At 41.1% G+C, this 143,840-nt stretch overlaps 5 protein-coding genes across 15 annotated transcripts; 3 read left to right on the plus strand and 2 right to left on the minus strand.

Annotated features, from left to right (window-relative positions):
• Positions 1-13,912: 13,912 nt before the first annotated feature.
• Positions 13,913-21,449, minus strand: LOC116331148 (protein Wnt-7a). Its single transcript, XM_031753745.2, has 4 exons — positions 21,108-21,449; positions 20,286-20,512; positions 17,518-17,789; positions 13,913-15,612 (listed from the first exon to the last, which is right to left on the minus strand). The coding sequence occupies exons 1-4, from the start codon at positions 21,176-21,178 to the stop codon at positions 15,130-15,132; spliced, it is 1,053 nt and encodes a 350-aa protein (XP_031609605.1). The 5' UTR covers positions 21,179-21,449; the 3' UTR covers positions 13,913-15,129.
• Positions 21,450-22,122: 673 nt separating this feature from the next.
• fbxw12 (F-box and WD repeat domain containing 12) lies at positions 22,123-26,756 on the plus strand. Of its 2 annotated transcripts, XM_031753896.2 has the most exons (10): positions 22,125-22,350; positions 22,433-22,470; positions 22,578-22,744; positions 23,854-23,978; positions 24,417-24,623; positions 24,709-24,873; positions 25,034-25,244; positions 25,666-25,847; positions 25,991-26,121; positions 26,275-26,756. In XM_031753896.2, exons 1-10 carry the CDS (start codon positions 22,252-22,254, stop codon positions 26,372-26,374), a joined length of 1,425 nt encoding a protein of 474 aa, XP_031609756.1. In that variant the 5' UTR covers positions 22,125-22,251; the 3' UTR covers positions 26,375-26,756. The 2 variants fall into 2 exon arrangements, with proteins under 2 accessions (XP_031609757.1, XP_031609756.1); XM_031753897.2 differs by lacking the exon at positions 26,275-26,756 and having other exon boundaries at positions 22,123-22,350; positions 25,671-25,847.
• A 40-nt stretch (positions 26,757-26,796) lies between these two features.
• Positions 26,797-30,558, minus strand: ptpdc1b (protein tyrosine phosphatase domain containing 1b). The gene is made up of 9 exons (XM_039604322.1): positions 30,513-30,558; positions 29,490-29,655; positions 29,260-29,340; positions 29,032-29,150; positions 28,820-28,957; positions 27,713-28,719; positions 27,270-27,452; positions 27,060-27,170; positions 26,797-26,952 (listed from the first exon to the last, which is right to left on the minus strand). The coding sequence occupies exons 1-9, from the start codon at positions 30,556-30,558 to the stop codon at positions 26,821-26,823; spliced, it is 1,983 nt and encodes a 660-aa protein (XP_039460256.1). The 3' UTR covers positions 26,797-26,820.
• Positions 30,559-34,188: 3,630 nt separating this feature from the next.
• LOC116331091 (protein bicaudal D homolog 2-like) lies at positions 34,189-75,809 on the plus strand. Of its 5 annotated transcripts, XM_031753639.2 has the most exons (12): positions 34,190-34,839; positions 51,225-51,437; positions 60,013-60,165; positions 61,017-61,231; positions 61,322-61,568; positions 63,309-63,566; positions 63,720-63,923; positions 64,046-64,594; positions 65,071-65,222; positions 69,817-70,072; positions 71,712-71,780; positions 73,489-75,809. In XM_031753639.2, exons 1-11 carry the CDS (start codon positions 34,600-34,602, stop codon positions 71,757-71,759), a joined length of 2,535 nt encoding a protein of 844 aa, XP_031609499.2. In that variant the 5' UTR covers positions 34,190-34,599; the 3' UTR covers positions 71,760-71,780; positions 73,489-75,809. The 5 variants fall into 5 exon arrangements, 4 of the variants coding, with proteins under 4 accessions (XP_039460183.1, XP_031609499.2, XP_039460184.1 ...); XR_005609580.1 differs by having other exon boundaries at positions 34,189-34,839; positions 69,817-71,780; XM_039604250.1 differs by having other exon boundaries at positions 71,712-75,809.
• A 5,388-nt stretch (positions 75,810-81,197) lies between these two features.
• fgd (faciogenital dysplasia) lies at positions 81,198-132,561 on the plus strand. 6 transcript variants are annotated; one of them, XM_031753712.2, is made up of 19 exons: positions 81,198-81,524; positions 112,587-112,757; positions 114,878-115,079; positions 115,352-115,964; positions 118,933-119,022; positions 121,075-121,211; positions 122,040-122,196; positions 122,401-122,539; positions 124,066-124,124; positions 124,632-124,778; positions 124,875-124,967; positions 125,075-125,154; positions 126,368-126,398; positions 127,019-127,120; positions 127,579-127,632; positions 128,429-128,530; positions 128,655-128,780; positions 129,665-129,805; positions 130,994-132,561. In XM_031753712.2, exons 1-19 carry the CDS (start codon positions 81,503-81,505, stop codon positions 131,237-131,239), a joined length of 2,712 nt encoding a protein of 903 aa, XP_031609572.1. In that variant the 5' UTR covers positions 81,198-81,502; the 3' UTR covers positions 131,240-132,561. The 6 variants fall into 6 exon arrangements, with proteins under 6 accessions (XP_031609572.1, XP_031609574.1, XP_039460673.1 ...); XM_031753714.2 differs by lacking the exon at positions 81,198-81,524 and adding an exon at positions 97,927-98,090; XM_039604739.1 differs by lacking the exon at positions 81,198-81,524 and adding an exon at positions 108,550-108,618.
• The last annotated feature ends 11,279 nt before the right edge of the window (positions 132,562-143,840 follow it).

Here is a 143,840-nt window from a genome sequence, read left to right on the forward strand (position 1 = left end):
TGCTTATCTACCTTGATGAGATTTGTTTGTTGAAATGCACAGATCTGGGTGGCCCCAAAAGGTTCCAGAGAATCCAAATTTAAATGTGCAACTGTGACTATCTGCTGCCTGTCAGTTGTAGTGAAGCTTTGAAGTTTCAAGACCAGAAAGTATTTTGTTTAGGAATTTATGGTACTGTAATCCTCTCTTTTCATTTCATTCATGATGGGAAAAAGATTATTCCACCCCAAACAAATATATCACTCCTGACACAGGAAGTTCTGTTTTTCCTGAATGACATAATGTATCTCTATCATCATTGAAAGCTGACGGTCGAGCTGTGTGCCCACCTGCAATAATATAAAAATGTAAATGTTCCTTATGTTCCCTTTTCTGCTTTTTTCTGCAAACATCTAGCTACAAGTTTTTTTGCCTCTTTTGCGAAGCAAGTTTTTCAGTCACTTTCAAGCTTCCTCTTTCCATGAGTATTTTTACCTGCAGGGCTATGTTTTCTGTGTTTTTGTTCTCATCTGCCTCATTGACTCTAATATGGGCTTCCTGAATGGGTTATCTTCAGACTTGTTCCCACAAGAGCTGATGACTCAAAATGATCTGAAAGATGCATGATGAGAATTCAAATCTTTTTGGTTTGAAGGAACTGGATTGGGTGCATTTTACACTAAAATCATATTACAAATGTCAAAGTCAGCAAATGAAGTTAACATGGAATACACATGTGTAATGCCAAGGCAACTGTGTTTCTTTCTTCTCTACTTCTGTGCAAATTTGAAGCCTAGAGCTCCCGAGGCAAGTGTCCACAGCCAGTCTACACCCAGTCGTGTTCTTTCCAACAAGTTTCTGAAAGTAACTGGATAAATATGCAAATTATCCAGACTTCAAAGCAGAAATGGCAACATCAACACGTCAATGACACGAAGTCAACACTTTCGATGTTTCCAAAATAAAAAAATATATTCTCACGAGTACAAAAATGGATTCTGCCTTAGGGGTAATGCTGGTTTCTTAATCATCCTACCGCTTCTGTGCTGACTCACATATTTTGATCAACTACAGGACCGATTGCCAGGAAATCCAAACAATAGCTGGTCCCGAGAGAATGTGTACTAACGAGTTTGCTGACCCCCTATTTTCTCTCTTACCACGATGAAAACAATTGGTTTGTGAATCCGTCAAGAACTTAAATTAATACCTATCAAATAAAATTAAAGATGTTGGTTAATATTTGCACTGCTGAATGCTGCAGATACTGAACAATATCTCCTTTTAAGTCCATATGGGAGTCAGTTGTTTTTACAATTGGATTCAGCTTGAAAAGGTAATCATTTTAAGACAACCACCATGCACTGAATTCATTTAAACTATATCTAATGAATATTAATAAACCTTTGTTTAGCCAAATAAAATTTTGACATAATTTCCACTAAATTCTGATTTTACTGCTGGAGGGAAATTAGCATACTTCTTAAAAAGTATGCGTTAGGATGTTGTTGGGGTGGTGATAGACTAAATCAAATGGCTTTTTGGCTTTTTTAAAAAAAATGACCAATTAGAGTTCATATTCTTGCTTCCCTGCGGTGCCGTGCAGGGAAGGCAGACGCACCTGCACGGCATCCAGAATTATACCCTGCCATCTTAAATATGGGACTGGTGGTGTTGATGTGCACAGAACAATAAAAATGTACAGAACACAACTGGGTTTGCCGTGCATGTTTACATGCTCTTTTCTTACTTTTGCTTTCACTTCCTGGTTAAGTTTGGGCACTACAAAACTACTGGAATAGGTTTAGACTGTGGTGGGGGTAAGAATGCACCTTTACATTCAAAAGAGGAAATGTTGGGAGTGACAGTCCAGTGTCACTAATGCCGTACCCTTGTGTATATATGACCCAGACTGAGCCCATCAGGTGAAGTAAAACAGATTGTCAATAAAAAACAAATATTCTCTTCGTGTGCAAAGCCAAGGTAAATGGGGAAGGTTGCATCAGAAATGGCATCTGAGGCAAAACCTTCATTAAATCAAACATGGAGATCATAAAGAGAGATATTTGGGTACTTGATCTGCCAGGGATTGGGTGGAAACTGTGCTACGGTTGGCTGAAGACAAAGGCAGGAGTGTAGAGGTGAATGTAGTAACTCTAAATGTAGGCAGTATGATTTGTAAAGGGAAAAGCTTGGCTGATTTGATAAGTGCAGAGAAAGGATGTTGAAGATGAAGCTGCCAGGCTCAAGGAAAGGAAAAAGACCTCTGACACGGTTGTAGTGAAGGAGGATGTGCAGAGGGGTGATGTGACAGGATCATTTTCATAAGGATTGATGAAAATGATCCACTGTGGTGACTCCTAAAGTGGGGAGCCAAAAGAAGAAGAAGATCCTAATGAGTACTTTTAGGTTCTGACAAAAATCTAGGTAACTGACAAAAATCTTTGTCAGTTACCTCCCTTAATTAGTTCTTTTCTTTGCTCTGAGAACCATGAAAAAGTGACAGAATTTAACCCAAACGCTGACCCAGCTTTGGACAAGCAGAAGCTAATGGATGGATTATCATTTGTGAAGATCGATTCAGAAACAACAGTATCTAAGAATTAAAGACAATATGTCACATTGCATTATATAATTGTCTCTCTATAGGTATTGTTTAATTGTCTGTTTGATCATCTCAAAATTATAAAAGAAAGCAAAATTAAGCCAACAAATTGCCAACCAGCATGTAATACAATATTTTGATGTATGGGCCTCACAGGTGGGGTTAGTTTTACAGATGGTTCACAAAAGCTGTCTTGTTCTCTAAACACAGGCGCCGTCAGTTCATTTCAATATCAAGTGCAAAAAATAAGACATCCTTTTTTGTTCAGTTCAGTTTAATTCAGCCACAACAACAGCTGCCTCAAGGCGTTTTATTTTGTGAGGTAAAGACTCTACAATAATGCAAAGAAAACAGGGACAACCAAAACAATCATATGACCCCCCTTTTAGTAAGCACTTTGGTTACAGTTGGAGTGAAAAACTCCCTTTTAACCTCCAACAGAACCAGTCTCAGGACCAGTTGGGGTGAGGTGGGGAAAACGGGACAAAGACACACTGTAAAGGAGAGCCTGAAATTAATAATAACTAATGATTAAATACAGTGGCAGCCCACATTGTGAGTAAACAGGGTGAGTTTGATGTTCAGTGTTAAATATCGGTGCAATTAGCAGTAAGTTTCATGTTGCAAACATTAGTAAATCAGTGTCTGTGCTTGATATAAGCCTTGAATGAGGAAGTACCAGAAATATGTATGCAGCAAGGTCAGCCCTAAAAACCTGCAAGTTCCACTTACACATAATCTTGTCACTGTGCTCTCTATGTAAATACCAACATTTTTTTTTAACACTAAAACCCAGTTTGCACTGGTGCAACGAGTTGCTAAATCAGGCCCTGGCAGTCTGACATTAGGATTTAGCTCAAAGCACTGCTGCGCCTACTAGCTGCAGAGTCACAGAGCTGCTAGCACACCTCTGCAGATTCTCTGGAATAGCTGTCATGTTCTTGAATGCCTGCACTAATTACCCCACATTTATCTATTTGTGGTCAAAATCACTGGAGGCGTGGCTTCAAACCTGACATCTCCTCAGCTGGTGCAAGGCATTCATCTCAAACTGCTTGGCTCTCATAGCCAACCAACTATGGAATGCATACTGTCCTAAGTGGATTTGAGCGAGGGTAATAAATTTTCTTTTGGTGAGCAATGGGAGAGTTGTATAATGATGAAAAGTTGAGGCTTGCCTTGGAAGAAACAATGTCACCCAAGTAATGAGCTGGCTTCAAGTGTTTGTTATTTCAAAAGGCATTTTTCCTCTTCAAGGTGCAATCGTCATACAGTTGTGGACTCTGCTGTGGCATGTTGCAGTGAAAAGAAAATGTGAAGAGGGATTTGTTTTTAGCGTTCCCTAAAATAATGTCAGTCAGTGAAGACAACCAGGAGCCAAAAATAGTATAACTGCATCTGATGCCATTAAAGATTGATTGCAAATTTGAAAAAAAAAAACCCTTACCTGGTTTAAACTGATGGTTCCCGGTTATTCTGGATCCACGATCATGAATAAGAATACATTTAGCACAGCAGTGCAAAACAGCACTGCACTTTGGAAGAACTGTAGGACTTTTCATTTTGACTCTGCAAAGACATCAAAGCAGTATAATTTGTCGTAATGCTCTTTTAAAACTCTTAATCTGTTTGACGCTCTTGCCTGCACTGTTTATTCATGTCCTTAATCTACATTAGGATTAAATTTGATGCATCAAGATGTTCCAGCACACAAGAACAGGCAGGAATCGGTTAACGTGAGGTGCAGTTTTGACTTGCACATCAAACACAGGTATGTAAAAAAAAAAAAAAGGAAAGGAAAGAAAAGCCTTTCTGTATAACGCTGCTGTTTTTGTGAGTGAGACACAGCTGAACAGTCATAAATATACAAAAGTGTTTATCATGTTTTAATTAGAACCTGTGAGTATAAGTAGCTGCCAAATCCTAGTGTGCTGGTCTTCCCATAAAACTCAGCACGTCGACATACCTAAGCCACGGAGGCTATTTAAAGCACATTGCTGTATTGTTCACTGTGGCCACTTGATTAGTTGATTATAGCGCGAGACACACGTCATATGTGTTTGTATAACCTGACAAGTGTAAAAAAACACTAGTTCTTCTTACCATTAGACAGTCTGTTTACCTAAGGCTGAAAGTCATCAGGTGGTGGTGTTGACTGGGTATTTTCTTCTCCTACCAGTAGCAGGAATCAGGAGTTTGATGTTTAATCGCTGTGTTCCTGGGTGTTAATGTAGGAGGATTGACCTTACATCACGGCAGCCCATTTAGTGGTGTTCTCCTACACATGAAACACGGTTTCCATGTGCAAATACAGTTATGCAGGTTGGCACAGAACTCTGACAGAATGTGCTCATCTTTTTTTTTTTTTTTTTTTTTTGTTGAATGCATAAATTCAGGAAGCCCAAACACTGGCCGACAGCACTCGCTAACCAGGACTACTCTCAGAAAACACGTGTCAAATGTAAATATGTGCACTCAGTCAATGCCACTCATCCATGATGGGATGATACTGCTGTCAGTGTGGCCCTCTTAAATGGAATTACTGTCATAGTTGGCAGGATGACTCTCATCAGGTGATAAAAGAGGTGTTGATACAGAAGCATCTGGCAGGCTTCAGAGCTCCAGACAGTTTCTACTCTCATCCAAATCTATCAAACCGCAGACAACATCTGCTCGGGCTGAAGATTAGCCTAGTTAGCAGATATTGTGAGTTTCAAAGCTTGTTTCTTGTGCAGAGCAAAAATATTGATTTTGTTGATACAACTTAGATTAATCACAAACTCACCCAGGACGGGGAGGAGGGGGTTTACACTCAACTAAGCCATCTTCAGCTCCTCCTCCGCAGGGTTTTTCCTGCATATGTTACCCAAGGCTTGTTTTGGAAATGTTTTGATTGATCACCAGGATTTAGGGAGGAATCTCACACAATTTAACACAAATCGCTGTAGTCTTGGAGAATAAACCGGGGGATGCTCGATGCCAGTGGCGTTTGGAGTTCTACACAGTCTTAAACAGACTGTAACAGTGTCACTGCTCCATGGTGATGACAGATGTGGTAATGTAGATTTGATTGATGTTGATTTACAAAGTTTACTGCCTGTCATGTATTTTATATCAAAGAAAAAATGGCAGACACCCTTAAATCTAGGTCAGTTTAAAGCCTCGTGAGACCTGTACAGTTCTTTAGACTTGTTTTTCAGATGAATTTAACTGAAAAGACTTTGATTGAAAGGACAGTGGAGCTGATGTTAAAGAGACAGAAATCAGGGGGAGTGACGTGCAGGAAACAAACCAGAGTGTGCTGAAACCCAGGCGTCTGCAGTAGGTCATATTCTCAACCCAGTGAGCTATACTGGCATCCATGCTGACGATTTTGGTTCACATACCGACAGAACACATGAGACTCCATCCATCACCATGGGTCACTGAGGGGTTGGATGAGAGTGAGTAGAGAACACCCACAGGAGATGATGATGATGGTGCTCTGTAACACCATTATCAAAACATCAAATAAGGAAGTGTGTTTTGGAAGAATCAAACATGGCGGAGCAGGACAGCACTGAGATACTTTATGTTCTGTTTTCTTTTCATTTGCCACCTGCCTCTATATACTCGTACTAACCGTCAGTGCTTCTTCTGTACGTCAGCGTTTCTCCTTTCTCAGTAACACACACACACACACATACACACACCACACACACACAAAAAAGCACGCAAAGACACCTCTTCTGTCTCTCAAATGTGGCCAAAACCCCTGAGGGACCAAAGCCATTTTTCATCTAATTACAGAAAACCTGCATGACTGGCTTTGAGGCAGCTTGTGAAAGGAGGGACATAGTCTTTTCTTACACTGCACATATATCTAACCCGCAATCTTTAGCAAAAGTTTATTTCACTTTCAGTCACCGAGTCATGTTTGTTGCCACTTCTTTTGGTGGTTGAAATATGTTGCCCTCAAATATCACTCACCTTCCCAAACGCTTCTCCTGTATAGAGCCTTAAAGCTAAACAGTTGATCCAGGAATTAACTAATAATCCAGCAAGCAGTTTAACCTAAGCACTTTGTTTTCTATATCTAAAACACCTTGTCTAGTCCCCATCTAAATCCTGCACGTCTTTCAGACTTACTGTTCATGCATGAGTTCACAATAGTGGTATTTTTCCATCATTGAAGCACACAAATATATCATCATATGACCCAAGAGTGACAACTACAGTCTACTTCAGAGGGGGACAGTACTAGACAGGAATTTTCCCCCGGGACAGATCAGAACAGACTCGGTGAACTGACGCTGTCTTTGCGGGTGTGCAGCAAGTCTGCAGCAGCACTGGAAGAGGCAGCTCTGAGGTAATGTTTGTCTGCCTCTCTTGAAGATAAACCTGTCATTTATGCACTGGCAAACCTGACACATCCTTATCTTTTGCTTTTTATTTCTTCTTGGGAAAATGGAACCTAACTTGATGAGATTATGGATTGGTTTTATCTACTGGGTCCGTGAACATGTCCTGACCGTGGATCTCATAAAAAATATCTCTTCTTACTTAAATAATGGTAATTTAATAACTTAAATAGACAAAAAATGTCCTTTTATTACATACATTACAACTTATAACATCTTGTTCAGATATATGATATGAGACATATTATCCTCTAACGTTAAGACTATCAAAATAGCTTCTGAAATTTTTAAGTATAAATCCATCAAGAGCTGCTCTCCTCTGCCTTACGTGTAGCTGTTTTAGCTTGTTTGTTCCCCCAGGTTGTCTGTACATTGCCTTTAATAGTTTTTATGCTTCTCAGCACAACTGAGAAACATTTTATCTGCTGTTTGGACCTGTCTGGACCTCACTGTCCTAATGGCTGATCATAAATTTACGACTGGCAGCATTCAGCTTTACTGCTGCAGCACAGTGGGTTGACATCATAATATCCCATGTAGCCCATGCTACCAATGAGCTTTTACCTGTTAGGCTGCTCTGGTGCACACTCAACTTCTAAAAGCCATCTTGCCAGTTTGTTTGTCTAGTCTTTAAGGCAGCTGCCATCCATCCTTCTGTTTTCTCAACCACTTATCCAGCAAGATGTGGGAGGTTGGTGACATCTGGACTCTATTGCAGATGCCACTGAGCAACAGGTGGAGTACACACTGGACAGGTTCCCACCCAATCACTAGGCCAACACAGAAACACAGACAAACACAACTCTCACATTAATTAAGCATTTAACCAACATGCAGGCTGGAGCAGGCATGGGGGGAATATGCAAATTCCACACAGAAAGATCCTGGCCAACCAGCAGGTCTGAACTCACAACCACTGCATTACAGTGATATCCTTTCATAATCACTTTAATGTTATCAGTGGGACAGTTTTGCTGTGGTTAGCAGCACTGTAACCCTACAGCAAGAAGGTCCTGGGTTTAAGGTCCTGGGCCTTTCTCACTGGAGTTTGCATGTTCTCTTTTTAGGCCTGCATGTGCTCTCTCACAGTCCAAAGACATGCTTTTTAATGGTGATTGCTGAACTGGTGAATAGTTGTCTGTCCTTAATTGTGATCCTGCAGTAGACTGGCGATCTATGCAGCTTGTACCTGATTTTGTTTGCTCTATGACATCCCTGTGAATCTCTTTTATTAGATCATTATTTTAGTTTTACAAAATATAGCCTTAAGGTTTTGTGTCATACAGTATAGAATAGTTTTATATCACTAAATTAGACTATTGAAGCAAAAAAAAAAGAAGAAGAAGAAGAAGAAATAAATAAATGTCTAGTGACTATTACATTTAAATTCATCAGCTTACTGCTCCAAAAAGGTCCATAATATGGGAGGGGCTTTGAAGCAGCTGCTATTTAGTTTGTCATCTAAAAAAGTGATGTTGTCAGTGTTTACTGCTTGTTTTTGCTGCCCCCAAGTGCCTAATAAAATCTGTTATTGTGGTCCATTTTGGCATTTAGCCATTACTTAATGGCAGTTTTAACCCTTCAGTTTAAAAAGGAAGAAATTTTAAATAATAATAATAATAAGACACAAATATTTTAAATAAAGCAATTTTGACCTAGTATAATAGGTTCAGTTTTTGTGTTGTTGTTGTTAATGTAAACATCATATGACGCAAATTAACATTTTTTCTGTTAAGATCTTGAATTTTCAAAATGATCAAAGAAAACTTGTGTACTTTTCTTTTTCAGCGCCTTCTAAGATCAGCCTGCATTTCACATCATTTTTAAATAACAACATTTTTCGAAATGCATCCTGATTCTCAGAGTCTGGATCTGGAGAGAAAACATCATCTCAAGCACCACGAAGGACTACTTCCACCGCTTTGTTCAGACGTCTCACTTTGTCACCAGACACCTAGCCTTTTTAAAAGCAGTGATTTATGATGGAACTGATCGCTGCGGCATCTGTGCCAGCTGACAATGCTTTTGTTCCCTCTTCAGGAGTCACAAGTGACATCAGATCATAGTCCAGATCCTGCTTTTATTCTTCCCCTTGTGGCAACTGTAGGAGATAAAAAAAAGAAAAGGAGGAGACTCTACACAGAGCAGTTCTCTCTCTGCATGTCCTACTAATATCAGTGTCAGTGCATGACAGGGTCGTTTCTTTGCCTGCAAAAGAGCAAAAAGTCTAAAGACTTCCTGCCAGAAAGCCTTCAGGGTGTCATTGTCTGGCACAGTATCATGAGTCACTGTCCATCAGGCTTTCATTCGGGATTTAACTAGGCCAGGAGGAGACACTCGCTAATGAATGAAGCATCCAAGAAATGCCATTTGTACTGCCTGACCTCAGTATTGCAACAACAACAAGACCTATATAACATTACAATAACCATAAATCAATGCACTGCAGGTATAAAGCCTCTTTAAAGTCATTAAAGGAGGGTGAAAGTGAGATTCGCTCCCCTTCGTTGCTCTCTTTATCCCCTGTCCCTTTTGTTCTATTCTTTATCTCATTACCATCACTGAAGCTGACCTCGGAGCATCCATCCCTGCCCTGCAGACAAACCTCTAACCCTGCGCTGAACTGTAGGATCATCCACCACTGTCACTGAGAAACCTCCACAACTCTGGGGTCATTTGGTTCACATTACCCCCGTTTTTCAATTAAAACTTTTAAAGGTGGATTTGGACTGTAATCATGAATGTCCCGGCATTGTAATGGAAAATGTGACGAATGAACAAAATGACCTGAGATACCACCTGTCAGACATCAGGCCTTTACCTTGTTTACAGCCAACACTGGCTATTATTTACAGGGAGCCACACAGACATAAAACTCTCATACAAGTGGTTATTACAGTTCATGGCACTGTGTGCACAGTTAACCACATGCTATGGCCAGCTAGGGTCCCGTAGACACAGAGGTGGGACTGGAAAGGTTGGAGCAATGTTGAAAAATACCTTTCAAAGACTTCTCTGGAGCATGCATGTCAATCCAGCGGCAGGTAATAAAATAAAGATAACATGATTGAAAGGGTCTGTGGCACTGACTTCAAAACACTTTTGTCACCAGCATTGAGGGATACATATCAAAAGAAGTACTTTCAGGTATCTCTTTACCTCTTTTGGGTTGAAGGTGAGGGTGTTTCCATTTCTTGGCAAAGCATGAGTGGAGAGAGGGAGAAGATTAATGATATAATAGCTCTGACCACACGGTTTAGTTATTTAAACTGGCAGCATCAGCTCAAATTGTTTCATGGCTTTCTGCAATGATACATTTAGGAGCGTGTCTGGACAGGTTGCAATATGCTAGAGGAGAGAATTCATTGCAACTCTCTCTGAACTCAGCCAAGAGAGAGGAGCTTGGAAGCTATGACACCATTGCTAAAGTACACGCAGAACGTTTACGTCCCAGCAGCTTGTTTGCGCACCTTTCTTTTCTTGTGACAGAAATTTTGAATTCAAATGTCAGGATCTAATTAAATGATTGCCTCGCTCCATTACAAATCGATTTAAAAGGCGAGGTGAGCACTTTTAAGGAAAAATGTTTCCTCAGATGTGACTACAGGTGAGCTGCACTGTGAAACCAAGAAGAGAGAATTAAATCAAAGTGAGGAGATAGCGTCTTCTCTTTGGAAGGGCAAGGAAAGGCTGTCAGGTGCTACCAGACCGGCTGACTGTCATGACGCTGGATGATGATCCGTGATATTTCCTAAGCGTCTCTGAGTCTTACGGGGTTGTAGTGAGTTTGGTGTTTTTGTTCAAAACATCCCGGGTCAGGATGCTCGAGACGTGGGAGGATTACTGTAAGCTCAGCTCAGGTGATGTCCTCTGCTGGGGGGGCAGGCATGAGGGTCCTCTATAGCCCTGTTCCAAACCACTCCAAAAACAGGGGAAAAGTATCATATGGGGTTCTCGGATCATTTGTAGACACACCATTACACACCTTCAAAGGCAGCTTTTGACATACTCACTCAAAATACTTATTACCCCGTGTCTCAGATGCACTTCTGTTCCATGATTAAATATTTCAAAAGCTTTCAAGGGCAGGTTAAGCGGGCTGGTATGTTCATTCATATCATTGTAAATGGGTGTCTCAAAATCCCCCAGGAGAGCTTATCCAGCCTGTATTCTTACCTTAATACCGCCGACAATACCCTGAAGCTATTTGACCACTGTGTTTACTTGTAAAATCAGATAGACCATGGGAAGTCAGATAGACCCTGCGAGGGCCAGGATCTCTCTTGTGGGGAGTGGATATTGTCGGCTATCTCCAGCTTCCATCTCAGAGTCTCAAACAGAGTTAAGAGAGTGCACGAGTGAGCTCGGCAACCATACAGTATCTCTGGAATCACATAAAGACAACCTTGTGCTCTGCAATTTAGTGTGCAGCGCTCAGGTGCTTGTGCATGTCTCAACCAGAGGAAAAACAAAAGTATGACTGACATAATCATGTGTCAGAAGATTTATGGTCAGAGAGAGCAGAGGGGAGAGAAAAACTGGGAAGCGCATTTTCTCTCCCCACCTCCTCCTCCTCCTCAACCACCTTCAAATTATTGTCTTTAGTGCCGTCCACTTGTTTGAGTGAAATGTTGGAAACTGTTGAAACAGAATAGACTCTCTGAGCCGCGGGTTAATGAAAGCCTTGATTGAACCACTCTTTATCTGTCAAATTGAATAATTTCCTTATTCATTGGTGGTATATTTTCACTAGTCATGCATCTTCTTTGTTTAGTGTGTAACCTGCTACAGACACGAAGACAATCTAATCACTTTGTAAGCTGTAACTGGGTTTGGGTTCATTATGCGAATTGGAGCAAAAGCCTCAATTCAAGTGCCAGTTTCAACACATTTCTGCGTCATCAAACAGATTTAAATTTTAGCCATAAATCTGATCACTGCTGTAGTCAAGCTTGATCTAATGATAAAACATAGAGCAGGATGGGTCTTGCTTAGATATATTTTAAAGGCTCGCTGCTGGCTTTGACGCTAATTGCTGGCTGGAGCTCACTGCCGTGCTGCCCTGATCTATCAGGTCATGGGAGCAGATAGGGAAGCTGTGGCAGACCGCCAGCAATAACAAAGGGAGTGAGCCAGACTACTAACCATAAATCTGCAGCTACCACCAATTTCCAGCTCCCGCAGGTGATGGGTGAGCGTGTGTGTTTGTGTGTCTATGTGTGCGTGTTTATAAACAAAACTCCAAAGGGTAACACTACCCCACTTCAGAGCAACATGGATATTACACCTCTGAACATCTTGGCATGGGCCTGGTCCTGTTTATGGAGAAACACGGCTAAGAGTATAATTAGCAATTCAGTGATCCTGCAGGGTGTCTGACTTATCAAAGAAGGTGGTATTTTGTTCTTGTGACTCAACGAGTCTGAAGTGACTGTGGCCTCTGTGTGGTGGGGTTTTGCACCTGACTGGAAAACACTGCAGGTGGATTACCTGGAACAGTAGCTAAACTACACTGTTTGTTTTTAAAAAGGCGTGTTTTGCTGTAAATAATAGCATCAAAGGCTTCACGGTGTAAATCTTCAAAATCCGCATTAGCAGAACCAAAGGGCACCTTGTAACTTTAGAGCGCCACATTCAAAGTATCCACACAAAGCTGGGATTTTTGCCCCTGTCATTCATGTTTGATTGCTAGAAGTGAAAGTAAATGGGGGACACGTATGAAAAGGTCTCGGAGACGCAAGTGTTTTGTTCTTGAGATAGTGGGATGTGCGTCTTGCTCACAAAACCCCTAGTTTAGTTTTAACCAGAGCCTTCTGAGCAGCTGCCTTTTCTTATGCGTGAGTCTTTTGTATCAATATTATGAAAGCTGAAAGCCTTTGTCAGACAGAGACAAGCCCCTGTTATTATCCCTTCACGCCCTTTTCTCTTTATTCTAGGTAGATTATCACTGCCAATGACACATGATATGGCTAATCTACTGTAAATTAAACCTGAATTCTCATGTGTCTCCGTTTTTTTCACAAAGGAGGAAGGGGAAAAAAAAGGTTCTTTCACAGAGAACATCCCCATGAAAATTTTGTCAGTCAGTCCTTGGAGAGTACTGGGAGCAGGTTTTCCATCAACACCTTCGGGGCCACCTCCTCACTCCACTTCCAGGCCAATGAGAGTGGAATCTGGAACGACTGTGGGCTTTTGCATCGTTAACATTTCCCTGACATGCTGGCCGGCCTCTCTTGGAGACTACCCTGCATTTTCTCTGCAGCGCTGGAGTTGTTGTAGCAACTAGTGGCCCAGAAGTGAATGAAGCAGATGTGCGAGTCATCTATCACCTGACAGCTTCCACTCCCCCGACTGAGCAAGTCATCACTGTGACAGTCCGCCCAAGCAGTCTCATCAATTACCCCTGTACCCTACCATTAGTGGACAAACACTTTTCTTCTGGGACACATTCAGCTCCTTCCCAGTGTGCGAGATGGGCCCTCAATTGAGCCTGAATAACTTTCCCCTCTCAAAGAACATCTCTGTTTCTGCACACATTGTGCTAGTCCTTGATTTATCGCCATGGTAACTGTGTGATATTAACAAACATATTTATTTTGTGATAATTATGTCAAACTGTTATGTTTATCTGGATGAAGTAATGGCACTATCAGTTAACTGATTCTCTTTTTATGAGCAATTAAAGTAATTAGAGCCATAAATGTTCAACAGCTTCACTGCATCACTTTTTATGGCAACAATATGACAGCTAGGCTTCCTTTTCTTTAATTTACAATTACTGCTAAATTTACTAAGACACGCTAACTCATTCTGAGACATATCACAACTGTTCAAGTGTGTTTTATCCACATAAAGCTATTTCAGAACATTTCTTTATGGCATAATCGATAAAAAAACGATGTGTGAACAAGAAATAAGGGAACTCGTGTCTTGTAAGTGTTATTCTTTTCCTGTATTCCATCAGTAGTAGTCATGAAATGCAGTAAACACAGACATTTGAACACTTATAAACAGTCTCTATCACTTACAATATACAACTATGGCAGCGACAACAGGGGCCAACTTACATATATCAGCTTCTTTTTTTTCACAGGGGTTTAAAAACAGACGTCGGGGTCAGAATGCGACCTTGAATATGCAAAATATATAAATAAAACATTCATATAAAAATAGGCTTTTACAAAATATACTCTATTAACCAATGCTTACCAAACATGGAAAGTGTGCCTGTGGTTTTCGTTTGTTTGTTTTTGATCAGTGATTCCAGTTAAGCTAAATCAGCTTGAAGTGAGGAATGCCGCTGAAGACGGTCAGTACAGCATACAAGTACAGCCTTCTACCTCACGTTTCTAGACTAGCAGCAAACAGACGGAAGACAAACTCATGAGAAGGTCAGAAGGTCAATTTGAGTAGCCTACAGCATTTTCATCTGGAACAACATTAGTCTACAGCAATACGGATTATTCCAGACAGATTCAGTTCCAGTGTCTTAACCATGAACGAGGTTGGGTTTCTTTAATAAACTCATGACATTTTGTTTTTTGTTTTTTTGTGTCCAAATCGGACAAAATCAGTAGTTCTTTATAGAATAAATTAATATTAATTACTTTTCATTATCTAAATACAAGTATGTTAAATATTCCAAATTGCTGCTTAATTTCATCTGTGCACAGGTGGCATTGGAACTACGGCAGTGTGTGCTGCCTGGCATAACGTCCACCATAATTTATCTGCATTGGCAAAGTCCAAGCAGTCAGCATGTCGGTACACGTCCATATAGCTTAAAGTCTTGACATTTAACTTTAGAGACTCCCTTTGTGGTCACCCAGTCGCATATGTCGGGCTACATTTTTTTTCCCCTTTAACAGTGGTTGTCACAATGCATCGCCACTACATCCCAACGAGCAGTCCAAGAAGAGGGGTGAAGAGCTTTTGTGCAAAAGAATCATGGTGCCTCATTTTTAGCTTACTGTATATGCAGTACAGTAGTTCCTCATGATGTGTGTAAAGACTGCAAAAGCAGCCTCTTTTTTTCTTGTAAAGGTTGTCCATTAAAACACAAAAACAAGACCGCTCACATGCATACATCTCACACACACACACATGCACGCACAGACTCACACACACACCATCCAATAAATATTCTCATTTGCATGTGTACACCTCTGTCCTCTCGCTGCATGTGTTGCATTTCACATAGCAGCACCACAGGAACTTGCAGTTGCACTGCCAGACCCGGGAGTACTGGTGTGTGTTGTATCCCCGACCGCAGCACATCAAGTCGCAGCCGCTGATGTGTTGCATCATTGTCTTGTTACACACCCTTCCCTGCGTCCCCAAGCTCCCCGTGACGGGGTCCGCCTCACAGTAGTTAGGAGACTTGTCTATGTACACCAGCTCTGTATCCGTGGGCTTTCGGTAAGAGTACGGCTTCTTGATCTTGAGGAATTTAGGGCGCTTGTTGCGGCTGGCTTTGACTGGTTCCACATGTACGGCATGGGCATATTTCTCCTTGAGAATGTAACCGAGCTCGCGGAACTTGGGAAGTGTAGTCCAGCAGGTTTTGGTTGTGCAGGAGCCCGAGACACCATGACACTTGCATTCCAGTCGCATGTTCTTCTCCAGCACCTAGACACAGAAAAGCAGCTTAATAAGGTAGTAAACACACTCCAGTGGTGACTGTTTTACAATCAGTTCCTATTGACTATAATAATGACTTCACTGTGTCACCCCTGGAACATGCTCATATTAAAATCAATCAGAATTTGTGTGTGATTAAAATTGAAACTATGCTTGCATATCCTTACATAAAACTGTTTCAATCCATACTTCAACTTTACTTTAAAACAGGCGAAAAACGTGCAGCTTATTAAACAACGTGACTGACAAATACAGTACGGCTAGGGATTAAATACAGCCCCACCACATAACAGTGTGGTACCATATACACAGAAGCCAAAATAATGTATCAGATTTCAGGCTCTGTGTGTGTAGTTACCACACACAACACACAAATGTCAAGAGTGACTCTACAAGGCGCCGAGTGACTGGGATTACGGCTAAAGCCTCAACTGATGACAATAAGAAGTGCCATTGACTAAACTAGAGTTTTCTTTAGCAACAAGGTCAATTGCAGTTTCCGCTTTTTTCTGAAATGCTAGGTGTTTGGTATGCGATACGGTCTCCTAAAGCCATTCGTGAGAAATTTACGTGTCTGTGTTCTTGACAAGTAAACTGTAAGGACTAAAAAATCCAAATACAGACGTGTGAACAAGGACCAAAAGGAACAAGTTTTCCCTGAGCAAACCACTTCATAAAAACCTTGGCTTCACTCCCTAATCCATCACTTGTCCTGTGACCAACACTTGTGACAGCCATTGTGTGGACGTCTTCGACCAGGGAGCTGTGAACGCTCCTCCTGCTCAGTGTCACTGCTTTTGATTAGCATAAGTAAAGGAAAACAGAGAGTCTATTTATTTGCAGAAAGAATAGGAAATAAGTGAGACGGCTCAAAGTTTGAATCAGTCCTTTTCGTTGGGAGGCAGTTTAGCTGTCCAGAAAAGCCAATCTGAATTCACCGCCCTGAAATGGGTGCAGAAAATTATCTGCTTGGTACTATTGTGTTAGGAGGCTTTTCAGCCTCTGTGTTCAATGTGTCGGTTGTGGGAATCAGGCTCTTTTGGCAGAGTCAGAGAGGGAGAGAGGATATGGGTTAACTTGGGCAAAGCTGGGCAAAGCTTTAACTGTTGGACACATTATTCCACTCAGTTTCCAACTTCTAGACCTACTGGAGTCTCTTTGTCATTCTGCAGCGTTATGCAACCATCCACCCAAAAACACAGGCACAGAAAATGATTAAAATCAACATGTAATTAAAACTAACTCTAACAAAAACTGTCTAAAATCTAGTTTTCAAAATAAAATAGTTGGCTTCTATTATATTTTCATGTTGTGATCATTTATGTTTTGCTTAATTTGTTTGCTTGGGGTTGTTTTTGCATTTTATTGTGAATAAAAATATAATCAATTCTGAGAATTGACCTAAGCAGTGTATTTAAACTGTGCATTAGAAAGTACACCTCCATACAGGCAAATATTACCCAATGACAAGCAGCCCCAGTTGCTAAACTGTAAACAGCCCCGAGCTGCATGTGCATGCACATTGCACCTGATGTGGGTTTGCGCGAACAGAGAAATTGTGGGTGGGGATTGTCATAAAGGTAACTGTATACTGTCCCAGTGGTGCAAAACATGAGGGGGACTGGGCTAATGCCTTTTTGTACCGTGTCAATCTGTTTTCAGTTCAGAGATCTGGGCTGTAATCAAACCCTGCCACTTAGACAGCTAAAAGCAATCTTTTATTCCACTCCTTGTTTAAGCTTGGTCCCACTGCTCAGTGCTTTGGCTCACTCCTATCAAAGCAATACCAGCTTTAGACTACTTAAGATCAATTCACCATTATATTTAAGTGTGGAAAAAAGGACGTGGAGATCGGAGCAGGACTTTTTCACAGTCCTCTTGCTAATTACCTACCTTGCGTCCCACCTCGTTATTATGGAGGTTCATGAGTGTCCTTGCATTCTGTTTGACCTCCCGTGCGTCAATAAATACTTTGGAGAAGCCTAAGCCGTAGCTGATATCTGCTGAGCAGCCTCCCCACTTCCATCCTTGGTCTTTACTGTAGAAACCCTGCTTCTCCTTGTCACAGCTACAGTCACTCAGGTTACCCTGTGTACAGGCGGCTGTGATTGCATGGGCCACCCCTGCTGCGATGATGGCGTAGGTGAATGCAGCCTCTCTACTGCCTAGGGGAGCAGGAAAAAAAAAAGGTGATGAATAATATGATAATGATGTGTAATAATAAAATGTAGGCATACATTTAGATTTAATTAAGAGGGGAAGATTATAGTGTTTCTCCTTTACTATAAAAGGAATACCACAGAATGTAAGAGATTGTTTAAATAGGAAAAAGAGGTCAATTATTAACAATATGTGTGCTTACATCACAGTCTTACTGACATATCGCTCAAGGGCTGCAGTGTTTCGAAACCTGACCCGGAAACTGTCGTGCCCGTGAACCAAAATGTCTGCAGGCCGTACCGTCAACAAAGCCGTATGAATAAGAGAGTTGTCGGCAAGGAAGGGCTATTGATCCACTTAGAAGCTGTCGCATTCTGTGTAAACTCATAAGGCAGTCGCATCAGAATCTTCATTCTGCTGTTATCTAGTTCCAGGCCCAGCTGACAAATCATTTACACACACGGAAATATCGACAAATAACTAAGGTTAATCTGAAACGGCTCAGACAGGAGTCAAAAGACAGAACCTGAAGCAAAGCTCTCAAGCCGAACGAGCCAAGAGACAGTCTAATATCGCTTTTAAATGTCTTATTTGAAACCTCAAGTGTAGTGTAAACAAAGCAATTCAATGTTGAAATGTTCCCAATATGTATGTGAGCATTCTCAAACAAAATCAGCAAGTATGATGTTTTAGTTTCAGATCTATGATTCATTATAATGCAAACAGGAAACCCCTAAGTGTATCATCCATCATATCTATGTGTAAATAAACTCTTCTTGTTACTATTTGCTCAAAACAAACATCATACCTTCTTTGTGCTTCCTCCAGCCACCAAGTTCACTATGTAAACCTGCCGTGTTTTTGATAAACAACTTGGATGTGAGCCCTTGTCATTGAAAAAAAAAAAAAAAAACTCATATTGAGGCATCAATTATTTGGACGTTTTTATAGACTTGATGGGCTCAGAGCCAAAAAAAAGGTGTGTCAGGGCAGCCAGTTCTGGGTGCACCGTTGTTAATTTTTCCCCTGCACTTCTGAGTGCATGGGTTTACCACAAGAGATGGTATGAATACTTCATAACCTTGTAATGACAGAAGGAAGATCTTTAAAAGAAAGTAGAAAAAAAATCAAAAGCCTGTATGTGTTGAACTAGGAGTGCCAGTTTACTCACACTATGCAGTCTCTTTGTATGTTCCTCATCTCAGACTATTAGTGTAACTACAAAGTTCAAGTGCAAACATAGCCGAGGTCTAAACTGTCTCAAATCTAGTGCACGTTGCGTCAACATTGTGTCAGTCACCCTGCTCATTCATTTCCAATTGTTGCTTCCAGAACAATAGCAAGCTACACAGCTCCACTCAGCCCGGGGATCAACAATGGTTTTCATTTACAACCATTCATCTTCTAAGCTAAATCTGATCAGTGAAACCAATCTATTTGGTACGGCTGTCCAAGCAATAGAGTTAAACTCCTCTTTTGGACACACAGACCAAAACTCTGGATTGGCTAAAAGCGCTCATTCAAAAGGGGACAGACTGTCAAATGCATTGTTTTCATTTTAGAAGCATGAAGAGATAAACTTTTCTTTCCAAAGCAGCAGCCTCCAACAGCTGGCCCAAGCTACTGACCATTGTCCATAGGGCTATTTGTGATTTTTAAATTTTATTATCTTTAGCTGGGGATGGAACAAAAACATATTTCACGTCTTTTAATGCTAGGTAAAAAGTTTGACAAAGCCACCTCTGTTGTTCTAAGCCTTCCACTACCTGTAGCCATAAAGGCATCATAAGATAAAATGCCTTCAGTCTTGAGCAAACACTTTCCTTTCCACTATCTAATAATCTTTAATCCATTTTAGCAAACAAGCCACAGAACTTCAAAGATAATTGAGCATCCCCTGGATGGAGTTCATCCCTCTTTAAAGGAAACTTTATTCCAGCTGCAGGAACTTGATTTGGGTTTATTTGTTTCTCTAATTTAGTACTTTCATGTCTTGCTTTCCTCTTGGCTATTCCTCACTGTAACTTATACCCGTGGTAAGACCGACATCCTTACAGTGAGAGCCACCCATTCGAAGGATAAAGACCAGTGGAAATGTGCCTCTAGAGACTCTAGGGGCTGAAAAGAAAAGCTGCCAACAGTGGCAAGAGTTTTGTTACCATGCTGGACTCAGATACCTCGGAGAGCCCTACTCATTTAAACGTGGGGCGCAAGACTAACCCAGATGTGAATGACTCCTGATAGTATAAATCCAACAATGTATTAATGAAAAGCAGATGATTTTTCATATTTATGATGTTCAGGTGCTTGACTGGTGACAGTGAAGACATACACATATATGGTGCCTGTCAATTTTTGGAGGGAAATCATAAAAAGAGCCAAATGCAAAGGCTGTTTTACGCACAACGCGCAAAGGTGGTTAATACACTGTGTTTGCTGCTGGGAGGAAAATTAAAGTTTCAGAGAGAAGGCTAAGCAAACGTTAACAGACAGCAACATACCCACTTTCAACTCTTTTCCGAAGACAGTCCTTTCTCCAAGCGCAGAGCAGTTCCAGCGCCCGTTTTTGAACTGAAACTGACACTCGTTGATGCCCATTTGGGCTCCCTCTCCGATGACGATAATGGCATCGGGGCGACTCTGGCAGATAATCCGTTGTCTTGGGGCCAAACCGGGGATCTTGTTACAGATTATACTCGCACCTAGGGCCACCACCGATGAGAAGCCACTGTAAACGGAAGATGGATATGACTGAGAAAGCAGCCATCAGCTTCTTAGCTTTGTTAGCTTAATTTTATTTTACATAACAGTCTAAAATCAGATGCACCTCCAGTTCCTGTTTGGTGTTATAAATTCATGTAATACTCCAAGCATTTAACACGTCCGTGTGGATTAAATATGCTTTTACTATGTAATTCAAAATCAAGAGGAGATGTAATCAGCATAATTGTTTGTTTTTCTTTACAATAGATTCTATCATATGTGTGAGCTCAGGTGCACCGCAAGAGTATTTCTGAAACTTACCTACAGTACAGTTTCATATCATTTGAACTATTATGAATGTATGCGTTTTATGATCATTAAGGTATAATAAAGGAAGCGTGATTCACTTATAAGAGCAACAGGCATGTAAGTCCACGCTCCTCGCTCGTTTTATTTATTCAACTGCGTGCTTCTACCTGCTTTTGAGGAAATACGGGGCTCAGGAGTGGTTTCTGAAGGACCGACAGCACTTAAAAGTCCGCCAGTCCTCAGCTTTTAAAGTCTTTTGTGTTGTGACTGACTTACGGCAACTGATGAGAACTCAAATGAACGCTGCTCACCCGATTTTCAAGTAAACAATTCCCAGGCAAAGTAAAACTCTTAAAATCCAGCGTCGTGTTCTCCGACTCATTTCGACCCAGCTCTCAGTTTCATGCAACGATTCGTGGAGCTGATTAATCACTCGGTTCCCTTACGCTCCGGTCGATCACGACTCAGGTAACTCCAGGGGAAGTCCAAAGTGACGAAAAGCATCAAAAAAAAAAAGAGCAGCAGATGTTTCGGTACTTTTATAAATCACCGACTAGGGTATCATCCAAAAATCCCATTACGTGGCCCCTATCGCTGGGCCCTCTTGTCATTGCGAGGGTGTCACAGGTAACTCTTGGGGTGAGCAAGTGCGATTATCTCTGTCTCACAGTTCCTCTGCTACCCGCAGGTCTTGGATATTTATCTGCTTCATCTATCTGGGCGTGTTCATAGGAGCCATGGGGCCCTGCTGAAGAATCCCGCCAGGGCTGAATCTCAACAGAAACACTCACACACACACGCTTTCAAGCCTGCACACTCCTCTGTTCTTCATTCACCTTGGCTGATTAGGATTCTTATTAATTTGGGGGGCGATATTAATAACTCAACGCGTTAACTCAGTTTAAAGCCTTCTACTTTTATTTTGCCCAGGTTAACATTTTTGGATCACTGCATTTAACTATGTTTATGTCACACTTTCCAAAAAGAAGAGTAAAAACGTAAAATGAATAATATTTAAAACGATCCCAATTAAAGCCAAGATCAGATTTTTAAACCGAATAGAGAATCTGATTGTAGAGTACCCCACTCTCTCAACTCTTTTTTGACAACCCCCGATTAAATTACGCCTTTATTGAATTTTGTATGTGGATTTAGTTGTTTTTTTTTTAACCCAAAAGTTGAATTCGCCGGTCTCTTGTCCACGCACAATGCGTCTGGTGCGCGCTACCTGTTGTGCGTCTCCGTCCCAGACTCTGTGGATCGCCTGTCTTTGATGATGGCGACATCTGGTGGTGCAGCGAGGACACTGCGGGTTAAAGCGAACTCTCCCTCCTTGTCCCTGGATTCCTTCCGTAGCTTACCCGTTTGCTGTCGCACTTTCTCTTTAACTTACTGAGGAGAAAAATAAAGACAGTCTCTGCGGGAATATCTGTTTAACGAAGTATCGATGCCAGCATGGACTCCTGTGAACCGCAGCTGATCGATGACTGCCTCATTCAAATTTTTACATTTCTTACCGAGGAAGATTTAATTAATGTATCAAGTGTGTGTAAGGTAAGGAGTGTCCACTATGCGGAAGTAGCACCAAAATTACAAAAAAATGTGACTTGTGTCTGATTGCAAATGTGTATTTCAGGATTGGCATGAAGCTGCAGAAACTCCTTGGTTATGGAGGTGATTTGTTTGCCAGTTTTACAACATAAAGCGTGATATCAAAAAGTCGATGGGCGTGGAAATCGTGATAACCCGCATGTAAACATTGGACTGTGTGCTCTCTTCAGGAGGATGTGTCTGCAGCGCTGGGGTTTCTGTAACCTCGCAGTCTTGGGGAGTGAACAGGCGAATCACTCCTGGAAGAGATACTTCCTGCGACGATCCCACTTGGAGAAGAACATGACGAAAGGTCGCACAGGAGGCTATACCTGCAAAAGCCTCAGGGGGCACACAGGTGTGGTCTGAATGTGTGTGCGTGTCAATGGAGTCTCCTTTACATCATTGTTAGTATAGTTAACTAGAACTAAACTAAAGGAAGGAGGGAAAAATATTTTAGCTAACCACAATTTAAAAAAGTAGAAAGTGGAGTAAATAAATAAATAACAGGAATCAACTTGAAACACTGAAAAATGAAATTAAGCTGAAAAGGAAATAAATAAACGTAAAATAATCTTGTATTAATCTTGACTGCTGAGGAAAATGTCCGTGCCTTTTACATGCTCAATGCAATAAAAATAGAAACACACACTGAGTACAGTGACAGGCAGGATTGTCAATCACTTAAAACTTACCGATCTCAGCCTGGAAAGGATCTAACTCTTACAGTTGGAATACAACTATAAACATTATACAGTGCAGTATCTCACATATGAGAACCATGGTGTAAAAGAGAGGAAGTGTCATTAATGGTGAGGTAAGAAGTAATTACAGATAATCCAGTAACCACCACAGCTGGAAAAGCTCCATTGTAGCGCTCAGTCCTGCATCAGAGCAGCGAGCCCTCGGATGATGCTGAGGATTTTCCTCTCAGACACCTCCACCACAGGCTCAAGTTCCACCCCAGAAGATGACCAGCCTTCCTGGTCATCTGGATCGGTTTGCTGGCACAGCTGCTTTTACCCTGCTGCCCCAGCATACTGCTGCATAAAAAAAAGTAAATGTAAAAACATACTTGCCACCATGGAGTGACAGAATATACACAACTCTGCAGATTGTGAGAATGTTATTAAAACATACAGTTTATAATTATCTTTATTTGTCAACAAAATAGGCACAAAAAGTAGACAGTTAATCACACATTTGTAACGTAAAACCAATTATGAGCTTATTAAATCCACCCCTAAAGACAAAAATACTCAAACTTTGTTTATTTAAAAAAATATTAAACTGCAAAACTCAAATTAGCAACCAATCTGTAGAAACTAATTTAACTTAAACTAAAAATAAAACCAAAATAAAATAAATTTAAAAAAAATAGCAAAACAAAAATGTAACAATTCAGGCTTGCATGCCGTTCTTATATGTCTATTTTCTTTGTTTGTGGTCTGTTTTCCTTCCCATCAGGCCGGGTTGTGGGGTTTGTTTACCTAAACGCAAATTCAAGCCAGCTTCCAGATTTCTGGAGCCACAACGCCACAGTCTGCAGTGCTTCTTCTGATGGGACGGTCCGAGCATGGAACATCCAAAACGTCAGTGCTAGAAGTATCTGCACTATTGCAAAGTAGTGTCTTATTTTTATCTGCTTAACATAAATTGTGCATTCAGCTGGATAAATATTGCCTTTGTTTTTAAACTTCTGACTTAAATTGAATTTGTGACAGGAGAAATATCAAATCTGAACATTATGTGTCAAATCCTGGTCTTTTCTGCCCGTACTGAAGCTTGGAGGATACATTTCTAATAAGTCACGAGGTTTTTTTGTTTGTTTTTTAGATCTTCATTGCCACAAAGTTAACGCAGAAATACTACACATGCTGTACTGTACTGTAACAGTATATAACTTTATTGCTGAACCAAAATCTCTCAGACGTTTCTCCTGTATTGTTTGAAAGTCTTCTGGGATAAATGTTTGTCACTTAGGCAGTAACACACAGTAGCACCCCCCCTCCTCCCTTTTTTCTTCTCAGGGTGAGCCCCTGTGGTGTAGTCCTGTACAGAGTCCTTTGATGAAGATTTTAAGTGATGAACAGCATGAAGTTGTGATCACAGCAGATTCTCAGGGCCTGATTAAGACCTGGCAAGGCCAAACTGGCCAGGAGTTGGCCTCCTTTTCTACTTCCTCATCACACTGTACACTGCTACAGTACAACATAGACAACGATTGGTTTCTAACCGTAAGTAACCACAGCATTTCTAAGTTTCTTATTAAAAAAAGAAATAAAATCATTTTAAAGTAAGAGTTATCATATTGCCTTCCAGGTTGGAACTGGTCAGGGATCTGTGTGTACACTAGCAGGTCCTTCGTTGACTAAAAAGTCCAGTATTATAGTGTATGACACCTTTAGTGTCAACATACTCCTAGCTTCACCTGACAAGAAATGGATCACAGCTGGAACTACAGAGAATAATGATTTTTGTCCAAAGGTATTTGTTTTTATTGTCTTCAGCGGCTCTGCTGTACACTGATTCTTTTACCACATTACCTCTGTATAAGTGACTCATGTAGAAAATATATGTTGCACAGTTGGAGTAGTCAAAAACATTTATAGATACAGTTCTGCTGTTTGTGTTTTTTCTCTGCCAGGTGTTTTACACTGAGAGTTTGACCTCTCCGTCTGAGGATGAAGAGACCCTTTGCCAGTCTGTGCCAGTCATTGGGTGCCGGGCTGCTGTCTTCATACCCACCCAGCCTGCCAGACTGGCTGTCCTTCACCACAACGACCTCGAACGCAAAAATGACATAACCATCTTTGATATCATCATGAAAAAGACTAAGTACAAGTCAGAGATCATAGGTGAGGACTCAGATATGTGCACACTAACTAGTAAAAGTCAGTATTTAGAAGACAAAAAGGAAAACTCTTTACAGCCACTGCTGGTACTTGAAAATATGCAGTTTGATGTATTTGTTGTTTTGAGTTTTGCTTACTTCCTCGGATAATAAAAATTCCATGATCTCAACACATATATAAGATAAGTAGATTAGAATAAAGTGTTAAAGCAAACTGTGCATCTATGTTTGTTTCTGAACACAATATTGGTGAGTGATGTTTCAAAGACCCACAGATCCCTTTTAAAGGCGTTTCTTCAACTGGAAAAAATGGCGTATCAGTCTTGTTGCTGTAATTTATGATCCACATGTTAAGCCGAGACTTCTTATATTTTCTTAAATATTTGCCTTGTGCAAGTGTAATCTGAGTCTCCTTTACGTTTTAGTCCAGCAGGTCGAGTCTTTCCCCTTTACACTGAATGCCTCGTCCTCAAACATCCTCCTAGCAGCCAAGGACAGCAACTGCATAGTGCTGGCAGCTGGTCAACAACTATGGGTTTACTCACTGAAAGGAGTCATGCTTGCTAGCTTTAAAGAACATACTCTGCCAATCTCTTCCATATGCGTGGTAGGCTGTTTCCTCATTTGGAATTCAGAGATTCCCATTAGCTGTTGAAATTCTTGATTTAATGCCATACATAATACCATTTTTGTGAAAAGTTCACAATATTAGCCTGTAAATGATTGGTTTATGTTGTTTTCATATTGCAGGACAGTTTTCGTGTTGTGACAGCATCCAAGGACCTTTCCTTACGAGTGCTAACCTGGAAAAATGACAGAGACTATGGGTTGACACTGGAGAGCCGATACCACTTACTGGGAGGCTCTCACACAATGTCCAGGTACTGTAAGCTGTGGTCTTTTATTATCCCTACTGTATCAACACTATCCATGCCATGTTATCATCAATAATTGCAAATAATTACTGAAAACAAGCATGTCTTTGAAGTTATGACCTGAGTATCACATAATATTTACACCATACTCTGTTCCAGAGGGTTTACTCACGTCGCCTGTGACTACTCCAGCATTGTGGCCTCAGTTGAAGGGAATGATGGAAAAGACGTCCTAAAAGCTTATTCCTTCAATGCCTGAGCATCAGAGCCTCACAAAAGTGCCTGCATTTAGTTTGCACCACTAACTACAGGGATCCACATTTCTTTTTTTGTTATATGCATTTTCTTTGGTAGCACTATGCTTATAATATAAATGAAAGTAATACAGTTAAGGATCCCTGTGGTACTTATGAGAAAGGCATCAGTAGTATTGTGTTGTGAGAAGTCTGTGTAAATGTAAGATTTGTGTTTGAGCGCTACGCTTTTAGAGCTGAGGTATGTGTTGAATGTGACCAGGCTTAAGACCCAGTATACTTGAAGAATAAAGTCTCGTCAGGTGTTTTTCAGTATGTTATTTGGAATCTACTGAGGCAGGTTAACATATAAATGGTTATATTACACATTAAACAACTTTGACACAAGGCACAAAAGCATCCTTGTCTTTCCACAGTGTCAGTGCACCAAACATAGATTAGTGGCTATATATTATGTTACAGGGAAGGGAGACATGGGCGTCTCATCTGCTTCTGCTGCAGATCTCATGTCCTCAAGAATACACCTTAAGACTCTAATCATGGACTCGTACACTTTGCTGCTGTCCTCTGAATTAATATCCACCTGTTAAAACACAAACGTGATTCTTGAGTTGTTAGAGCAAACTAGAAGCCATATATGAACTGAATTATTCAATAGATCGCGTGATTCAGTGTGTTGGTTTTTGTTACCCAGGTGAAAGCCTTGAGCGCACGATTCAGGAATGTATTTTCAACCTCTTCTGGTATTTTCAGCATGTGAGCCATGCAATCTAATATGCATGTTAATGTTTCTTTAGGGGCCTAAGAGAAGATGACAAAGAGGGTTACACTAAGCACTTTGGAGCAATTTAACATGATACTGCTTTTGTATTAAATCTTAAACTGCACACAACATCTGACCTGATCGAGCGTGTTTAGGATCGTTTGAGCATCCATGTTGTCGGGGTTCAGGCCTTTGGCATCCTGAATAGAGATGACTGGCTCTTTAAGCTGCTCTAGCCACGCCCACATGAGTCCAGTGAGGATGAAGGGATCTCGCTCCATGCACAGCCTTTCCCATGCACCGCCTTGATTTAGCTCTGCCTGCATACATGAATAAACGTGTCTCTGTATTAATCCATATCAAGATTGAGTGGGTTTCTGTTATTCTATTATTATTACTATTTTGTCACACAGGAAAAAATATACATGGCAAAGACAAAAATGCTTTGGGAGTGGCTTTAAACAACACTCCATGCAGGTGTGGCTGTGAACTGCATACAGACAAAGCATTGTGGAACTAAGCTACATGCATGCTTTCTTTTTCTGCCAACACCACTACAGTACTGATGTGAGTTAAATACCTGCCAAGTCAAAACTTTGCTCTTGTGTTCCTCATGCCCATCGACAAAAAGGTCCACTGCCAGAGCTTGTGCCACAAGCAATCTCCTGGAATCCAGGGACAACTCTGACTGCAGGGTGATAAATGGCACCTCGGATTGTTCCTCTTCTTTACCTTGAGATTTCACCCCATTCATTCCTAGCTCTTCCCTCTGCTCAGCCTTCCATCTGGACAAAATGCTACCCTTTTTGGTAGGTTCATTGTTTCCCACTGACTCGCTACGTTGGATTGTTTTCCTCTTCACTTTCTTCAGCAGAATGGCTCCATCTTTTTGGTTCTCGTCATTCTTAACGCACCAGAGTGAGCCTGTTGAGTTGTGGGAGACATCCGATGCGTTGCTACTACAACCATGAGACTGGGAAGCGGGTAACTCAGATGGGCAAATGGACATTTCAATATTGCTCTGTGACAGCGAGGTCAGAGGATGCGTGAGAAGGTTCAGCTCTGACCCCAACCGTCTCAAGTCGGACTCACTGTAGCTCAGACTTTTACGATGGTAGAAGATGGGGGGTTCGTTAAAATGTCTTGGTAAAGTAGGTAAACCTGGTAAGCGGGGTTCCTTTATATCAATATCCATCTTCTCGATAATGCTGAGACACATTTCAATGTCATGGATATCAGGGGCCTCCAGAATATCTTCCTCAATCACCTGTCGATTTTCTGCAATGTCCAGCAGCAGCCTAGACACTAACTTAACAATCTTTGGCAGGTACCTCAACTCCTTCCTCTCATAGCCATGCAGCATATGTCGCTGACGGTTCAGGTACTGGGACAGAGTAACTGGATTGGATCGAGGCTCAGCACAGGAAAACACACTCCTTAAGGGGTTAAGGAATTGAACAAACTGTCTGACACAACGAAGCTGACCTCGGGTCTGGATGGAATTAGGGCGTTTGGCACGTACATATAAAATAGCCTGGTTAGCTGTCATTCTAGTAGCATAGGCCAAAAAACATGCTATCAGAACACCTGGAGGGTCAGAAAAGACACTTTGTTACCTCTGTGTAGTGTGCAGATGAAAGATTTTACCATTTCAGACAAATTTACTACATACTACATGCAAAGCTACCTGTTCTGCCGAGACCAGCGTGACAGTGGATCGCTATTTTTCCCTCTTGTAGCGCAAAGGCCATGACCTTCACCATGTCCAGCACAGTGGTGAGGCTGGCCACGCCATAGTCACTCCAACCAAAATTATAGAAATAAACTGAAATTGCAAAATGTTTTTGGTTAAATTTACTGAACTCCACAGCTAAATCAGGAATTTCATAAAGCACTTACTGTTATTTTCCATGAAGACCTCGGGGAGGTATGAAAATCCACTCTCTGGCTCCAGTGGATTGCCACAGCTAGCATGTTCACCAGGGATCTGCAAGTTGATCACTGTTTTAATACCATTCCTTCACACACACACACACAGAGAGAGAGAGAGAACACTTCATTAGTCTTATTTCATCTGAGGATTCTCAGATAGATGCTGAAAACTGCTGACCACAAAGTTGCGTATACCTTCTGAACTGATCAATAATGTTATACTTCTCAATGATTTCTGTTGAAGGTCTGGACATGGCAAGAAGGTGATCAGTAATCCTACAACAACAGTGAAGTGTATGTTACATAGCAGTGCCCACCTTTCTCACTTTACCTAACAGGACTTCAAAGAGACATTAAAATTGAAAACACCAAACTCAAACAGAGAATTCTGGTAAATTAACTACTGAAGTACAAAGATCGCCTACCAGGATGAGTAGAGGCCCCTAATGGCCTGTTGGTCATCACTCCAATAACTTGGGTTGTCATACTTGCAGGCTTGACCTCCACAACCGATCGAGCACTGCATATGCCCAGGGACAACATAACGTATGGCTTCTCCTACCATTGTGTACTTTGATCTGGGGGCTCTGACTGCAGTTATTATAGAAAAATAAAAGGGGAAAAAATGAAAAATATAATATCACACATTCATTTCTTTTAAGCTTCCATTGCTTAAATCTGTTCTCTAAATGTAAATCAGTGTTATTTGATTAGAGATTTGATTAGCGATAGTGTCAAAATCCTTTAAGAAGTCTCAAATACACAACTGTTGCACAGCACAGAGACTGTCAAATGTAGGCTGTACTGTAACACCTAAATAGTTAAGATCATCAGTGCTCACTTATAAGTGTTTAATCCTTGTTTGGCATCGCAAGTTATCAGCGGGTTGCAGTAAAAATAGCTACTGTTCTGGCATGAAAGTCAGTAAAAATACAACTGTAGCTCATCAGTTAATAACATTTTAGCTATTAAACTGAAGGGTTTACAGCATACTTACTGTATTCCATCAGAAATCCACCTCTTGTCTTTGCATGGGATGCCATATGAACAGTCACTTAGGCTGATGGTCATAGCAGGGCCTTGATCATGGATTCTAGAAAAATGTATCTCATAAATAACTGGATGTCAAAACTCATAATCATATATGACTGATACTGAGAGAACAAAAATATTTTTAGATATAACATGTTACAGAGAACTGTTTTCAGTAACAGTCAAAGATCAACATCATAAGTCACTTGCAGTCAAATGTAAAGCATATTAAACAATTTCAAAGGATTTACCATCAGCCATTATTAGCTTTCTCCCCCTTTTGCCTCATCGTATTACAGAATGTATTCTTACTCCTTAAAACCAGCATGCAGAAGAACTAAATGTCAAACAGCTTCAATCAATCAAACAATGAAAACTAAGTAAATAAAAGGAAAAATATCAAATCAGTTATTTACCTTCAGCAGTTGACTCACGAATATTCACAGCTGCTAGTGCCACCATTTCTGACATCAACCTCAACAGCTCTGACTGGCATTTTTCCATCCCCAGCTCTGTGTAAAGTCAATCCTGTGGTCTTACTTTATTTGATTTGTCGCAGATTATCTCCTGTGAGGGCAATACAAGTTCCCCTCGATGCTGTGTGCTCCTTTGTGAGAGTCTATCTATCCCACCAGACCGGGAATAAATAAATATGTGATATGTTTTGAAAAGAAGCAGAGAGTGTGTCCCAACTAGTTACGTGTACAAGATCCTTAGTCTGAATGTAAGGATATTCTTGACTCCTCCCAGATTAGACTACTAATCTTATCAGGAACTGGTATAAAATAGAGCCTCTACTCCTCAACCGAAACTTACACTAGCCACATTTGCATTGCCTTCTAATGATCTAATGCAAATTTTGCTTTTTAAAACGCGCATTATATTCACCTAACACCTGACCAGACCGGATTCTCACTATGTAGACTATGCATTTGATTAATCATAAGAACATTTTTAGATGTGAACAGACATTAAGAGATTTCTAATATCAGTACACTTAAGCTTCCAAACTCTGCTGAGACAAATAGTAGGACCTTAGTGGCATAGCAAGTTGGTAAAATCTTATTGGCTTATCTTGCTAAAGCTGGTTAGCTTTAGGTTAGAGAGGAGAGATCAGTTTATTGCGTGGAGCATTTGAAAAGACTTCAAAGCCAACAATCTCAATTTAATGTAAAATGCTGCTGTTCATATCACAGTCAAATTTGACTAAAACATCATGGACTTAATTATATCTAAACTAAAACTGTTTATTGTGTTAAGTGGGTGTTAAATTTTTCAGCATATATTAATGTAGGTAGAGCAATGCACCACTGGCATTCAAATGGCTGCATCAGTGTACTCTATTTTCACAAGGTTTTATATTACTTTTTACTATTTTCTTTGTGTTTATGTGATTAAATACACAATACGAGTAATGAGTAATATTTTAAATAACACCTAAAAATGCATTTTTTAAATTTTCAGTTACTTTAATACGCCAAATCCACCTGTGCGGTCTTGAGCATGTGACAGTGTCAATAAGTGGCAGTGGCAAATGTCAATAAGGCGAGATCCAGGTGAGTTTGATTATCGATGCATTATACCAGTAATACAGTGAAGTGTAAAGAAAAATATGAGATGCTGTCACATAAATGTATTGAACTTTTCACCTCCAGGAGTAACATCGGCGTAACTTTGTGCTGAACATTGGGGTCAAGATCTCTGTCTAAATACATAAATAAATCTGGGTAAATTCCCAGATGATTAAACATGCAACTATTTTGTTGCTAATACCTGAAACGAGTAAAGAAAATCAACAGCCTATATATGCAAGATAATTCAGAATTTTATTGAGGGGGTTATATTGGTTGGGTCTGATTATTGGGGGGGGTCATAAACCCCCTGGAAATTACGCCCCTGAGGAGTAAAATATTATCATAGTCAGGTTGTTTTTTTGTTTTTGATTTTTTTAATCCAGCAATGACACTGTTCAAACTTAATGAAATCGCTGTTTCTGGTCACAAGTGACAAAACAAGTGACTCCACAACACAAGAAATGTCTTGTGATCCCTTCAAACAAGCATGTGATGCTTAGATTTAATCTACACACTCTTATCTCCAACCATAAACATAACGGGTCCTTTTCAGTCCATTCTGCAAAAGCTAATTTAACAGAGTGCACTTCAGTGAGAAACCAGCTCTGCCACAAGCATTAAAGAGTGGATTTAAAATAAACTTACAAGTCTGCTTTATAGGTGAAGAAGAATACCGGGGATGGAGGAAATAGTCACAGTAAAAATGAAATAACTTACCATAAAATCCTTCATTATGTGCAATTTTCTAGTATTCACATAGTTTCTTGAGAAAATTGATAATGTATTTATGAACAGTGCCTCTGTGTATTTAAGGCGATAATTAACATTAATACATTCACACAAAGAGACGTTATTATGCTTTTCCTTATTTTACGTCATATATACAATTATGTGAAAAAGAAGGTTGTTGCAGAACTCTATGCAGTCCTGTGAAAAACTAAGACTACCACGCAATTCAATAGCTTGTGGATCACCTTCAACTAAACATTTTATATATGACCTTATCACTCTCTCACATCTTTGCAGAGGAATTTTGACCTACTCTTCTAAATAACATTGCTTTGGTTCATGGAGGTGTAGGTATTCATTTATGCACAGCTCTGTTGAGATGCTGCCACAATATTTTAATCATGTTGAGGTCTGCACTTTGACTGGGTCATTGCAACACATTGATTTTTTAAAACATTTTCCGCCCTTGTGTTGTAGATTTGCTTCTGTGCTTGTACATTGTCCTGTAGCACGACCCGCTTTCGGATAAGCTTTAGCTGTCAAATACATGGCCTCACATTTGACACCGAAGTCAATGATTGCAAGGTGTTTGGGTCCCGTGGCTGAAAAACAAGACCAAATCATCACCACTCCACCACTGTGCTGACAGTTGGTAATAGGTGTTTCTGCTGATATGGTGTGTTTGGTTTTTAGCAAATGTGGGGCTGGGCATCAAAGCATCAAGGTCTCTTCTTTCTGAAAGGAGGACTTCTTTCATAAGTCTTCTGGTTCTGTGCAAACCTAAGCCATGCTGTCAAGTTAGAGAGCACCTGTTCCTGGCAACACTTCCAAACAAGCCATACATCATCTGTCTTTTTTCAGTTGTATTTTCATGAACTTTAACTATACTAACTTCTGATGGTTTTTTCTGCTCTTAAGTCTGTATCATGTCATAGGAGTTAAACCCCCCTACTGTACAAAGCCTTTTGTTTTATGCAAATTTGCTCTAGGGATGCACTTTGCTCAGTGGCAATAGATATTTTTCGCAGACAGACAAAACAAAGATCAAACTGACAAAAATCAATAGAAAAGGTTACATTTAAGAAACAAGTAGCAAATTAGCTAGTTTTGTTTTAGTGTACATGACACGTTCTTTGTATAGAAGAGAATTAGGACCACATTTTTTCCTTCCAGAATTCTAAGAAAAAGTCAGAATTCTGACGTTTTTCTTAGAATTCTGGAAAAGAAAAAAAAGGATGTGCCCACTTTTCCTCTTCCGTAGCTTTGCCATTGTGTGGCCCTGGTGCTAAAAGAGTGAGCATCCTATACCGTTTATTTGAATATTCAGTTTTTCCTACAGATGGCAGCAGATATACATGTGTCCGCTACTAGAGCTCGGCCGGTAGCCCGCCTGTTCGTTGTATTTCTATGGTAACAAACGGTTTGGATAAAGATTTCCGTGCTCCACATAAGCAAAGTAAAAGGCCTTATGGGAAATGTGTTCTTTCGTGGGTTTGCCAGGCCAGTTTGCTGGCTTCACCTTCTACAAGTACTAGATTTCCCGATAGGCAGTGGGAGCGGGTGGGCGTTTTCCCAGCTGATAGCGTAGGTGCATGTCATTAAACCAAACGGACCATTCAGCTGTTTCGAACAAGCATGACAAACTAGCGGAAGAGAAGAAATATGATCTTCAAAATAAAGCACAAAGACGCGGATATTATGTGACAGCATCAATCATTTTCTATATGTTTTATACACTGTACAAAATATGTCTGTCCTTTCTTCTTTTTTTAATTACGCACACAAGGTAAAACAAATCGGCTATCACACATGGTAGGGAAGTTATTTTCCTTCGCCAGTGCTTTATTTTGAAAGTAAGAACCGGATTTGCGTACTCTTTCTCTCGCCTTGGCAATTGGTAGTCCTGCTCCCCGCACTGTCGCTCCGACAAGCCGGGAGAACGGAGAAGAAAACGCAGGAGCGCAACGATGGAGCGCCTGTAAGCAGTAACAGCGGACTCCGCTGACGAAGATAACTGAACGGAGTCATCTACATGACCAAAGAAACAAGACCGGCAACAAGAAACGCAAACGTAACAATCATGCAATTTAAATACAGAAGAATTTGAGCAACCGCTCCTTCTTCAAGGTTACACCGCTTGAAGACGCCCTGACATCCTCCTGTCGCAGATCAGCTTGGTTGATCTTCACCGGTGGCGATCATGTCCGTGGAAGAGCAGGGATACCCCGACGCTGTGCTGTTGATGGAGGCCGCCCCGGAGTGGTTGCGAGCCGAGATCGGGCGTCTCTCCCGGGAGCTGAGTGAGACCACGAATGAGAAGATCCAGGCGGCAGAATACGGGCTGGCGGTACTGGAGGAGAAGCAGCAGCTCAAGCAGCAGTACGAAGATCTGGAGATGGAGTACGAGGCCGTCCGACAGGAGCTCGATCAGCTAAAAGAGGTAGGCAGTGTATTAAAACAAATGAAATAAAATCACAGAATATGTAAAGATTAGAATATCATCCAGGATTAATAGGCCCCTAACATAAACTCTAAAACTATAAAAATTCTCTTCAAGAGTACATATTAAGGGCACATTGTCATTTTCATCGGGTGTGCAAACTCGCCACTATAATATTCAATATAGGGGCTTACTGTGATTTAATGTGTCATTAGGCCAGGCAGCTGCCTCTTCCTACAAGGTCAAAACTGTAAGCAGAGGAAGGGATGCTTTCTGTTCCCCACCCCCTCCATACACAGCACAGGGTATTCCCCATTTGACTGCCACTTTTATTTATTTATGCTGCAGCTCTTCTTAGGCCCCTTCTTCAAGACATTCATGTCTGGCTCAAAGCTAGAATAAGTCCAGTGTGTTTCCACATACGTTTATCTAATCAGTGCTTATCATGAGCAGATTTCCCAACTGTACAATTATGATTTTCAGTTCAGCAATACTTGTTGTGTTGTGTTCAGTACCAGACATAAAAGCAGTGCATTGTTTTAGAAATAACACTGTGATCCACAGATTGCTTGTAAAAGTTTTCTGTGTAGTCAGGCGAGTCCTGCAAACAAGAATATCTTGTTAAGCAGGGAAAGGGCGGGAGTACGTTTGAATTTTGAACCTTCCCGCTTAACAGAGGGATGAACAAATTTCAGAGGAAGCCAGATGAGTTGTGACCCTTTGGGGGAATGGAAGGAATGTTGAGTGCAATGGTTCAAGCTGGTCTTGAGAGTCAGATAAAGGGTGTGACTGTTTTTTAAACAGTGGCCTTACTTATTCCCTAATGTAATATCACAGTGTGTCCAATTTTCTTCGCTGGAGTAGTAGTTTGTCACTGCGTTGTGATTTTAGATGGAGAGAAGTATGACTTCAGAGTGGTTTGGCACAAAAGTCCCTCCAGCTGCTGTGTACCTCTGATTCTTCTTTCTCTGCCCACTCATGGTAAAAAAAAAAAAAAGTTTCCGGTACTGAGGCGGGCTTATTCATAGTTGCTCACATCCTCCTTTTAATATGGATTCTTCTTGTGTCCCCCTCCACTAAGCAAAACAACTAAAATGTGTGAGAGTTTCCTTCATGATAAACCCTTTAGTGCCTTGCCAGATCTCTGCTCACTGCTTCCTTTGCATTTCGAGACGCATGCAGAGATGTTTTCCAGCTCTCTGCTTCTCCCTCTTGTTTCTCCCTGTCTTCCCGTGGCCCACTCTCTTGTGGTTGTTAAAATAGAGAGGAGGAGGTCTTTGGGCTGTCTCAGCAACTGCTGCTTGGATTTTCCCATGCATTTCTTTCTTTTTTTTTTTTTTTGCCAAGAGAGGATCGCTTTGTCAGAAAGGAGTGACAGCTAAAAGCGCTGAATAGAAGAAAATAGATTAAAAGAGTAGTCATGGCAACAAACTAGAAGTGATTTAAAAATATGTAGAAACATTTTTAGAGATTTTCTTACTTTTTTCTGGCTATGCCTGTTGGAAAGAAAGGCATCGCTGTTAGCCTGGTTAGACTTGTAGATTATGGTTGGTCTTCTTTCTCTTTCAAAATGGAGCACAAACATTCATCTATATGGGCAGTAAATGAGATTGTTTGCGATGAAAACTGCCACAGTGTCGAGTTATGCTGGTTGCAGATCAGATGTTAACCTTTGAAAGACGATACCCAACCCCCAACCTAGTCTCTGCATATGAAGGGCAGACGAGATGCTATCAGAGGAGAAATACAAGCCCATTCTACATTAGGTAGTGGGTAACAAGCACAAGATAAGGGGTAAAATGAAAAGCGTCTGTCAGTCTCCACTTTAAGGACAGCTTTATAATTCGAGATATGGTTTTGTAGGACAAATGTCATATGATTGAGTTGCTTTTGTCGCTCTCGTTGATAGAACTTTCTTTTAGGTCAGACAGACCAGTGTGGTCTGTCAACAACCGGGACCAAAGCACACATCTTTGGTCAGGTATAAATGCCATGTTCTCTTTGGTACACAGCTGCTATTTGCACTAAAGGCGGCAATGTTTGGATTGTTAGTCTCTTTTCTCTGACTCGGATTGTCTGGCATATTTAGACGGTTGCTTAACACAGGATTCTGTTCAGTTACCCCAAACCTCCTTTTGCTTGTTGGCAAGCACAAACCGAATACAAAAGAAAGCGATTGAGATTTATTCGTAGCAACTCAAATGCCTTCATAACACTGCGTTGCCTTCTCAAGGACAAAAAGGCAAATTTCCCCTGTCACACAGCCAGTCCTGAACCCCTCAACAGCACACACACACACACACACACACACACACACACACGCATTCCTCTTGAGGCAGGAAGATGGAGGAATCCCGTGCACTGCTGTTGCTTAGTAACTGCCCAGCTCTTTGCCTTAATTTGAACAGCCGTGCTGATTCCTCAGCAGGTTCTGCTTTTTGCGTACGTTTGTGGATGACTGCTGAGAGATAAGCTTGGAGCTAGCTAGAATAGTACACAGGACAAGTACTAGAAGCCGGCATGCATTGGTTAATGGTATTAATACAATCTTCCTGCTGTTTTCAGCATCCTTTGTATGTTTAATGTCGAGTATATCATTTGTACACCTGGGACTCTTAGCTCATCTGCTTCCCTGTTTTCTCACTGCACTCCAGCTACAAAATGATCCTGCCTGATGCAGTGATTCATCTTCTGGTACATTATAATGAATGTGAGTCAGTTGGCCCAATGCCCTGTGCTACCTCAGGGAGACTTTGACTATCATATTGCTCAGACTTTATCTTTTTCATACATTTCTTTTTTGGTTAGGCTACTTTTCTTCTGATTTTTTTTTTTTTTTTTTTTTTTGGAACACAGTATGTTGTATCTAAACCAGTCAACAGCTGATTTGTACCTAACAAGCAGCCCTGATAAAAGCCTAGAGTGGCTACTAATAAAGATATGAGTGTGGACTTTGACCAAGTTATCACTTATTGCACAGGTTCAGTCACAAGGTGAAGTAGTTAATGATAGTATACCAGCTGGAGCAGGGTAAAAGAACAAGATGACTGACTCTACTGTTGTTCATATACTTATTTTAAGCTACTCACAGATTACATCATATGTCACACCTCCAGTCTGAGTAATGTACAGCTTCCTTTGTGAATGTGTGGAGAACTAGAGAGGTTTTGTATGCCCTTTCTGGCTTTTTTGCACTTTATAAATGTATATAAATTCTCAGGTGTAAAACTGATCTGCTTGCAGTTTTAATGTGTTTTTCAGCCCTGAATTTTTTGTAGAAAGTTAGGGCTCAAAAATACTGAACCCACCCTTATATGCTCTGAGGCCCCTTGCATGAAAAAATTTTAATAGTATGAAGGTCAAATTTTCCATGGAGTCACTAAATACACTGAAGTTATTGTACAAAAAAAGGGGGGGAAAAATCAGCTGATTGTGAGGGGGAACAGATCTGTTTGATCTTATTTCGTCATTCAATTGTACAGACGCCCTGTTCCTATCCTCCTAGTATACCAGCAGCATTGGAATTCAACCACACAATAAGAAAACTGAATTTTGTCAAGGTCGGTCGAACCCGGGTTCTCTGTGCTCGGCTGTTTGCCCTTTTGTGTGTTTCAGCTCACTGGGGTTAACTGGTCTTGAGTTTCACAGACGAAGAGAGACGGTTAAATGGCAGCAGGACACAGCGTGTGACAAAGGAGCGATAGAGAGAGGCGTCCCATTGTAGTTACATTTGAAAGGATCGGTCAGTTTTGTCCCTTTTGAAATGGCAAAACCACTAAAGAATATATACCAATGTCCCCAAACAAAGCTATCTGGTGTGACTCTAAGCCCTGTGTTGTTAAATGGGTTGGATACGGATTGGACGTCAGTAGAAAATACGAGGTGGACACAGATCCATCTGGTGCCTTGTATGAAGAGTCGTAAATAAAGTCACTCTCATTTGTATTGCCAATGCAGGCTATGTTTCATCACCAGCTGCTTGTCTCTCACTTTTAGAATCGTTCTTTTTTCTCTTCACACATTTCCTCCAACCATTCCTTTTGTTTCTCACTCTCTAAGCTTGAATATTTTCAATGGGCTTTCAATCTGTGTTATCTGGGACCTAATATGTGGCCTTTCAGTACTGTTTGGGGGTTTCTGATCTGCCCTTTTATCCATAATTTCTTTTGCCCAATGGCAAGACTGCAGTTAAGGGGTAATCTTTTCTAAATGGCACTAAATAAAGTCCCAAATCCCCTTCCCTCTGGGCATAAGAGGATGAATCCCAGCCGCTATGCGCAGGGCTTACGGCAGTCTGGGAGTCTGCCAGGACCAACAAAACTCAGCAGCTTCCACTGCCGGGCACAGGTAGGTGCTTTTTGGGTTAATGCTTCACAGAGGCTGTCAGGTCTTCTTGGGAAGCTGCCCTGTTCTTCCTTGTCTAGTTCATCAGCTGCGTCTGGTCCATAAGCCTACTCTAGTGGCTGCCAAGCTGAGCAGTCTGTGCTCTGGGTGCTGTCGAGCCTGGCAATCTATTCACCGAGTCTCAGTTTTACTAAAGGAGGGCAAATTATTGTAACTATCACCCACGCAATAAATTTACAAAGGAATTTCCACTATATCTTTTATGTTTCAAGATGAGAAAGGTCCACTAATGTATACAAATGTTACTTTCTGCTTTGCAGAAAGATGGCCATATTGTATCGCCAATATAATAAAAGAATCATTTTCCCTAGTTTTAGGTAAAATGACCCTCTAATCACGAATGATTTTAAAAGCTTTTGGCCCTAACTCTTCTGAACAAAATACAATCAGCTGCCTTCCACAGTTCACATACAGGCCACATTTACAGCAGCAGTGGATGGCTGTTCTCGGCCTCAGCGAGCAAACTGTTTAGAGTGTTTTTGGCCTGGACGTTTAAAGAAAAGTCTGTTTCTGCTGTGTACTTAAATGCAGCAAATTGAGGATTTCAAAAGCCCTGCTCAGGCAAGGGCTGATGTAGAAAAGATGCGCATGTGTTAGCAGTTTCTTGACTGTTTACACGGCTGAAGTTCCTCACTTTGACTTTTTTTTTTTGGCTACAGTAAACATGTTGAAGTTCTAAAGTAATCTAAAATAGAATACAATAATAGTTAAAAACAGTAAAGTTAACATTTCTCTATCTTTGCCATACTTAAACTTTAATATGCAATTCATCATAATCATAATCATTGTCACGCTTATGATGAAACTAAAAGTATATATTTTCAAATGTGGATTTTTAGAGAGATCTTCTGTGCATTCAAACGAGTCAGAAGTGCGTATAGAGAAGCTGTATGGCAACCCGGCATAGTCATGATTCTGCTAGTGTAATCCAATTACTGAAGACTAGGGCCAGATCAGGCAGGAGCCCAGGCTAAAAGCAGGAGATGAGGTCATTGTGACTGTATGCGTCTGACAATACAACATAGTTCACTCAGGCAAAAGGTCTCTAGTTTTCCGTCTCCTGAACTACATACTGACTTTAAACAATTCCAACTGTCAACAAAGAGCACTGTGTGCATACACGTGACTAGGCTAGATGTCTGTGTGTGTGTGTGTGTGTGTGCATACACAATAGATGCTTATTCCTTCACTCCTACATGCCTTCTTGTCTTTTCTCTACAGCTTCATTGTGTCTCTTGGATCGTATTTACATTTTCAGCAGCTAAATAAAAGAAAACCACCCCAATTAGTAGTTACTGCACTCATTTATTTGTTTGGTTTTCATAACTATAGTATATGGTTTTAAGGATAACGTTTCCTGTCAGTAAAACCTTGCTGTTTAAACTGTTAAAATTCAAGACATACAGTCTCTCTGAAAGACGTATTAGTTAGCTTTAGATCTATCAATTGTTGAACATGCAAAGGTATGACTAATGTCATATTTATTTATACTGAGGTTATGCTGTTTTATATAAACAGATGAATCAGCTAGGCATGTGGGTAGTGCATAGATTTGATTTTATATTACAAACCTTGCCTGTGTCATTCCTATAAAAGGGCCCATAGATTGACTCGTGGGGCTGGATCAGATTGCCCTCAAATCTTCCTTATCTACTCTGTTAAAGAATCCAGTCGACACGATTGGCACCCTCATATGAAACGCGTTAACGATCTCCAAAGCTTGTTTATGGCTTTGTGTTTTGATAATAAATCTTGGGTACAGGTTTGCTGTAAATCATAAGGCACAAGCGAAGCTTTGCTCTATCCAATCTCTTCTTCCTTCTATTGAAATGAAGTCATAACTCACCCCCTGTGCCCCCCCAGCTCCACATCCTGTTTACTTGCGAGGAGTCTTTTTATAGTGGATAGGAAGCATATGAAATATGGCTCTCCATCAGAGTGGATACCTCTTAGTGTATGAGAGGAAATCAGGTCACTTCTGCCACACCTGTCTGACAAGAAAAAAATTAAAATGTTAAAGAAATGTTTTATTTCCTTTTTTTCTTCTTTATCAAGAGAAATACGCCTGTACTGGTGTGTTAACATCAGCACTCATTATGGAGCGTTTCCTCTCAGAATGATCAGGGTATTACCACAGCAACATAGAGAGGAATTGAAATTTAATAGCCTTTTGAGTTACCGATCTTTATTTGCTTCTGTAGATCAAAAGCGGTGCTGTTTAACATTAATTTACAATTCCACTTGTACTGGAAGCATTTAACTTTTATCGGGCCAAGTCCAAATTTTCACATTTACAGCAGCAATTATAACCTCATTCCAATACAGCAAACAAGACGAGATTTGAAATTGCTGATGTCCTTTTAAGGACTCATTAAAAGAAAAAAAGATGTTGACATTTCCCATAACTGAGATATAGTTTATTCTTCTGGACTTTGACTTGTGCAGGGTGTAGTAAGTTTCCTTTAGAGGGTTATTGTTATACTTAGATGAAGAAACGATAAAGGTCGTTGTGCACACTTCTTGCTTAGTAACCTGATTGAAGTGCAGGAGCAAACTTGGAACAGCTATAAGTAAACGGGGGGCTTCACCTTCTTGCATACACATCTGTAGGGTATGCTCCACCCATATCCTCCCACTAAAGAGGACTTTTGTTTACAGCTCCTTGTCTGCAGATTGTCCCAGGACACACTATTTTGAAGCAGCCGAAGACGAGATCAGGGATGAGATCTAGACAGATAGTACCCGTGCAAACAAAGATCTCTATCTGGCACACCCCTCTGGTTCCTCAGAAATTCTGCATTGTCTGCTCATCTCAGTTATTCCCTGACTGGCAGAGTAGTGCTTCCTATCTCACTTAAATTAATTAAACCAGAGGGCAGATTGTGAAAAGCATCTTTGCTTTTTATTAGGCCATCTATTCAAACATTAGCAAACCCAATTTCAAAGGGTTGTCCCTTCACCCTGGGGGTCCTTTTAACTTTAGCACCAGGAAACAGCAGCATGTCTGCATTCTCCCCACACGCCATAATCACTCCCGTCACCTTCCTCCCTTCCTTCACTCCCCCAGTAGTAAATAGGCTAGTGGGTCTGGGTCCTCCTGTTCCAGTGTGCCATACCCAAGTCTCCTGGTGCCCACACTTTGAAACCCTCAGGCGTAGTTGGCCAGGGGAGGGAGTGGATAGAAGGGAGGGGAGATAAGAAGACGGAGCTGTGTAGTCGGGCAGGGGGCTGGCTGTACGATAATGACAACATTAGAGCTTGGGTTTGGAGAGATGAAAGAGTGGAGGGTTTTTAATTGGATATGTGCCGGTCTCTCAGCAGTCCTGCAGTCTTGAGAAATGGGGATTGAAGACATGAGAGGGAAATGCACGGGTTTCCTGTGGGAACCAGTTCACTCTTTTAGTTGGAATAGGAGTTTCTCTATCAGCTAGCTTAATGAGTTAAAAGCACTGGGACTAATTGGCTGTAATTTTTGTATAAAAACATGGTTTATTGCAGTATCTCATGAAAGAATTGTAGGCTCTTTTTTCCCAGCATTTGTTCAACTTTTAGGGGCTTTGTCTTATCTGGTTTTCAGTTTTATTTGAATTCTCTTTGTCAGAGAGGTTTAAGTGTTGAACAATTGATTAAGTGTTGCTGTGTATGGGGAAAAAATCAAAGAAGGCATTCTTGTCACTGTAAAAAGACAAGGCATTGTATGTAATCTACAGTCTTCATTTGTTCACAGATATCATCTTTTATATGCTCAGTGTTAGCATACTGAGACCCACTTTATTCTTTTCAAACTGATATGATCTCAAAAAGAAGACTTTACGCTCTGACTCAAGGTTTGGCCTCACTGGTAGAGAGAGTCTGTGCACACAGAATCATTTAAAAGATTTAATTACTGCAACTGGGGAAGGGAGGTCATTAGTTTCTGTCTGGCCAGGAGCAAGGCCAGAATCCCCCAAGAGACAGTCCTCTGGGTTTGGGATGGCCAGTGGAGAGATATGAGAAGGTGAGATAGGACAACACATAGAAGAGAGAATGAGATAATTTTATCCTTATTCATGAATAGAGTGGTGGGGACAGAGTTGATTAGGAATGATTAATCGTTGTATGCAAAGGACAATGTTAGAGGCGTCTTAGAATGAGAGAATGTGGAAAAGGGCAAATCAAGTTTCTGCAGTCCTTCCCCCATTATGTCAATACTTCATCCATTTGATCAGACATGTCTCAGCACTAATGTAGCCTAGGATGATGAAAGTAAATGCATTAGGGTTTCATATAGCATTCATTTAATAAATGGTTGTTGGTAATGGTAAAGCTTTTTCGACAGCAAATGCACAAACAAGTAGATTCGACATTTTCTTCACCCTCCCCCTTGTTCCTCTAAGCCTGACCTTGGATCCTTACAGACAGCATGCTCAGATGCGGGTGTCTGAGTTCACAAATTCATGCGTATATCTGTGTTTGTGTGTGCCTCAGCTGCAGCCCCAGCTGCTCCCCTTGTCCCTGAACGTTGGTATCAAGAGGCTGTTCATTTTTGCAAATCATATGTGAGGTTCCACAGGGACCAATGTCTCGGAGCCCCTAAAAAATTGAGTGTTCATTGTTTACTGTTGATGAAGACTTGGAATTGAGTAATTTGTCATCTGTGACAGCAACTCACTGGAAGAGAAGGATATAAATGCGCTTCATTTATTTATGCTCACAAATGCTGCTGCCTGTAAGAAACGAGCATCCATAAAACAGTATTTTTTCAGTACTGTTGAAATATCATTATCACAAATTTAGCGCACACATCTGTAGGGTTGATTCGAATCAACATCAGCCCAGGATGTTCTTTGTGCAGACAAAACTGGAGAGGCATGGGTGTCGACTGTTGCCAGAGAAAGAGGGAGGAGAGCAAGCTGTGCCGGGCTGAGCTCTAAAACAGCCATCTGTGTCAGTGGCACCCCTCGCGTTGCCTTTACTGACCTGCCTCTCACTCTGTCACTGTAATTGGCATAGTAACCATAACAACAGCTCTCCCCTCTGGGGTGTGGGCACGTGGACGAGGGAGATCTCATCAAGAACGAGTATCAGGGAGAAAAGGGAACCAGCAGCCACAGATAATGTTGGCTTTGCATTGCAAATGATCAGTGTTGTCAATGCTGAGACTGGTGCTTGTATAGGGCATTGCGGTGATATGAACAAGTGATAAAGAATCCAGAATCCAGCTCAGGCGCTGATATGGTGGTGCAGTGTATCTATAAAAGCCTATTGCTCTCCCTTGAGGCTTTAGCTTTATCTTCCAGTCTGCAGTAGATTTAGTTGGTAGACAATAGAGCCAACATACAATGCCTTCTTGTTTTTAATTGACTGCTAAGAATAAATGGTAAAGACAAAAGCAGAGTTTAAATCTTGCACTTAACACATCGTATCACACAAGACAGAGCAGAAAATTTTTCGTTGTGGAGTACTAAACAAAACTAGTGACCCAAGTCAACACAAACCTTCGCGTTAAATATTTCAGGAACTCAGACATTAGAGAAACTCCATTTCTCTAGATGACCAGCATGAAAATTCTCATTTCTCATTATAGTACCTCTTTGTATCATGTGTACTTTTTTTTTTTTTTTTTTTTTTTTTTTTTTTGTATATTGACTGAGAGCTAAAGTAAGCTGAACTTTGATGGAGGTTCTTCAGCTTGCTGCCGAGGGCATAATGACTATTTTTGCTCTCTAACAACACAGAAGCCAGGCAGTAACACCTATAGTGTTGAGCCTTCAGGCTAACACAGACAGCGTAATGGCAGCGCGAACCTGGTTTTGCTCTTTTTTGCAGATGTTTCACTTCATAAAGAAGGTATTTTATGGGAAGTCCAGTCTTTGTAGACGTTTGAGGAATATAAATTAACGTGTTTGAAGATGAAGACTGACTTCACACAGAATCTCTAATGCTTCCTTCGGATTGGTAGCCAATGTGAAGGCAGAATAAAACATGAAATGTAGTTTTCCCCAGCCGGATATGATGAAAGCTCTAACAAGCACTTACTCATTATAACATGAAATAAGCTGGTAGAATTTATGTAGCTACTTAGTATAACTAAGCCCCTGCTGCCCAGTTATGCTATTCTGATATTTCTTTATCAATGAGGATGACTTTATCAGTCAGCTGTGTAAAGGGCCTCATGAGTCTGATTAGTACATTTCTCTTACACAGAGGCCTGTGTGTTTGTGCTTTAATTGCATGTATCTACCTACTCCCAGTGGCTCCATCCCCGTTGGCGTTCTCTTTTTTCCCCCTCTCTCTCCTACCCTGCAACACAATAGATCCACAATCTGCCACAGCTTTGTGGTTGCTTTTAAAAGGTGCACACCCTTCTAGTCCCATGACGGTGGAACATGCTGCTTCTCCTCTTGAGGCAAAATCATTTCACTTTTGATGAAAATTTGCATTTCATCAAGTCACATGCAGGTGTGTTTCTTTGACCTCTGCTGTCTGAAGATCTCTCTGGAATATTCCTTTCCATTAGCATACAGTGCATTGCCTCTGTCCTTTGAAAACATGAGCCGTCTGCAGTTTCGGTAGATTCCCTATAAGGCCTGGAGCATTCGCCTGTTCAACCTCTATCTCAGATGGGAGAACATGCTTCAACATGGCTTGAGTATCAGGTGGTGCGTTATGGCTGGCTGCAAGGAGCACTGGCAAAATTGGAAATGAGATGTGTGTGTATGTGTGTTGAGGCTGTGAAATTGTCCAGGCCTGTGTGTGAATAATAGCCCAACAGCTCTGTGCTATGCAGCAAATCAATGTGGCTCTGTGCCAGGCAACAGCAAATATCTCTGCCTCCCTCGTTTGCGTTTCTCTCACTGTTTTTTTTTTTTTCTTCCTTTCCCTCCTCCTGCTCCTTCTGCTTGGCACTTTTAATGCTTTGCATACATATAACTGTTCAACATGAAAATGCCAACTACATATTCAAGAACCCCTGTTATATTATTGCTTATTTGGTTGTAGAAAATTGGTTTTTCAATGTCCAAATTTACAGAGAGAGCTGATTTAGGGGGAAGAACTGTCAGGATAGCAGGAAGGAGATTAACTCTTCCCACTGCAAGAAAGCAGTGGAGAGTTAATCATAACCTCCATGGATTTTTGTCAAAAGATGAAAGTGAATTTGTCTCTCACTGAAGAGTAAAGTCTGAAGTAAATAATTAGCTACTCTGTCATTCATTATAGCAGCTGTCTCTGGCTTTGGTGTAATGTTCACTGATTAGCAAAGATGTTCTCTGTAAATTTAGTGAATGCTTACAAAAAACAAAAACATGCACTACCGCCTGACATGTTTTGCATTGCTTACAGTATCTTACTGTACATGCGGTTGCAGAAATAACACAGAGCTATTATGTCCCACACAAATAGGTGAAATGCAGAGTAGTGTATCGGCCTGCTAGGTCACGCAAACAGTACGTGTTGCAGAGACACTTTGTTTCGCCAGCGGGTCTCTTGACTTTAACACAATGCTCCATCGCATGAACGGCTGAGAGCCGACAGCTAAATATAGAATCTCCACACACCTTGAAGCTATCTATCTTTTTCGAGTCTCTCGCTGTGCAGTGGCCTGTGAATGGAGATGGAGAGAGGGACAGGAAGGTTGGGGGGGGGGGCGAAGCATGCCTGTTTGTCGTTATAAACTGCAACTCCACGTGAGCTGTGATTCACGAGGCCAGAGAATCCATTTGCTGTATTTTTTTTTTCTTCTCCTGCCCCTCCTCTCTTCCTCTGCATTCGCTTGCGATGACAATGCTAACAGTGACTAGCCTTCAGTGTTGCTGAAACACTGCTTTGGAATCTAAGGTCAACTCCAGCACAGAATGAGTAACCAAACTGATCCAGATGACACAGTGTGATATTGTTTAACATTTTCCACTGGCCCCCAAAGCCCCAAAACACAGCTAAAGAAACAAGAAGTCTCATTGTCTGGAGCTGCTTTGTTGTGCCTAATCGGGCACTATTTAGCAAGATTTTGAGATTGTTGATCAACTGCTAGAAAATACTATTGTTAAATGCTTCCTGAAACTTCAGTTAGAGCAAAGGTTGAGTTGGATTTCTCATTCGGTTTACATGCAATTGCACAAATGGAAGGTGTTTCATTGTGGCTGAAAAATAAAATGAGCTGTTTGAGTCTTCTTAGTTTTATCCCATCTCTATTCTTGTCTGCCTTTCTTCCTGCAGCGGGCTTTGCTTTCCCAGAATGCAAGACCACAGGAGGCTAAATTGAAACCTTAACAATGAGATGTTTTGAGCTGGACCAGAGATACAAGTGTCAAATCCAAATCTGTCCTTGGTTTTCTAATTGGGGTTTGTTACTAAGTCTTCAAAAAGACTTCCTGCCCTTGCAAATCCATCCCTGTGCTTTGGAGCCTATTGTTCTTAATCTCCTTTCCAGAGGGTCTCCAGTAACTGTATCTTTGTAGATCACGTTGTTCTTCCTTCATGCCACGGAAACACTTTTTTTCGCCAGTGGAAAGGGAACTGAAAATAGAATTTTAGATGTGTACTTCAGCTCCACGGGGGCTCTGAGACCGGCTGTATCGATCTGTTTGTTACCTGATGGAGACCCAAAGCCCATCTCCCTTGTGCTCTTGACTCACTGGATTAGAGAAGCCCATGCAGCAGGATTCTGGCTGAGAAAACCAGAATGAACTATGTGACCTATATTCTTCCTTTACCACATAAGGCATTGAAGATTACTAAGTAGCGGTCGTGTTCAGAAGCAAGTGTTTAGCGATTCCTGAGCAGAGATCAAAAAGCAGAGAGCTGTGATTGATCTTTGAGTCCTGATTTGTCTCAGCGTCTAATCAGTGTCACTAAAGGCTGCGTCCTTGGTCAGGTTGGAGGACAAGGCAGTGATCTCATCTCACCATGTTCAAACATGTTTAAACAGCCTTTGTTAAATCCAAGACTCTCCTATCAGAGGACAATCTGCCATAGCAACATTTGTTTTGGAGAAAGATAAGTTTGCAGATGACTGTTTTAGTTTAACTCATAAATGCAAACATCTCAGAGAAACCAGTAATTTGATATAAGCTTTGTCTAAGACTAGAAACATGGCAGCTTGCTTCCTTCTTCAGTAGTCTGCATTTATGCGCCCACGCATCTGTCTTCATTAATCTTATGACTTGGGTTGTTAGATCCTGTTAGGGTGAGAGAAATGTAAGAGGAAGTAATCAGACAACACTGTCATATGAGGGGGGGAAAAAACAAAAATCAGATGTGACTGGACTAATTTTGTCAGTTCCTCTATCACATGAAGCTTTATCATCACCAGTGATCATGCACTATGATGTACTATGATCTCAGCCTAGGGCAGGGGTGTCAAACTCAAATACACAGTGGGCCAAAATTCAAAACTGGAACAAAGTCGCGGGCTAACGTTAATATTTATTGAAATATATTTATTCCTCCAGATATAAGAATGAATCTTTTCTTATGGACTCAAACACATTTTGCTGAAAAACTGAATATGGAACAAGCAAAGCTTAATACTAAACAATATATATATTAGCTGTATAATACCAGTAGGCCAGCTATGGCCAGCGGGCCAAATGTAATTATCATGGGCCAGAGTTTGACACCTATGGCCTAGGGTATGACCAGCCCATAATGTATGCTGTCATCTGGGGTTTGTGGAGGGATAAATCTTTTGAATTATTGGCTCTTCTTTTATAATGTCATCTGTGAGGAAATCCAGTCCACACAGCTCACTAATAACTAAAGACCCATCTTTGATTAGCTTTATAAGAGATTAATAATCCACATTCGCATGTCCAATGTTAATAAAACTACAACGTATGGCAAGCTAAAGATGAATTATAAACTGGGTGGGCAGCTCACTGTGAGATAATAGGCTTGGTCGCGTGCAGCCCCAATTTGCCCTCCTTTAAAGTAGCTTAAACCCACGCTTGGGGAGCAGAGATTAAAGGCCTTGGGTCACTGGGTTTTTGACTAGTGGCTCTGCATGTTTGAAGGGCAGGCCTCGTAGATTGGATTGATTGGAGTCTTATTCAATAAAACCTATGCATCAAGATTATAATGATGGGATTCTCCTGATTACTGATTGGGTTAATCCTGTCTTTTCTAATGACTTTCTAATAAAATGCAGCCTCCTGCTGATTGATAATTTGATTTGGAGAAAGGAGGCAGATGGGGGAGTTATGCAGACACGTATTTAAGTGATACTTTTATCTAGAGCTGCAAATAAAAGGCGAACAACTATGAACACTGGTTATATGTGGTGGAATCACAGTAGTATTTTTCTTGTTCTTACAGGGCATTTTCTGTTCAGAGCACTTCTAGGCTAAATGCAAATAGTCAGTCAATGTGTGGGTTATGTTTTTTCCCTACTAACTCATCTGGCTGAAGGACCAATGAGCTTACACTACGGCGACCGTAATCTGTCCCTGCACAGTTCACAAGAATTGCGACTCCTCCTACAGTATCAGTGGGATTGTAATGAAATTTGCTCACACTGATCAGCCAATGGATCTTCGACAGTCGTGTCATGTTTGTTGTTTTGCAGGCAGTAACCTGTGAATTGTGATTGTGCGCTGGATGAGCTTTAATCTAATTGGATGAAAGTGTTAACAATTGATGTTTAATTTGAATAATTGAAAAGTATTTTGTAATTTTTTTTTTTTAGTACGTTTAGTTATGGTGGTGACACTGTTGTATATAGAAGTTTTACTTGTAGAAAAATTAAGATATTTACATTTGTTAGCCAATAACAGAGATGCTTCTAAATGAAACACTGTCAGTTCTTTCTTGCCAAGTTTCTGCTTCAGTCATCATCTTTCCTGAAATGTAAAAGCGATGCTAGCCAAACTGCTAAAGCAATGATGTCATGCTCCACTGTAACCCATTAAACTAGTTTTTCAGTCACATATACCTCTTAAATCCTGGAAGTAGGTCAGTTTGACTAATACATATTTCCTGATTTGCCTCTATCTAAAGGAATTACTGGGATTAATACGATACACAGTCACACAGAGAAAATCCTGCAGCAGCTAGTCACGTGCAGTATAATGGCATAGGCAGTCAGAGAGAGGAGAGAGTGTGCTGCAGCTGCAAACAAGGTCAGATTCAGTGCCTCAGGTGATTTCAGATTACCGCCTGCACTCGAGCTGTGAGGCAAGATGAGAATCAGAATGCCCATCCGATCACCAGCGGGTACAGGATTGAAAATGAAATCTGTAATCATGAGGTGATTATTTTGAGAAGCGAAAGTGTAGCCTAACCTAGATTCTGCTGCAGTAAAGGTCACCGTGTCACTTTGTGTTTGTGGCTTCTGCCTTGGAGGTTATAGCAAATTAGCACTTATATTAATGAAGCAGTCTGTTTCATATTGCACAAACTGCTATTCACAACCTTTAAATAGACTGCCTCTCATAGAATGTAGAGGCTTTAGCTCGTAAGTTCTCCATAGTTGTTTAATCTTCATAAGTTCATCCCTTTCATGCAGTCTGCAAAATCAAATAATATCTGTTGACCTTTCTTTACTCTGTTATGATCTCCAAGGTATTATGAGCATTAGAATACAGGATCTCGTGATCACCCAGACACTAGTGCATTTGCTCTACTTTTCCTGTTTGGTTTTTCCATCTGTGGAGTCACTGCAGAGTACATGCAGGCCAATATCCTGCAGCTAACAGAGGAGAGAGGGGGAGGAAATGGGGGAAGACAGGATCATGCAGCCCAGATGGAGCCTGACTGATTATCTCTACAGAGCAACTGCAGTATTTTTGGGGAGGTTTTTGAGCCTCGGCTAAACCACAGTAGAAGAGATCATTGTCGTTCTAGAAAGGTTGAATCACAAATAAACTTTTGTCAGTCACAAACCTGATAGATGAAAATGAAAATGTCCATTGATGCTTCATACACAAATCTCTAAATATTCTTAACAACCCCATGACACTATAGTTTCAAACCAGCAACCGTCTCTTCTTTCACTGTATCTCCAGGCCTTTGGACAAGCCTACTCCAACCACAGGAAGGTGGCAGCAGATGGAGAGAGCCGTGAAGAGTCTCTGATCCAGGAGTCGGCCTGTAAGGAAGCCTACTATGAACAGAGAGTCCTTGAGCTGCAGAACGAGCTCCGGCAGACACGCAACATCCTCACCAACACCCAGTCTGAGAATGAACGCCTTAATGCCATCAGTCAAGATTTGAGAGAGGTAAAGGGAGAACCAAAATCCCACCACTGTTCTGTTCCTAATTTCTAAATGAGTTTTGAAATTAATTTGTTGTCAAAGGAGCTTGCAAAGAAAAGCGTCTGGACTTCTTTAAGTTGCTTGAAGACGTTTCACCTCTCATCCGAGAAGCTTCTTCAGTTCTAAGGTCAAATGCAACTTCAAGCAACTTAAAGAAGTCCAGACGCTTTTCTTTGCAAGCTCCTTTGACTACGATGACCTGGATGACTGAGAACCTTCACAGACAAATTCATTTGTTGTTTGATCAGAGATGTAACATAGATGTTCCTAATATTCTCTAAAGGTGAAGTCACTTCAGCACTTCAGTATTGCAGTAACTTGCAGAAACAGTATTGCTCTAACCTGCTTTTTAGAACAGCTATTTAGAACATTGAGGGTTGATCATTTATCACCTGATGCATTTTATCTTTCTGCAAAAGCTGCAGAAAACAAACAGATATTCTTATCTATCCCTATCCTGGTATAATTTTTCTCCAGAGTAATCATTTGGCTTTTCATTTTTGCATTAGTTTCAGTTGGTTGTTGAGACTTGTGATGTACACCTACAGTACCTTTATTTGATTGACATTGCTGTCCAATCCTCTGTTATGCAGAGTCTGCTTTTTGACATGCCAAGACAAGATTAAACGTTCTCTAATGACTAGAAACACCTTGCCTTTAAGCCTAATGTGTTGTCTTTCGTACCTTATGCAGTCCAGGGTGGAGTTGTTTTTTACAGGAAAATACTGAGACCATGGGAAATATGCTCTGTTACAAAAGGTGTTAGATAATTGAATAATTATTCTAATAATGTTTAATTTGTGTGAACCACTGCATGGGACTGCTGCCTTAACTCTGACATTAGTAACATTATAAAATAAAACATTATAAAAACCCCACCTTAGACAAGCCCATTTCTGATAACCAGAAGCACAAGGAAGTTATTTCTCAATACTGAGCACACCCTTTGCACATTCCTGCACTTTATCATACATATCATTATGGAAACCTTTTTATGTGTCCCAATTTGGACAATGTCTCCCTCTTTTATTGCTTCAATTTACATATACTCACTGCTAATTTGCCCTCATTAGAAGAGACAATTGCACAGCACATAGTGTATGTAGTTCATGTTAATTGCCAATGATCATGTATGTCCAATGTTGTGTGATTCAGTTGGTGAAGAGGAGGTTAAAATTACAAGAGCAGACCGTATATTTAAATCATGCTGCGCTTTAGGGAAGGACTTTTGACACAAAGACGGGGAGACATAAAAGTAAAAAACAGTAACAGAGCCTGACAGGAAGGCAGAGGGAAGCTTTCACCATTCGAGCTCCTCGCTCCCTTGACGGGCAAATCAAGGCAGGAATACTAAAGAGGGAATCTAAAGTCACAAGTTGTTTGAAGAGTTTGGCTTCGTGTCAAAGAAAGAAGCGGAGTAATGCTAATGCTAATTGCATGCTGATTTGAAAGGGGAATTTATTTGCACTCACAGCTCTAGGTTGGGTGCTTCACATGTCAGAGAGCACTTTTCATTTTGAAAGTTACAAGATCAGTGTTAGCTCTATCGCTGGGTCTATCCCATTCACTCAAATGACACCTTGGGATAGGATTCAGGAGGTGGATCAATAGATGTATGAAAGATTAGTGTTGCTATACCCGTTCCATACATATATGGTGTTCAGCACTCAACGATAGGCCTATATTCTGCAGTGTGATATTAAGGATGTCTGTTTTTGTTTCTGTCTGTTCTGATAGCTAATGGGAACTAATCTTGTTGTGTTTATGCACAGCAGATTTAGCTGAGTCTGCTGTTTTGCAGGTCAAGTTGGTAATTGGGAGGGTGAAGAACTCCCCTCCTGAGTCCCAAGACTTTGGTAGACATCTGCTTGACACAGATGTCAGCAGTGTTTCTTCCTCAGATTAGTGAAAGACTTAAAAATGGCATGTCCCGCACAACGACTTAAGTTCCAGAAAGCTCTAAATTCCACTATAATTAGGTCAGCTGCTGCTCAGCTCTGCATCTACACTGGTATAATTCGAACATTATTGAAGCCAGATGTGCCCCACTAGAAATGTTTTTGTAACAGAGGAGGAGTTTCCCTTCATAAAACCTTCCTCCAGCTTCCATTCATTCATCAGTTTCCAGCTCAAACATAATTACTGATAACATGCCTCTTAAATCTTTAGTTGAATCTTTGAGAGAAAAGCAAATACAGCCTTTGCTGCATGTCGCATGTACAGCTGTAACTGGTGTTGCACTGGTGGTCTCCTTGGCCTTTCTGCAGGTGCCATTCCCTTTATAAACACTGTTGCATAGCAATGGGCCCCGGACAGTTCTAATTGGTTAGATAAAAGGGTCTGGAGTGTAATTCACACCATGTATGGGAGATAATGATGCCCTTCCAACTGTACGTTGGTGGGTGCTAGGAGTGTGTCTGGCAGGCAAATAGAGGCAGCCTGGGCACTGAGGCTGGCATTGTGAGTGGACTGACATGACTGAAAGAGGCCTTTGTCTCTTGGATTTCAAATTAGCCCCAAAGCTTAGGCTGGGAGAGGAGGAGGAGGAGGAGAGCCCTTGGAGATGATAAGAATGGTATGAGAGAAAGACAAGGGGGCCTAAAATCCGTTAGAGAACGAGAAACGCTTAATGGGACTAAATCCAAGGAAAATTGAGGACTGTCCTGCTTTTCCCAGACTGGATGGCTAATCGAATTGAGAAAGGAGTGTGACTGAATGACTCAATTTTTCTTTCTTTTTTTCATGGAATGCAGCTGACAGTTGGGTTGTAGGCCTTTGTGTTTGTTTCAAAGTGAAGTTTATGTATTTTATTTTATTTATTTTTTTACTCCTGCAATTCTACAAGGTTCCTCTGAAAAGCTATTTTATTTGGAGTGGAATTAAGATCGCTTAAAGAATTACAAAAGGCATGAGAATCACAATTTCAACTATAAGAAAAGCATCACAGTCCATGAATGTGGAAGCATCACTCATTATAAATGGATTTTACCTCTCTGTAGAACAGTTCATTTATAGCCATTTTAGTTGCTGGTTTTCAGCCTGTTTACATGCCACACATTTAAGCCTACCAGGCACTCTCCCATGCCAAAGACTCAAATGTTAGCCCAAAGCACTGATAAGACACATTTCACTGCTACACTGCAGTCTACAGGATTATATCCACACAAAGAGCCAGTACCATTGTGGGGAGGCGCACTCTAATAGGCATGACTTCATTAAATTCAATCTCGTGTCATGAGAGGAATGTGCCTCCGACGATGCCTCACAGAATGGGAACCTCCACTGCATGCCTGTCAGGAAATTATCAAGCAAAGATGAAGAAAAAAGGGTCAAAATGTTACCAGTGTAATTCACTCCATCTCTGCTCACTCTTCAGTCTCTTAGAGTGTTTCCACCCCAGCATAATTGTGCTTTCAGTGATTGCTTATAGTACACAGTTTCTTTTGCATGAGTCAGGATGTTGTGTTGACACACTTGCTTGTGCTTTCACTTCAGGTCTATTGTTGTCTTTTGATATTTCACATGCTTGAACCATCTCTCTCTCTCACTATTAAGTTGGGTGTTGTGCTGTTTTATCTGTTACCATAATGTAGAAGCCATTCAAATGTTAAACATGACTGGTTTTTCCACTTCATTGGCACAGTAAATGACATTAAGCATCGGCCTACCCCCCACCCCACCCCTTAATTTAAGTGCTGTTTAACTATCTGGATTAAACACCTGACAGAGTAGTGGGGGATTAAGAAAAGGGAGGTGTCTGCACTGATGAGATGAGATTGAACAGGTTGGAAGAGGGTAGAGGGTTATGCTCAACGTGTTGAAGACCTCTGCTAAAACAAATAGAAAATAAAACACCTGCTTTTCAGTGGTGCAATAGTAGAACAGAGCCTTTGATGCAGGATGTTACAGCTGTGCTGCAGCTTTACATTGATTATTGTAAGGTCAGAGTTGAGTGTTAGAGCGATCCAAGAGGGGATGCTCTTTGTTCGCCATTATCATCTGACATGAGGTTAATGGAATAGGACTCAAAGAGGGCTCTGCGGTGTTGGTGTTGACTGCCCTATTTTTTCTTCTTGCATTAATGCCAAGACAGATCAACTCTTGTCCTGCTGTACTGACAAGATAGGGAGGCTATATGCTAGGAAAAGGTTTAATAATTAGTTCTCAGAAAATAATCAGTAGTAGAAGAGGTGTGAAAACACCAAAGCCAGATACAAGCCAGATTGACCTTGATCTTTTTACACAAGCCATGGTTACTACTGCTGTCACAAGTGATCTACATCCTAGTCAAACCCTCCAGATATTATGTGGGTTAATTAGAGAAACAACATTATCACTTTAGCTAGCTGCTTCTCTTCTAGACTCAGGCTTTCTTAGGGAGCATTTGATGCATCTGGGTAGTTTCACACTTTGTTAAGTAAGATTATGACAAAAAAAATGGCAGATAAATTTGCCTGAATCTTTTTGTCAAGTTATGACATAAAGCTTTGAACATGCTTGTACTTCCAAGCACCAGTCAGGTTTTTCATGGTAGATCAATGGATGTTAATAAATCAACAACAAACCCGTTGGCCTACACGTTCACTTAAACTAATGGGTGTAAACACATTTGTTCACTCTTCTGCACTCTCATCCAAATGACCTCAAAAACACTAATTCACTGTACACCCTGTGGACTTTTCCACAGTGTCACATTGTGCTAAGTACCACCAGCCACTCATTCACCAGGTTCCATTCACATTTTAGCTTTTCACAGTCTGAGTGAAAAGTGTGACCTTGGCTGTGTTTTTGCTCCCTAATGGAGTCTGGGTAAGATGAACAGAATGACAGTTGGTTGCAGCAGGAAGGAGGATAAAAGCAGTTTTACTTTCTCCCACATTCTTGGTGTTGACAGCAGTAGGATGCCCTTAGGCTTTATTTTTCCTTTGCTGTGTTTGAAGTTATACTGGGGGGGTTGAGTTCATCTGTGATTTATTCTTCGTTTCTTCTTAAGAGATGGCTTTGGCTGCAGGTTTAGTTAGACTAACATGAGCTGGCATGACCTTGAGTTACTTTAGAGACTGCAGGGCATTTAAAGTTTTTATTATTTTCTTTTTATAATCACTGAACTTGTCCAGTCTTGGTTTTATCTGATAGAAAGATATGATAGGGCTAAAGTTTATCACACTGCCTCTTACAGCACTCTGGGATGCAAGAGCAGAGGTGGGAGTTGGGAAATGAAAGCAGCAGTGTTAGTGGTGTCAGAAAAAGAAGCTGAGAAAAGGGGTTAAAAAAATAGTATTAAGCTGATGTGCACTTTGCTTCAGGTCATCTGGGAGCTTCTCTGCACTTTGTCTATGTTTATGGGGAAAAAAATGAATATGTGCAAAGTGAGGATATAGAGTGAAATTGAGGTCAGTGGAGTGAGTGTGTTAAGAGAAGGAGCAGGAAGAGGATAAAAAATATATTCATAGCAGGCCTGTCTGTGCTGTAATATAAATAATACAACTCTGTGACATCTGGGAGTCTAGGCAACGCTTTCAGGGAAGCAAAGCCTGGGTAAGAGACTAGTAAAAATGGATTTTGTTTTTCAGAAATGCAAGCTGGATTCTCTGGTGTTATTAAGAACACAGCAGGGCCTTTAACAAAGCATTAAAACATTCCTAATCTACACTTGTGTTAATCCGGAAACTTTGCGTCTGTGGCTTACTGGCTGATGGAACCATTTCTCATATAAGTAGAGGTTAGAGTGGCTCAAACACATTTGGAAATTGCGTGGAGCTCTGGTGAGATTTAAGTGGGCTTAGCCTTTCTATGTTGTCAAAAGCAGTTTACTGGTGACAAGAAAGCTCGAGATTTGAAATGGAGAGAGTTTAAACGGTCTAGCTGGAAGATGCTCTATGTCTCTCTCTCTCGCTCCTGACTGTATGACCTTGAATGTTCACAACTCTGCTGTGTGTAGTCTGTGCACATGCACACACTACCCCATCTCTGTTTTAAATGTATAATATCTCGTGCCTTTGCTATAATTATGCAGCGCGGCTTAACAACCTGGTGTTTTTGCTGCCACCCACTTTGCATAAAGTGGCACATTTGTCTCTGTGTGTGTGTGTGTGTGTGTGTGTGTGTGTGTGTGTGTTACATGGCTGTTTTTTAAGGCAGCTGTCCAGACGTCACCTGTAGTGACAACAGTTACAAACCACACTTAAGCCTGTGATCGCGACGCCTTGTCACCACTCTCCTTTGGCGGCACCACAGATTGCCTTCACAATGTCGCACCTCACAGCCACACACACCCACATTATTGTGAATTATCAAAAACATCCCCCAGGGAGCCTCATTTCTCTCTCCCAGTTAAATGTTATTTGTTCTTTGTAGCAGGAGCACATGTGGCCACTACAGCCTTTACTTACATTTTCTGTCACACAGCCAGGCTGTTACCCTGTTCTCAGTCTTTGAGGGGCTCAGTGTAGCAGAGGATGTAGAAGCAAGGTGAAAGGTTAAGACCCTGCCATGCATTTAAATCAGAATGGAGTGGGATCTTAATCAGGTTCAGCGGCAGCTTGTATTCATTTGGACCAAACAGCACTGACCCTCCAGCTGAGGCACATAACCCTGACAAGAAAGTGACCTGAAAGCCAGCTGACACAGCTCGCCTGAGCCTTAATGAAACATTCGAATCTTTTAATCTAATATTATTTTGAGTTTCTCCAAAGCTCCTTTTATTTTTATTTTTTCTTTAATTTAGCTCTCGTTCAGAAGTCAGAACCACTCTGCAGAAGCTTAGTGGCAGGACAGAGCTGTGCGGAAGCTCATGCATTATTTAGCAATGCACCGACATCAGGGCTTTTGCACAGCAAACACCCACACTCATTAGACATGCCCAAAACCCTGATGAATTTTAATGCACCTTCAAACGTCAGCTTTAGCCCAGGTCTGCAAAAAGTGATTAATTATTACACAGGGAGGACAGGATGCGTGTACTCGTCATCACTGGGGATTTAGCAACATATCTGTTATTTTTTTTAGTAAGCAAGTAAATTCTAATTCCAAAAACAATCACAAAAAATAGTCTCCTGAGACATATTATTGAGATGTGTTTTTTTAGAAGGACGAATTATTGTTTACTTTTAAAACAGTTTAATTATGTAATAAAGATACTGTACTCAGTTATGAGCTATGTGTGACTCCTGTAGTTCACTACTCTGGATGGTTTCTGTGCATATTAGACTAAAAGGTGCTATTACCTCACTCTGCGTCCATTACAAATCTCACTGATGTGAATTCAGTTTTGACATGATGCCGATATGAGAAAGTCAGCTAATAGGAAACCTCTCAGGAGTGACTCCTTTTATCCTGAAAGGATCTGAGAGCAAGGATTGTGATTTGGACACATGGCGATGGCATGAGAGGAAGGGGCCACCTGGCTAGGGATTGGGAGGCTAATTGTTCATCTGGTGTTAGGTTATCGCTGCCAAGGGAAGGACGCGCATCACATATATACCAGCACGCAAACACACATGCAAATCCAAAACATAGAGGCTGCTATTCTTCTCTTTCTGAGAAACAAATGTAAATATACGCAGATTTTTTTAGGTGTGTGTGGATTGAACCTTTGCCATCCAGTACTTACATGTGCATGCTCACTTAGTTAAAAAGGCACGGGGCCCAACAGCTGTTAGCGAGTATCTACTTATTTCACCTGAAAGCTGTGATTTTTCTCGCCTAAGTCCAGATTACTTGTGCGTTGGAATGAATCAACAGCAATAACAAAAAAGCATTAAACAAGCTAGTAAGGGCATGGGTGGCTCAGCAGGGCTGACCGGATCCGCTTTTAGTTTGCTGGTGTCTTCAAGTGGGGGAAGGGCATGCCGTTTACCTCTCTAACCCTTTTTATAATTAATGGTGCCTTTTCTACACAGAAAGAGGGATCAAACTGCACTTGGAGTCTATCAGAAACATCATGCTATCATGCAATAACTGCTAAGCAATCACACTATTGACATAATGACTCTTTGCATGCTTTTTTTTTTTCTTTTGTACCAGCATTTTGCTTTACTGGGACACAACCTAGCATATATCAGTATATCAGAGAATTTTCCAATGAAATGTAGATAATTAATGCCATTTCTTGTTCTGGAAATGGTCCTTCTGTCCTTCCGTACAGGGAATCAACCCTAATGAGACTCCTATTTAGAAAATTAGACCACTACAGAGCTTTCTATCCACTGAAAGGCTGTCACCGGGAGAGATAAGTAGGCTTCAGTCTCTTTGGTGCCATCAGAACTGGCAGGCAAGCACACTTGTGGCCCGCTGCCCAGATAGACACCTGGCACCTCCCTCTCGAACACAAAGAGGCACATAAACACACACGCACACATTTAGTTTGAGCAGATGGGCGCTCTTAAAGCGTTAAAGAGCCCACGTGACACAAAAGGTTAAACTAAAGCAACAATATCCAGTCACTTGGCATCTCTCACATTAGGCCCAAGAAGATTGAAATAGTGGTCATTGACAGCTCTTCTTCTTCTCTCTCTGCCTATCTCCTCTGGCCTTATAGAGCAGCCAGATGGTGGAGCTCCAGAGGAATCAGCTGCGCGATGACATCAAGGAGTACAAGTTCAGGGAGTCTCGTCTGCTGCAGGATTACACCGAACTGGAGGAAGAGAACATCTCACTGCAGAAGCAGGTGTCCATGCTCAAGCAAAGTCAGGTGAGAAGAGAGCAGCACTGCTGCTGTTCATGTCACAAGTCTGAATCATTTAAATTGTTTTACAGGTGGAATTATATTAGCAAAATGAAAAGGGATGGGTGTCAGAGCAAAAATAAAGTAAATGTGCCTTCACTGCTATCATGAAGCTCACTCTCTGGTTAGGCATATGTAAATGAACTAAAAATATTTTTCCATTATATTGCAGATTCATATGCTTTAGAAGATTAGCCTTAATTAAATTGGTGGCTTCAGGCATGTCGCCTCCTTTATCAACATACATTCACTGTATGCTGGATTTTGGTAGCCCTCTTACATACAAGCTCAGAAAATTTGCACTTTAACATTCAGATTTAAGTATGATATTAAAATCATCCTCGGCGTCTTCTTGTTTTCCCATAATGCCTTGCTGTGGGAGCATTTGACAGACTCAGCAGCTATCCTGCAGCAGCTATATCAGAGAGTCTATCATGCTACAAAACATTTCCTGGTTTTATTCAAATGCCATGAAAGCTAAAAAAATCCTCTTTTTACATAAAGCGCAGCTATATTTACAGCATGGATAGTTCCACTTGATGATGCTGTTTATGCCTGAGCTCTTGATTCTCTTCTTAACCCCTTGGATAATGTTATATAGTCATTAGACATGGCATGAATTATACAGATATTACTGCTGTTTAGGGAATGAAAAGGATTCCCAAATCAAATTCCCTTTAAAAACTAAATTAAAAGGAAAATCCTTGAGCAATTTTACAGCTTAGTGGCTCATTTTAATTGGAGCTGCTGATATGCATTCTAGTGTGTAGTCCTCTGTGATTCTGAAACTCATGATAGTGGTTTTCCTGTCCTCCCAGGTGGAGTTTGAGGGTTTGAAGCATGAGATCCGTCGCCTAGAGGAGGACACTCAGTTCCTTAACAGCCAGCTGGAGGATGCCATCCGTCTAAAGGAGATCGCTGAGCGTCAACTGAGTGAGGCTCTGGAGACCATCAAGACGGAGCGTGAGCTGAAAGCTTCCCTGCGGAAAGAGCTGTCCCACTACATGAACATTGGAGACACTCTGTACAACAGGTAAATGGAACAGAAACCAGGTTCTCAAACTCTTCACAACAGGCTTCACAAAACTCTTAATAACATACAGTTTCCACATTGTTTCTTCAGTCCTCTCAGCATTTCTCTGGATGGTCTCAAGTTCAGCGACGATGCTGCAACTGAACCTAACAACGACGAGGCTCTCCACGGATATGAGAATGGCTTCATCAAACTGGCCAATGCCATCACTGACGACAACCGGATCTCCATGCCTAAGAAGGAAGAGCTTTTCCGTCCTGTGCCCAGCCTTGTTGATGACCTGCTCAGCGAACTTAACATCTCAGAGATCCAGAAGCTCAAACAGCAGCTGATGCAGGTTTGTGTTTCTGCATGAGAGCTTGTGTTTTCTGCTCACAATACAAAATACAGTTTTCATAGCAATGCTTGCTCAGCTAATTTCTCTTATCGGGTGTGAATCATTTTTATGCAGTTATACGCTGAATTAATACCAGGAAACGCTAGAATAAAAGACATGCAATTCCTGTTTAGTGGCTCATGTAAGTGGTTTTTTAGACTTTGAACTATGACTGTTTACAGTTGCCAGTTTATTAGCGTCACTTAGATCAAAGTAATCTGATAGTTCACCAATACTGGAAGTTATAATGTTCAACTTTTGAAATTTAGTTTGATTTTTTTATGTGTATTTTTTTTTTTTTTTTTTACACAAATAATCCTATTTTGTTCACTCTGTTTATGTTTGTTGGCAAAATAGCAGAAGTTGAATATGTCTGTATAAAATGCAATTAATTCCCAAATACTCATAAATATCTTTAAAATAGTTTTACATTTTTACAAGTTACAAGTTTTAAATTGTCGCATTTACACTAGAATTTATTGGAGGGCTGTGCGGCTGGACTCCTACAGTTTTAACTGGGTGTAGCTGACCCGAAATCTCAGTGTATGTTTGGTTGAACGGAAGGTGCATCTTACAGTGGAGCGTTGTCTTGCCCCAGTCTGCTGCAGGGATCTAAATCCCCTTACAGCAAAGTTAATCCAGGGACTCGCACACATATCCTGCTCCGTGTGACCCCAAGGCGGCGGGTGGTGGCACCGGAGGACCTGCCATCTGCTTGATCATCACTCCATGAGTCCAAGGCCACAACTGATTGGGCACCATGGTTACCAGAAAATACTAGCAACCTGTGGATAGTGGATAGTTTTGATGTCTGAGGGCTTAAGTCTTTTTTTTTCTTCCTTCATCAAACATAAATATGGTTGCTGGATTAATGTGGGAACTTGAAGCCACCACAGTGTTGTCTATTGTAATGGAAAGACTGTCAGACTGTGATTAAAATCCCATGTTTGATATGACCCAACAGCATATTATTCAGCCCACTAAAACCTTCTGACACATCACTCCACAGATTCCTGGCAGCAATCAGAGCAGAGGAAACAAAAAACATTCCTACTCATTTAGTCAAACTCTGCTGCTCTTGTGTCTCAACTCATATTATTCTTATTTCTTTAGGGATAAATCCCAAACATCCACTCATTGGAAGTTAACTTATTAGTACTTGGCAATTCAGCATTTATGACAGATTCTGCAGGAATAAGGTCACCACTGCTGTGCTGACTGCCCATAAACACTATTTCAAGCATTGGTGTCTCATAAACTGTCTTGACAGTTTTTAATGTGACCACTGATGTAAATAAAGGAGCCACTCTGGTTAAGCATGCAGTCACTTTTAGAAATGAATCTTCACGAGCTATTGTGAAATAATAAATTATGTATGCAGATGAGCATGATACTTTAATATTATTTACAGAGCAGATTCCAAAATAGTTTGTGAGCATCTTTGTGTAAGATGACACCCCCACGCTGTCTGCCAGCACTGAGGTGAACTGAGTCCAGCAGACTGTCAAGGTCATCCTGATTCTGATGTCAGACCTAGTGGGCAATATGCGTCTCATACATACATGATAGACGATCCTGATATATAACATGATTTAAAGACATGAGTCCTTCATCAGATTAGCAAGTTAACAAAAACTGCAAAAGTGCATGTATTACAGGGCGAGGTCCTTTTGCTAATTGTGTCTCTGCATTTCTACTCAGATGGAGCGTGAGAAGGTCAACCTGATGTCCACTCTGCAGGACTCCCAGAAACAGCTAGAGCAGGCGAACGGTGCTCTGTCAGAGCATCAGGAGAAGGTCAACCGCCTCACAGAGAACCTCAATGCCATCCGCAAGCTCCAAGCCAGCAAGGAGCGCCAATCTGCTTTGGATAATGAGAAAGAACGTGATAGCCACGAAGATGTAGACTATTATGAGGTTGACATCAACGGACCTGAGATCCTGGAGTGCAAGTACAAGGTAAATGGCATGTGGTCGTTGTAGGCAGCGCAAAATGTCAAATTAAATTTGAAACCTGCAGGAAAACTAAATAGGGTCAAGTCCGAAAAATGTCAAATGTCTTGCAACACGTTTGGGTTTCATTTACACTCGCATGTGATCTTGCTTCTCTAGGTTGCGGTGTCAGAGGCAGGAGAGCTGAAGGAGGAACTGAAGACTCTGAAAGCAGAATACCAGGCCTGTCAGTCGCGTTACGAAGAGGAGCGCACCCGTCTGGCAACCGATGTGACAACACTCAAAGACAACCTGGCAACTCTGGAGAAGACCAGCCACGTAGAGAGAGAAGAGAAAGCCAAGCTTGAGAAAGAGCTGCGCAAGGTGAGATGTTTCTCTAGACATTTTTATTTTGATGTTTTTATATATGCCTTATTTTTAAAAATCTTTTTCATTTTTGTTTTTAAGTTAAATAATCCGTTTTTTGTTGTTTGGTGTGTTCTCAGTTGAGCGACGTAGCAGGCGAGTCTCAGGGTAGTCTGAGTGTGGCACAGGATGAGCTGGTCACCTTCAGTGAAGAACTGGCCACCCTCTACAACCATGTCTGCATGTGCAACAACGAGACCCCCAACCGCGTCATGCTCGACTTCTACAAAGAGGGTAAGGGTGGTCGGAGCAGCCCGGAAGGCCGCGGCCGCCGCTCTCCCATCCTGCTCACCAAGGGCCTCTTCCCTGAGCCCAGTAAGACCGACCTGAGCGATGGAGCACCTTCCCCGATCTCCTCCCTGCCTTCTCCCGTGTCTGACCACCGACGCGAGCCCATGAACATCTACAATCTGGTTGCTATCATCAGAGACCAGATTAAGCACCTGCAGCTGGCAGTGGACCGCACCACCGAGCTGTCGCGCCAGAGGGTTGCTTCTCTGGAGCTGGGCACTGTGGCCGACAAGGACAAGGAAGCCTGCATGGAGGAGATCCTCAAACTGAAATCCCTGCTCAGCACCAAGAGGGAACAGATTGCCACCCTGCGCACTGTCCTCAAGGCCAACAAGCAGGTAGGTTGATCTGTTTGAGTGTCTGTAAACAACGTACTCTCAATACAAACATTTGTCATTGTCCACAAAAGTTAGAAATAGAGGTAGGGGGAATTATTTTGGGTGTGTTCAGCTGCTGAAGCAAATTCTTTGCAGTCTAGATCTATAGCAAACACTGGTTGAGAGAGCAGCTGTATGGTGACAGCTGCCTCGAGTATTTGTGTGGTTAGAATCAGAGAACAGCTTTACAAAGCAAAAAGAACCATAACCCAGAGGCGGAGTGTGTATGCAGTTGTTTGGTAGTCATTTGAAGTATGCATGTGGCTACATAGTGGACATTAGAACGCAGATGTGAAAATAACTCATAAACCGCACAGCTAGGGTTTTTAAACTGAACATTAGCAGCTAGAATCATGCGCCGTAATAAAAAAGTTAGGAAGCATACCCCAACTTCTTCCAGGTGCTTTGACCATTTTGTTCTTTCTGCCCACTCACAGACAGCTGAAGTGGCTCTGGCCAATCTGAAGAGCAAGTATGAGAATGAAAAGGCGATGGTGACCGAGACCATGATGAAACTGAGGAATGAGCTCAAAGCTTTGAAAGAGGACGCTGCCACCTTTTCCTCTCTCCGGGCCATGTTTGCCACACGGTAAGAATCGTGCCAGCACCTGCATGATGGTCAAGAAAATATGTTTTATCTACATCCTGCCATCAAAGGCACAGAAGTCTTTATCTGACATAACATTGTAACCTGGTAAATTCTTTACTTATTTGATCTCTCCAGAGGAGGTTGTGACAGTAGCAAGTCGTGGCATGAATTCCATACTGTGCTGCTATGCTACAGCAGTAACACAGACACGTGTCATTTTTATTAATGCCGCACATGCAGCACACAAAGGTCATACACAATATAACCAGGTAGCATGAAGATAAGATTATAGTCATAACGTAATCCATGTTTACCATATGTTGGCTTTATTTCTGTGGTAATATTGAAACATGACATATTTAAGTACACTATTGTGTTATTAATTCATAGACAGGAAGTGCTTCTATTCGGAGAGATTCAGACTATAAATAACAGAAGGTGCCTAATCTGGATATCACTTAAATATGTCACTTAACCATTGTTTTTGACCAGTGACTTGGTGTGTGTGTGTGTCTGTCAGATGGGCCGACACGCATGTTAATCTTTTCTGATTCTAAAGAGAAGCCGGTCAAAGGTTCTGCACATAATCCCACCTCAGATTGGGATGGATTACACATTCACCCCTCAACACGTAGTAGACTAAGGACTCGTGAGCTGCTTGCTTGTTTATTTTTGGGTGTGCACATGTGCATGTGTGAACAATATTTTTGTGCTTTTTTGATAGATAATTTCATTTAAAACAATGATGCCCGCGCTTCCTGTAAATATAAGCTATATTCCAGACAGCATTGCAGAGATGCTGAGACAGTCTGTCCTTCATTTAAAGCTGTATTACATTCCACAGCGAAGTTCAAGCTGTGCAGAAGGGAAAGAGGAGGGTAGGGAGAGGCGAGTTTGTACAATGAAGGGTATAACTGCTGCAGGGAGTGTGTGTGGGCAGCTCAGCACCCCTTGTCTTACCCATACAGAAATTCAATACAGATCGCTGAAGTGCACTAGCTGAAGTAATTCCATATACCTGCAGTGCCTAATCAATTAGTAACAGTTTTAAAACTCATCCGGCTGCAAATATAGGCATGTGTCGCCACAGGCTTTTTTGTGTATACTGCAGAGCTAAGTTGCTGCAGGATGCTGAAGTATTATAACTAAAAAGCAACCTTGGCTGATGGGGAACCAGTTCTTGTACCGACTACCTGTTTTTGGCTTCTTCTTCTTCTTCTTCTTTTTTTTACCCTGAAGGGCCCTATAGTTGTGTCAGGTGTCAGAGGAGAGCAGCTGACGTGTAAGATCATGTTTAAATGTTTTTCTCTTTGAGTTTCTTTTGCCGGAGAGGGTTAAGATGTTCCTGTTTACTTCCTGTTTCAGTCCATGTGTTTTTATTCCTCCATATGCCCAGAGCAGCTCCACAGACTATGTTGTTGAGCTTTCAGCTCCAGCACCACACCACTATGTATGATTTACATTCACTGTTTATGGGACTCGTGTATTGGTATGTAAATTGTGTCTTATATGACACAGAGTTGGGTCAGGGGACTCTTTTGAGAGGCAGGGGGACTTGCCTGAATGAAGTTTCCCACACTCCCCCCCTCTTTGTATCCCCTGTTCCCCCTCCATCCTTCCTCACAGCCAAACACCCGGTTCTCTTGTCATGTGGAAAAGAAAGAGAGGAAGGACCAGGCCTTCAGTTAAAGCCCACTACAGGAGTCTAATTTGATAGTTTTTTTTTCTTTCACTTTTCAAGATAATCACTGCTCACACAAAGTCTGTAAAGGAGGATGTCTGAGATGTGTACTCGTGGATTCAAATGATGTATAGTCTTTGACAAAGGGGAAGAGAGATGAAGTGGAAGTGAAAGAATGTGTGGGGCTTGTTATGGTTTTATTGTTCAGGGTATTGGCACATAATATACTCATAGGACTAAAAGGCACACCAGACATATTATTGACATTTTTGTTTTTAAAAGCAATTTAACAAAAACATTTATTTTAACACGAATAGCAAATAGGAAGGAGTAATTCTGTTTAGTTTATTTCATGAGAGCAACACAGGAATGTTTATGGGCTTCACTGTCCCCTCCTTCTGTATGTGTGCCTCTCTAGCTGCAGTATCTGGTGTCATGTTAACAGTAAGCTCCTGCCTCCGACATTCCTAAGACAAGCCTGGACATGCTCGTGCCTTCTGCTCTCGCTGTCCGATAAAATGTACACCTTCAGTTATCTGGTTATTCTGGTGCTGGGTCTATGTTAGTTGTTTTCCCTTTTTAGCTTTCTTTGTTTTGTTCGAAAAGTACCTCCTCGTGTGTGTGTGTGTGTGTGTGTGTGTGTGTGTGTGTGTGTGTGTGTCTGTGTGTGTGAGAGATATCCATACCACCATGACCAATCAAGCTCTAGACGAGACCACAGCTGAGCATGTTTTGAATGTGTGTGTTTGTGTCCTATTGGGAAATTATTGGTTATGAATGTTTTAGTAGTCACAGCCTTTAAATGTCAGCAGCTACTGTAAATCATTACAGCGAGATGCAGATAATGCGCTTATTTGTCAGAGTGTGAATATTATGATTCCTTATGCTCAAAAGGCCAGCCGTCGCCTCCTGGCCCCCTTCGGCTATTGTGCTAGAACTCCCGATCACCAGGGCAAAAAGACTCCTATTGTATCCACCCACTGCTTAGAATAGACTCCTCTTTTTTTCCCGGGAAAAATGCCCCCCACCCCTATGCAAGAGTGACTGAACTGTCTGAAGGTGCACCAGCTCGCTCCTTGCTCCCGGGTTGTTCCCAAATCTCATACTGGGTTTAATGAGGTAGCACTGATCCCTATTGTCTGGGTGTGTGTCCCAGAGGGAATCAAGCTGCATACACAAGAGGAGGGGGCCATGGTTTGTATTTGTTTGGTGGTCTGGCAAGGCCAGGGTTCACATGGCCCACCACCACGTGCAGCACCACACGCAGCAAAAACAGCTGCGCTTCCTGTTTGCAGATGCTCCCTTCAATATTTTCTTTTCCTTTTTTTTTTTTAAGAAAAAGCTGATAAATTCTTCACCTACTGAAAGATTATTTGCTTGCTTTGCATTATTTTTATGGATTTTTTTTATTTTATGTTATTTATTTATCTCTTCTGCAGCAGCAGTTCAGTTGCTAAACACGGACTAAATCAGAACAGATCGGTAATGACAGTTACGGCTCGTAGAGAAAAGAGTTTGCAGACTATAGCTTCAGGCTAGGGTGTTAACAAAAAAATAAATAATTATTAATTTCAAATAAATGAAAGTGAGTTGGGTGAGGCTGCCTAACAGTTAAATTGTATCTGAACTTTGGTGCTAGAACGGTTGGGCAATTAAGTGCTGCTCACTAACGTATTCAGCCCTTCCCTCCCAATAGGTTTGACAGTCATTACTGAAGAATGTCACTCGATTTGCTTTGTCAGCAGCACAGAAAACAGGGATGAGCAAGATGAGAGAGAAAGTGACTGATTCAGGCAGATAAAGAGAGACGGTAGCAAGGAAGTGACGAGGCTTGAAAGGCAATGATAAGACCCAAGAGAGGGGATAAAAGGAAACAGGAGCACAGGAGCACGACAGCAGCAGATGGGGAGTGGCGATATGGACCCCCCACCTTGAAATCCTGTCAGGTGTCCCACTTTTTATACTTGTCCAGCTTTAGACACACACACACACACACTAACACGTGTGCAAGGACAGCGGGAGACAGGTGATAATGCCGCAGTGCAGCACCCGGTGATGACGAGCGTTAGCAGACAGACTTCATATCTTGTGCTATTTCGCACACAGATGGGAGATGCAAGGGAGGCATAGAAGTTATGCTGTCTCACTCAAACTGGAAAATTGGAGATCAGGTGTGAACAGCTACAGCTCAGAGCAATAAACCACATTCTTCTCTTCTCCGTCTTAATTTTTCTCCTCTTTCGCTCCCCTCCTCTGCCTATTTCTTAGGTGATGCAGAAATGATCTTCCCATTGACCTGTAGGCTAATGATTTAATCCCTTATGTATGTAATCTATCTTCAACTGCCACTGTGCATACATTCATATTATCCCAAGGCACTGCAAGCTGCTCTCAGATGTCTCACCTGTTCATGCCCTCTAGCAGCAGCTATACAAATAAAAAGTATGGGTTTAATTTTCAGCTTATGAAATGACGGGAGGTGCGGTGAGAGTTTGTTACTATATCTGGCAAATTATCTGCAGAATGTTTTAAGTGGAGCTGAAAATGTGTTCGTTGGGGGGACTTTGTTGAAGAGGACCAAAATGGCTGGTGAAGTCCTAAGTTAATATTTCAGAAGCTTGGGCAGTCTTGCAGGCCTTCATGTTGTGGCTCAAGGGCTCCACCTGCTGGTGGCTAATGTATTACACTAGCAGGAAGTTTATGATGTGTGGGTTTGAATGTGTGTCTGAGTGTTTCTGTCAGTGAATCAAATCTGAGGTATGGCATGAGGTTCGTGTTTAATAATATCACAAAAATGTCAAAAAGATTCAACTGATTTTTTTTTTTTTTGGCTGTTGAAGCAGTGCCCTCTTGTGATATGTCACAGGAACAAATCTGACATTACTGTTTTTTCTGCCCGTGTTTCTCCTGCAGTTGTGATGAGTATGTTACCCAGCTGGATGAGATGCAGAGGCAGCTGGCCGCAGCAGAGGACGAGAAGAAAACCCTTAACTCTCTGCTGCGAATGGCTATCCAGCAGAAGCTCGCCCTGACACAGCGCCTGGAAGATCTGGAGTTTGATCACGAGCAGACCCGTCGGGGAGGCAACGCAGGCCGTGCTAAAGCACGCAGCAAGGCCGCCAGCACCGCCAGCGCCGCCGCCGCCACCAACGCCACCAACAACCCGCATGTAAGTCAGAGTCTCACCTGCTCTGTCTCGGGCCGACCAGAGCACAGCATTTCTGTGCCCAGTGGCATCCTGGGAGGCCCCGTGGTCTTCTGCAGTGAGAAGTACAAGATCTACTGCGACTGAGGCGGCAGAAACGTCCGCATGGGACTGCTGTGTACAGAGGGGAGGGGGCTCACGGGCCGAAACCCTCCCTGCCTTAGTGTTAAAGAGCCCCACTTGCTCGCTTAGCTCCATGGCCAGCCTGCGCTCCTCTAGGGACTGATGTGTTACTAACCAGCTGCTCGTGTGTGCTACTATAAACGCTTAGGGGAATGCAGTGTATGTACAGTGTGCACTAGACGTTTGGACTGTAGTAGACATATATGGCATGTGGGTTATAAGGCCCTGGTTATATTGGGGGGTTTGTGGATATTATGGGTTGTCTATTCTTTCCGCTGTCATAGTGCTGTATGTATGATGTAAAAGGTGGCAGCTTCTGTGCTTGTTTGTTCTGGCCCCCCGGAGTGGCTTGCCTGGTAACATTAACATATTGCTGAGGTGGAGACGTGTAAAGATGATGTCACTCTGATGCTCTAACAACTAAACTTGACATCCTCTGTTCTTTGGCTTGTCTGTCGGCATTGGTGCTCCTTTCCGAATAAATAAAACGGCCCCTTCTTTCCTCTGCCTCTCCGTCCTGGTCCCCCCAGGACTGAACCATGCCCGGCAGCCCACTTTCTAATGTTTACAACCAGAAAAAGGAACTAAAATATGCAAGCTCCCCCTGCTTTTTTGCTAGGGGAGCATAATATGATTTTACACAGAAATACAAAAAAAATCATAAGTGGGTTAATGAAGTTGTTTGGGCAGAAAAGGAGCACTTGTGACCACAGCTGTTTATTTCAGGTTAATTTTAAAGCTGTGATGCTAGCACACCAATACTATAGGGTCAATAGAATCGCATGGCTTTGCAGCTGAAAATGCTTGAGAGCTTTTTAACTGTTTTTCTGTTGTTAGGTGTGTGGTACCAGACGAAACTCTGTACTACAGGGCTCTACATTGTTTTTTGGTTTTAAAAAAAGAGGAGTTAATTGGTGTGATACAAGAGGGCTGTCTAATCCCTGTGACCCATTATGTTGCAAAGGATTCATTCAGAGCCATATTACGAGAAAGAAGGTTTGACAAATCGACACATCTAAATTAAGTGCACTTCAGCATAGGTGCCTCAGGTTCCTGCTTCTGTTCAAATGGATATAATGCTTACTGTGAAAAGAGATACAATATAGTTTTAATCAGAGAGGATTTTTTTAAAAACTCTATAGAATAAATCCTTGAAGAGCACAAATCGAAACTGTTCTCACATCCGGACAATAAATCTGCAAACAAATCCAACCGACCGCTCGACAAAAGTGCCTGTCGACCCCAAACGCTTGATATTTTTATATATTTGTTGATGTAAAGCCCTGTCCTTGCGTCTCAGCTGAGCTAATGCTGTTCTTTTCCTTCTCACCCCCCATCCCCCGCCCCGCTGTTTGCGAGTTTGCTGAGAGCTGTCAAATAATTTCTATGTGGTTATGTGGCTGAAAAAAAAAAATCCTCTCCTAATGTCTCTAATCTGTGTCTCATTGCTCGGTCGCTACTACGACCTTCTCTCTTGTAGATTGTCAGCAGCTTGCTCCCCCAGCATCACCACTCACCCTTTAACTAGAATGAGGAATATTTTTGTCAGGTAACGTCCTCGCATACGATGTGTTTTCCGAATTTTGCCTGTGTTTATATCTCAGTGTTGCAGTGAAGGGCCTTCATTTGTGTACAAGGCTTTTAACCGTTGCAAATGAAGGGCCTCTCCTTTTTGTTTTCTTGGGTTGCTTGGTGTGTGAGGACAAAGCAACGTACTGTTTTAGTATTGACAATAGCTTTAACCCCTTGCAAGCTAGTATTACGCAAATAGGCAAAATTTAAGTGGGGCTTGTGTTTAATAAAATCCATGTACCGCTTGTGGATCATAGACACATTAGCTTTATGATGCTAAAAGCAGGGTTGATGTGAGGAAATCCTGCAAGATTTGTTTAAAAAAATAGCATTTTCTACTACTAATAAGCTATATATAAAATTCTCTATATTCTTAATATGATCATGTTCAGGTTATAATCTTGCAGGTTTCTACTACACTATTCCTTCCTCTTAAATGCATATACAATGGGCATTTATTCCTCTGAACACAGGGAATTATGTCCGCAGTCAACCCTGCTTGAGTGCGCATCCGTAAGCCGCAGCACACAGCATGGAGACGAGGCTATTGTACACTTTCTGAAAAAAGAAAAAAAACAGCCTCCTTAGAGGTCAGTCACTCCTATGTTTGAAATTCAGTCAACTTACAAGTGCGGTATATTCTGTTTCCATCAGTTTGCGCTGAGAAAAAAAGTTTAGGGAGTAGAGGAGGGAGAACTAATCGTGTTGTAAACCAGCTCCTGAGAGAGGAGATAAGAAAGTTAAACATGCTGGTGAAGAAAGCCAGATGTGTGGCTGGATGGAGAATCTAATCCAGGGGTGCTTTTCGTTACGCATGCTTATCTCCTTGGGAAACTTTATAATTTAAGGAATTGGAAGATCCTACCATGATACTTAGAGACACGAGAATAGGCTGGCATAGCGAAAAACACCCCGTGATTTTTTTTTTCTTTATTCTTTTTCTGAGGGATAAACTCCCGCTGATATTTGGAGGAAAAAAACCCTTGAGATTGGTTGCTCGCTCAACCAGAGGACATTGATTCAAATTAGTTAAGCTCCCAACCGTATCCCTTGTATAGGTTATGTGGATTTACTGAGCAGTAGATGATTGCAGGATGTGATTGTGACTAGAATCCCCTCTCCTTAGATAGACTAATCCCCGCTTCACTCGATCTAGTTTGAAATCAATGTCTGGCTTTTTTGGTGTCATTCCAATATGCCACCTAAAATAAAACAGCAAAGCTCCTCCTACCTCTGCCTGCAGGCTCCTCCCACATCACCTCTAAGTTTGACTTCACATGATGCATCTTGTTTCTGATTTAAAAGTAAGCCTGCATGTGAAAAGCATAACCCATTTTTCATTAACTTGCATGGCTTATGAGAAAGACCCATCTCCTTTGGTGGTGGGATGTGGCTTCAACTCTGTCCTATGAGTGAAAGTTCATGGTACTCGTGAGTCACTGGCTTCCTAACCACACCTGCGGGATGATTTGCAGTGAATGCGCTTTCACACCAGAAACTAAATGGCCGCACCGGTTGGCTTAAAGTTCCTAACATCGCTTTCTGTTGCTTTGACTAACCAACAGCCGCCATCTTAGTCTGTCTGCGTGGACTCCGCTGCTGTGACCTTGTAAACAGTCACTCTCAAATGACCAAAACCAAGTGCTAATGATGCTCATTATTTGTTTGTTTCTCCACTTTTGCAGTAATTTCAGTAATTCTGCACGGACGACGAAGTACCAACACAAGGTCCATTCTCGCAGCTGATTGAGTTGGGCGAAACGAGTTAGCGCTACTCTAGGCTATTTGGACTTGAAGAAAAAAAAATGGCAAAACATAAGTACAAACGTTAAGCACAGGTTTTTAATTTGAATCAATTGTCCTCCCTTTTTCATTTTAAAGCTATTATGTTATGCACATTAGGATCCCACTTGGCCCAAATTGTGGATGCCTCTGCTGGAAGCCATTTTTGCCTCGCAAGTACAGTGAACTTCTTGGCTTGTAATTGGCCAATCCCTCCAAATCCTCTATTTAGAAGCCAAGGGAGATGTGGTCGTTTCTTATTGTTAATCAACAAGCTGTTTTTGTTTGGTTTTATCTTTCATTTTTAGTTTATCGTTTTGTTAATCTGTGCACTTTCATTTTATAGGATTATAACATGCTATTATTAACCTATAGGAAGCATGGTAGTACAATGGTTTGTTGAGTTATCCAATATAGGTTGTAGGGCTGTAGTATTGTAAGTCCTCCTCAAATATTTGAATTTAAACAATACGCACTCTAGTAAGGCTCCACAAACCACAAATGTACTATGATGACTCTGTCCTCAAGAATTTATCCATCAAATAATCATTTTAAAATCGTTTTGTTACATCGTGTTATGCTGTTGCTTTTATTTTTCATATGTTTGTTCTACTGCCATGTTCTCTACAAAAATCCAGGGTGATCAAATTCTGGGGTTTTTCATGTATTTATTATTCCTAGGAATAGTTCAAAAATTACACTATGAAACTTGACAACGCTCTGACTCAAATAGGTAAGTTGTGTGTTGGGAAAAATTTGCGTGACGACGATATGTGCTTTTCCTAGCTTCTTACCGAGGGCGTTCCACTGAAACGGGATCGCTGGCTTTCAGAATTCTTTGCAACTGCGACAATTAAAATTCCAAATTGGAATTGTTTCATTCTCTCTTTGTTTATTGTGCCAAATCTTGGTACACCGTTTAGGTTGAAAAAAAGAAAAAGAATCGAAAAGAAGAAGAAAAAAAACCTGAGAAAGGTGCAGTTTGGGCCATGGCTCTCGCTGCCGTGCGAGAGCCGGGGTTTTGTTTTTTGGTTCGTTTTAGTTCTTCGTTTCTGACCAGTAGTGCCTTTCATTGTTTCAAGGGAGAATCTTAGACTAGTGTTTTATGTTTCTGTTTTTTATATATAGGTGAGGACTTTGGGTTCAAAATGACTGTGAGCAGCAATAAGCGCAAAGGGAATTTTCCCCCCTTTTCTGCATGAGTGAGGTGATAGTTTTGAAATTAGCTCAATAAAACTCAAGTTGTATTGAATTCTGCAGGTCAGTGATCCCCTCGAGAAATTCAGGGGTATTGAGAAAAGGTTTTTTTTTGTTGTTTTTTTTATTTTATCAAACATTGGGAACCAAAAGAGATCCCTTTGGCCTCCAGTTATTGAACAAAGTGCTCCAAGCATCTTTAATGTGTTGGGGTAGATCAGTGTACTATTGGAAACATCTATGTATCTCTAGCTTTGTTTGGTGAAGGTAATGTGATATCAATAGTATTGTTAAAAAATGTGCAGAGAGCGCATTTTATCTTTACTTTTGTCTAATTTGACTTTTGTTTGTTTTGTTTTTTTTATTCTTGAATCTTTTTTTTTTTTACATCATCTTTGAGCATGGTGTTTTCAGGAAACAGAAAACAAGATTAGCATCAACAAGCTTGAATAGTGCCATTATAGCCAATGCTTGTTTGTTGAGGCGTTAAAGTTACCAATATGGATAAGAAGCTAACAAAAAAAAGTGCAATTCAGATACTGTTTTACATTAAAAAGAAAAAGTTTTCTGTTTGCTGGAAGCGATAGCATTGTGATACTACAAAAAATAGCTGTGCAAACTTTATATTGTCATATTGTGTTTCAGTATTGATCCATAATGAGAGTTTGATATCTTTATATGAAATAACGACTTCACCTGTATTTATTTGAACTGTCATGCAGTACTGTATTCTTATCAATAATGTGCATTATGATTAGTGGCATATTGATTACAGCTAAACGTCATATGCATGTTTCTCAGTCATGGGACCTTTACACAGAGTTGAAAACAAACATGTTAAAACTTTTGTCAGGGTGTTTTTAAAAGAGAGAAAAAAATTAGGGCTTGGGGCGGGGACCAGTTAAGTCTGATGTATTACTGCTGAACTAATCCTATGAAAGTGTTTTGTTTGTTTTCTAGTGGAGATGGTATGTCTGTGTAAGGGTAGTCATACTGGCTAAAATCAATAAATGTGACTTAAGTTCCAGCGTGTTTCAGTGTTGTTATTTATAGCTGCTCCACAGCTGAAGCGGATGAAAGGGTTAACCATTGAAGTATGTGGTCTGCAGCCCTGGAGTCTCCTCATAGCGTTCCCAGTTGGAAGCCAGGGGAAGGGGGAACTTCCCAGCTGTCCAAGCGGCTCCAGGAACCTGATCACATTTCACACAATGCACAAAAACACCTCCACTAAAACCCCCCACCTCCCCCATCCCTACCCTGTCTGTTCTCTGTTGTATCGCTTAAACCTTGCCCCTCCCTCCTCTGCCCCCTCCATTTCCTGTTTCTTTCTCCCCCTCTCCTCCACGGTCCCTCCCTCCTGGAGATATGCCCAAGCACTGATTGGTCCCAGTTTCTCTTTTGACCTTTGGTACACCCAGCATTTCCTGTCGAGGCTCTGGAGGCCGGCTCTCTGCTCAATTAAAACCGCTGTTATTTTCTTGGTGTTGATTTACAAGAGGAAAGTATAAACGTTACTTTATGCCATTTAAAAAAAATCTACACATTAATGATAATAAAGGGGAAAAATGGGGATTTTTATTTATGCAAATGAAAACAAATAACTGGACGGATTAACTGTTATTGATCCATTCACTTTAGAGGTCAAAATGTTGTATGGATGTTTTGAACTCCATCTATAAGTGTTCTGAATGTGCACATTACTCCAAATGAAGAAGTGAAAAAGCACAAGGTTGACCTTCTGAGTAAGAGGGCTAAAAATTCTATACTTTAAAAGCTCAGATCCTCTTAGGTGTTTTAAAACCATCTTTTCTGTCCACCCAGATCATGTTCCTTGTCAATATTAAGTCAAGGCTCCCTCTTTTTATTTTATTTTTTCTTCTGGTTTGGTTAATTCTGTATTTCTTCCTTTTAGAATATTCAAATATTTATTTTTATTTATCTCTCTAGAGCTAGTCTCTTATTGGCAGCCTCACACTCCTGTCATTGTTAATTCTCCTCCTTTAGTGGGCATTTCTCAGATTACTTCCAAAACATTCCTACTTTCTGATGAAAGTGGTTCATTTAAAGTCTCTGATAGACATTTAATATTTAATCCAAATAAAAGGTCTAGAAAGAGTTACGATCTTATTTCGCCTTACGAAATTGTGGAATATCATCTTGACACGTTGGATACAGTTTACCAGAAAAAACGTTGGCAATTTAGCAGTAGCACGTTTGCCTTGTGCGCTACACCGTTTGACAATTAAGGCAGCACAAGCAGAGATACTCTTACTCTTGTCCTTTCCACCACTGCTTTTGTCAGAACTAAAGTACGCAGAACCATTTACCTTTCTGGTAAAAGTATTAAAAGTAATGTGGGCATTTTTAACAGTAAATTTACTGCTGACTGACTGCTATGCATTAATGTGTAGGTTTTGGTATTCAAATTACAATAAATGACTATGTGATATAGCAATTAGTTAGTTAGTCTTCTTCTTCCTTAGAGGATGTGGAGATTCAGAAATTCTTTTATTGCTGCCATATAACCTGCCTTATGATAAATGCATTAATAACATATTTTACAGCATTATTCTATCAGTAATATTTCTTACAGGGTTCATATTGTATTGAAGATGTTTGTCATTACATTGGCCTTTTCTGTTTACAGGATTAGTTATAATCAATCTATACATATTGCATATTTGTGCTGATTTGGAGTTGATGTTCCATCCAAGAGGGTTTTAAGCTTCGCTGGTGAGAGTGTCCAGGTGATACATGTTGAGGGAAGATGAGAACATAGCAGGTTGATTGCATGCATGCTTACAATACACATAAATTTAGTAATAGGCCTGAATGAAGGCCCAAGTGTATTTTGCTTCTTTTGTAACCTGTTGCATTTTAGTCTACTTGGTGATTGATGACGAGGGTCAATAATTAGCCCTTAGGGACCCTGAAGCTTGAAATTTATTACCTTGTATGGAAGGTGTTATCAAAAAGAGAAGTTATATGTCTGTTTATAGTTATTAAAGATGTACAAGATGTACCATTGACTGTAAACAATGTATTTTTAATCTGTAAGTGACGTATGTGGGGGCGTGATCCCCAAATGCTATAAAATCAGCGTCCAGTGTATTTTTGTAGGAGATATAGGGGAGATATATGCTGATATCTCTTCTCCTGTGTGTAATAAACTCATCGTTTGATTGCACCTTTCTGGGGCCTCCGTGGTTTGTTTCTCTGCTCTGCATTTTGATTGATTTCGCAACAAGGAGTGTGAAGCGCTGAAGTTCTGCATGTGAATAAGTGCACTAGAAATATAAAGAGGCATAAAATATAAATCCTCAAAGTAGACATACCTAGAATTTGTATTTACATGCAATATTTGTAATCATTTAAATCGAGTCAAAATAAAAGTAAAGCACCACTGATCAGTCCACTCTACAGCTTTGTCGAACTTGCAGTCCTATATATAATATATACTGATTTCAGGTTTATATATAATAAACCTGAAATGAGTTATTAATGCTTAGTTGTGTCACTAGACAGTGCTGTGAATCAGTACAGTTAAACCAAGTGCTATTATTTACCATTCATGTGCTGCAGATTTTTCAGCATCAGAGAATTAATGATAGCCAGTCGGGAGAAGTCAGTTCACTGACAAACAATGACATCACTCTAGTAACAGTGGAGCCTTTGTTGGTGCCAGTCTTCCATTATTTTCTCCCCCCTACTGCCTGAGGAAATATGGGTCACTACATGGCATCAGTCTTGTTCTATTAATACTCAGCTGCTGCGATTATACCCAGGATGAAGAAGGATTCATGCAGCAGAGCAGCTGTTTTCACTACTCAGCTGATGCACTATCTATATTCACCACCTGGGGTCCCCATGCTACAACTGTTGACGTCTTTGTGAGCTGACCGAGTAACTGTAACTCTTCCAGTAACTGTGAGAGCTGCAGGCCTTAAGGGGGAGAGGGCTCGTTTCTTTGCACTTACAAAGCGTCTCCTTTATGAGTGTGCGCCGGGGCTGTCATGTGATGAATCCATGTGGAGCCTGAAGGAGCGGAGAGCCGTGATCAGCTGGTCTGAAAGAGCAACGGCAATCATCAACACCGCACACACCTCGCATGGATTCAATTTCTAAACAATCCCACCGGAGGAGAAATAATGCCAGCGAGAATCTTAAGCAATTTATGACCCGTGCAGTGTGAGCTCAGCTTCACGATGAATTCAAAAATTCCTGAGTCCTGACACTGGATGCAGGGTGTGAGCGTCCTCCCTATTGTGACTCATAGATCTGCCTGTAGTATCTCCACGCAGCTGTTGGTGTGGTCCCAAAAAATGCAGCTTCGCCTGTGTCAAACAATGAAGTGTTGATTCAATCAATACCAGGCTTTAATTTGCACCTGAAAAAGAGTGAACAAATGACGACTGGCACCCCATCCTGGAGTGTGATTAGTCATGTGATTGGGACATTTATACCATGGCACTTTCAGATAAGTGTAAAAAGCTCTGTGGAGCTCGTGTCACACTTATCTATGCTGACTTTCACACCAAGCTTTCTGCTTGGCTGCTCATCTGCCGCTCTGCTTTTCTTCCTCTCTTCATCCTAATTGTCATTTTTCACATCCTCCTCCATCTCTCACTTCCCCCCAGTCTCTCATTTTCCTCTTTCCTCCTTCTCTCTGAATGCAGTTGTTTCACTCTGCTCTGTGGTTTTGAGTGGAAGAGCCCCAGGGAAGCAGAGCACAGGATGTATCCCAGAGGACTGTTTGGTGCTCTATTTTCTATGGACCAGCATGCCCTAGAAAGACAGACAGACAGTCCGAAAGACAGGCAACTCCATGCACCCAAGGGCACTGGGCCCTCGATCTATTTAAAAACACAAGTTCAGTCATCCACAAAACACTTGGCCTTTCAGATTCTGCACTGACATGTTCTGAACTTTTCTCTAAAGCGAAGAAAACATACAAAGTTACAGTAAAAGAAGAATATTTTGCTGCTCTTGTGTCTTTAATGTGGAAAGCCAAAACGTGGAAAATGTGTGATTCAATAGTGTAGTCACAGAGGTCATATACATGTGGGAAGAGAGGAGTGAAATATAATGTGTATTCACTGCTTATTAGAGAGGAGCACGGGTCAATGAAGCGGCCCTCTGCCTGGCAAGCAGCCAGACAAAGAAGTGTTATCATTAGAAGCCCTGCTGTTGTCTGTGTTGATCTGAGGCTCGTGACAAGTGTGAAGCACCAACAGTGGCCTTAAAAGGGGTTAATGGTGCATAGCCGAACAGACACAAGTTTCAAATATGTGGGTGGGAGGCTGCAGAGAAACACAGAGAGAGGGGTGTGGAAAGTTATTCGCTACAGGATCCTGAAAATTAGGGAAAAATAAAAAAATAAATCAAAATGATCACTGAGAAACAACACTAATGAGCAAAATGTGCACGTGTTAAGCACAAAATGAGTCCATACTACTATAATACCACAATATTAATACATTATTAGCTCGTTCAGTGTCTTTACTTGCAGTTATATAGTTTCATTTTTTCAGCCTACAGGGGTTGGGCGGTATCCAGGGAGTTTAAAGATAAATCTCATGGATGTGATATGAGTAATTGTTACCCTTATTTTCTTGCTTCATTACTTAAATATTAGACATGTTTATCTTTTGGCTTGTCTGAAAAGTTTAGACATTCAGTACAAAAGTAAGAGGTGTTAAAGGAAAAAAGTAGTCAAGGTACATATGTGCTTCATGAGTAAATGTTCTTAGTTATATTTCACTACTGCAGACTGCAGACACCCCCGCTGACCTTTCCTCATCGACTGTATCAAGTGGAGGTTTAGAGTTAGGGAATGCTTATAATATCCTTATAATATGGGAGCTTAACTTCTGCAGATCCATGATTTGTTTTCTGCTTCGGTTCCTTGTTTCTCTCTACAAGCATTCACCAAGTCAGCAGATGTTTGATGAGACAGAAAAACCAACTGAACCAATTAAAAGATGAGGAGAAAGCCTGCTCAGTGACATGGAAATGCAGTGCCAGTTAGTATTCATGTTCCAGAAACTATTTCCTAACTAATAGGCAGATGTGGGGATTTCAGAGCAGAGCCATCTATTGAAATAGGCCTCATCCTTTTCATGGCTTCATGTGACAACTCGTGCCGCTGTCCCAGGGCATGTCAAATGCACAAGGATAGAGGGTCTACTTTTAAAAAGGGACAAAAAAAAAGAAAGAAAAATGATAAAACAGTGAGCCGGAAAGAAGAAAAAGAAAAAACAAAAAGCTTCATTGGTTTGTAAAAAGATAAAATTATCATTGTTCTTTTTCCTCCAGTGCTTCGCTTTCACTGCACTCAATGAATGAGGTTGTAGTGCTCGCGCCTCGCACCGGCGGGAACGCGCATTTTCTTTTTTCCAGCGGCACAGAGGAGAGACTTCTGTCTGTGAGAGGGAGGAGAAAGGACTACATGGAGGAATATAAAGCTCTTATTCTGCACAAAACTGATCCGGATAACTTCTCTCGCGTCTGTTAAGAAGCCATGAAGTCACCTTAGTGGGTCTGTGTGTATTTTTTAATTTTTATTTTAGTCGGCGAACAGGAAAAGTGAAGCTCTGAAGTGCAGGCGCTCCTCCGAGTTTAACCCACAGTACGCTGGATCCACGGCTGCTGCTGCTGCTGCCAGTTGCTCCGAGAAAAAGAAGAGTTTAACAGAAAGAGGCGAGAAGAAGTTTGTGCAAAATGCAAGGAGTTTCAGCTACCGGTGAGTAAAACGAATAACTGCAAGCCTCCCTCTCTGTGTGTCTTTATTAACCCTCTGCGGTTTTCAAGAGTTGTTTCCAAATGGCTACGGCTGGTATTGCGCACAGGGTTTGAATACCAGAATGCTTTTGCCAGCTGTCAACAGGGCAGCTGCAGGCCCGCATCAGCTCCACAACAAAACTGAGAGCTTGTTTGCTCGTTTGTTGACTTTATCCGCATAACTGAAAAGAGGTATTTCTGTTGTATGGGAGACTGGAGCTGACAGGGCAGGAATAGTAGCGAACTAGTGCCAAGCCTTGAGTGAGGGAGCTGTGACCTCACTGCTGCCCCTGTCTGACGCGCCCCCCTCTCATAAATACCCCACACACATATGTTTAGTTAATGCGTGACCGGTAATCAAACACCACGTTCTAATAATGATCATAAGAAGAGGGCTCATTTATTATTCTACAGTAGTGTGTGTGTGTGTGTGTGTGTGTGTGTGTGTGTGTGTGTGTGTGTGTTTGGCCATAAGAGGTACACACGTTCTTCCAGGAATGTGATTTAAGAGGAGGGGGAAAGTGTTTGCTATCTGAAAGTGTTGCAAGTGTGTCTGTCTGTGCAGCTATGTGGCTGGATGATAGAGGGACATATTGGCCTAAGGGGAGTGACAGTGTGTGGTTTCCTCTTTGCAGTGTGGGCAGCCATGTTTTGATGCTGAGATACTTTGAGAATCTTTCTTGCATTTCTATTTCACCACGATCAGAAGGGGGGGAGGGATTTGTTTTTCTTTTCTTTCTTTCTTTTGTTCATCACACACCGTGTCCAGATCATTGTTCCCTGTCATGCATTTTGCTTTGCATGGCCTGGAGATGACAGATCTGGGGCATTAGGCTTCATATTCCTATCAAACAACCCCGAAGAGTTTACTGCCAAAGTTCCTGCAGATCTCAAGATCTTTCACAGAGGCCCGAGAATGAAGCGCTAGCATGCAGACAAAGAAGAGTGGGGGGGAGGGCATATGAGGGAAAGAATGATAGAGATGAAGTGCTGATGGGACGATATGGAGCTGCAGCAGAGGTGAGCTATGCAGACAGGAAAAAAAAGAGCGTGTTTGCTGTGAGACTCAGGGGAGGAATCGATCTGCTGTCCTTCTGGCTGACTTTCTTTTTTCCGGCAGTCCAGCAGTGTATCGTTTCTCTCCCACACACATTCACTCCCAAGGCCTTGCTCCCTGTTTTTTTTTTTTTTTTTTTTGCAGTTCCCTCTTTCTCTCCCACACTGTCCCAGATCAATCTCTGCCCTGCTCTTCCACTTTGTGGCTGCCTTAAACAGCCCCCATCAAAACACACACAGCTCTATTGCTCATCGCAGCTACCATCAGATGAAATATCCCTCCCCCCTCCTCCCTACTTCCCCCAAATATATTCCTTCCACATGGGAAACCCAACCGGCCTGTGCACTCTCTAATGCTTATTTTTGTGTTTATATGATGGGAGGGTCAAACGGGTTGGAAGCTGCTTGCATCAAATCGTTGGAGAATCTATTAAAATAAACCACATCACAAATAAACTGCGGTTGGATAGATAGTGTGCCTCTCAGTTTGAGGTCCACCTCAGTCCTCAGATTGTTTCCAACTCCATAAACCTTTCTGACAGACTTCAGTCTCCGTCTTACGCTCCCTTTGCACCGTGTCTGGTTGAAAAATGGGAGGACGTCTCCCTCACGGATGGAGGACAATAGTGGTTCACGTAGGGCAGCTGGATGCTCCATCTGGCTGTTTAGGTTATTTGTTATTAACAAAAGCTATTGGGCTTGTCTGTGTTTAACTGGGCTAATGTAAACATTTCCCCTCCATGTTAGATAAACAAACAGCAGAGGAGTTATGTTGAAGGATGGTGCGATTTATATCTGCCCAGCAAGAAAAAGGGGGAAAGGCCATAAGTTATTGCGAGATTTAGCCTAAAAACTTAAAATTAAGCTAAAGCAGGGTTTTTTAGTGATTATATATTGAATGTAAACAGCAAGTAGGTTTTTTAGAGCTAACTGTCGATCTCCAAGGAAGGAGTTTCACTTTCCAGGCATGAATTAAATATCAATATTTACATTTTCCACTTGCTGTACATCTCTTCTACTTTTACAAGTGCTGTCTGAGTTAGCTTGTATGTCGCCTTATGTTCTTATGACACCTGTATCTGTAGCCTTCGTGTTTTTCTGCTGTCTGTCTTTGTGTCTCGTTCTTTTCCAGGTGCACACTGAGCCTATTCCTCCAAATTTGGCAAATTTGGACTCAGGAATGAGACGGTTAGAGTTCGGTGGTCACTGTGACCTCCCATCCGTGCTACTGTTTTCAACATCAAGGGAATTTCATTACATTTGACCACAAATGTTCACTAGAACTAAAACATAAACTGATAGGTGAATATGATTAAAATGCATAAATCATGACATGTTGGCCTGATCCCAGGTCCCCCTCTTGGCCCCATCTAGCATGAGCTAAAGTAGACAGCAGGAACAGTGAGGAGCTAAATCAGAACTTACTGTCAGTTTCTAACACATGTATCCGCGAAAGATGTGACAGGTCTTACGAATTTGGATGGAGTCAGCAGCTACTATCACTGTACACGGGGCTGTTTATAATGAAGGCAACAACTTGCTGATTAATACTAACCAAAGACAAACTCATAGTATTCCCGTAGGAACCAATCTCAAGCACATCCTCTACATCTTTCTACTCCTCCATGTCTCTTTCTTATCTGTGTGTATGTGTGTGTGCATGTGGGGAAGGCAGCATGACTCAGTTCCAGGGCCATGCAGAAGCTTCGGGCTCTTTCCCGGCCTGTCTGAGTGTCACATTGATTTCTTTAATGGTGGTCATGTGCGGGTCCCGCTGTTGCAAAGACTTCTGCTTAAACGACACTCAAGTTTTGCATTTGTGTGTCAGTAGAAAAGAGCTTTCAGAATCCATTGACTTTTTTTGGAAAGCCTTTTTTTTTCCTACACCACATCACATGAAGGATTACCCATTTAAAGTTGCATCTGCACATGGTGTTTTTTTTCAGTCACACATAGAGATACACTTCTGTATTAAACCATCTGCCCACTCAGGATAAGTAACAGCTTTTTGTGCACTGCTAAATGGCGTGAAAGTGTAGCTTTACACCTGATAAGATAATTTGGCTGGTTTGCTTGTGTGACTTTGGTAAGTGTGACTAAGCAAGAGCTCATGAAACACTTTTACAAAAGCATTGTGACTTTACAACACAACCTGACTGAATCTAAACAGAACTGGGTGGGATAAGAAACTGGTTTGCTTTGGTATGGTTCATACTTACTAGCTACAGTGAACAGACTTTCAACTTCTATTGAAGCTCCTGTTTAACAGGTTCTCCCAACATTTGCGGGCTGGTTGCTTTGAAAGGTGTGTTTTGAATCGTAGAACTGTTGTTACGTGAATAAGCATAGTTACATAGATATATGAGAATTCATTAGTAAATTTAAAAAAATCCGCAGTTGTCCCAGTTTTATTTATTCTTACATCTTTGCAGCTTTGAATTTGTTGTGTTTATTGGATTATCAGTTCTGTTAAAAACACACAGAAATACCCCCCCCACCCACCCCCACAAAAAAGAAAACAACAAAAAACAAACAAACCCCAAAAACCTGGTTATATAAGAGGAAGCTGTAACGAGCAGTGACATGAAAGACACTCAGGGGTGCAGCTGCTGTGTAACAAATGTTAAAAACGCACCTTGTATAATGTGACTATGCGTGACAGCTCACCTGTCTGACGTGTGGAAAAAGTGTCTGTTTCCCGACCAAACCTGTTAGTGATTTATAAATATGTTATTATAAGAATGAAGTTGGCTAAAGAAAGATGCTGCTATTATGGTGGCAAGTGCATAGTTTTGCAAATTCCCTTTATATGTGGATCTCAATGCATGATGTTGTAGGTGTTTAATGAAATTCAGTGTCTATAAATAGTAAATGGACTGGTTCTTATGGCACTTTTCTACTCTAATTGATTAACTGATTGATTGGTGTTTAATATGATTTCTAAATGTCAAATCCCAAATTAAACTCATTATTACTGAGTTTTATTAATCTAACCTGTCACAGATTCTGCTTTTGCAACCTTTTGGTTTCTGATAGATGCCCAGCTATTAAGAAAAGTAAATGAGGTGAAACGTACCTTACATCAGAATTATTCATGCCTCTTTTGCTTTTGTTGTAGCTAAAATGTGCTGAATGATATTCAGAATTGATTTTGTAGTCTGTTTTGAGAAAGCCTGTGTTTTTCATAAAGGATGGGCTTTGAGGCTTCCTTTTATTTGAAATGATATTTTTTGGGCAGCGAGAGACAAAGAGGCTAAAAGCAGGTGGAATTTGCAACTCTGCATAATGTTTTCTCCACTTTATGGCAAATATCTGACACACACTCTGGCAAATTCTGTCATTTTTGAAGGTAAGTCTGAATGAATCTCTCAGGAACGATAATGTAAAGGTCTGAAAATGGCTTAAAAATCTTCCCTCTTTGACAGAGAGGTAATAGTTCCTCTTTAAGATAATGTTATTTCTGTTTGCATTATTGTATCCACCTACTTTACACCAGTGAAAGTAGGATAATTAACAGATGTTGCGCTATGGGATCACACTGCTTCCAGAGCGTGTTTAGAGATTAGTGAGAGTGAGCAGCACTTTGATAGTGAGTATAGTAGGAGTATTGAGTCAAAATTCTGTTTGGTATTAGGATGTTTCTGTTCAGAGTAGCAGTTCTTCCTGCACAATATGTTTATACTGGAGGTCTCTTGGCTTAAAGTCTGGCTGACACACACACACACACACACACACACACACACAGGCGGAAGTGACCTAGTTTTCCTAAATGGTACCAACTGTTGAGGCCTTCTATAAATGAGTAGAATAACTTGGTGTCACTTGATAAAGAAGTGCCATGTTAGATTCTGAGAGACTAAATTAATCTCATGCTGCTAATCTAGATGTGTCAAACTGTATGCAAGCCAGATGTGTGTCTGAAGAACTTCTGAGAGTGTGTATGTGTGTTGGGGGACGTATTGAGTTTAACTCTGCGCTCGCTCTCAAAGTGGAAGAAAAAAAAATTATCTGAAATCAGCAATTTTGCTTTGAGATATGATCCTAGAACAGTAGGCTGACTCACCCTAAATGTCTGTCTCAGTCACAGGAATAGAAGGAATGGAGGTCCATTCCTCCAAAGCCTTTTGTGTCTATCTGTATCTTTGTCTATTCTCCAGTCTGCTGTCTGTCTGGATTGGACCTACCCTGATGAGGGGGATTTTCCTGGGAAAGTCATATGGAAAGAAAAAAAAAGGCTTAATAGTAAAAGCATGTTCCATTATATTTCTTTCCCTTTGTGTGTGTGGTGTGTGTGTGTGTGTGTACATTTTATGAGTGGAGCTCCTTTTTAGCACACTGAAGGCATTGTGTTTTTCCTCCGCTGATCATCAGAAGAGCAGTCTCTATGAAACTGTGGCTTCCTATACACACTGGGGTGAGGCAGGGTATCTAGAGAGGAGAGAGGCGGGGAGAAAAAGGAGAAGGGAGGGAGAGAAAGAGAGCCAGGTGGAGTTCACCTCTAGGTTAGATGGCGAGCATCAGCATTCTGATACAATAGTTCAGTTGAAGGTGTAAAATGGTTAGAGCCACTATTCTGTTGTCTACCAATCTAACAACTGAAAATATCCCTCTTCAAGCAATGTTTGCTAAAATATACGATTCCTGCCTGAACATATAGATTCAGAACCTGTTTTTTTCTTTTAATTTGGAACCAGTTTGCTGCTTCTGGTTCTTTCCAAAGCCCAGCCAGTATGTACTGGTCTGTAGTAATTAGCCAACCAGGGATATACTTGCCACTTTATTAGGTACACCTGTGCAATTGCTTGTTTATGCAAATTTTGAGCCACGTGGTTACAACTCAGTATGAATGTAGGTATGGCCAGCGCCTGCTGAAGTTCAGCTGAGAGTCAGGGTGGAGAAGAGTGGCGATCTCGGTGACTTTGAATATAACATGGTTGGTGGTGCCAGACAAGCTGGTCTGAGTACTTCAGGGGCTGCTGATCTGCTGGGTTTTTTGACGCACAGAGAACAGTCCAAACGAGAGAAAATAAACAGGGAGCAGCAGTTCTCTGGGCAAAAATGCCTCGTTGATGCCACAGGTCAGAGGAAAATGGTGAGACTGATTTGATCTGATAGAAAGGCAAGACAGTAAAGATGCAGAAGAACATCTATGAGTTTGTGAAATGCATTTCCCACCATTTTTCTTTTCAATATTATTTTAAAAAGTTTCAGTGCAAACTCAAACTCATGCAAGAAATCTAAAAACAGTGGTCTAGAGGTGCATGGAAAGATGACCTTGAAGGGAAGGTTTGAGGTAATCTAAATTGGATTATTTAAATTTTTAGTTATTTTTTTCCCTCCATAAACAAAATAACAATACAAAATATTAAATACAACCAGCCTTATTATTTACTGGTTTTCATCGGGATTATGTTTAATATGTCCATTATAACCTTATTTAAAATGTCTTCAGTGATCCAGTTTACTGGATGCACTAGTGAGTTTTTTCTCTCTCTATTGTATAAAGATTTTCCAGAAACTCACTGAATCCTGTTATTTCCTCCCAGGATTGTATTACTTTATTTGGCCCTTTTTCGTTATGAGCAGGGACTGTTATAAAAACTCTCCGTGGTAGTGCTTTCAAGGACGCTGCTGCTGAGAAGCAAAAATAAGCCAATCAATAACCAAACAAGGACATGTGAGTTTGGTTATTTCTTGTACTACAGGGTTGCTGCTTGTCCTTGAGCCATAACTCTTGCACTCGTTAATGACCATCAGCATGGGTTCCACGTGTATACGTTTCCCATCTCAAAGCTCCAGATGTTGAAATCTGCACCCCAGTGAAATGACACCAGTGGCTCACTTGAAGGTTGGAAATCAATCTAAAATACAGACGGGCCTTAGAGAATGGTTAGCAAAGCAAATAAGTTGTATATCTTTTGGAAACACGGCAGTCCTTGATCTTTCAGATAATTTAATTCCTCAACAATTCCCACCCTCCTCCTAATCCCCGCCTCACACTCATTCACCTGACGTCGCCATAAACCATGTTGTAAATGTCTTCCTAAGTCTTGCTGATTGCAGCCAACAAAGACAGCCTGTGTTCAATTCTCCATGCTCTCTCCCCTGGGTGCCCTCCCACCCTCCACCCCCCCTCTGCTCTGCCCTTCTGTTGTTATTAACCATTGTCTCTCTCCCTTTCCTCTTCCTTCCTTTAAGCCTGTGTATTTTTGGTCCCTTAGAACGAGCACAAGATTCTGCAACTAAAAGCCGACGCTTATTTGACTTGTTTACATTTTTTTTTTTATTCTAACGCTTTCTTTTTAACACTGCAGACACACACACAGCCTTGGGGCCTGTCAGTCAGCAGAAACAAACTTCAACTTTTTCTGCCTCTGTTCTCTTCAACTGTCTTCCGCACCACCAGTCTTAGACTGTCACAGAGTAGCTCCTTTTTGGATGGCACGGCTGTTTGAACAGGGCTCTTATTTAGTCCAGTATAAGGCGACACCAAGTGTGAAAGTACTGTATTGTCTGCAGCCTTTCTGTATTGGATGTATGCATTTTAAGGGTGGTGACCACAGCTGCTATGACACTGTTTCTGTCTGTTAGGAGGAGAGATGCTGCTTTCACTCAAACAGCTTTGTGTGATGATTTGTTATGACTCCAGACGTGTCTGCCCCAGCGAAACCCGGCTGCCTTCAAAGCCCTCCTGTCACTCGAAATATCATCAAATAAATGAAAATAAGCAGGAGAAGCTGCTTTTTCTTCGTAACTTCTTTTTTTAAGATCGAATTTTACAATCTCATACATTTGATCTTGTTACCGTATCTTAAAAAACTGTATTGCTGCAATGCTGAGTGTACAACTGCTGTGGTACCACTAGATGGCACTGTTAGGTTACTCCTGGCGACCTCCAGCGCTGATTAAGAAGAGAGCATTTCCTAACCATACTCTACATTTAAACAAATAAACAACAACAATTTTTTATCATAATGCCTGAATTTTTGCTTGTTATGTGATAATTTTATTTCTTAAATATATTTTTAAGAGAAAAAATTAATTATTCTGTGGGGGGAAAAAAAGAGCAAAAAGCAGGTCCTTTCTTTCCGGATTCATTCAGCATCATGACTATAACCCTAAATACCTCAGCAGAGTTATGAAGACTTCCTTTCACTGACAAGACGAACAGGAAGACCTACAGCAGATCATGTGGCTGTGACAGAGCACATATGTAATCATCACTGAGTCAGTCAGTCTTAGAAGAAAAGACTGAATACCGAGACAGCCTAAGTACTGTTGTAAGATCTTCAAGGTATTTAAAACAACCTGTCTGCCAAGTCGCTATGGAAAATGATCATAAGCCAGAAGGGCTGGAAACTACTGGGCCACACTATATTGTATTTGTTCTAATTTCTAATACTTACAGTCTCAGGGAATATCTGCTAAAAATAAATACGTCTAATATTTGGAGATTCAGGTCATGAACATAAAAGCAGTGGCAGTGCTGTCTACGCTGTCTGCGGGTTCTACACAGATCTGAAGCACTAGTGACGGAGCTGCTCTCGTTCTGGGTGACCTCGAGGTGCTTCGCACTGAAGGTCACCCTGGCAACAGCCGGCTGATTCTCGGCTGTCTCCTCTCCTTTCTTCTATCGTAGTCTGCCCTGCCCGTCAGCCATTTATCTTGCTGTAGTGCTCTGCTTCTGTAATGACTTTGTGAAACAAGATATCGCTGTGATATTGGAGCAATATCCGCGCTCCGCCTTGCCGCTTTAATGGCTGCAGTTCGAAATGACTTGCATTTTTCGACGGCAGTTCTGAATTTTCACATCCTTGCGGTAGGATGCATCACCTAGGCCCTGCCTTTGTTTTCAAAACATCACCCAGGGATTTGAACTGATGAGTTTACGAGCACTTAACTGTACTGCCCTCTCCCAGCATGCCTCGCCCAGCCTCAGCTCTCATCACAGGACAGTCATAACACCCTGCGCCTAATGAGGAGATGAGAGCCACATCCACACAGATGGATCCTGTTCCTGTGGCCTGCTGTGGATTATCTTTGTCAAACAGTTATTTCAGGTTTTGCCATTTCTTTTTGTTTCGTTTTGTTTTGGGGACTTTTTGGGGGGTGGGGGGCGCTGCATCCCTAATTCACTAACAAGCTCTTCATTAGATTTACATCGATCCCGAAAGGTCAAAATGCAATAAAACAACAAGCCGCCTCAGGCTGCTCAGCATCTGTGTTTTTGCGTATGCATGTCTGCATGTGTGCGCACATCTGTGAGCAAGCGTGCCTGTCAACTGATTCCCTGAAAAGCGTGTTCTCTGTAGGCTGCTTTAGGTGCCCGAAGCAAAATTGTTGTAATTAATTTCTTCCAAAAGGACCCTTGAAATATGAGTTGTGTGTACTCTGGATTGTTAAACTGTCGTCTACCACTGTGCTGCTGTTCAACAGTGAATGATGAGTCTCATTAAGCTCGGAGCGCCACACACATGCTGGTCTTCTGCAGCGTGACCCCGCTGATATGTCTTCTTGCGTTCAGCCAGTGGAAAAAAAAGCGAAACAACTAGACGCACATCATCTTCGGGTAATCTGTTTGCCAGCTGGGAGACTGTGCCAGCAATACACTTATTGGGAAAGCTCTCATAACCACAACAAGCTTCAACCCTATTACAATAAGTAGCTTGTGGGCTCGGTTCTCTGAATGACACTCAGAGAAGGATTGCATCATTCTTGTCTCTAATCCAGTAGAAGAAATGTGACTGAGTGAGTGCTGCTCTCAGTTTCAGTGTTTGAGACAGCTGAGGTATAAATATGTTGACTCATTCACAACCAGAATTTTCAGATGCTTTGCATTCTGCAGGTGACTTGCTCCTGTTGGTGATCGTAGTATTAAAGTTAGCAATCTCCGGATATTTGGTTCTCATGTAAATAACTGCTTTATATTTTGGGTCACAAACATGCAAAGAGGCAGTTGAACTGTATGATTCTAAATGACAGACTTGTTGAGCAGATTTGATACATTATCTTCCAGGTGAGACTGTAACGATAAACACATCAAGAGTTAAATGGTGTTGGTTCAGTGAAGCGTCGATCATTTTTCACATCGCCCTTTTGGCTGTGCTTTACTTGCACGTGCACGATCCATCATGTCACACAGCTACTGGTGACAAATGCCCTTGTCTTAATGCTTGCTAGAGACATTCTCATTTGACATAAACACACACACAATCTTAAACATGATGCAGATCTTGAAAATTGAGCTCATATTATTGCAGTTTTATGCCTGGCAACAAGGTTGTTTGTGACGTTGCTTTGCATGTTTGTTGTGCTGGGTGAAGCTAGTTGCACCACATCATCATCCTCCCCCTAGTTGTCTGACCTCACATACCTCATGTTTTCATTTCATTTTGTGCCAACTTTTTTCCTTATTTGAACTATTTATTTTGACTCTCTCTGTTTCTCTTTCTATCTCTGCTGCACTGTAATCTCTACTGAGCCGTGCATAATCACAGGCCATCTGGGCGCTGTAGGGAGAGATGAGCCTGCAGCTCGTCAGATGACCAAACCCATCGTGGGTGGATAGAAACTTGCGTGTGCACTGCATCCTAATATACACACATGCACACAATCACACCTTTTAATAGTTGCAAACCATCACAGGGCTGTATGCTTTCATCACACCTTAACATAATCAAGGACATGCAACCTGAACAACGCACTGCATTGTTGCACAATAGAAATAACTGCCGTGGTATTTGGAAACAAATCACATGTCTTTCAGCACTGTTTATTGATCTTACACGGCCAGAATGTTATGAATGTTTGTTGAAGTTGATGACCAGTTAGCTTTAAAGCATCTTTCCTTTCTTGTTTTTAAAATGTAGGTTTTTTTAAAGACATTTTTCAGATGTTTATTTTTAGATGCATTGACAATTGTTGGGAGGCTGTGTTTGCACTTACAGCAACATAATGATGTCTTCAACCCAAGTAATGCTAGCTTCACTTAACCTGCTTGTCTCTGTATGGCCTGCATCACATCACACACAGCAAAACAGAAACCAGAGGAGAAAAACCAGAGAAAAATTGATACGGCATTTGTCTTTGGCTATGCAGAGTGATGGATTTGGGGTATGCAACCAATGTGCTTGCTTGTAGTCCTTTAAAAAACACTGTGCATAGGTGGGATGTTGATCACCGGTTAAAAAGTTAGCTTGAACTAGAAAGGGAGCTGCAATGGAGTTCACCATGAAGAAGGACAAAAAAGAAAAAACAACAACTAAAAAGAAGTCATGCATGAACAGCACAGCGGTGACTTCATTTGAAATTTTTAATTTCTTTGAGCACTTGTTTACACGTGACTATAAAGACTTCTTTGTCTGTCATGACTTGTCTTCAGGGGGGAAGCTAAAGTACCAACAACAGCACAGATACAAAACAGGGGTAATCCATAGACTTGTTGTTCCACTTGTTTTTGATCTCATGTGACAGTACACAGCTACTTCATGTAGAAGATCGTCAGCAATGCACTGCACAGGGCCAACACACAACCCTGTGTTATGTGCATAAATTATGTAAATATAGGTACTAATAAAGTGACAAATCCCGTTAATCCAATGTTGCCGTGATACAGATTTTAAAATGTCATCAAACAGTTGGTGAATCTCTATCTTCTTGCAGTATAATCTGTATTAAAACCTGATGGATTTGTTGCTAATATCGGCTGATATTATAAACCACTACAGTTGGATAATCAGTATTTATAATGACCAATGAGTCAATAAATAATAGCAAAACAGGAGAAACACCCTTCAAATATTAGGAAATTGGCTCATGTTTGGTGACTGGATAGTTGTAAAAAGTAAATAAAAATATATCGCCTGATATACTGGAGTCACCAAATATCACCTAATATTGACATTAGTCTTAACAATCCAATATCGGTCTGCCTTAATTTTTATTAATATATTTTGTATTATTACATAATCTGTAACAACATAACATTTTAAGTGCAACAATATTGTTTAATAAAAGCTGGTGCTAAATCATAGATTTCTTTCTCGACTTTTTTATTTTAGACATCATTTCCAGTTTAGCATAAACATTCCCTACAGGTTTTTTTTCTATTTTCATTCATTTTGGGAATGTAGTATCTTAACTATTCGCCTTTTTTTCCCCTCCTTCTTTGCTGTGCACCCACAACTGCTAACACGCCCTAAGGCCAGGCACCCTCAGACATCATGGGACCAGCACAGAAATATACTTTCTAGAGCTCCCCACTTCCATCTGTTGCAGTTTTAATAGAATGTAACAGCTGTTCTAGTGCATCGTCTTTCTGTCTGTGGTTGGGGGGGGTTAACATAGATACATGGATTATGCTGGGCTCCAGCCTCTTTGTAATTCAGATAAGACCTCTCCACTCCTGGAGATAAGTTTAAATATTAATAATGAATTAAAAGATTCTCCTCTGGGTGAAATATTAATGAGCTCTTCTTTAAAGAGAGCCTTTGACTCCTAAGAGAGGAGGGATGACATTGTGCTTGTTAGAGTAATTTAAAACATCTCTTTGATTTTTTGTTGCTGTTTGAGGATGTTTAAGGACTTAAGGCCAAGGTGGTTTTCAGGGTCAGTATTTGAGCTAACAGATATTTGGAAATGCCCATTCAAGTAGCTTTTGAACAAGACTAAGAGACGTATACCAACAAAATCTGACACATGAGCTCAACTGTCTGTACTCATAACTATAATCTGAAAGCTCTAATTGATCCTTCCATTGAATCTTTGTGAGTGCAGTTCCCCTTTGAGAAAGCTGATCCGGAGGCTTACCGCATCAAGGTGAATGTGTATCAGTAACAGCGGAAGACTAACGCTGTGTCCTTCCTCAACCTCTATCTTCTGCTGAGATTTCTCTAGTTGTTGTGTCTTCCTGGCACCGCAGGACCTTCAGGGACGTGAGAATATGAAAGATTTCAATTTTCTCAGCTCAAGCTTTCACACCCGTGTGTGTTTTCTAATTGTTTGCTAGTGGTGAGGAGTAGATTTATTCATATTCATATGTGCTTGCGTTTTTTTTCTATGTGAGGACTGTTTGGAAAAATCCTGGAGTCTGGTCAACATGCTGCGGAATGTGAATTGCCTCCATGGCAACACCACAGTGTCCTCCTTCCTGCTACCATCTGCAGGGTGCAATCAAGTGTGCCATGATGGCAACAGCTCACTGATTGATCTGAACTATTTAAAATATGCTCATTTATATACTGTATGTAGATTTGTGTAGCGAGTCCTCTCTGACTCTAACTGGGCCAAGTCCTCAGTGTGCATGTTGTTGTCCAGAACTAGAAACAATGGGGAAAATCAGTGTGTGTTTGTGCAGACTAAATTCAGCACAGTCCTTTGAAAGTACATTGACAGAACTTTGGCAGGCGTTCAAACAGCTTTGATACTTTGTTTTGCTTATTGTTGACTGCATTCTTGTGGATGTCTTGTAGAAATCAGCAGGTGGTGAACTGCAGGAGTGTACACAACATACTCAAGTTTCTGTACGTCCACAGACGATAGCATTGGTAGCTAGATTTGGCAACATTAAACTGTTAGCTTGCCATGATTTTAAAAAGATATCTTCCTCTATTCCTTGCAGTGCATGGATATAGAAATGCAGTGTTGTCTGACATTAAACAACTGCAAAATAAATGCCTACCAGATGTATCACTGGAAATTATTTTGCACATCTAGAACAATTATGTAAAATAACTGAAAAAACCCAATCATATCAATACTAAATTAATGAAGAAAAAAATAGTCATTGGCATTTACTGCATACAACTTCACATTTACATTTTCTTACAGCCCAGAAGAAAAACATACATGTTATTGGCAGGGCTTTTCTCCCCGACTGGCCTTCATGTTTTTCCTATTAAATCACAAAAAACATCCTTATGTTCCTTTGAATATACTCAGTTGAGTGATATTTTCCAGTAAGACACTGATGGAGTGGAGTGTGTGTTAGGCTATTGGTCATCCTGTTGGACAGATGTGTGTGACAGATGCTGTGTTTAGGTCAGTAGAGCGAAGAAGATTTAGACTAGTGCTAGTTGTCAATATTCCAGTGGTTTTTTTAATGTGTGACAGAGACTAAATAATCACACAAAGGTTCCTCTTTGTGGACAGATGGAAAAAGATTGTTGTTGTAATTAGTGAGCGTAATAAAGGGTGACAGAAGGGAAGAAGAGCTGTGCCAGCTTGCTGTATCACTATCCTATGCAAGGGAATTCATCTCTATCTAAATGAGGTTATTCCAGCCTATAAAATGAAAATCAGTCATCTCTTTGCTCCTTTTTTAAAAGCAGGTTCTGGTCTGAGCCGTGAATTCAGCCTTCGATTAGTGAGAAAAACGCAGCAAGATGGCGAGAGGTTCAACATTCCTCCCTAACACACAGCTCACATTCCTGTCTTTGGTTTAAAGAGGGGGCATGAGCACCATGCCTCATTAGATAACCCACAAAGGCAAGGCTCTATTCTAATTTGAAATGGGTTTTTCCCCTTTTCGGATTGCCCTGCAGGGTGGCTGCAGCACTGATTCCCCATCTGCTCTTTCCCTCCTGTGAAAAGATTTCACCTCGTCAGGTCTGCTGGGTTGAGCAGCGGATGTTAATGCCACGGAGAGCATTACCTCTTCCAGCGTCCAGCATGATGCATAATTCACTATGCTGAGAATTTCACCCAGTTCAGCTAGAGGTGGCCTAGAATAAGCTGCTTGAGGTGAGGCGGTTTGCAAAGGAGCATGCATTTACTGCCCGTTCACCATGAATACAAGAGGATCAATCGGGACCCATTTTAACCCACTCTGAGCCACTCTCAACTCCCCTCCAGTTTGTAAAACCGTTCGTTTTCTGAATTTAAATCGAACTCAGACACCCATCCCCCTTTTCACGTTCACCATCTCTTCCGCTCTTCTCGTCACACTCGGCTCTAAAGCCCTGTTATCGTTTTAAACCGAGGGTTTTCCAACAGTGTTTCCATGGTTATCGGTGGCATTTGTCTGTGGGTTCACAGCCGGTGTCGGGCAATGTCACCCCGTCTTTCAGGCTGATGTCAACTATTGGGTGTGTAGAGGGGGAACACGGAGAGACACGGAGGAAGGGGGTGGTTGTAATTATATGTGCATATGAAGAGGGTTCGAGCAGCTTGGGCGCGTCATCCTGGCAGCTTTTGTGATCCACATGTCTGTGGGGGGAAGTCACGCAGGGACACGGATGTACTCCCCAGAGACTTGTGGTAAAGCTGCTCCCCGAGAGATACAAATGATCAGAAATACAGATGATGTTTGTTTGGGGGGGTTTTTGCAATAGTGCTGAAGGTGTCAGTTCATAACAGTATTTATATAATGGATAATTTGAGGTTGTCAAATGTGAGTGAAACTCTAGAATATTTACATGGGAAAAAACATTGTAGAACAGTTCGAGCAACAGTTTGAGTAATTTAAACAAGAATAGAAATGCACAAATCTAAATATTTTCCACCTTTCTGTGTTTAATATCATTAAAATTTCAATAACTCTGCATTTGGGCTCTTTACAGGATAAATCAAGCAATTAAAAGAACCTTTTTATGAGTATTTTTTGTGATCATTTTCTAATGTCATTAGCAAAAAAATGTGTTTGTTGCCACACCCCTTGGTGTTTCCAGCAAATATCTGAAGAATATCCTCCCTTCACCTTCCCTTCACTTGAGCTCACTTATATCTTCACACACTCATTGAACTACTACAGGCACACCCACTAATACTTACACACACTTCCCCCATCTTTCATTCAACTGCTTCTTTTCCTCTCTCCCTCCTCCACTCTACCCACTCTCACTTAACTCTCCCCTCCCTCTCCATCTCCCCGTTTTTCCCCCCTTCCTCCAGCCCTCCTCCTCCTAACCAACCCGGGCCGTCATTAGTTTCCATGGTGACAGTTAGGGAGGTATTATTGCGGGTTGAGAACTGCTCCTGGCTTCCTTTCAGATCGGTGGCGGCGGAGGCATTGTTTAGCCCACTGCTGTGAATGGTGTGGGGATCAGGACAGGGAGAGCGTAGGACAGGAGGAACGCATCTCTTTCCTTTTTTTTTTTTTTTTTTTTTTTTGGGTAGGTGGGAGGGGGGGTCCACTGACACTCTCTGCGTTTGTAGTCTGTGGAGGGAGGAGGAGAAGAAATAGGAGGAGGAGCAGGGAGGGAAGTGGAGGAGGAGAGAGAGGGATGAGTAAGAGAGGCAGCGTGGTGGTTGGAGAGTCGATGAGGGAGCAGGAGTAGTAGCAGCAGCACGTTCACGCCGTCTCCCTGAGAGCGCCGTGAAAACATCCAGACTTCTCTCTACTGCAGATCGGACTCTGCTTTTTACTGTTCATATGTTTGTCACACAGCAGGCGGCGACAGGAGCGACAGAGATTTCAGACAGAGAGTGAAAACTGAGCAAACATCGGAGGTAGATGGCAAACTGAGTTTAGCCGGTGAGTTACTGATGTCGCTTCGTCATGTGTATATCTTTGTGGGAGCAAACATTAATTCATGAGCTCACTTGTTCAGCATTTAGTTTACATTTTTGTTTTAGTTTGTATGTGTAGCAGGTGCTGCCTCTGCTGCTGCTGCTCCTTCACAAAATTAATGTGTTTTCCTCCCAACCAAAACTCAGTCTGGGTTATGGTTGGGTGCGTGGGCTTCTAGCTGTCTGATGAATGTGGGCTAATTCTCGCTGCCCTCTGAAATATACATGCAAGACTGCATGTTTTATTGAGTACGTACATTGGGGGCGATTTTCTGCCGCCTTGGTTCTTGGATACCCCGCAGTGCTTTTTCAGAGAGCAAGGCGGTATACGTGTGTTTTTCAGTTCGAGTTTGTTTGGTTTTCTCTTTCATCCACACTGCAGTGGGTAATTAGGAGTGAGAGATGAGCCCCCCGGCTCCTCAAACAAGTGATATGAGGTGAATAATGTAGTGAGCGGCAAACGCTGCCAACTTGATATTACTGTCCTTTTTAATCACTTTTCACTGAAATGACTTTTCAGCTGACAAGTTCCAGGTAATACAAGCTCGCTGAAGGAGTGGATGAAGTGACACAGTGATGACCACTACTAGCTCAGTGATGTCATTACATGGCAGCATGACAGTAATTTCCCAGATGATTAAAGCTTAACAGATTGCACAGACACCACCTTGTGTATGATGTCTGTTATTTTCCACTGATATGTTTCTGTTTGTATTCAGTTTCTTTCTTTTTTTTGCGCAACTATATAATTAAGCTTACTGGGGAGGTGTCTTGTGGAAAGGGGAGTCTGAGTGTTTCTATGACGACTGGTAGCAGCTGTGTGAGCTGAGGCTGAGTGTGTGGCAGACATTGTGGCATTGCCTAGAGACTGCCGCACTCAGTCTAATCAACGACCCCTTGACCCAGATCAATGGGATGATGCTGAGCCAAGCAGCCATGTAGTCTGCCTGGCATGTATGTATTGTAGTACAGTGTTGCACAGCTGCTTACATTTCCTGGCTCACCACAGGCTTGACTGGTGTCAGAGTGGTCTGATCCGCTTAGATTGGTGGTGGTATTAGTCCAAAAAACAGGCTTTTCATTCATCAATGCAATCATGGTGATTAGATGTATTCAAGTGTAAGTAAGACAAGTGTAATCTCCGTTTCTGTAGGTACTGGAACCCTGAAGTGGGTAATTTTGCATATTAAATCGGCAAAATAACAATGAAAGCCAATTATAACAGTACATATTTATAGAAGTATATTTAGGATTCTTTTAGTTTTACGCCTTGAACTTCCAAAATGAGCAGATAGGTGGGGAAATGATCAAATAATGAGAGTTCACACCCTGTAATTTATGTCGCTGTCAGTAGAGAAACAAGAAACTGAAAGGCTCTGAAAGTTGTCGGAGATGGGGATGCAGACTTTGACACTGGTGCTCTGCTCTACAAGTCTTCACGTCGACAGTGTTTGGTGTCCTTGGCACTAGATTGAGATCTGTTTCCACTACGCTAAATACTTGGTTGGGTTTAGACCCCAGTCACACAGGCCTAGAGCTGCTGGAGGTTGTTGGCGATCGCTTGGTGAAATTAGGCTCAAAGAGGTATATGGTGCTGTAGTGAGGAGCTCTTTGCAATTGGTTTGGTCACTAGTAGATTACCACGGTTGCCCGCTGTTTCTACGAAGATGCTGATTTGCTTGGCACACTTGGCAACCATTTAGAACCACTTGTAACCAGTTATTTTTACCTAGCAACCAGTCATTGCCAGGTGGTTTCTGTACTGGCCTGTGTGACTGGGTTTAAACGAAACTGAGTGTTGTGTAAATAGGTCTGTAGTGTGCTATTTTCTGCTGTGTGCTACATTTCAGAAAAACTAAAAACTATCCTGACCTGATTCTCTGAAAGTTATCCAAACTTCATGTGTGAGAGCAGCTATATTTTCTTTCCAGGTTAATATCTCTATGTCATTCTCTGCACTTTCAAAGTAACACAGTCTCACTGCAAAAGCTGCCGATGCTTTACTAAAACCAACGCATACCTCTTTTATTTGTTTGAGGAGAAAACGAGGATTGGTCAAAGGTAAAAACTAGCCAAATCAGCTCCTCTGTGACATTGACTAATTAAAAACATACAGGTTGCATAGGGGAGCTGTGAGCACCATAAGCTGATATTTATGGTTAGGCTGACATGTAGAAACTGCTCAAGGCCAACGCACAAAGACACACACAGTGTGTCCTTGTGTGAAAGGCAAAATCTCAGAACCCCTGGGCAGTGGAAAAAGTCGTGAGTCATGTTTCACCCATTTTCCTGTGTCTGGTTAGGTTTACTTCTAGAAATAAGCCAAAGGAAAGGTTTTCAGCCCACAGTGTCCACAAGTATTTAATACAGGGGTGGGTCTGTAACTGTGAGGGCAGCCATTCTGTGGAAGTCATTAGATTTGATCTCTGTATCTCTGCATCTGTACACCTGTTGGAAATTCTTCCCTGTCCCGGAGTGAAGCTAATGTGAAGTAAATTTGATTATTTAATCTGTGTCATGTCGATGTAAACTGATAAAGATGAGGCATGCCTTATTTATCCCAGAGCTGGAAAATTCAGCATCATACTTGTGGTTTTTCCTCCATTTATTGGTCAAATCAAGAGGAAGGAAGCGCCTTATATTGGTCAGAGATGCTGGAGAACTTGTGGTGACACTGACCAGACCACACGCAAACAGAAAAACACACACACTCACACATACACACAAATGCCATGCTCAACAGTCAGCCTAATTAATGTACTCCATCACCCTAGTAATTATACCCACAACTTCCTCTTATTCTGGGGCACCTAGGGTCTAGATGGTGATGGTATTTCCTGTGTTGGTAATATATAATTATATGAATCAGCTAAAAGAAATTTCAAGCGATCAGATAAGGATGGATTAGTGTACTGCTGTCAGTGTCATGAAGGCATCTAAATAAAGCTCAGTTCCTTTGTGATATTTCACTTTGAGTTCAAATGTTTGTTTACATTCTTAAGGTTGGAAGTAAGGAGACACAAGTGTTTTACTTTCTAGTATCATGTGTGTCCTTGGTCCTTCGCGTGCATATGCTTGTGTGCGTTTGTGTTTTACTTCTCCATTTGGTCGGGGCAGTCACTCGGAAAGTGTTAGGCGCTCTCTTGTCTCTACTGAAGTGTGTGTGTTGTTTTTGTACAAGACTTTGGCATCAGACAGGAAGGAAGAAAAAGAAACTGCATACAAACACACATTAACAAACAACATTCTAACCTAGTCAAACTCAATTATGAGAAATATTTGCATCTTTTAATCTGACCTCCTTCAGGAGAAAAGGCCACTTGCCTCTAACTGTGGCCTCCTGGTATTTCAAAAGCTCAAAAGGCTTCAGTGTTAAATTGTCTTTGTAGTTGTCTCCTACTGCTGTGGAAAGGATGAGATGGCTTCCAGAGGCCAGTAACGAGATATTTAATGATTTTCTCCTGCAGGGCATAGTGTGAGTGTATGTACGGTACACATACACATTTGCTTGCATACTTGTTTGTTAGCAGACAGTTTTTTAAATATTTTTTTATGGGATTTGGTGAATCCCTTCTTGCCTTAACTTCGGAGGGGGTTGTTAATGTCTCCTCATAAAATGCAGAGTCAGTACCTGTGCACTCATGGTTGCAGTAAGTGGGAGCTACCATAAATGGTGAATTTCAAGACAGTGAGCTTTTCTTTGTGATCTTCCATTTTTGTACGTCATTTGGCTTGACTCATGTTTCCAGAGTAAAATGTGGAAATGAATATTTTGAACTTATCTTATATATATATCTGAACTTATCTATATAATTTTTTTTAAAATTTAGATCAACACCTTTTTTTTATTTAAAAGATTTTTATACTCTGGTTAATCTTTGATGTTGGCCAGTAGATCACAAGCAGCAGCAGAAACAGCAGCCCGCTAATTGGGCCGTCTTCGATGATTCCTTGCCTCACTCCTCAGACTCCCCCATGACAGAAAAGCTAAAGCGTTTAGCAGACGTGACGGATGAAAGGTGGGATAGAGCTACCTGCTGCGGGCAGTGGTGATTCTCTGCAGCTCTTTCTATACAGATTTAACAAGGGCTCTGGTTTATCCAGTTGTCATGTGATATACAATATGACAGCTAACAGGGGTAGATCATTTCAAGTGTGTGGAGCTCTTATGGATTGTAGTTTGCTGTTTCCTGTTCGCACAGACATACTTAATGTTAAAGAGAGCATATAACAAGTGGAAGCTGATGGTGGAAATGGCTGCAGAGATTATATTTGAGGAATGAAGCTGAACATTAACGAAGTTGATTTTTGCTGTTTTAGAGAGATTTTATGGGTTAATCAGGAAATAATGAGTACATTTAAGCTTATAAAATCATTTGCTGTAGCCTTAATTGGATTTGCATTTTGTATACATAAAGGTCATGAAGCGATCGTTTGATGTCTTGTGTGCTCATGACTTGCATGTTAAGCACAAAGCAGACTGTAAGGACTGCAGATTGTATTGCCAAAGGAGACAGTCTGTTATCTGTAAATCAATATAGGCTCAGAGGGTAGGTTGGATTATAGCAAAAATCTTGGTAAACGATTTACGAGAGCTTTGAAAAGTGTGTGCATGCAGCGGCAGGCCAGCATCTCTGTTTTGGGTTTAAAGAGTGAGACCAGCTTAGCAGCTCAGTGTACAAGAAGCTGGTCCTAGCGGTCCTCCTGTCTCCTGTGTGGGTAAATGAATGCGGCTCTGAGCACTGTAGTGCTGTGCTGTAAGGAAAAATGCTGGAGCCATTACAGAGGAAACAGGAGCCTTTATTGGTCTGTCTAGTGTACACCTGGTTTCTATAACAGGCCTCTCCCTGTACAGTCATTTCTGTGCGAACTCGTTTGCTTGTGGTTCTTGGTGTGTCTTGGCTTCTCGCTCCCATGTCTTAGCTTTTTCTGCCCTTGACAAACTTCAGCTTGTTTTCATTTTTTAAAAATTTCCATGCAAGGCTTCTCACACACAAAATGTTAATTTAGGCTTCTTTCTCATTGGCATTTAAAAGTATTCTCAGTTTTCACATTTGAGTGAGTAAGAAATTGCAGCCAGCTAGTGTGAGGCACTGTGTTCGAGGTTCAGGCAGACTGACAGAAGCTGCTTGCCTCGGATCCTTCTTGCTCCAGAGATCCCATTGCTGACGCTGCCTTTCAGGGGCCAAGTGACATTTTGAAAATGATTCTTACGTCAAAGAAGATGTGTCAGGGTTGAATGTGCAGTGACCTTTCTGTCTCTGTGTGTGTATGTTGGGAAGAGTCCAGTCTGCACAGAAGAACAGCACACAGGGAGGAGATAAGGCTTACACCCAGCTCCACGCCCGCATCCTTTCTTTTTCATCAACCCAGCCCTTAGACCAACCAGGAATGAATCAGAATGGGTAACACGTTGACCTGTACTGGGCAAGGATGTCCCACTCTGGGACTCTTCATGTGTCAGCAGCCTTATAGACACTCCTCTCCGCATGCTGACATCCATCCTGCCTGGAACAGATGCAGGGTGGTGTTGTGGCCACCCTTCCACCTCACCCACTAGTGCAGCATCACTTTGACAACGGAGGCTGTAACAGGGGGCAAAAAAAGCAGTAATATGATTGTGGCCGAGTGTGTAAAATGTGAATACATGTGTTGGAAAGATTTGAATGGTTACATTTTGGCACAATGTTGCAAAACAGATCAAATACATTTACAGAATTACCAGAATGTTTTTACACACCACTCGGCTTCTAATCATTAGTTATTATTAATCTCTGGCAACAGCGTGTTTTGTCTTGTCTTCTCCCCATCACCCCCATCCGACTGCTACCTGAGGTTTCTTCCTGTTAAAAGGGAGTTTTTCCTTCCCACTATCACCAAGTGCTTCTCCAAAGGGGGTCGTTTGATAGTTGTAGTTTTCTCTCTATTTTATTTTGGGTCAACCTTACAATTTAAAGTGCCTAAATAAGTTGGCTAAATACCTTCAGACAATGTTTGCTTAATCACATCATCCGTGGTTTGTTCAGTAGTTAAAAATAGCCAATGGGGAATAATGGACGCATTTAGGTACACAAAAATAGTGGACCCCTGTTCACTCTAATATCCTGCTTTTACTTGTTTTTTCCATCACACACGTGCATAATATAATACGTGCTGGAAAAGCTGGATTCGGTAAACCAGCTCTGCATGCGCCACTTCCTTCTGTTGTTTTGTTGGGCCTGGCTTTTCCAAAGGTGTAATTCTGTGGAATTGTGAGGTGTGTGTGTTGCATTTTATTTGGGAAAGGCAACGTTTTGGTCGGCTGTGTTTTTGGTAGGCCGTGAGTGTTTTTCTGTGGCTGCAGTGGAAAGCTTTGCAGCCTGCTGTAAAACTTTAGCAGATCAGAGTTAATGGTAACAGTGTTGACATGAGTTAAGTGTTAGACTAATTTTGTGGTCCGTACTGCAGATGGGTTTCTATAAAGTTAACTGACTGGGCAGAACAGCGTGCATGTTTAGACGTGTACGTATGCACATTTGTTGGTGTGAATGCATACGGTGGATACTTTTCCTAGCTGCAAGTGACACTGTGCTCAACATTTATTGACGTGCAGTCAATCATTTCAACGATCATGCTGTCAGCCGTTGAAGCAGTTTGTGACTGGTCCTGTCCAACACAATGATTGGTTAATCCCACGTGTCAATATCTGGCCATAAAAAAAAAAAAATCAATGATTTGACGCTTCAGAGACCTTTAATCAGAATGAGGGGTGATCGAGCTTTGATCCGAAAGATTAACATGCGTAATACTTGAGACAGTGTGGCCTTGATAGAATAGGGAATGATTGAATTTGAAAATGCTTTAGGTGCTGGTGACTCAAGGAGCAGACCTACGTGTAAAGACTTACCCATCCCCCACGGCACTGGAAATAGTATTTTTCTTTTCTCTTGAAATTTTCTCTACCAGTAAATATGTGTTGAATTTATTTAAACTGGGAGGAAAAGATGAGCTTTCCTGTGAAACCTTGCCTGTACTGTTGTAAAGACAGTCCAGCCTGGTTTTTGTTTTTCACAGTGAAAGCCCCCATTGAGAGCTGCTACAGTAGGTTTCAGTGAGGCTCCAGTAGTTTCTGGGACAGTTAGGCAGTCATCTCCACAGGCAGGTTTGTAAACCCCCTTGTTCTCCTGTGTGTGCGTTGCCCTAATTGCCAATCTGTAGCTGTTTTCTTTGCAGCAATGCTCTGGGCTACAGTAGCACACTGCATCCAGTCAGACAGAGGCTTGTTTCTCTGCACCCTGCCTCATAAAAGTCTGTGTAGAGTGTTTGCGGTAGCGCGGAGAAGCTGTGAAATGGAGAGGCCGGCATGCAACCGTCCTGTCAAGTCACATGTTTGATGAAAAATTTTAACCATCCCTTTGTCACGTCCTCACATCATTGTGCTACTTACTGTAAAGTCTGAGTGCTCTCCAGTGACTATCCCGTATCTGTATAGATGACTGCTGGTTGTACTGGCCTTGAGTCACACTGTTCAAAAAAGGTCAGTCAGTGTGTCATATCTCACCCTCAGCATTTTTTCAGACTGGCCGTCAAGGACACAATAGGAAATGAAGGATGCTGTTAGACTCAGGCACATGTTTATACATAATAATATGATTACTGGAGCTCTGGCTTGTGTTTTACTTTCTTTCTGCTTGCAGCTGTAGACGACAGGATGCCTTCCAATTGAAAAAGAAATTAACACTTTATTAAAACTGTGCATCTACTAGCACAGGTAGTTTACTGTGACCTGCTTGCTATATTATTAGACATATAAAGGTAACTGTTGGCATTGCAGTTGCCTCTTCTTTTATTTCTCAGGGTACACGCAAGCACGATTGATTTAGTTTGGGACTCTGCGTGATGCCACTTCGATATTAAGTTTTCAGTCTTTGTTTATGTTTAGCTTTTTGCACTTGGTGACAGTGTATAATTACAGGAACTGGAAACAGATGGGCCCGTTTTCTTAGTATCTTTACAACTCTGAATGCATGCTGCATAGAATGTATAAATAAAGGATTTACCCTCCATATTTGAAAAGTGAAACCATCGAGGAAGTGCAAATAATCTGCACTCCTTCTAATGCCCAGCAGGGGGCAACTCTACTGGTGGCAAAAACAAGATCATCAGATAGCATAGAAGTCCTGAAGGAAATATGTGTACTTCATAGTTGATGTGTTAGAGTAGTGAACACTGCACTGATTAGTTTAGGTTCTCAATTACCAGTTTCAGGTTTTAGTTAAAAAAAAAGCATGATGATATATTTTTATAAAATTCATGCTAAATAAAGTTGTGCTTTTGCAGGTTTCCCCCTGCATTGGTTTAAAAGACATCAAATTATCACTTGAGGCATCAAATCAAGTCCAGTAGCTATGTTCATAGTGCCAGTGATGCTTGTTCACCCAGGGTGAGGGTGACCCAGGTCATACTAACCAGAAGGTTGGTGGTTCAATCTCTGCCCGTTCTACTCTGCATGCCAACTGCATATCCTTGGGCAAGAAACTAAACCTCATTCATCGGTGTGTGAATCTTAGAAACATAGCACTTGGGCGAAGGAGATTTATTGTATTAAAGTGCCTTGAGTGGTCAAGTAGAAAAGCACAATATAGGAACCATTTCATTACTGCTTTGTGAGTTTTACTCTTAGATTATGAGGCTATAACTTTAACTTTTAGCAATCCGTTACCTGCTGAACCTTTTTCTAACCTCTCAGCCTCTCTGTCTTCGCATCCCAGAAAATCACAATCTGTGGGAGCTGCTGAAATCTTCCCATTTAGTGTGGGAGACATGTCATTGTGCCTGCTATGCCCACTGACCTAATTTAGCTCAGTGGGTAGTTTCCCCCCAGTGCCTAATGCCATACCAGTGAAACTTGGGGTGCCGCTAATTGTTAAACAATAAATATTTTCTGCAGTAGGTAAAAAAAACTGATTGGTTGACAAAGAAAATGTTATTGTTTCTCATAACAGAGCATGATGAGGAGAAGATGAATATAGATTTTTAATCTCCAGCCAGATGCTGCTGTATGTGATTGGATAGCTGCTGATCCTTGTGTACTTTTGTGTGTGTATGACTGCGTGCATGTGGAGATGTGTGTGGGTTAATAAAGCCTGTGGTAAACATAGAACTGGGCCCTTGTTACTGTGTGATTGTCAGCAACTGAGATGTGCCCTACTGTCGATCCCAGGGCAGCTGCTGTTATACTCACACCAGTATTTTCTCTCTTGGCTTTTTTTAAATTTCCTGGTTTGTGCATTTGGGTTTTTATCCTCTTAAAGTTTCGTTTCAACCAGTTTCTTATATCTAGAAAAGTTAAAATACTTTTTTTTAATTTATAGCTATTTATAGCTTTTCTTTTCTTTTTTGAACACATCACCTTCTTTATTTCAGTGTCTCTGTGTCCCAGCTGCAACATGTATTTAAATTCTGTCTTTGTCTATACATTTCTATCTAGCTGTGTTCCTTTTGTTTTTAACGATTGAGTTGATTTCTGAAAAGTAGATCAAGGTCATAGCACATATTGGTATAGCACAGGGAAAAATGAGACAAAGCAAAATTCCTTTGTTTTCTTAGCCTTGCTATTTTTCTACAAGACAGTGTGTGTCTGCGCAAGCCTAGAATTTAAGTGGCTCTGTGGCTCAAAGTTCATTATAAATCTAAGAGTCGTTTAATGAGAGCTTGCTGCTCTCTGGCTGAGTCGTTCAGGGTAACACGGTGGAAATAAAACCAGTATTATTCTGAATGAGACAGCGAAAGAGAGTTATACAGACACAGACAGAAGGAAAGGAAGAGAGCTGGTATAATGAAGGCAGAAAAACTAAGAAATGTGATGGTGACATGGGAAATAATGAGATACACCACCCAAGCTGGATGTCTTGCCATGTCTTGGTGGGGAACTGGGCGGGTGGTTGGTTCAAGTTATCAGAGCGGCGCTGTCAGCTCTTCCTTGCCAGGGGTTGCTTTGTGGACAGGAGAGCTGATTGAGTAGCTGTCTGAGTGGGGAGACTCTGCTGACTGTGAGCGATCCATCTCTGGGATGATGGGTAATAAATGACTCTGTGGGGGTCGCCTCGGGGCTGAAGGTGATTGACAGGGCAGCTACGTCTGTGCATTTTCCTTGTGCGTGTTTGTGTGCATTTTGAACCTGGGTGTCTTGGGGTTTAGGGAAAATGGAGAGAGGAGAGAGAGGTAGATTTGTTACAAAGTGTTACAAAAAGAGATCAGAAATCAGGAAATGACAAAGTTCTGAGTTATTTTCTCAGAACTTTGAATTAGCATGGTGAAAATTTGAGATATCTATCTCGAAGGTTTGATTTATGGAGAGTAAAGAAAATGTTTTGCTCTGTTTTTTGTTTTCAGTGGTGGAAACAAGCTTCGGTACTAATCTCGCTATTCCTGGTGAAAATGAGCACATCTAGCACATTACACTATGGTTTGTGCTCACACCCAACTAGGGAGACAGAGACACAGCTTGAAAGGTACAAGTCCAACTCAAAATCATTAAATTTTGCTGTCATGCAACTTTTAAAATGCTCAGAGCATCACATCATCAGTTGTTGATAACAAAGCAAATAACAAAATGTAGTGTCCCTACAGCTAAACCAATCATCTTTGCCCCACTGTGTCTCACTTTGCATACTAACTCATTCTACTGATGTGGCCTAGTCTGAGTAAATATGTAATTTTATTTTATCTTTTTAAGTCTGAAAATTAGAACTTAGAGAAAGTGTGGAAGTTTAAGGCTTCAGCCGTGTAGGCCTAATGACCTGTGGGCTACCCCGTGGCAACCACTGGATGTTGGGTAAAAATGTTTGTCCACAGACAATTTGCTGAGTGGTTGCTGGAGTTTGCTAACAGTTGCTAGGTAAAAGAGGTCACAAAGAGGCTGCTACAATCCTCCTGATTGCTTTAGTTCCTAGCATATTGTCACAGTGGCTGTAGTTTACTTAGAAGACCCCAGGTTCTCTGCAAACACCCCCCGACTGCTTGTAGAGTGGTAGTAAAACTGAAAATTGTGACAAAAACTAGAAATGTCACATGTACAGCGATGATTAACATCTATGTTTTTTTATTAATTTATTTTAAATCCCAATTTTTTGTTACTTTCTTATACATTATGTTCATTTCATCATCCACCTGAGAATACAATGTTACGGTCTCCATTTGAATTTGTTTCATGTGCTATGATCAACCTACATCGCCTGTATGTAACTTAACAGTCACCAAATTTGTATCCATCTTATTCGATATTGAAAAGAAATATGTCTGCAGCATTGAGCATTAAAAGCAAATATTAAAAGCTTGCTTTGATTCTTGACCTTGTTTACTTAACGTTGTTCAGTAAATACATCTTAAGACTCATGATTTGATTAATTGTCACACAACAGAGACAATCTAACTACGCAAAGGGCAAAAAGCAATCAAACAGACTGATTCATATTGCTGTGACGTGCTAACACAAGAAATACATTCCTTAGGTTTTTCTCTCACGGTAGCATCACAGTCCTGGACGTTTATCGCGCTTACATGCTTCCTACTGATTAAAATCAAAGTGTCAGTATACATACCTGAAGGTATCTGAATATTTCTGTGTATAAGGTACACGGCAACCATTAACTTTGTGTAGTTGTATACTGTGAAGCAGTATTTTGAAGTTACACCTCAAAGTCCACAGAGTCCTAGGCTGAGATTGCATTACATCACAACCATGAAAGAACAGGTAAGATTTACAGTGACTAATTGTTGGTTTTGCTGGGAGAGGTTGCCATGTTAACGCGCAGCCTTCAGGGTGCAGCAGTAATAATGTTCTCATATAATTTCTTTCTAATCGTGCTGTTCATTTATTCTTCAGTTACTGTGTGGGGAGCAAAGGAAATTAATGAGCTCATTATTCTTCTTTGTGTTTTTACAAAGCTCTCACTAAATTAGATAGATACATTATTAATATTGTCTCTTGAGTCCAAATCAATTAGGTGACTGCCTCAAAAAGGCGATTGCTTTGATTGTCTAACTCTAACCCTTGTCTTTTGAGTTGTGCGCTGTGGGCAAAGTTTACTGTGTTGTGGGTGAACTGTAAGATTATATGCTGAGATTGCTGGATTCCAGAGTGACACATAATTACGTCACTTTGGCCCCGGGAGGAGCTGTTAGTATCAGGTTTGTCAGGTGAGCAGACAGGTGCAGGTCCTCTAACACCACTGGGAAAGGACAGGTGACTGTGCGTGTTTTGGTATAATGCAGGATTGGGCTTTTAAAGGGTTGGTTAGGGTGTGTATGTCTGTGTTTGTTGGCCACAAAGAGTAGTCTCAGTTGCGTGCGCGCACACACACACACACACACACACACACACACGGCACTCCGGAAAACTGGGAGGGCAGGATTTATTTTGGTTTAAACACTGCTGTGTGGATGACTTTTACATTCACTTGCTCTTTGGACTTTGGATATCTGACACAGAAAGATAGGACGCAAGGTAATGTTTTTATGGTACTCTTAGCTGTTTGTGTGTTCCTTTATATTCTAAGTATTTGTTTTAGTGTTTTAGAACACTGTGATGTGATATAATTAGACTGAATGAATTTGCTTACATATTTTCCTGTGTACTCATGTGAGGTTTGTGAGATTTTAATTAAGGCAAAAAACGTGAGTGTCAGCTCCTTTCTCGCTCTGCTGTGTTGTCAAGTTTCTTTCGGTGTTAAGCAGTTTGACATGAGGGCCAGGTTTGGCTCTCAGGTAACCATAGCTACACTGAGTTTCCATAGGTACCGGCCCTTATGCCTCTGTCTTGCACTGTTGTTTATTTTTCCCAGCAAAGACCACAGCCAGTCTTGGGTCAAAGTGTTCTTCATCAGGCAGTTATTTGGCTGAAGGACATGCCTGTTCTCTTGATCACAGGTCAGACTTTTCCTCTGACTCAGCCTGCAAGTCATCTCTGATTTAGAGATGGCATTAGCTGAAACCACTGTGAAGGGCTTGCAGTTTTTCTTTTGCCAGGGACCAGATGCAAAGATAGTCTAACTAAATTTAAAATCTACCTACTGTAGGCACTGATCCCTAGTCCTCTGTGTGGAAAACGTGTTCTTCGTCTATTGTACGGAGCCGAGGGAGCTGTTTGCTTTGTTCCCCCTGCCCTGCTCTTATTCCGCTGGTGCAAAGATGGTGGGAACACCTGCAGTGTGCCACATGGGGCAGACAGCGTAACAGGACTCATTACTGACAGAATTTTCTCCTTCCACTGCCTGAAGCGCAGCTGAAAAACACCAAATTAGATGTGCCAAGGCTCTTGTGGGGGCTCGGTGCAATTTGGCTGTAATCCGGTTGAGCAAGAGTTGGTGTGACTTGATCGAATCCACGAGCCTGAAGGAACAGAGCTGTGTGGCTGTAGTTTGCATAGCTATTATCATAATCTACTCTAGGGCTGCACTTTTTGTCCCCCTCCAATAACAACGGCGCAAAAAAAAAAGGCTGTTGTGGTATTTTCAAACGAAACCTCGTAGAGTGCATACGGTACAGACAAATGCACACTCACAAACAATAGCAGTGCAAACAGTTTCTTCTCTCTTGACTGGACTTCAAAGAGCTGGCATTCATAGCATATCTTTGTCGAAATGTAATGGAAATATGTGTGTACCACCTCGTCCTTTAAAGATTTTTTGCATCGTGTATTTTGCATTTTGAAGTATTAAAGGCAAATTGATGATCCCGATGCATTTGTGAAACTCAGTGTAGAGGAAACATTTTGCTCTTCACATCTAAACAAAAGGCCAAAAGCAACCTGACAGTTAACAGTTAACTATATGTAAATGTAAAAATAAATGCCTATATAGCTAAAGCCACACAGAGCACCGCAGAACTCAAACCATGTCAATGTGGCACCCAAATACATTGCCCTTGTGGCTTACAAATGCACTGTTGCACAAAAACCTGCAGCTGAAGCAGACCGCGGGGACTACTTATGTTACCATAGTGCTAAACACGCACAGCACCCAGCTATTTTAGAAATATTTTTGACTTTTTTTAAAATATAAAACCTTAGATGAAATCCTTCCATAATATTTCCATCTTTGATTTGATTGATTTTGTTGACATAAACAAAAACTGATAACATTGAGGGTCTTGGAAGTCACTTAGCTGCTTTAAAAAGTGCACAATCTATTTTCAGTCAGCGTCTACAGAAAATTAGATTTATTCAGTCAGTTACAGGTCTGAGAGTGTGAAGAGAAACCAATTTGCAGGCTCTGCAGCTCTCTGCTGCCTTAGGCCTTGTATTAGGATTGATGCTGCAGAGTTTCTTTTGGCCCCAATGCTATCTGTCCGAGGGCGACACCGTGGAGCACACCAAGCTCAAGGTCATTCACCCGCAGTAGGATTATTCCTTGTGTTTAGATGCGTGTTATTATATTGATCAATACCTAAGATTGTCTTTCTTCTTTTCCTTTATATATAGATCTCCCTGCCTCCCCTCTGCAGTACCAGTGTGGATCAGTGGACTACCTGTGTTCTCCAAGGCTCATAAAGAAAGGTCCGACCCCCAGACCATGTCACGACAAGCCTCCAATCAAACCGCGGCCTCAGCCCCCCACCTCGCCCAGAACGCTAACCGCACAGAAACCTCAAGGTAAAAATCCAGTGACACTTCAGCCCCTTGAAGGCCAGTTTTGACATTGGTGCTGTCATTATAATTGAAAGGCGCTGCAAGGTTGGACCCCTGCTATCGAGCCGTGATTTATTCTGCTCTGACAAAACACTTTTCTATAACATGGTACGTGTCAGCTGCCTGACCTCACTCTGCCACTCACCGTGCTCAGTAGGTCACCTCTGCAAGAGCTGCTGCTGCTGTAAAGCAGGGCAGTGGCTCCCAAGTGTTTGTGATCGGGCACCATTTGAAGAATGCTAAATATGAACATGTGTTGTGTTTAGGGAGTCGCTGGGAAACATACTAGGACATTACACCACAGACCTGTCCCCGATTTTTTTTTTAAATGCTCTGAACTATTCAGAGTTTTGGCAAGAGAAATTCCTGCTGATCATTTAAAATTGATCATTTGATTAGCATTTCTGATCAAGGAAAAAACAAAGTTTTATAAAGCACCACAGCCGCCCTTTAGAATAGCTTAGATATTTCAAGATCCTCTCATTTTTCATGAATTGATACTGATGGTAAAGATCATTGGCTAAAAATGGCTGAACTTGGACTGCAGTGCTGAAAATAGTCAGTTTTAATGAACCGTCTCTTTCCCACACAGCTCAGAGGTTCATGGGTTAGCACCAGATTTGCTGGCTAGGAGTTTCAAACCTGTTTACATTTCATATTCTTGCTTTAAAGCTGTTTGAAATAAAATATCAGTTAGCTGATGACAAGTCAGTAAAACATATTATTCCATTGCAATAAAATCATCTGTGGCCTTTTGCTTTCTTACTTGTCTGCACATAAAAGTGTAAATATAATGCATATTTTGCAAAGGAACTAGTTGTACTATGCTTTGACTGTCATTCGCCTGACTTATGAGCTACTTGGGCACAGTTACAGTTTCTGGTACTGCATTTGAATGCATACAGTACTTCCCACCTGACAGGATGAACTTCCTCACTGACATCTCTGAGCTAATCCAAAGGGAGGGAGAATTGAATTAAAAGGGAAGTCGTAATTCTGTCAGTTTTTGAGCAGAGAAGAATCTAAAACTGGACGTAGATCTCTCTGGCCTAAAAGCTTTGGTGGTGCAGAACATGCTGAATCACTTAACTGATGAATTATGTGGCAGAAGCAAGTAGCGCTTTCCCTTTTTTCTTTTTTTTGCCTTTTTTATTGGATTGCTCTTTACAAATGTTGTGAGTTTTTTTGCAGCTACAGTGACCAACATTAATAACAATGGTTTAAAATAATGGATCTGTTAAACTATTAATTAAAAAATTAACTTGCAAACATTCATTAATTTACAGTTTTTACTGTTTGTCCAACTGTTTGTTGGTGATGCTCTATCCTCTGTTTCCCACTCATACATAAAATGCTTACCCCTTACTTTTATTTAACATACTCCATATGGCTGAAAAACAAGTATATAAAATAAAGTTGTTGCCTTTCTGATGAACTGATGAAACTGAAACATCTATATTTTCATCCTCAGTAGACAGCTCACCGCACATAAACACATGCACTATTACTACTGCATAAAGAAAAGTCTCCTTTCTAATCAGCAGTGGCCCACACAGATGGAGGAAGTGCTGAAATTAACAACTGTAACATATCAGCACATTTCCTGGTTTCTGACAAAAATGCTTCCTAAAATTAAATGTATGAAAAAAAATTCAGATATGTCAGTAAAGTTGGCCTATTATGTAAGCGTTTATTAAGTGTAGCATATATTTTTAAGAGAGCACTGTCATTATTGCACTTGCTTATTTTTTTTTCTTCTTTTCTCATCTTTCTTGAGCCACAATGGCTTACGCACATGCTCTCAGCATCCTGTTCAGAAATAAGGAAGTTGCAGATCGCTGACGCTCAGAGTTGATCTCGTCCTGCCCCACTGCGCTGCTACGTTTTTCTGTCTCTTCTGACTTTTTTTTTTGTATTTTCTGTGTTTTATCTCAAGTTTTTACAAAGTGAACCAGCGACACAGCTATGGAGGTTTTCTCCCTTGGATTTATTCCTGTTACCTGATTGCTTTTGTTCTTGTCTGGAGCCTCATGCTTCTCTTTTGCTCTGCTTTTCTTGTTTTGTCTGGACCCGCGCATCTGTAGTGCCCCCTAAACCTGCGCACCTGCTCGCCCTTGGGCAAGACAAGAAACCTAAGAGGATCCCACCGGCACCCTCCAGGCCTCTGCCAGCACCCCCTCTTCCACCTAAACCAAAGCCTACGCTAACCCCTCCTGGCCAGGGAGCACAGCCGCAGAGAGAGGCCCAGAAAGTTGGGCTGCTGATTGAGAGGTTTGAAAATTCAAGGTAAGCTGAGAAATTTAGACTGGTTTAGACCGGCTTTAGACTGAGACTGGTTAGTTTGGCAGATTTATCGTTTGTCTTCTAAAAGGAGTTTCAGGTTAGCCATTTTTTATTTGTACCAGTTTAAGATGTGGGCTGGTTTTTCAGTGAGACGTAGATACAAGGAAACAAGAAATTAAAGTTTTGCTGTGCAGCCCGAAGTATTGATCTTCGATGTAATACACATCTGTAAAGGTGATGTGATAGTAAGTTTTTCTTTGTTTTTCTTTTTCCAGGGTCCCCATCCTTGGGGTGCTTCCACGCTCACAGCTGCAGCTGTGTCTGAGGATGGACAGTGCACCGGATATCACTTCCTGCAGCCAGGACACCACAGCAAAGGTTGCAGGAGACTCCTTCCCTGTGGATAAACCTGCGCTTGGCAACTTTGAACGGACTGACGACGAGACTGATCTCTCGCGTCTGGCTTCCATGCGCATCGACGGCACCGGTGATCCTGTGATGGATAGCTGTGCAGAGAATGACATCACGCAGAACGATGGCTGCCTCAATGACGTGGGGCGGGATGAAGGTTCATCCCGCAAACTTCTGGACAATCCGGACTCCTCAGAGCAGAACGGGAAGATTCCCAACCGGGACAGTGGCATTGACAGCCCGTCGTGCACCGTAGAAGGGGAGGTGTTCCCTAACGAGGACGTCATTGACGAGGAGGATAATTACGACAGCGTCACTGAGACAGAGAGTGTGTCCTGCTGCGTTACACTGGACAACAAGCGAGACTCAACGCAGGATGAGGACAGTGACTTAGATGAGGGGAGCAGTGGGGAGATACACTCTCTGACAGACACACAGATCGGGTATCTCACAGATACACACTCGGAGGCGCAGAAAGTGAGTACCTCCCTCGCTCAGCATCAGCAGGTCATAAGCACACATACCAAAGACCGTAACTTTAAGTCTGAATACAGACACTGCCTCGCTACAGCCTCCACCGTTCAGTTCACGTGATGTGTGGTAATTGTGAGGAATTCTGATAGCTTGTTGAAATCGAAGCACACGTCCTGCGAGTTTAAAAGCTTCATCTCAGCCCGCCGTTCGTGTAATGGAAAAAAGTAGCGTGTGTCTATAATTATCTGAGCCTGGGTGAACACTTTCAAAGAATACTTCTGCATGAAACGTTAGACGCTATTACAGCCTCAGTTTGCCAGTCACAAATGATTTGAGCTGTAGCTAAAAGGGACTCTTGTGTTACATATTTAAAAAAGCTGAATAGCTGCCCAAAAGCTGTAACAAAAGCATGTTTTGATTGCCAGATCAAAGACTGCACAGACAGAGTGTTCCTACAGCTGATCTAAAATTTCAGCTTTCTCCTCTTCTTCACTTGTGTCACAGTACAGTATCGATTGTAAACAACACAAGTACCTCAGATAGTTCTCATAGCCTTCCTTGTGGCCTAAATGTGTGGTCAGTGCTTCCTGTTCTATCCAGCAGCTTATGAAATATTTCATAGTACAACAGTATCACAGACATGAAATATACTAATATTGGAAAAGAAGAAGCGATCGTGAAGGTGATGACAGATTAAGCTGTCCAATGAGAAAGCTTTTTGTAAATACTACTCAGGCTAAATCCGGAAATAGACATTAGGAGCCAATAGGAGTGTTTTAAGACAGTAGATTTATGTGGCATTGCACTCATGAATGTCAGCAGTAGTTGTTCTTCCTCAGCTGTTGTCAATACTGTAAAACATGAACTGTCTGCCCACACCCGCAGCCTTTTGGGGAAAAGGTATCTGTGCTCTTCAGCGCTTCCTGATCCCAGCACCGCTGTGCAGAGGAAGGGTGTGTTGATCTATGTGCGTGCGTGTGTGGTTGGTAGCCTTTCTGTGTCTACATGAATGTGTCTAACAGCACAGCTGACATGTTGATGGCTCTATAATGACAACCTTTTGACAGAGGATGTGGTTTTTTTTAGTGATGTGAGGTGCAAGAGTGACTGAAAACAAGTTCTGCTGACTTTGTGTGCCCTCTTCTTTGCACACAATGAAAACTGAGTTTCACTTTTGTTCACATAGTAATATTTGGCATTGTTAGATTTCCTTACAAAGCATAATCTCTGGTGAGTTTTCCCCTGCCATCGGTGCCAGGGTAAGAGAACAGAGGAGTGACAAATTCACGGAAAAACCCAAGCTGAATTATCTTAGTGAGATTTTAGGTCATCAGAACAACGTCAGTGCACACTGATATTGATTCTCCATGTCACTGGAGCTCAACTGGAAGGATGGAGCTGCTCTGATGGTGACTGTGAAGGACATACCACATGTGCCGCATCTTTTTTATACTAAACGATTCAGTACCCCATCCTGCTTTATGAGTAGGAGCATTTTCATCCATCAGCGATAACAAAGCCTCAAGATCCCCTTACTGCAGGGGTAAAGGTTTCAGGTTTTTTTGCACAGTCACAATCTGGGAGGCAAAAAACGACTCCCCATAGCAGGAATTCTATCATTTTTGCATCAAGACTTGGTTAAGCTCATGTTTAGGTTTGGCCTAAATGAATGTGATGCAGTCATTATATTCTGGAAACAAGGCTGCGTGTTTTAATTTGAAGACAGCTGTTGCGAAACCTGGATTGTCGCAATAGGCTAAATGTTTTGTGACCTCAGTGTGCGTTGAACCAGTGATACAAGGATGAACTACTGCAGCGTTTTCATGTCATTTCAGCTCATCAAAGTGAAAGAGAGAGGAAACAGAGCTCTTCAATTTCACCGCAGCAGCTATTAGCACATCTCATAGTTTACTGCTGCTGAACTAAACCGGTGACTAAAATAACACTTTGTGAATGTCAGTTTACAGTAATCTGCTGCAGACGTTGCTGATAGTTACCTCAGCCACAAGCATAAATATTTGGGGCTTTTACATAAGTCCAAGATCCCCTTCAGACACTTCTGTTTTTCCTACAAGCATTGCTGCTACTTCTCATCAAGCCAGCCATGAGCTCTGTCTGTTGATGCTTCAAAGGCTGTAGGGGTGCTGCGACAGCTCCAGCAGGAACTGGGTGTGAGATGGGTTACACCCTCACCGGTCATCACAGGGGTGACACACGGTGAGACAAACACGGGCTTTGAGTTTCCGTATCACCTAGTAGTGTTTTGAACATTGGGACGTAAGTTTCAGTGACGTGACAAAATAATCGTGTGTGTACATGTCGTAAATTGATACTAAAGGTGAGCACAAAGGAAGTTTCTCCCTTTGCCACATGGATGTGAAAGTGGAATCCTAGTGTCACACTCACGTGAGGTTAAACTTTAAATGAAGAAGTAACACAGAAATTTGAATTTTAAGGAACTCAATAATTGGTATCTTTCTGCCACACAGTTTGGTTATAAAACCGATGCACGTGTTTGTGTGCTAAAAAGAGAGCAGCTATCCCATGTTAGTGGTTTCATACAAAAAACACAGTGAATAACTGCAGGGTAAAAAAGGGTAAAAATAAATAAATAAATAAAACTATATATTACGAATGTTGTTTAGTGTTTACAGAAAGTGTAACATAAAGGTTATTCAGGTAGGAAGTAGTAACCGTGGTTACTTTAACACTGAATAATTACATCCTAAAAATGCTTCTGTGGCAGTAGCTGTGCAGTGTAACCTGTTGGGTGGCTGTGGTGAATTATATCACATTATATTGAACATACTTTTTTGTCACATGAGTATTTATAACTTAAAGCATAAGGTGTCAGCTTGCTTTCATCTCTGACTGCTGTCTGAAAACTTCTCAAATATGGTGGAGTTGGTGTGTATGTTTGTCTCTTTTTGCCTTAGATGTAATCTTTTGGTGCTTTTCTGTTTCCCCTCAGTGCTCAGAAGCTCAGAAACTCCTGAATATTGCCAAAGAGCTTCTCCAAACTGAAGAGGCCTACGTGAAACGACTCAATCTCCTCGACCAGGTATCGCTTTCCTTTCGTATGCGTCTCTTTATCTGTTACTGGCTTTGTGCGAGGTTTTTCTTGTATCCTGTTTAAATTTCTGTCGCCTAGTAGTGCTAGTGTTGTTAGCGATTGAGATTACAGCTGATCTGGATTAATGCTGGGACTGAGACCCACTACACACAACCCTCTGTTGGCTTGATTACTTAGAGCGCTCTAAGTGCTATCTTGTAAGATGTAATGCACCTCTGTTTGTGTGCATGTGGACTATATTTATGAATGTCCAACATAAAGAGTGCTTCGTCACCGCAAACCTGAGTGTGCATCGTGTGTTTGTGTCTGTTAAAGGAGGCACGTAGGTTGTTGTGTGTTGCAACCCACGCAGTGATCTATATTTCTGTCTAAATTCTGTGAACTAAGCGTGTGTTTCCTGACCCTTGGCTCTATTTATGACTAGACAGCTATTTTTTGATATAGCTGTCTACCCTTGGTCATTTAAAAAAAATCATATTTTGTATCTACCAGTGAATATAGTTTGTCTTCTTTCAGAGAAAACATTTATATTCAAACTTTAAATTTCAGAAAACACTTTAGATAAATCGCGCTGTTAAAAAAAAAAAATAAGGATGTGAACTCAGTGATCTTATTTACTTACTTGACTTCTGCCCAGCTTCTAATTTTACAAGGTTATTTTCTATTTTCTATTGTGCCAGTTTGCACTGGCCTGCACTCTAAAACCCAGAGATGCTCACTTTAATGTAACTTAAAATAATGAAGTGAAAGGACCTCAGGAACACAAGTTACTTGGCTGATGTTCAGTCGCAAACCAGCCATTGCGGCTCTTAATTTTTATCACCCAGACCTCACACTCTCTGCTTCTTTGTGACAGGTTAAAGTTTGACTGCTTTTTTTTCTGTACCTGCAGTTTTTTCTCTACCTGCAGCGTGGTGAGTCGCGTTTATGACGAGTGTTCACTGCCAGTGGTTAAGTTGCCTTCCTCTTTGTTGAGTTCATGTGGTAGAGTTGATGATCTCTAACCTATCACAGAGCAGCTATGGTTTATTTGTTACTGAAGGCAAAACGTTTTTATGGTTAACTTCCTGTTTTTGTCTTACAACTTTCACATGAAACTTGTTTCCGTGGATACATCAGTGCATACCGGTTACTGCGATTGTCAAGGAAGCAAAACTAGATGCAGTGATTTGGAGTTTATCTCAAGAGTCAAGGCGAATGATGTGCTCGATTATTAAGCTGAACCTGTACATAAAGAATCTGTCGCTGATGCTCCCCCTGTGAAATCAATCAATCTGTAATAGTGCTTAATTGGACAGAAACATTTTTTAAGCCAACAGTACTGATAGTCAATTATTGATTCTTCATAACTGAGTGTCAAATTTCCACAAAGTTTAAAAACACACAAGAGAATAAGCGCAAACAGCAGTCGTCTAGATATCCTGAGATTTTACTTGCTAATATGAATCAGGCTTGTAGACTGATTATAAAAGATCAACAGTTTGTCTTGAACCACCTTAAAGCATACTGGGCTTTATAGTGTTTTTACCATCTATTTTACACTAAAGCAGACTGCAGTTTAAAAACAAAATGCATGCAGTTGCCTGCTGGCACTCCCACATCAGCTTCACTTCCAACATCAGCTGTATATGTTCAACCATCAACCTCCCCAATGACATCATTCATTAGATCATTCATTAGACCTTTTGTTCCTTATTTCTTCTTCTTCCTTTTAAGACCTTCTATATACTAAACTTTTAAATACCCACAAACCCACCGCATTAACAGCCGTTTACCTTGGCCTACTAAATCATCTTCAGCGAGTTGGTGTTCCAGGCATGAAAAGCATCAGTAAAGTTTAGATAATATAGTGTAGTTTATCTGTTTTTTTAGCACGTCTGCAGAAAAGTAATATTAGCTTGATGTCATTCACACTTAAATATATATGACAACACGGACATTTTTCTGCCTGAGTTTACATACCTGCTACTTAAACAGAGCCAAGCTGAGTCGAGTTGTGTTCTGAGTGCGAGTTTTTATATACAAATATTTTCTCTGCAGGTATTTTGCACAAAGCTCACCGAGGCTGGAATCCCTCAGGACGTCATTACAGGGATCTTCTCCAACATCTCTTCTATCTACTGCTTTCACGATAAGTTCCTGCTCCCTGAGCTCAAGACACGGATTACTGATGAATGGTGAGGACTAAACACTCGGCATTTCACTGGCTTTCCTAAAGTATCGGTGTGAAGAGATGAGCCGTTGGGGGGTCATTATTGTCAGGTTTACAGCAGTGTCTGATTTTAGCTTGTGTGTATTTATGCGTGTCATAAAGACTTACAGGTTGAGGGTATTTTTTTTGTCCTTTTTTCCCACAGTAAGCAGGAAATCTGCTTCCAGTGTGTGATATTATGCCAACATCAGCCACCCTTGGTAGATAATGACTCCTCTGGAGACCTGTCACATAATGGCTCCCCTCACATTAACTCATTAAAATTTATTGGCTGAAATAAACTTGAAAAAACAAAACAAAACAAAGGACATCAAGTCAGAAAAGTGCACCTTAGGAAGAAAATTCATAAGGAGGATTAATTTCTGTAATGCCCCAATAAAATTCTTGAGATTACTCTCATTAGTTATGAGCCTTTGTTTGTGTCTCTTTATGAGTGATGTAATTGCCCCCAGTATTATAGTATTTATGCTTGTGCAGCCTCTCTTGGTTCTAACATGGATATGTGAAATGAATCTGCTCGAGCAACCCTTTAATTACCTCCTCCCTGCTTTAGTAGGAAACTGTGTGATCTTTTTCCCAATAGGCTTTGGGAATTTTCCCTCAAAGCTGCAACTTGATGTATTTACACGTGTAGAGCTGTCTATACATTTGCATGAACGAGTAGCTAATGTGCATTTCATTAAAACACTTCAACAATCTTTTGATATAGAGACAAGTGCATATGAAATACTAGACACCTTGGCATGGAAATTTGTTTTGGAATCATCCGTTTGTTTGCACGTTCTTGCTTTAGGGAAAACAAACCACGCATCGGAGACATCCTCCAGAAACTGGCTCCATTCATGAAGATGTATGGAGAGTATGTGAAGAACTTTGACCGGGCCATGGACTTGGTCAACACCTGGACGCAGCGATCTTCACAATTTAAGAGTGTCGTTCAGAATATACAGGTTTCTCTCTTCTCCTTTTTTTTCTCTATTTTTACATTTTTTCAACAGCATGTCTCGGGAAAAGAACATCCAATCATATGTATCTAAAGACTATTTGGGTTTTATATAGTTTTTTCAGGAATTTTGTGAGTTTTAGCAAAAATTCAACAAGTCTTCTTTCTGAATTAATCAGTTAAAGTTTTGGTTTTTTGTTTCAACCAACAGAAACAGGATGTGTGCGGGAATCTGACGTTGCAGCACCACATGTTAGAGCCAGTCCAAAGGATTCCTCGCTATGAGCTCTTGCTCAAAGACTACCTGAAGAAGTTGCCCGATGATGCTCTCGACAGAAAAGACGCTGAAAGTAAGTTGCTGCTGACTCACACGTTTACGCTTCATGACTGATAAACTCCGGGTCACAGAGAAATCCAACCAGCTTTGTCTTTGCTTTCCTCAGTTATCTAGAGCTTCATGTAAATCACATGTATGAAAATACGCCACCCATTGACGAGTATTCAGCTCAAGGCAGACACAGTTTAGCTTTACTCAGAAATATGGATTTAGAACAGAAGAATAAATAAATAACACAAGAAAGTACCATTCAGCTAAAGCCCATGAAATCATTAAAGGTCACTAGGGAAAAAAACAAAAAGAATATGAGCAGATTAAACATCCCCCCCCCAAAAAAAAGTGCAGATAAAGCAAAAATATGTCCTGTCCAGTTCATTCAGCAGTGAACACTTGGGAGTTATTCGACTCCATAACTGTACAAGGACAGGAGGGAAGGTGAGAGGAACTGGCCAGTATCTGTTTTCACAGCAAATGTCTTCTTTTCCCTCGACTGTCGACTGCGCAAACTGCAAAACCGCTCGACTGATCAAAAGGAGCCAAAATTCACTTCACCTTGTGGTAAATGTGAAAACAGGCTGTTTGAGAACACGGGCGCTCTGAACACGTCCCTCTATGTTTTTATAGTTTTACTCTGCACAGCTAAAACCCACTTATGACGCAGAATGAATATCTTAGTGTTATCACAGTTTTAGAATTATGAAGTGTTGCACTTAATTTCCGTCATTATTGTGTTGCATATGCAGGGTTAGATTAGGATAAAACTTTGGGGGTTTTTTGCTGTAATTTATCAACACTGTGATGATTTGTACACTTTAAGTGTTTGATAGTCTTCTGAGATAATTAGTATCCATGTATAGCAACAACAAAAAAAAGTCCTCGTACAAAATGACCAGATCTTATGTGATGATAATCATTGGAATAACTAGTTAAATGAATGTGTTATGAAGATGAATGTAGGACATAGGGCTCCTACGTCTCTGCATAGCTGTTAGTATGATACCACAATACTTCACAAAGGTCAGGGTGCTCCTCGTGTTGTTTCAACTACAGCCTGGCAGAAACAGATTACATATATTACATTATCTCATGTCCTCCTACATCCCTGTATCCATTTACCTAATCCTTAACGTCACCACACGGCGTTGTTTGGAGTCTGTGGAAAGGTTTCTCTCATCCTCTCCAGCTGAACAGCAATTTATCACAGTTGTTTTGGCCTCATTTCCCCCGCCTGTGTGTCTCTTCTGTTTATGTAGGTTATGATTAAGATGGCTGACTCAGGTACTCGCAGGCATTAGTACTAGACTCTTGACTGGCTGGAAGCCAGCCTAGAACCCACTGTGTGGTTAATGTTGAGAGTATGCATCTTTTTAAGTTTGTAGTACTGGAACAGCCTTGGCAATTTTTCTGTGAATAACATATTTTCACAGGCGTGTAATTGTGTTTGTAAGAGATTTATATCAGAGTTTCTGATAGTCTTAGCTTATTAATAACATGACTTTGTTTTTATTAATTGTTGTTACTCACGTATGTGTATTACAGAAGCACTGGAGCTCATTTCTACCGCAGCTAACCACTCCAATGCAGCGATCAGGAAAATGGTAAGGCTTTGCTCGATGTTCTTAGTCATTCTCTTATTTTTATGTTTTTGCTATCTTCTCTTCTGTGCATCAACTCTTTCCAGTACTCTACCACTTGGCTGATTAGGAACTAGATAATGTGTTGCCCAATAAGAGAGTAGCTGATGTGGTACAGTCAGTCAGCAGCATTGCATTGGTACAGACAGGAAGCTGCTGTTTCCTGCCTTCTTGTTCATAGCTCGCGGAAGTCTGACTGACTTTTTTAACACCCAACCTCCTCGTATTTTTCCTCTGTCTTGTCGTGATGTCTTTCATGTTCTTTAAACAGCTCAAGCAGACACATGCGTCTGTGAATCAATAAAGAATTGTAATATATACTTTCCACCTTGCTGGAAAAGAATGAGTAAGAGTTGTATCTGATAACAATATATTACCCTCTAAAAGTTTGTGCTAGAGCTCCATCTGTCATCTCGCAGTAGAGTATCTTCTCAGCTTTTCTGCTTCATCCTGTTGCTCTTATGTTTTTAGGAAAAGATGCACAAACTGTTGGAGGTGTATGAGAGGCTTGGAGGAGAGGAGGACATAGTTAACCCAGCCAATGAGCTCATAAAAGAAGGACATATCAAGAAGATGTCAGCCAAAAATGGGACAGCGCAAGACCGATACCTCTACTTGGTGAGAGGCCTGTTAAGTTTGGCAAATATCAAATAAAGGAGATTTTTATTTGATCTGTCCTGTTCATCAACTTCATTATTTCTGTCTCTGATCTAGTTCAACAATATGGTGCTATACTGTGTGCCTAAACTCCGACTTATGGGGCAGAAGTTCAGTGTCAGAGAGAGGATTGACATTGCTGGCATGGCGGTATAATGTTGCTTTTTGGCTTATTCTCTAGCTTTTGTTTTTTTCTCCTTGACCTTTCACTTGTTGTACTGACTGTAAGTGGCATTTCTTCTGCTTTTTGACCCCAGGTACAGGAGAATGTGAAGCAGAACCTTCCTCACACGTTTGCCATCATCGGTAAGCGACGTTCACTGGAGCTGCAAGCCAGGTAAAGATATGTGAAACAGCCTCAGAGCCACATAATATTAAACAAAAATGAAGACATTATCCTATAAATAAAGCACTTCATATGGTTTTAAAATACGAAACTGTGTTAATTATTACTTACATGAGTAACAAGTCTCAAAAATATAATCTTTCAACCAATCAAAATCAATAACTGCTGATGTTAAGGGAAAAATCCAGTGTTTTTTAGCCTAGGCACCATTTTCTCCTCTTTTGGGATTCAAATTATTAATAAATACAAAAAAGTCTGGAACGGATCAAATGGTGAACAAGAACGTTACAACCATCAACCGCAAAATGGATCAAATGTAATCCCATTGCAGTTGTCCATTTCAGAATTGTACACTGTGATTTTGTTGTTATTCAGTCATAATTTCACTTCCAAGCAGATTCAACTTTTTGAGATTTACTTTCCTGGATGATTGAATGCATCAAGAAATATCATCCACTCTGTCTGCAGCAGTTCTTGTCCGACTTCAAAGTGCAGTTTTATTGATGTATGATTTCTTCCCCTATTTGATTCACAGTCATCTTGATCAAAATGGTTTTTATGGCCCAAAAAGCTTTTTATTATCATCCATATGTAGCAAAAAAGCCACAACATAAGCACGCCGCTGTCCCCAGAGGTTTGATTGTGAACACTTTGCAGGGATTGTTATGCAATTGGATAACCAGAAACTAGCTTGCAGTCACCTTGCCTTTTGTTAACTGATCTTTTTGTAGGCTAAACTCAGACTTTTGAGACATACACATGTTAAATACACATGTTTCTCTGCTGGGATCCTTTGCATAATGTTTTAGTCACTTATCTAACCCTATCAGTGGGTTAGGCTTACACACCAGCATTTACCTTTAACACTTTTCTTTGATTTTGAAGAAAAACAACAGACTTAGCTGGTTAGCTTGTGGCCAGCTAACTCTGACTGATTTTTTTATCATTAGCCTTAATGTAACTCTAACTAAAATAATTTGTATTTTTCTTTACAAGTATTTAAATCAGCCAGTGAACAAAACTCTTTTGGGAACTTATTATTATTTAATGCCCTATTTACTTGTTATTTTCTCATGTTTCCACTCTTTGGGGCTCTGTGTGCACAATGAATTGCATTTACTTGTGAATATTTATTCAGTCACGGCGATGGCCTGAATTTTCTAGTAGGGTGAAATCAACTAATCATATTTTGCTAACTTTACAGGACGGCTGAGGAGAAGGAAGACTGGATTCAGGTAAATTCCACCCACTTGAAGTAGAACTCTTGCATGCATATGAGACAGATAGTGATCTGTGCCTCTCATGTACATGCAGCATTTTTGGTCTGTGCCTTTGGTTGTTGTGTTTTATTAAAGAAGAATTAGAAGAGATTTCCTCTACAAACTCATGCAGTGTTTGGGAATTATATTCTCTAATAAAGCCCCTCATTATTGCTCATTTAGCCTATTACAGCAGAGTAAAGCTGATTAATACATTTTGCAGGCTGTAATAGGGAATGGGCAACTGGAGAAACTGTGGAGGGTTTTTTTTTTTTTCAGTATGTGAAGATTAAGGAGGGGCTATGGTACCACTCCAAAAGTTTACAGACAGTGGAAAGTAAAAAGAAGCAAAGGTTTTGCACACTACTAGCCAACCAGTTATCTGAGACTCCAGCATTAGGACCATGATACTTTTTAAGCTCTGATGTCATTGCCGCCGTCACTCGTTTGAAGCCCGGTCAGGGTAGTCAGCATACCACACATGCTTTCTTTGTTCTTCAGTTAGACAGGATAAAGAAAGACGGCTTTCCCCCTTCTTCCCGCTTTCAACTCATAATTTCTCCTCCTCTTTCCTGTAAATCTCTTCTGACTCTCAGGTTATCCAGGCCACGATTGAACGACACAAACAAAACAGCGAGACGTTCAAAGCCTTCAACAGCTCCTTCTCCCGGGAAGATGACTATGTGCCAGAGTCACCGGTCAGTCTCACTCCCCCTTCTTCAGGCACTTCATTGATCAGTCAGTCGGTTGGCCATCCTTTGCAATGAATCATGGGAGACTAGTGGTACACCAAACAAGCTTGTCATAGTCTGGCCTTTGTCTGCCTGAACAGCTCTCCTTCTATGGATGTGGTAGTATCATACAGACAATACGCTCATTTAAAGAAGCTCTCGCCGTTTCCACGTGTAGAGTCTGCGAGTCTCCTCTCACAGAGATCTCTCATGACCTAATAGGGAGAGCCCAACTCAAAGTATATACAAAACTATTATAGATGTGCTTTGACCCACTTTGAGTTGGCCTTAGCTGGACCCAAGCCAAATGTAGTGACACAAGCCAGAGGACCCAAGTCAGAAGTTCCAGACTGACACCTAGTGGTCGAGATAGGTGACTGCAAGGTTAAGCTGCTGTTGCTCACTGTGTTTGTCCTCCTCCCCAGGGTTTGTGGTCAAACACATCCATCGACTCCGATGGCGAAAGACTACAAGAAAGGGTAAGATGCTCTTACAGAAAAGTAACACAGCCCTGATCCCTCTACGAGCTCTTAAATGTGCTGCATAGTTCATTCCTATAAGAAGCCAGAGAGAGAGAAAAGTAGTTGCCTCTTATTCAGGACATCAACATTGTTGATGGTTGTCTAGTGAATGCAAAAGGGAGTGAGACTGATTTTGGCCTGACTGCAAGAGGATGAGTCAAACTAAGTCAGCCACTAGTCCTGGTAAACAATGTTTTTTTTTAGTTTTTAGAGTAAAACTACAATCCCCAAAAGGCAACCAGCACCTCTGAGCTTTAGTAAATTCATGCTTACTAAAAGTGAAAAATTAGTTGAAGAATGTCCTTAAAGAAATAATTCTAAATGTAACAATAGTCTAGTTAGCTGTGTTTGTTTTTCAAAGTGTTTTTTTGTTTTGCTCAGCCTAACTGTAATGTATGCTTTAGCATATGTGACAATACTAATCTCAAAAATGAAAAACAGTGTTGTCTTGCTGATCATCCCACTGCAAATGGAAATGAAATGGAGTTTTTCTGTTATCTATACAAACAGGGAGAGATTTATTTTACTCCTCATCCCACATATGTAGTATCTATAACGACAATCTGTGTGGATATTTTCGTGTGTATGAGTGGGTGTATGCCCCCTGTCTTTGTTAATAGAAGGGAGAAAAGGGAGACAGAAAGCCAAACAAACACGGGATGAAGTAAGACAAGCTGTCAGACATTCCTTTTGCTTCGCTTGTGCTGAAATTGAACAGGCTGAAGGCCTTTACACACAATCCCTTTTTTTCCAGAAGAGTTCCAAGAAAAAGGAGAAGGAGAAGCAGACATGTAAAGGCTGCAGCGAGAGCTTCAATTTCACCAAGCGCAAACATCACTGCAAGTCCTGCGGAGCGGTGAGCACAGATGGAACGAGACAAATTTGGGCGTTGTTTTTGGTGGGATGGAGAGAAAAGTGGTGGAACAAGTGGAAATTTTAGACAAATAACTGTCTGCTGTTCGCTCTCTGTCCTTCTGCAGGCCATCTGTGCAAAGTGTTCAAAGATGGACAACAAAACGAGCCGAGTGTGTCCGGAATGTTTCGAAGCTAGCCTCAGCATAGAGAACCTTGGTACTGGTGAACAGAAAAGAAAAACTGCACCTGAGGTTAGAACAGAAAAAATACAGACGCATTCAAACACACACACACACACACACACACACACAGAGAGATGGAAAAGCATGTGAATAATAGTTTTTTTTGCTGCATTGGCTTATGCCAATAGGTTATAGCTCAGTGTTGGCAGGAGCCACACTGTGCTGCTGGCAACAAAGAGTAGAAAGTGCTGCAGTGCCTTTTTACTCCTGTACTGTCGTGTTTAAGTTACTGTGCTGTATGCACACACCGCTACACACATTGCACACATACGTGCAGTACATGTGCATTTATGAGTGCAAAGACATTCATACTGAAAGATCAGCTAATCCCTTTTTGATGACTAATATGATAATGAGATCTCGGCTTAAGGCGAATCTGTCGCCTCTGCTGACTCCGCAGTCTGGCGGCTTCAGGTGTCTGTATCCCTGTCCCGCTGTCCGTCTGTGGATAGATGTACAGTCGGATGAAATATTTGCACCTTAAAGCTGACAGGACATTAACCACTTATAGTGATGACGAAACTGTGAAACAGCATTGTGATTCAGGTTCATTCCCTCACGTGTCTCTGTTGAAGGATCCCAGTGGGGAATCATCTGCAGGGAGATTAGTCACCACATGAGGGAGCTGTAGGCTGTACAAGGGTTAGACAAGGGGCAGCAGAAGCTTTAACACCTGTCCCTGTACAAATCTCACTGTGTCCTACATTGCTGTTACATAAGGATGAACAGTAGAAGAGCTGCACTGTCATTCCTCATCAGATTAAGTGTCCAAAATATAATAAATACGTCTTTTACACATGTTTTTTAAATTGCATCTTTTCCTGTTTAGTTCAATAATTAGCTCAGTAGTGAAATGAGGAAGTCACTGATCATTGGTCTCATGTGTGTTTCAGAGACAGGTTTCTCTAACGGCAGAGAACTGCCTGCTGTGTGGCCACCTCCAAGTACAGGAGAAAGGGAAGAGCTGGATGAAAATGTGGGTGGCTGTGACCAAGGCTGAGCCGCTGGTGCTGTACTTACAAAGCAGCGGACAGGTAGGAGTTGGATACATTCAACATGCTTTGAATCATAAAAAAATATTTGATGAACTTTTCTTTTTCCCCTCATTAGAAATAATCTTGCTCTAATGACAAGCTCACATTTCTCATAGATAGGCGTTGTATAAATAGAGGACAGTAAACTGCAAAAGTTCATCTACATGGACGCATAACCTGAGTGCTTTAGTCACGTCCTATATATCTGCTAATCCTCCTGCTACGCCCATCTGGCTATATATCCTGTCTCCTTCCTCGGTTTGGAGCGGGACATCTGCAGAGTGTAGCGCCAGGATATATCACTGACTGCGTGCAAGTCAAATCTGTCCAATCCTGCATGTGCCAGGCTGTCCCTGTCACTGTCTGTGCTGTGTAGATTTGGGCCAGGGGATTTGGTTATCCTGAATCTGACCTCAGGTATAACTGCTGTCAGATGCGCCAATGTGCGAGTGGGTTTTAGTTGGCGCTGAGCAGATGAAGTCTCTCAGCTCTCAGAGTTGCTGCAGTTCCTTGAAATCTTGGCCGTGGGTGGAGCAATAAATCTCCTTATAACATCCCAATGAGATGTGTAAAACAAGCGGTGTACATGATTGCTTTGTAAAAGATTACCCAAGCGTTCTATCTCTGTATACATCATCCATGTCTATGTATTTATAGATTGTTTAAAAATAATTAACTAAGAGAATTCAGTTCAGATTATAGATTTTAAAAAAAGAGAGTCATGAATAGATTTTTTTTTAAGTTTAAGGATTTGCTGTAAAATGTTATATTTTTGTCAATCATAACGGCAGAGAAGGAAAGTCAGCCTGTTAAAGCCTTCCAGGGTTTCATTTCCAAGACTAATATCCCAATCCGACTGCAGAAAGCGGCCATTCCAAAGATTAGGATTAATAGGAGTTGGATGAGCATTTCCTGATTATACAGAAAGAAAAAGGGGGAAGGGAGAGAGGAGGGCTGGGTTTACTGTACATGCCTGTTGGAAAATTTTGCAGAGAGACAAGAGACAAGCTGTCATTTTCATTATTTATAGTATGGTTCACTTAACATGAAATTTCCCCTTGTGGGACTAATAAAGATATATCAAATCAAACTTACCTCAAAGGAAGGCTTACCCAAGAGAAACCAACTTTGAAATGCAATTTCCTCTGACTGACATGTTTTATATTCATTTTTTACGATTTTTTGCAGGACTCAAAGGGGTCGCGGCCAGTACCTCTCCCTGGGTTTGAGGTGAGCCCAGCACCTTCTGCAGCTGCTGAGAAAACGGAGGTCAAACACATAATCCGGCTCAGCAACACTCAGCAAACTTTGCTCTTAAGTGCCCAAGATGAAGAACTTCAGGCCAAGTGGGTGGACTTCCTCTCCAAAGCTGCCCGTGGAGAAGCTTCCGCTGAGGCATCGACGAGCCTGACTGAACACAGGAAGAGCCAGTAGTGGACACGTTGGAGACACAGGACTCCCAACCCTCCTCCCTCCCTCTCCTGTGTATAGAGCACACATTACTTGAAATCACTTTACCTTGGCACTTTTTTATTTTTCCTTATTTGTTTTCTTTATAAAGACCACTGAGTCCTTTGCCACTTCAAACTTATCTTTCTTACCACACAGCTACTTCTTTTTCCTCTCTCCATCCTTTATGTATTTCCCAAACACGCACCTACACACAAATAAGGACTATCCTACCAAGCCGCCAATGCCACTGGTTAGTAGATTTTATTTCTCAGTGTTTTGAACAGCTAGAGCGAAGCTTTGAAGAACCTTGATTTGTAATATAGATGAAAAAAAAACATGTTTTTTTTAAGATGAAGTTCCTTGTATATCATTCAATGGTGTTGTGAAGCATTAACATTTATACCTCTGTCTTTCCATTTGTGTGGAAGTGTGTGTGTATGTATGTATGTATGCGTGTCTTTGAGTGTGAGTCCCCTCTGGTGTTTATTAAGTATTGAATGTTAGTGTAAGGACCCATGTCACCTCTCTATTGTCTCCAGCAGTGGTGGGTAATTGGGTGTTGTACAATATGTATACTATAGTGTGATGTAAGGAAAAAAAGACAAAAATAGACATTTTAACTTAAAAGGCACAGAAATGTGTACATTTGTGGCTGGCCACCTGATGCTCCCACTGTCTTACAGACCCTTTTGTCTCTTATGCATTGGTAAAATTCCCCTCTCCGTCATTTTCGTGGAACTCTGTGACCTCTAATCTAAGCCTGAGTGACCACATTTCCACTCTCTTATCTTTGTGACTCGTCTAGACAAAAGAGTAGTTACAGGGCTTCAGTTCTGACACTGTGTTGCAGGTCCAGTGTCTCAATAACTCCACTTGTACACGTACTAAATAAATCCTTTATGTATAGGTCTCTCTTTCTCAACATTGCAACCATTTGCTTGCTTCTCTCCCTTTTGGTGATGTGATGGAAACCAAGTACTGTACTGTAAAACTGTTCCTTCTGCCTTGTCCCCCGTACCCCGCTCCTATCAGCACCAGCCTTTAAGCAAAAGTAGCAAAAAACAAAACAAAAAAAAAGCGTCATCGGATCTCTTTGTGCATGTAAACTCACTCATATTTATGTACCTTGCTATGAAATCTTGCCCTTGCCCCTCTTTTTATGCTCCAGAATTTGTTCTTGTAGTACTGTAAGTAAGCAGAGTCAGCATTGAGTGTTTTAAAAACATGGTTTGTGCGCAGTGGAAAAGCATCATCAATAAACAGACGTGGTTAATTCAGTACCACACTGTCCAGTAAGATATTAATGTCCTGAGTATCGTGTTATTTTTTTTTTAAAAAGGGGGAGAAAAAAGCCTATATGAAAAACATACAAGCACAGAGACTACAAACAGTACCAATAACACACGAATATCACACTAAATACTGACACTTTTTGACCACTTTATTAGGTACTCTGTTTAAGTGGTTGTTAACACAAATATCTATCAGCCAATTACATATGAGCAACTCAATGCACTGATGTAAGTAGAAATGGTCAAGATAATCTGCTGAAGTTCAACCTGGTTTAATCTGATTTTAAACGTGGTGTGATTGTTGGTCCCAGATGGGCTGGTCTAAGTAGGAACTGCAGATCTCCTGGGATTTTTTTTTCTGCAAAACTATCTGTTAAGGTTTACAGAGAATGATCCAAAACAAAAGAGACAATATCTAGTGAGCTGCAGTTCTCTGAGGAAAAACAATCCCTGTGATGCTAGAAGTCAAAAGAAAATGTCCAGACTGAAGCTGAAAGGAAAGCAATAGTAACTCAGATAACCACTTGTTACAACCAAGATATACAGAAGAGCATCTCTGAAGGTGCGACACCATGAAACTTCAGCTGCTTGAGCTACAGCGGCAGAGGACCACACTGGGTGCCACTACTGTCAGATAAGTAATAAGAAAGAGAAACTAAGGCTACAGTTTGCATGGGGTCACCAAAATTGGTCAGTAAAAGACTGAAAACACTTCTAGTATGATGAGTCATGATTTCGACTGCAACATTTGGACGGTAAGGGTCAGAATTTGGTGTAAACATGAAAGCATGAATCTATCCAGTCTTGTTTCAAAGATGCTGATCATGCTGCTAGTGGTGCTGTAATGGAGTGGGGCTTATTTTCTTGCTATACTTTGGTCCCCTTAGTACAAATTTGGCATTATTTAAACACCACAGCCTACTGCTCCATGTCCATTCCTTTATAACCACAGTGTATCCATCTTGTGATAACTGTTTTTAACAAGATGTCGAAATAATCTGAAACTGTTTTTTTCTTTTAAACATTTCAGTGAGTTCACTGTATTTAACTAGCCTCCAGAGCCACCAGGTAAATCCAGTAGGGTACCTCTGGGATGTGGTGGAACAGGAGATTTACATCATAGATGTGGATCAACTGTGTGATGCTGTCATGTCAATATTGAACAAAATCTCAGAGCAATGTTTTTAGCACCTTGATTTGTTAATGATGTGCCACATAAAGACTTACGTAATTCAGTCTATATGGAAGCTTAGGTTGCTATAATGTGGTTTTAACTATAGAAGTACAGACATGTTAGCTGCAGCTTTATGCTACATAAGCACATAGCTTTCACGTACCTTTCACTTATTTATTTATTTTTACAGTCAAACTTCACATCCATACTGTTACACATTTAACCCAATCTTACAGTTCTGACATTTCACCAAAATGACAAATGCTATAGGATTTATCTGGAACACAGATTAAACATATAGTTTGAACAGCTCAGTAATCTCAAACTATGATTTGATTGGTTTTCTGTTTCTGGTTTAGAAGCAAAGAACAGATTAGCTTTTATGTGTGTGTATGCATTTTTGCTTTTGAATTAGAAACACACCGAAGATCATGCTAGGATACCCGAAGCACTTTACTTTCCTAATGAAACATTCAAAGTTAATGTTTCAGGCTTTTCAACCGCCCTCTTTACTTTTTTCATGCTTTATTGTGATTGCTTTGAATTTCCTTGTTGGCACAGAGTTATTGTGAGTGTTTCCATTTGGATTCAGACTGTTAAACAAGACATATCTCTGTCATTTGCTGGAACAAAAGCCTCTATCCACATGAATTCAAGTACACCACATAAAAACCCCAGTTTGCCTGCTGTGTGCAGTAATATACTCAGCTGTCAGCATGATAACAGCACTGAAATTCTCTTCACTGTAGCAAATCTTCTCACTTTGGAAAGCAACGTGAGTGCTTTAGAGTCATCTTATTACTTTTGTTTCAAATTTATATAAAAAAAAAAAAGATCCACAGACAAGTAGACTGCACATATTTGCCCACAAGTGCTGCCTGCTTGTATCAGTTGGCAAGTTTAGTAGCCAGAACTACCTTAATCTTTCAACAAGGATCTGAAAACATTCCTCAGATGTCTGCATATCGTGTTCTATCGCATCCCAAAGGACTTACGTTTGATTGAGATCTGGTGAACATGGAGGCCATTTGAGTCCAGTGAACTCATTGTCATGTTCATGAATCAACTTGGAGACGATTTGAGCTTCGTGACATGGCGCATTATACTGCTGCAAGATCTGAAGATGGATGCACTGTGGTAATTATGGGATGAACATGGTCGGTAACAAAACCCAGGTAGGCTGTTGCATTTAAATAATCCTCAGTTGGCACTAAAGGGCCCAAAGCGTGCCAAGAACATATTCCCACCCACAGCCTGAAGTGTTGCTACAAAGCCAGATGGACCTATGGTTTAATGTTGTTTATACCAAATTCTGACAGCAGAAAGCAAGAATCATCAGACTCTTCAGATCAGGCAATATTTTCCCAGTCTACTATTGTCTAATTTTGGTGAGCCCGTGTAAATTATAGCCTCAGTTTCCTGTTCTTTGCTGGAAAAATAGCACTCTCATTGGTCCTCTGCTGTGTAGCCCATCTGCTTCTTGTTCTGCATTCAGAGATGACCTTCTGCATACCTTGGATGTAATGAATAGTTATCTGGGTTACTGTTGCCTTCCAACCATTCTCTTCTGAGCTCTAGCATCAACAAGGCACTCAGAGAACTTCACTGGATATTTCTCTTTTTTTAACCATTCTCTGTAAACTCTTCAGATGGTTGTGTGGGATTAACCCACACAGATCCACGGTCTCTCAAAACTCACTTGGCCTGTTTTGCATTCAGGTTCACTCTGGCCGCCCATTTAAGAGCAGAAACAACAACATGAGTGATCTTGAAGAGAAATAAGCTGCACACATTTGTGCATGTGGCACAAGTTATTTCAAATAATACCATGTGCCTTTTCCTGCTTCAGACAGGTGAGCTGTCACAGTCAAAGTTACAGTTCACAAGCTCCAGTCATTTCTTTGATCTTTTATTGCTCCACCACAGCTGTTGGGAATTTTTTTTTAACTGTTTCCAAAATCTGATCCCTTTAATTTTATGTCACGTCTGAGTTTTTAATAGCAGGTATTTTTTGTCATTTGCAGCTGTGAGATTATTGTGTCTGGATAGGTCCTTGTAACTACGCATAAGGTGTGCCCTCTCTAATAATTATAGTAATAACAAAAATATAACCTAGAAGCAAAAGATAAAACAATTTATTTTGCTGCAAGTTGGTTTAGATCAGTTAAACGTGTACAGAGTGATCATTGTTTGAGTATCAGCACACAGATTATTGTCATTTATCGGGTTTAATGGTTGACTTCGCTCTTAATAAGAAGTATGCAGGGAGTTAGAACTTTTCAACATCTGCAAGTTATACTTTTTCTGTTTGTTTATGTCTGCCTCAAAAGTGCAAAGAGCAGAACAAAATCAAAGGGATATGGGAAAATCTAACTTTCTGAAAGAGCGGGGTGCTTCGACTGCATGTGATTTCAACTCTCAGATATGTGTGTGTGTGTGTGTGTGTGTGTGTGTGTGTGTGTGTGTATAAAAGAAGGCGCGGAAGGAGTGTAGAAAAGCTGTTGCAGCTGCCTTTGGTGCATTTTTCTACATCTTGATTTGATTCAGTTTTAACCTCCCTCCCCCCTTCTTTTTTGTCTCTATTTTGAAGCCACCACACTAGTTCTTATAAGCATAAATTTATTGATGTGCGCATTCACAAAAAATGGCGAGAGGACAGGTATTGATATGAGGGTATGAACCATAACTTCTTTATTTAGCAAGTCAACACTAGGTGTCAAAATGATTAATTTGAAGGCTGGCTTCTCTGTAGAGCCGTGAGCTGTGGCGCAAAGATAGAGAGCAAAATGCTGACTGCTCCTTCTGTCATAGTTTTACATGCTGTACATCTAGAACAGACCGGAGCAGGGTGGGTACTGAGTGTGCTGCAGGACGAGACCATGCTGAGATAAGCTCTCATCATCCCTCCAGAGGCCTCTCTCCTGCTCCGTGTGTTGTTTTTCTTTCCAGCTAAACTTTTTTTTTCTTTGAAAATCTATTTTAACTGCTCTTTTCTCAGCTATACAATGTGAGGTTATGGATGCTAACAGCCTAAGTTTGAGTCAATTTTATTTTCTCCCAGTTGTTTGTGGATGACAAATCACCCTTATTGACAATGGACTTTTTTTTTCTCTGTTTCCTTCTCGCACTTCTTTATCTGTGTTGGCCAGAAACAGCTGACTCTACCAAGGTTGTAGCGGAACTTCAACATGTCGAATTGACCTCTAACAGAAGCCCCAAGGCTTCTCTTAATGGCTCTATTCATCAAGGGCACAGACCTCTTTGAATGAACACAAAAGACAAGGTTGGTTGATCGGAGCCATTGTTGCTGAATAAAAGTATAAAAACGAAATGTAATAGTTGAGAGCAAATAGAATCTGAACATTTCAAAGAGAGACTTTTTTTCAAGGTTTCAGGTTGTGACCACAGATTTTTGAGGTTTGTTCCTCTTCCATCACAGCTGAAGAGAATGAATTTAATGGGAAAGCTGTTATACGCCACTGGAGCGTAAGCCTCTTACCAGCTGTTTGTGTGAGTGTGCATGAGCATGTGTGTGAACATGCATCTGCGTGGCCCAGAAACATTTGCATTTTGCACCATCAAACCTCTGAATACATGTTCCTTCTGGCCCAGCCATTTGGGGGAAAGAACAAAAATAACAAATTAGCACCTGCTTTCACATAGAAGTGATGACATTTCTCAATTCTCTTTACTTCTCTTTTCTTTTTTCTCCTCTTCTGTTTTTAGCAGAGGTGGCAGCGTCGTCAAATGTGGTTGATCAGCATGTGTTTCCAACACTTTAGTCCACAATCTATGAGAATGATTCTTATTTTTCATAATTTAATTAGTTTTGTTTTGTATTTGCAGCCTGTGTGAAAAGCAGATGACCATATGTCTCACATTGAGAAATATCTTGTTAAAATGTGATTTGTTAGCAAACAGCTCTAAAATTAGAGTACAAATATATAAAGTATGTAAGGACATTATCAGCGTTATCATCCACCTGATGATTGTTTGTGCAGTACTCACTCTCGTTTCACTTTGTGATTTAGCTGCTAAATACTGCATTTTTTTTTCATCATCCACTTTCTAACTGTGTCTGTCTTCCATCCGAGCTTGTGGAGTGTAGTAGGTTTTCAGGGCTTTTAAGCTGAAGCGTTTGCCTGCTGCAAGCAAAAATAACACAGTGAGCTGTGAGAGTGAATGAAAAAAAAAGTGAAGTTGCAGACAGTGCATCTCAATAATAAGCACAAACTTGCTAAGCCAGCAGCAGATTCAGGTGTTGATGCTCAGTAGGTCCATAACTGCAAGCAACCCCTTCAACTCTACATAGAAAAATTGTTTCCATATTGTTATTTGATTTATTGCTACTGTAAATATAGCAATTGCAGCAAGTTTTGCAGCCATCATGCTAGAGTTTCAGCCAATGACTGTGGTAAGACGATCATCATCATATTCACTGCCAAACGGTGTCCTGCTGTTTAGAGCTCACCCTGGGTCAGCACACCTGAATCACATGATTAGTTCGCCAGCTGGAGAACATCAGGACATGTTGGTAACACAGCTGTGTTTCAAGGATTAAAACCTGCACGTATATGTAGGCGCATCTGTTGGTGTCATTTTAGAGCTCACCCTGGGTCAGCACACCTGAATCAAATGAGTCATTACCAGGGGAGAACTTCAAGACATGTTGAGCCAAATTTAGCCATTTGAATCTGTCTTTGATTAAGGACACATCTAAACCCTTTTCGGCCACGAGGCCAAATCATTTTGTATTCTATTTTGATTGTATTTCTATATGATAAGGAATTGAAGGGAAAAAGATTGATTTCTGTTTTCCACTCAAATCATTTTGTATTCTATTTTGATTGTATCTTGATAACATGCTGCACTGTACCATCCTTGTTTTGCAACATGCTGCACTGTACCATCCATTGCTCTCTGCAGTGCCACCCACGTACAATGCAAATACTGAAACTTTGCTTTCTGAAGTAAAGGAAGTAAACAGCTCTCAGTTCCTGTAAAGGAAGTGGTTGCGACTATTGCAAGAAACTTTTTGTGCACTTTTGCTTTACTCCAGTTTCGTTGCTTGTGTCCATGTTTTGGTCTTTCTTTAATAAAGTCACTTGATGCATGCTGGATATTTTCTTTAACAACCAGCCAGACAAATAATCTTCTGGAAGTTTGATGTCGTTAAAGTAGAATCTCATAACCATTAGTCTTGACCTGAGCACAACACACACTGGCATCCTCTCTGAATTAAAAATCCAGGTGTCCTGAGGAAATGACCGGCTTTTAATCAACGAAACTGAAGTGATGCAAGATCTGTGATGAGGATTGAAGAGACTTTTGTAATAGTAACAGTACATCACCTAACATCTTTCTATGTGTTATTCACACCCTGAGTGGAGGTGGGTGATAAAAGGAATCTATTCAGATTTAAAGGCACTGGAGAGGGTTAGTCATCCTACTATTATATATTAATTAGAAGCCATTAGATGGATTTGATGATGATAATTTGAGTTCTATTCAAGTGAATAACCAGAATAGCCTCAGAGTGACTGCATGATCTATATAGTTCCATTATAAGGCACCAGAACTCATAGTACTGTTCAAAAGACTTGAGACACTCTTAGTTTCTTTATATTTTGCTTCCAAGGAGAAAAAGGTGTTTTGTCAATAGTTCTCCAGGTTTTTTCAAGGTCCTTCAGAGTTTATCTTTGGACAGTGGCTACTTTTTCACTCATTTATTGTTGTTTTTTGTTTGTTTGTTTGTTAAAACACTTAACACTGACCTGAATCAGTGTTGAATCTACACACAATAAATAATTTAGCAAAGAGCAGATCATAAATTCTATCTTTAGGCAATTTACAAAATTGCAATTTATGAAAATGTATTTTTACACTATGAAAGTGATTCCCAAAGAGCTGTCAGCTGAAAACGTGGCATATCTCAGTATGCTGTGCTGTGTATCCCAAAAAACATCTGAAGACAAGTGGACAAATGGAGGACAAAAGAAGAAGAGACAGGCCTAAAGATCTATCTACAGCAAATGAACCGTATCTAAAAGTCATGTCCTTTAGAAACGGGAAAAAAATCCAGCAAAGACTTGACACAGGACCCGAGAGACACATCTGGCCCTTAACTTGATCCATTTACTGTTCACCAAAGATTCAACAGAAACGGTCTCAGTGGAAGGGTGGCTGTCAAGAAGCCATTTTTAAGCAAAGAAAACAGGGAGAAAAGGCTAAGGTGTGCCAAACTGCATAAGAACTGCCCCGACAATCCATGGCAACAGGTCTGATGGAGTGATGAATCCAAGTTTGAAATTTGTATGTACAATATAAATGGAGGAGGTCAGGACAGAGGTAGAACAGTGAGTGTCACAGCCATCTGTAAAACAGCCAGTGGTGCTGTGGATCAAGTCAAAATTGATGTAATTATGAAGAAAAAAAAGTGCCATCAGATTTTCATCCACCACGCAATACAATTTGGAAAGCATGTTATTGGCAGCTACTTTATTTTTTAGCATGACAATGATCTCAGACACACTCCAGAGCAGTAAAAAACACAACTGGGCAGAAAAAAACACAGCATGGAAATGCTATCAGTCAGGGGTTGGCCTCCCCAGAGTCCACACCTCAATATTATTGAACTAGTGAGGGTAGTTCTGTGTAACTAGTGTCATTTTGACAAAGCACAGAAAGAAGACGCCAGGAGAACTATTCCCGGAGATTACTGAAAGAAATTATAAGAAAGATTGCCTAATATAATTCAGGCTGTGTTAAAGAATAAAAGTGATCATTCCATTGACTTTCCAAGTTGTTAGAACTGCAAAAACTCTGTTTTTGGCTTGTATTGTATATTGTATTTTTTTTTTTTTCAGTAAGAACATTCCTATTAGGAAGAGTGGCTCAAGACTTTTGCACAGTATTGTACCGTACACTGTTTGTGTATTCATTAATAAGCAAACTTTATATCTCATTTATTTCCCCAGGTTTTGCAGTTTAAAAAAATATATGGCTGCAACACTTAAATGTGTGTTGCCTTGAACACACACTACACTTCAACCTAAATGAGCACATTTAATGAAAGGTCCAACCCATCTGACCTCCTTCCATAATAGTGTCTGCTCTTCGCTGTCAGATAAACAATGATGTAAGCCAGTAGACCTGAATATCCTATTTATACATTTCCCAGAGCATGTCATTGTAAAGTGACATGAAGCTTAATAGCATCTAAATCTCACTAAAAGAAATAAAGAAGTATTTCAAAAGGCAGCAATCATTTCAGGATGGATCATTTTGAGAACGGGTCAAGTGAGATGCTGCTAAACAAAATACCAAAGTACATGTCCTCAGATATAACAGTGTATTGTACTGTGTTTATCTAAAATAAATAAAAATGTTATTTGAGAACCGCTTCCAGGAAATACTTTAGAAATTATCAACCTGAAGAGGACGTCAGTATGAAGGCCTTTTTGCAAAAGCTGTGTATCTACTGTGAATCTTTAATGCCCAGGTTGGCAATCTGTGTGGACATCATGTACTATTATAACAGGTTTGCTGCGGCCATGTTGCTAAAATGCCCCCTGTAATAATGTGTAGAGAATGTGATTTGCCCCGTGAATGGAAGAAGATGAACATTCACTGAACCAAATTTAAGATAAGAAGTAAATAAATTTCCCAGTGGAGCCATCAGGCCATGGACTGCCTCGTATCAAATGCTTTTCTCCGTTATCAAACCGAGTGCCCTGTCTGCTCATTTTCTGTTTTGTTCCTTCTTCACGAAACAAAGTGATGCATCTGCACACTTTACCTCACTTAACCTTACAGATGTCCATTTTTCACGCTCTTTTAAAGTACTTTATCGCTTTTCTTTCTCTGATGTTTTTCTGGTCAGTACATCCATTCCTGTCACCTTCACTGCACTTTCTAATCATTGATTTGGTGTCTTCAGCGCTGTTGGGCTACCCTGCTGTTTGCTCCTTGTCGATGGCTCAGTGGGAATCAGCCCAGGCTGCACCAGTCTTATTAGCTCTTTGTTTCTGAAGTTTTACATTAAAAAAAGGTCTTTAACAGATTATGGATGTCCAAGTCCTGTTCCAAAACCAGGCCAAAGAATTTGACAGTAGAAAGTGTGCTGATAAACGTGCTTAGTTTTTAACCTGTTCTGATAAAATGTATTTCATGCTTTCCATCATTTTCTTCTTCTCTACTTAGGTCTCATTTAGGTCTCCCCTTCTTTGATGAAAGGGGTTTGGGAGGGTTTGGATTTTGGGTTATTTTATGAGTATTGCATGGTGTGATTTAAGAATAATTTTGCTGGAATGTCCACTCCTGCAAAAATGTGGCATTCTTTATACACACAGCTGAATGCTCAACACCAGCAAATTGGCAAGACTTCTGCTATTAGCGAGGTTGTCACACATTTCCCAAAGATTAGTCAATCAATTGTGCTACTTACCCCGTGAACTCCTCTGGAAGGAGGAAGGGTGTTTTTCCACATTGGCCTAATTTTTTTGTGAAATCAGTAATGACATGGTGCAATGCATCATGTGTTCTTGTTCATCTTTATGTATTCACCTACTTTTAGGACATGTGAAGGACAGAAATATGTTTATTATGTCCCTATATGTATAAGCTTACAACTGAAAGATAAATATAATGAATGTATGAATCTAATAATGTGAGTGTAACTGTAAATGTCACATCCTTTTTGGCTAAATATGAAACTGTTTTCAGATCACATAAATGTCTGCTGAAATTCTTTCAGTTTGCTCGCCTCGTCTCTATTTGGGGAAAACTTTCAGTAAATATTTATGCTTCTCTTGTATGACTTATATGTCTCTGATATTCTGTCTACTCATGAAAGTGGGTGCTGTTCGTATTTTTCTCCTCTGGAAATATACAACAGAAATTCAATAAATCCACTAAACATTACAGTGTGTTGCATGAGAGAAGTTGGAAAGTGGACACTTTGAGTAAATCACAGTATGACTCACAGCTTATAAATCTGTAATACTCGCAGAGGTAAATTCTTACCATTTTTCCCCCCTTTTTTTCGTGTGGGTTGTTATTCCATGAACATAAGCATTCTGTTTCACAGTTGCTCAAATTTCATAGGAAATTACACTTTTTGATTTTATTCTTTGTTGTTTTCCTCCACTGCCTCCCAGTTGGTTTCCATCTGTGGTCGGCATCAAACTTCAACTCATCCTTGCCGGCTCTTAAATCTCATCTGGTAGAGTCTGGGCAGCAACAGAACTACAAGTTATTCTGTTTAAGAAATTACACCAGCTGTATTGCACTGATGTGTCATAAGTGAATCACTGAGGAAAAAAATGTGTTTTTGTGTGCAGAAATGTGTTTTGCAAATTATTTCTAATTAGGTGAAATCATTTAAGCTTTTGCCAGCAGTGTGATTCATTCAATAAATGGGTTTAGATCACAGTATTGGGTTCAAATAATACAATTTTGTGTTTTATCTACTCAGAAACAATAATAGTTCATGTTTTAGGAATTTCTAGTGATTAAAAACATGGATTGCTCTACAACTGGAACTGTATAAAATGATGTGCATTAAAAAACAAATTTGTTTTGATTGTCATTCAGTGCTGGCTTCCAAAGTCTGCTGTAAATATTGTGGACTTGTGCCATTGGATATGGCAGCGTGCACAGTGCAAGTATATAGGGGTCAACACCCCTACTATAATAATAATCCCTGAATTATGTCTCTCAGCTCTAGCACTGATATTGTTGTTTCTTTGGTGTCTGAGAAACACAGCGGGGATGTGTATCCCTTGCAGTACGCTGTGCACGTCTGAAGAAAGAAAGAAATGCTTGATCAACTCAATTTCCTCCGAAAGTGTGATTCTTCTTACCTGCCACCCATTTCCCATCTCCTTTTCTTTCCATTTCTCCCTCTGTCTTTCATCGAGTGTACAGAGATGCAGATTTATGGTGTTGCCCAGTCAGTGATGGCGTCGGTCCAGCCAGAAAAAGTGATTTGTTCAGAGATTACAGACACAGACGACAGCAAGAGCAGCATTAATGATGTTATGGGCAGACTATTGGTGTGTGTGTGCGAGAGAGAGAGCGAGAGAGAGAGGTGTCCTTTTAGAAGTAGTCGCTACTT

The sequence above is a fragment of the Oreochromis aureus genome, linkage group 20, assembly GCF_013358895.1.
Source record: "Oreochromis aureus strain Israel breed Guangdong linkage group 20, ZZ_aureus, whole genome shotgun sequence".
Classification (NCBI taxonomy): Eukaryota; Metazoa; Chordata; class Actinopteri; order Cichliformes; family Cichlidae; genus Oreochromis; species Oreochromis aureus.

Bases quoted from the DNA above. Each gene is read 5' to 3' on its own strand.
- LOC116331148 (XM_031753745.2), bottom strand. From the start codon at position 21,178: ATGAGTCGGAGAACACGACGCTGGATTTTAAGAGTTTTACTTTGCCTG. The intron at 20,513-21,107 runs GTGAGCAGCGTT...TTCCGTTTACAG, and splicing joins ATTGTTTACTTGAAAATCGG to TGGCTTCTCATCGGTGGTGG. The intron at 17,790-20,285 runs GTATGTTGCTGT...CTGCTCCCCTAG, and splicing joins CGGAAAAGAGTTGAAAGTGG to GCAGTAGAGAGGCTGCATTC.
- fbxw12 (XM_031753896.2), top strand. From the start codon at position 22,252: ATGGACTCCTGTGAACCGCAGCTGATCGATGACTGCCTCATTCAAATT. The intron at 24,874-25,033 runs GTATTTGTTTTT...TTTCTCTGCCAG, and splicing joins ATAATGATTTTTGTCCAAAG to GTGTTTTACACTGAGAGTTT. The intron at 26,122-26,274 runs GTACTGTAAGCT...ACTCTGTTCCAG, and splicing joins GGCTCTCACACAATGTCCAG to AGGGTTTACTCACGTCGCCT.
- ptpdc1b (XM_039604322.1), bottom strand. From the start codon at position 30,558: ATGGTGGCACTAGCAGCTGTGAATATTCGTGAGTCAACTGCTGAAG. The intron at 28,720-28,819 runs GTAGCTTTGCAT...CTGACCCTCCAG, and splicing joins CGCTGGTCTCGGCAGAACAG to GTGTTCTGATAGCATGTTTT. The intron at 26,953-27,059 runs GTAACAAAAACC...GTGTTTTAACAG, and splicing joins CGCTCAAGGCTTTCACCTGG to GTGGATATTAATTCAGAGGA.
- LOC116331091 (XM_039604249.1), top strand. From the start codon at position 34,600: ATGTCCGTGGAAGAGCAGGGATACCCCGACGCTGTGCTGTTGATGGAG. The intron at 51,438-60,012 runs GTAAAGGGAGAA...CTGGCCTTATAG, and splicing joins TCAGTCAAGATTTGAGAGAG to AGCAGCCAGATGGTGGAGCT. The intron at 65,223-69,816 runs GTAAGAATCGTG...TTTCTCCTGCAG, and splicing joins CGGGCCATGTTTGCCACACG to TTGTGATGAGTATGTTACCC.
- fgd (XM_039604737.1), top strand. From the start codon at position 110,549: ATGACTTTTACATTCACTTGCTCTTTGGACTTTGGATATCTGACACAG. The intron at 119,023-121,074 runs GTATCGCTTTCC...TTTTCTCTGCAG, and splicing joins GACTCAATCTCCTCGACCAG to GTATTTTGCACAAAGCTCAC. The intron at 124,968-125,074 runs GTATAATGTTGC...TTTTGACCCCAG, and splicing joins TTGACATTGCTGGCATGGCG to GTACAGGAGAATGTGAAGCA.